Raw genomic sequence first — 138,701 nt, forward strand, 5'->3', positions numbered from 1 at the left:
AAGAGTGGTATTTTGGGTCATGCAACTTAAGTCTACACATGTAAGATATCTAGATTATTTGAATATGAATTCCTTAATAGTCTTGCAATAGAGTGGAAGCCAGTTGATTGTCAAGATACAATTGATGTCTTTGAGGTGAAAGAAGAAGATAGTGAAAGAGTACGCATTGTCCTTTTTGATCATTTCAATAGCAACATTTCTTGTTCTTGTAAGAAATTTGAGTTAGTGGGAATTCTTTGTTGTCATGCATTGCAGGTCTTCAATTTAAAAAATTTGACTAAAATTCCAAGCCAATTCATTTTGAAACGTTGGACAAAGGAGGCTAAGAAAGGGATGATGGTTTATGAACAAGACAATCATTCAAGTGGCAATGCTAAAGAGGCCAAGATAGTGTGGAGTAACAACATGTAATGTATAGCTACTACAATCATATCCAAAAGCCAAGGGGATGATAGTCTTAAAAGCATTTGTCAAAAGATACTATTGGGACTTGATGAAAAAATCGAAAGAGAGTCATCAAAGTTGGGTTCAAACGTAAATTTGGAAGAAAATGAAGTTGTGGAGCATAATACAACTGATGAAATTCTTGGCTTATCAAATCATGTGTCAGTGTTAAATCCCCCAATTGTCATTTATCCTGACACCAAGTTTCTTTTGTTTGTTATTTCATTTTTGAGGAGTACATTTGTTCTCTTTTGATTTATTTTGACTTGCTGCTAAGTGAAAGTTATGTATTAACTATAGTTTTAGTGTTAATGGAGATATGAGTATGGAATTGGAGTAGAAAACTATGATTTGTAGTTTGCATTATCAATATTATGCTCAAGGTTAAATTCCATGTCATAAAATAGCATATGTACAATTGGTGATTTGGCCCCAAGTTTACACTGTAATTACATTATAGTAAAATTGATCTTTTGTTTGCAACTTCTATACAATGCTTATTTCAAGGCTTATAAGCTTAAAAGGAGTAAAGATAACATCTTAAGCTTTAAACTTGTAGTTGATGCTTGTTGCAAATGCAAATAGTGTTCACTGTTCATAGCTATTTGTCACATCATAGAGAATATAAGACACATAGCAAGTTAGGTAAGAAGCTTGTCCTTTTAGCATACATGCAGAGATGTGAATTATGCACCTCATACACTTGCAAGACATGCACAATTCTTGAATGATAAGGTCATATGGCTAGAAGATATTCCTAATTGTATTGCAAATATTGTTCATGATGAAAATTAGAAATCACTGATGTTTATTTGAAAGTAGAAACACAACCAACACCAAAATTTCTATAAGAATAAGAATGTAAATAGGGTACATAGGATACAATTATGCAACATTATTTTTCATTGATTGGAAATACAAATCAAGATAAAATACTGGCAAAATTCTGCATCTTCTATGGTTCTATCATTGTCTCTATCCTTGGTTGTTCAATCTTCACAAATTCTCTATTTTTCTGCCTCTAGCATATTTTATCAAAAATGACTTCTAGACTGCTTGCATTGCTTTGCCTGGATTAGCTTTCATTGAGATTGACAACTTCTCAAAACTCCTGCTCTCATATTCCACAAATACACCCTTTAAGCACCTATGATTCCATGAAAATGGTGATTACAACTTAAATTTGGCATCAAGTTTTTGCAATTAAGCATCTATTTCATAGAATCAAAAACAATAATTGGGCACCAATTTCAAATTTTCATTCCCCTTCATTAAAGCACAAATAACAATTGAGCACCAATTTGGCAATTTCAGAATGTGACTCCCCATCACATAAATTCAAAGCTAAAGTTCAACAAACCAAGTAACAAGGCAAAATTTTCTAAAAGCCTTCTCAGTATCAAATAGTTCAGACAATTTCCATAAGGAGCAACTAAATCCTTCATAAGACCATATCCAAATGGAAAAAGATAAATATAATTTTAGTTCATCAAAACTTTTTTCCTTCTATTTTCTCTGGAACCAAATAGAGGCTAAGAACTTCATTGATGATTCAGAGCAGTATAGACAGAAACGTAAAACAACACTAAATCGAGTAAGAGTATAACACACTTTCTGAGCTTTTGAAAGGAGAAAAAAATTTCATACAACAATGGAAATAGTGGTTAATTAAGACATTTACAATTGATTTCACATCCAATTTCTTGTAGATATGCTTTTCTTTACAATACATTACTATGTATTAAGTTTTATTCTATCTATTAAGGAAATCAATCCATTCAAGCTATACATAAACATAAATAATATTTTTACAAAAAAGATAAACATAACAACAACAATGGTAAAGGCAAAAACTCAAAAAAAAAAAAAAAAAAAATCTCATGATCCTATTGACTTATAGAAATGTTATGTTTTTTTTTTTTTTTTTTGTATTGTTTATTAAAAAAAAAGGATTTTCTCTCTTTTTTCCCACGATCAAGGGTCTCTAATTTGAATTTAAAATATCACAAAAAAATGTTTTACATACCACTAAATGAGAAAAGTAAAGATGGTGAGAATCACTAATATAAATTAGTATTAATTAACCCCAAAAAAAAAAATACATAAGTATTAATAAACATGGTGAGGCTACTTCATAATCATCAGTCCTTGTTTTATAAAGTTTTTAAAGGAAAATTTTCTCAAATGGAACAGTGATGGAGGCGAAGGTGAGTTCAAAAGCATCCTATGCTTGGAGGAGCATTCTAAAAGAGGCAGAAATGTTATCAAAAGGGGCAAAAATTTTGCACACACTTTGTTGTACACATATTTACACACACATAGTACTGTACTCTAACTTGAAGTCATAATTTCCAAGAGGAGTATCTTGTTGAATTGGGAATGACAAATCAGTCTGTATATGGTCCAATAGTTGGCTCCCTTTGAAATCTCATCCACGTGTCACTTCTCTAGTCTTACACACCATCAAAGGGAAGCTAAGGTTAGTTCTTTGATTGATTCCATTTCTAAGTGCTGGTTGGATGAAAAAATTGACGCCAGCTTTCTACATTTTCAAACTACAGTGATCAAATAAATGCCACTAAACCTTAGTTGGCAAAAGGATGTCTTGATTTGGCCATTAACCCAAAACGGTGATTACTTGATGAAGAACGTTCAAGTTTAGAGAGCCAATATTCATGAATAAAATTAAGAAGCTCTTTCTTTTAAAAAAAATTAAAATTAAAAGGGTGAATTTAACTCTAATTATCGAGTCCAACCTCTTGGATTTCTTTTTCGAATTAATGAAAGATTGAAGAAAAGAAAACTACACAAAAGGGTCAGCCACCTTTACAATCTCACCTTCGACACTTGGAGGACTACCAAAATAAAATTGACTCATGATATACCTAGCTAAAGGATGCATAACCAATAGGGATAATTACAGTAAACCCACCTGAGGTTTGGCTCATTTTCACTTTGCGTACCCGTGGTTTAAAATTTTACACTTTGCCCACCTGAGGTTATTTCCGTTTAGTCTCTATTACCCACCTCTGTTAAAAAGAGGGGTAAATAAGTCTTTTTACTCTCATTTTATGTCTCTCTCCTCTCAAAACAAGGAAAAAAACAAAAACAAAAGAAAACAAGATCAAAATGGGCATCTCTTAGAACATGACTCAAATCAAAAAATTTTCAAACCCAGAACACAAGATCAAAAATTTTTCAAACCCAGAACAAGATCAAAATTTTTTCAAACCCAGAATATACATCTCTTGTAGAAGTCAGATCACAAGCTTAATGGCTATAAGTTACATCTATGCATTTTAAAGAACCCACCATACCCACCTTCATCGTGAAAGCCAGCCCCCATGAAGACCACCAACCACCAACACCAAAGAGAAATCTCCAGCCACTGCCAATCTCGCCCAAGGCCATTGTTGCCCAGCCTCCACCGATCTCGTTAGCCATCGTCGATCTCACCCTGAGGCCATGCTAGCCCAGCCTTTGCTGATCTCGCTCACAAGATTGTCATGCTATCCACCTAGTTAGTCTTCTGATCTTGTTGCTTCGGATCCCACCTTTGGACCTCCCCCACCTTCAGACCTTCCCCACCTTTGGACCTCCCCCACCTTTTAAAGCCAGCCCCTCTGGTACTCACTGTCTGAAATCAAAACCCACCATACCCACCTTCATCATGAAAGCCAAGCCCCATGAAGACCACCATAACCATATCCCAATAGCATCGATCTCCAGGACCACCATATCGATTCACCACCAATCTCCATGCCAACACACACCCATGGCAAAGCCTCCTTGCCCGCCCCTCTTTTTTCAGCATTAGACCAAATGTCATTACTCAAGCTTTTCTTCTCTCTTTTTCTAATCTAAACCAAAGCCAAACCCATACCCAAGCTTCACCGATCTCTTTTTCTGATCTTGTGTTGTGTTATGTGTTTGTTGTAATATGTGGACCCTCCACAATCTGTGGGCATTTCATTAATTTGTACTTGTTTTAATTTCAAACAATTTGATTTGTAGTTGTTTGGAATTTTATTTGTTACATTCATATGCATTTATTTTTAATATCAAACCCTAACTTTTTGATTCGTTTTATGTTTGTTTTCGTCTAAAAAATGTGTTTTTTAACGGTGATAACATAGGTGGGTAATAGAAACTAAACGAAAGTAACCTCAGGTGGGCAAAGTGTAAAGTTTTAAACTACGGGTAGGCAAAGTGAAAATGAGCCAAACCTTAGGTGGGTTTATTGTAATTATTCCTAACCAATATCACTAGATGCAGAGTTAATAGCCAATACAGAACCAAAACCAACCTCTTGGATGTCAACAATATGACTCCCCCTTGAACATAAATTTATAGCATTTTTAACCCATGGTATGATTGGTGTCGTGGCCATGCCCAATGAGTTCACTATGATGTACTTTTTTTTTTTTCTCAAATTAGAAAGATTTATCTAACAGGAAAAACCCCTCTTTAAATTACAATGCTTCTAGGATTTGCTTCTTACGGCTTGAGGCATATCACAACAGAAGAAAACTTCACTTTTGTTGGGATTTATAGACATACCAGACATGTACTTGAACTCTTCAAGGCTTTCTGTCACTAATTTAATTGGGGATTACTCAGTAGCCGTGAATATTAAAAGATTATCTGTAAGCTTAGGTGAGTTATCTTCAAATCCTTGCAATAAGAGTGAAACTTGAATTAACTAGGCTCCTGAACCCATTTTTGCGTTGTTTCTAGTGAAGACCTCCAGGACAATGACAAAGAGAAAAGGGAAAGTGGCTCCCCTTGTTTAAGGCCTTTACCTCCATTGAAATGGTCAATCATGTTCCCATTTAGGCCAATTAAATAGCTTGTGTTTGTGATGCACTTCCTCACTTAGATAACAAAATTGATTGTGTAGGCAGCAGCTATCATATACATCAGGATAAATTGTCCAGCGACAAAGAAACATAAGCCTTCCTCAAATCAGCTTTGATGGTACATCTACTACGGAGTTATTCTTATGATAACCCATTACGCAATATCATATGATGAACGTATCAACCCATTAAAGTTTATAGGCTAGCAACACATTTTTTGAGATGTTTCTTCCTTTTATAAAAGCTGTTTGATTAGAGCTTACTGAGAAACCCCAGCAACCTTTAAGTCTATAGAAGGATTTTAGTAATACATTTGTAGACTACATTACAGCATTCAGTTGGTCTAAAGTCAGCCATTGTTGAGGGATTTGGGACCTTAGGAACAAAGGCAATAGGGGTTGAGTTTACCTCAAAGAGAAGCTTTCTAGAATTGACAATAGGATGTAATGACAGCCACCACATCAGGTTCGACAGTCTGCTAGACCTGCTTAAAAATTTTTGCAGTGAAGCCTCTGGTCCAGAGGCTTTATCATCTCCCGTGAAGAATAGAGCCTACTCAATTTCATAGTCAGTAGCCTCTGCTCATAGCCATGAACTCTAATTCTCAATGATATAGCATTCGGAGTTCCAAGTAGTCCTTGGTAGAAATCTACAACTAACTGCTTAATTTGCTCTGCATCCTCCAATCTTTTTCTTTTATTATCCACCAAACCTTTGATACAATTCTTTGATTGCTTAATTTTAAGAAGGCAGTGAAAATATGGAATCGTTTGGATCACCCGGATTAAGCCATTTGTTCCTAGTGAATGTCATACTACGTATAAGCTTATTGTCACTTTTTGACAATTACAATAGTTCTCAAAATTACTATTATCTAGATGATATATGTATACCGTATTGTTTACTTACCATACTAACACTAACTTTCCTTTTCTTCTTTTTCTTCCCACACTGATGTTTACTACGTATGGTAGGTGATATCTAACGGGGAAAGTTAACTCATGTTTAATTTAAAGAAAAGAACCTAAGTGAGTACTTGACCATTATTGTAGGAGATACTTATGACTGTCTGAGAGGAAAATCCTAGTCATAGAATGCTTTTGTTCCTAGTAAGTTAATTACTGACAACATTTTAGTCACTTTTGAAACACTGTAGTCATGGGCAGCGCTACAACCAGCCTAGCCAAAAAAAATTATATTTAAGATTTTTTTTTTAAATATTTGTTTTGAACCCCAAAAATAAAAAACTTAACACTTTAATCCTAAGTTTTTTTTAACACTTTCACAATAATTTTACAATAAAGGTTAAGTGACAAATTATAACTGGTTTTTATATGGTCACACAACTGATATCACTTTTACACATACTTTTTGCAACTTGCCATCTAGATTTTGTTGTGGAAGTGCCGTGTCATTTGAACTTAAAATTGCTCATTCATTAAAAAAATTAATTAATTAATTAAACTTCTTTCTGGACTTTGGCTTACTTTGCTATTGACAGATAAATGAAACTATTTTTCCTTGTACTTTTCTTCTTTTTTAGCAAAAAATTACACCACTTTTAACAACAATAAAAAAAGTAAAGAATTACACCACTTGTACAACCAACCAATTTGTATCTACATCTGTGATTCTTTCATCATTCTCTCTGTGGGGGTAAAATTTACCAGTCAACAGTGGGACTTGGGCCTCGCGTGGAGTCCAACCATAACAAGAAGGGAAAACTGGGCAGGAAGACTTTCAGCCCAACCCTGTTAGACCAGACTTGTTTAAGGGGCGTCCGAGGAGGGGTGTCTCCTCGGACGCACCAAATGGGAGTCCAACGTACACCTTATGCACGGTGAGAAACTATCCCAAGTAGAAGGGAAATGCTAGACATCCAGGAGGCAACCACAACTGCCGCATTAAATGCAAGGGAACTACTTTTCCAACCGCATTAATGTAGAGAAGACAGGTGAATAGTGTTATCTTGGCCAGTGCACCTCACAGAAAAAGAAGGGGGATGTCCGATGGGACAGGCACTCAAGTGGAGGTCCAGATGGTTAACAAGTGTAAGGCCCTTCTCAATTCAAGGATGCTATATAAGAGAAGAACATCCCCATGAGAAGGGGATCGGAAAATTGATAGAAAAAGTAAGGAAGAGAGAAAGAGAGAAAGGAATTCTGTAAACAGAGCATAAAGAGGCACTCATACAGCTCCTCTGACTGTTATCCCATGAAACTTAATGAAATATCCCCACGTTCAAATTGTTGCATGGCTTACTAATAATCACGTTCACTCTGTCAAGACCTAGTTCTGTGACCCACTCTCTACAAATTCATTGTTGAGGGTCTTTTGGGCCAGAACCGACTGCTTGTTGGGCCTGGGCCTCAAAAACCGCCCTTACACTCTCTATCTCTCTTTCTCCCTTCTATATTTTCTTTCTATCCAATCAAGTAGTTTGATAAGTGCTCTACAGATTTCCAAGTCTAAGAAATCTTTTTGTACTTGCTCTAATTCCAAGAGAATGAGTACATGTATAAAAAGTCATACACTTCAAAAGGAAAAACTTATATTAGTTACTATTTTTTTTATTAGTTTTACGTTTACTCTCAGTCCTACTTTTAGATGTCTTACTATTCTTCTTTATCATATATTTTTATTTATTGGATATTACATATAAATATAATAAATTATTATTAATTTGATAAAAATGTATAATTAATTATTTAATTATATTTATTTATGCATTCAATGAATGTTGTCTTACCGATCTTTAAACTATTAATAATTTTTTTAGACTATTGTACAATATAGTTGTATTGTATACTAAATTGCATTTAGAATATTATTTTAGATTATTGTATTGAATATGAAAGTTGTATATACAGAAAAAAAAAATTAATCATTTTTATTTACTCTCGCAACAACAAATTCCTAGTTCCAACACTATTGACCCCTAGAAAAAAAAAAAAAATCCTGGAGTTGTCACTAATTGCAACATATGAAAAATCAAAGATCAGGAAATACTAGATATATGGCCCTAGAGCTCAATGTGAGCAGCGCATATGAAAAGGTTGAGGGAGTTTTTTGAGGGATTTTATGGATTAAATGGGCTTTAATGAAAAATGGGTGGCTCTTGAGAGAATGCATTACTTCTATCATATTCCATTTTGGTCAATAGACAACCAAAAGCTTTTAAAAAACCAACAAGAGGAATCCGTCAAGACTCCCTCTCTTCCTATTTTTTCTTATTGTGTATGGAAGGGTTTCATGGCCTTATTAGTAAAACTGCTACAGATGGTGACATAAAGGGTCTATCAATTAGTCATTAGGGCCCTAGGGGACTAACTCTTTTTTTTTTTAAATGATAGTCTACTATTTTGGAGGGCTACCCCAAGTGATTGTTGAAAAATTCAAAACATTCTATCTTCATATGAAATGGCCTCGAGACAACAAATAAATCAAGCGAAGGCTACTTTGTTTTAATAGTTCAACCCCTAACAAAAGGCAAATGTTAATTAAAAATTTATTAGGAGTTCCGGATATAAAGCAATTTGAGAAGTATTTGGGCCTTCCATCTCATGTGGGAATGAATAAAAGGGAGAGTTTCATAGATATAAAAGAGAGAGTTCGGAGAAAGTTTCAAGGGTGGGGAGAGAAGCTCCTATCACAAGTGAGGAGAGAGGTTTAATAAAATTTGTTGTGTAAGCAATTCCAGTTTTCACAATGAGTTCTTTTAAAATCCCATTTAGCCTTTGTCAATATTTTAAAGGATTAATTCTAAAGTTTTGGTGGGACAACATGGTGAGAGGAGAAAAACCCATTGAGTGAAGTGGGAAAATATTTGAAAATCTAAGATGCTTGTTGGTATGGGGTTCAAAGTTTGTCAATGTTCAATGAGGCTCTTTTAGCAAATCAAACATGGTGCCTACTTCCTATTCAGCTATCCTTGTTTTATAGAGTTTTTAAAAGAAAACATTTTCCCAAATGGAACAGTAATGTAGGCAAAAACAAGTCAAAAGGATCCTATGCTTGGAGTAGCATTCTTAGAAGTATAGAGATTATCAAAAGAGGAACATCTTGGCAAATTGGGAATGGCAAATCAGTCCGTACATGGTCCAGTAGCTGGCTCCCTTCGAAATCTCATCCATAGGGAAACTAATGTCATTTTTTTGATTGATTCGGTTTCTTGGTGCTAGTTGATTGAAAAATTGATGCAACCATTTTTATATTTTGAAACTACATTGATAAAACAAATCCCACTAAGCCTTATTTGGCAAAACGATTCTTGGTTTGGCCATTAACCCAAAGCTTTGATTACTTGATGAAGAGGGTACAAGTTTTTGTAGGAGGAAAGAGAAAGCCAATATTCTTGAATAAAAATTAAGAATTTTTTTAATATATATATATATATATATTGTAGGCACACAGTTTGTAACGACCCACACATGATCGTGGACTCGTACGGAAAGGGCCCAAACAATACAATTTGTAGAGCGTGGGGTTAAAAGGCTAGGCATTGGTTACCGGACAACGGTTTAGTAGTGGCTTTCATGGAAGCTTATATGAGGGTGGACTTGGCTTGACCAACTAAGCCTTCCGTCTGTATGGCTGGTAAGGTTTAAGTCCTCGGACCACGTCCGAGGAGCGTAGTATCCTTCCCTTTCTCCCCTTTTAAGATTTCTCCTTTTTGGGGATCCCCTTCCCCCTTAGCTCTTTTTCTCTTTTATACTAGTCTTTACTTCCCTCTCAGTGTCCACGTGTAAGTTTTTCTTTCTGGGGTGTAGATATGTCCTATCAATCCATACCCGGAGTGGTTGGAGGTGGTTGTAAAAGCTAAATAACATGATGAGGAGCATTGGCCTATCAGATACAAGGTTCTGTACTACAGTATTGGCAGCTTTCTCCCTTATCCTGCCCCTGTACTGAGTTTGTCCTTTTCTTTAGGCGTTCTGTGAGGTGCTGAGCGTGAGATCGTCCTTGGCAATAGGTCTCCTCGACCCGAGTCTTGGGCCCTTAATGCAAGTGGGCCGGGACCACAAATTCCCCGGCCCCACATATATATATATATATATTGAAGCACAATATTTATTGTTTCTACACTTCTGTTAAGCCACATCAGCAACCACATCATCCACATATTTCCAACCATTTCTCTCTTATTTTTTACCCTTTTTCTTTTATTAATTTTATACTTTACTATTACATTTCCTCTAACCTTTCTCCCTCACTTTAACCTTTTCATCTATTTGCTACTCTCAACCTTAATGCCACTTTTACTCTATCCATTTGACTTCCTTTTATTTTGGCTTTTCTTATCTTCATCCTCTTACTATAAATTTGTTATTTTCTCTTGCATTCTATACATATTTTCCCCACACCAAAGATGTTATCTCTCTCTCTCTCTCTCATGTTTTTATTTTTCTTTTTTCTATGGATATTTATTTTTTTGTATCCCTACTTTAGGTTTGTGCATGTGTGTGTGTGTGTGTATAAGTTAAAATGTAGCATTTATTATTATTACGCCTCCGTTGAGCCACATCAGTGACCACATCATTAACATATTAACAACCATTTTTTCTATAGAAAAAATAACAGCTTTTTTTCTCTTACTTTTTACTCTTCTTATTATTATTATTTTTTTAAAATTGAAGTGCAGCATTTATTTTTACTACACTTTTATTGTGCCAAATCAACCACATATTTCTAACAATTTCTCTTTTATTTTTTACTCTTCTTATTTTATTAATTTTGTACTTTACTATTACATCTCCTCTCATATTTCCCCCCTAACTTTTACCTTTTCATCTCTCCAGCACTCTCAACCTTAATGCCACTCTTCCTCTATACCTTCCTCTTTATTATATTTTGGCTCTTCTTATCCCCATCCTCTTACTATAAATTTGTTATTCTCTCTTGCATTCTACACATATTTTCCCCACACATAAAATGTAACTACTCGCTTTCTCTCTCACTCTCATCTTTTTCTTTTCTTTTTTCTTTCCTTTTTGGTGTATTTTTATTTTTGATATCTCTACTTTAGGTTGATAAATTCTTGTGTTCTTTAAAACTCTACTTTGAGTTGATGGAATTTGGTTTTGTGTTTTTAAGTTGTTATCTTTTTTCTTTTTGTTGATTGTTGAATGTTATCCCATTACATTATAAAGATAGTGTATAAGAATATAATGTTATTCTATTACATGGTATAACTTGGATAATTTGGTGTTTATGAGTCACGACTATATCTTTTATTTTAACTATTCTTCCTCTCATCTTATTTTCTATAAATTTTTTATTCTCTTTCACATTCTCTGCCAAAATATGTGATTACTTTCTCTCTCTCTCTCTCTCTCATAACTTTTGTTTGATTAATACTTAGTTATTTGGGAAGTTAAAAATTGAATTTATATCAGAATACAATCTTTGCTATGTATTTACATGTGCCTGTCAACAATTTGAGTAATATTAAGCATAATTTTGTGATGAGTTTTGATTATCATGATAATCTCTTTTAAGAGGTTGAGAATTTTAAATAATATATTTGAAACTTAAAGGATTTTTTTTTTATTTTTTATTTTTTGAGAATGTGAAACTTAACGAGCTTATTTGTACAGCAAAGAAAAAAGGAAAATATAACTCACTATAACATAATTTAGACAAGTAAGGACTACTTCAAAAAGAATAATATTAATAAAACACATCCAAAATAATAAAATGATATATTTGTACAAATGGATAGATGGAAAATAATTTTAGAAATTTTTAATTTTTTGAGAAAACAAATTATATTCCACAAAATTTAGAGAATAAATTATATATTATACCTCAATTATAGAATAATTATACATAGATAATAATAAAAACATAAACATAAACATAAACATAACAACAACAATAATAAGGACAAAAACTTAACATTTTTTCTCTTATTCTCTTATCATCCTATTTGCTTATACAAATGAAACATTCTTTTTTTTTTTTGTATTGTTTATTAAAAAATAAGGTTTTAGTTTTTTTTTTTTTTACTCAATGGAGGATCTCTAATTTAAATTTAAAATTTTACAAAAAGAATATTTTACTTACAACTAACAGGAAAAGTAAAGTCTGTGAGAAACACTAATATAAATTATTACCAATTAAAATAGATATGTAGATCTCAAACCAACCAAACCTCATCCCCTAAGCTAGATGTTCTAAATGTTCAACCATATCTATTTTATTATATATATATATATATATATATATATATATATATATATTTGAACCATGGAATTATTACATACATATTCTCTTTATCAACCAAATTGGAGATTCAGGCATCCAAAATATTATCGAATTCGTGTACCTTGTAACATTGGAATGCTCTAATATTTACTATCAAGATATATAGGTGACTCAGGTTTCTAATTCGTTAATGTACCTAGTTCCATTAATTACTTTATACCTCTGGAATATGCTTATATTTTTAGCTCTTTAAGTTTCAAATATATTATTCAAAAATCTCAACCTCTTAAAAAAAATTTCCATGATAATCAAAAACTCGTCACAAAATTATACTTGATATTACTCAAATTGTTCATAGACACATATAAATTCATAGCAAGGATTGTATTATGATATGTTATTTGGTTAATGAAGAAGGTATGCATATAATAATTCAACGGTTCAAATATAGACATCTAAAAAAATCTAGGTTAGGGGGGTAGGTCCAATTGGTTTGAGAGAGAAATATATGTAGGATTTCATCCATAATTTCATTGATATTATTATTGCTCCATAATGTCTAGGGATAAAGATTACATAAGTACTCCAAAATTCTCAATAGCCTTCAATGATAGCTTCTTGAGGTTTTCTATTTATTTTGCAGTTTTATTTTTCTATGTTATATAGGCTTGAGTTATGTTGTTTTATAGAAAAATAAGACTACTCTATATGGTGGTTTTGTAATTAAAAGTTTTGCTAATTTATGTACTTTGTATTTAACTTGTTAATTTATGTCTTCATCGTGCACTTATCCAATCAAAATTGTAAATAAATAAACAAACATTAATATATGAAAATATAAAATTCAAAATAAACTTAGAGGATCTTCATCCTTTTTGTAGATGTGATTTTCTTAACAATACATTACCAAGCTTGTTTTATGTATTGAATTAAATTATATCTATTAAGGATATCACTTCATTTACGCTACACATAAACATAAATAATAAACAAAACATAAACATAACAACAATAATAAGGGCATAAAATCAAAAAACAATATCATGATCCTATTGACTTATACAAATGTTATGGTTTTTTTTAGTATTTTTTTAATTAAAAAATATGGCCAATTTATTTATATTTTTTTTATTTTCTTGATGGAGGGTCTCTAATTTAAATTTTAAAATATCACCCAAAAAAAAAAAAAACATTTTACATACCGCTAAATGAGAAAAATAAAGATTGTGAAATTACTAAATATAAATTAGTATCAACTAACTCAAAAAAAAAATAATAATAATAAGTATTAACAAACATGGTGAGGCTACTTCAAAATCAACAATCCTTGTTTAATAGAGATTTTAAAAGCAAAATTTTTCTTGAATGGAACAGTGATGGAGACAAAGAAAGATGAGTTCAAAAGCATCCTATGCTTAGAGGAGCATTCTAAATGAGACGGAAATGTTATCAAAAGGGGAAAAACTTATTCGTACACTTTGTTGTACACATTTATTTAGGAATGACAAATTAGTCTGTATAAGTTATCTAATATTTGTTATTTGAAAGTGTTTTGAATTTAGTATTTTATTTTTTAAAGAAACATAATGTATTTTAGATTCAGTTATTATATAAGACGGGATATTTTGTAAACAATGTAATGTGTTGTTGAAATTTGTTCTAGTACTCTTTACAAACGGTTCATACTCTATACGTCTTGAATGACAAAAAAAAAATCAAATTAATATAAGTAGATCTATCGTTTTATATTAGAAAAAAAATTAAAATACTTTAACAACATAAAAAAAAAAAAAAAAAATGTAACTATATCAAGAACTTACCAGCATTGTGTTGAGAATGTGACAAAATTTGTCAATGACCAAAGTGGACCGAAATTAACCAAATGAACTGAAATGGACCAAACTGGACCTGAATAGACTGAAGAGGACCGTAATAGACAAAATAGACCAAACTGGACCAAAATAAACCAGACCGAAATAGACCAAGGTAGACCAAAATGGACCAAATAGACAAAAATAAACCAAGTTGAACAAAGATAAACCGAAATGGGTGGAAATAGACTGAAGTTAACCAAAATGCTATGCTAATATGGATCAATTGGAGCGTGACATTAATAAATACTATACTTCAAAAACATATACATAGATGAGCATGGCCAAGAATCTTATAGCTCAACCGACGCCTCTCAATATATCTAACGAAGATGCTCATGATTTGAATCTCTCTTCCTAACTATCAAATTATATATATATATATATATATATATATTAATTATAAAAAATATATATAAATTAAAAATATTAAAATAAAAAATAAAATAAATAAAATAAAAAACCAATATGAGCGTGCATGATCACTCAAAAACAAATGGTAGACATTCCTTTGACTACAAGGGCACTCTCCAAGGCTGAGTTTTCCATGTGGACTCAATAGAAATGCTTTTTTTCCCAAAATTGGACGAAAGCCAAAAAGTAGAGTAGGTTTTTACTTAGGTTGCATTTGGTATTAGCTTAAAAATACAACTTTTTTTTTACTATTTAGTTTATTTTTGCTACTATTTAGCTTATTTTTGCTATTTGCTACTACTTAGTTTATTTTTGCTACTATTCATAGGTTCCATTGCACTTCTTGATACTATTCATAGCCGCGCTATACTATTTCAACTAAGTATTTGCTTTACCAACGGAATTTTATAATGACTTTTAGCTGCCTTGGCTCTCTGTAAGTTCATTTCCACTGTATACACATTAGGCTTATCGTTACTAAAAACCATTATAATAATGAAGGCCAATGATCTTGCGTAAGCCTTTACCTGCTTCTTTATCCAATTATAAAAAAAACATAATCATGTAAACACATGGATCTGAGATGCCAAATGGGGGTCAATCTTATCAATTTCCTTGTCAGCTTCCTCAACCAAATATAATAAGACCAAATAAAAAATAAAAATAAAAATTAAAAAACCTTGTTGACTGACCAATATGATGAAGATGATTGGAAGAAATTTCTCATATGAGCTCAATAATTAAGGCTTCAATGTCTAATAGAAAGCCAACTGAGAGAGGGAATGGAGGAGAAGAAAGGAGAAGTTGTCCTGTTTGGAACATGGGCCAGCACATTCTGCACTAGAGTTGAGCTAGCCCTCAAACTAAAAGGCATACCCTATGAATATGTGGAGGAAGATTTGACAAACAAAAGTAAGTTGTTCCTTAGCCTCAATCCAGTCCACAAGAAAGTACCTGTGCTTGTTCACAATGGGAAATCCATTGCTGAGTCCCTCATTATCCTTGAATACATAGAAGAGTGCTGGAATACCACCCCAAAACTATTGCCTGAGGACCCTTACCAAAGGGCAAAAGTCCGCTTTTGGGCCAACTATTATGATCAAAAGGTGAGCTCTCTCTCTCTCTCAACTCTAGTTCTCTAGTACACTAAACCCGATATGAACACAAGATATGTTCAAAATCGAGCGAGTATTGATATTGTATCCTGTCCAGTGCACTAAAACATTGGACGGAAGCGCTTGCCTCTTGGTTAACTAATTCAATAAAAATTAAATTAAATTAAATAAATAATAAAAAAAAAACAAAACAAAAAATTGTATCCTCCTATTTGTTGATTTGCTACTGCCAATTATGTAGCTTTTGTGTTCAAGCACTAATAAAAGCATTTTGTGTCATCAGATTGTGCCAAGTTTCTACATCATCTTCGGGTCCAAAGACAAGGAGAGAGAGAAAGCCATTGAAGACTTGAGCCAATTGCTTAAGGTGTTTGAAGAAGGTATAGAAAAGGACTTTCCAGGGCAGTCTCCATTCCTCAATGGCGAGATCCTAGGGTATCTTGGTATCGTTATTGGCTCACATGCATGCAACTACCAAGCTGGTGATGAGGCCATTGGTGTGGTACTCATATCAGAAAAGAATCCAGAGTTTCTCTTATGGGTCAATGCTCTGAAGAACTGCCCTCTGATGGGGGAGACACTACCACCTCATGACAAATTGGTTGCCAGGTTGAGTGCCAGGCTTAAGTCTACTTAAGTTTAATATTGAAGCTGAAAGAAAGGGTTACCATACATCAAGCTCTGATTGGAGATGGTTGCACCTTTTAATTGTTTGGAATAAATCCTTGTCTCTTAGCCAAATAAAAAAAAAAAAAATAGTGTAGGCAGAACTATGATGCTACTGTTTGGTTTCTATAATGGGTTGCCTGTGTGTTTTGTTTCTATTGCGTGTTCACTTCTTAACACTAGATTTGGCTCAAATGTAAACTAGAGCAAATGAAAAAAGTTGGCTAAAATGCTTTTACACTCTATATTCGTGGTTGCTTCTAAATGTATGTTTAATTGGAAGAAAACAACCTAGCTGACCAATATGGTAGGTGATATTTAATAAGGATAGTTAACGAATTGTAAGTTTAACTGAAAGAAAACAACCTAGGTGACCATTATATAGGTAATACTTAATAAGGAAAGTTAGCTAGTTAGATAATTTCTCATCACAACGCTAGAAGATTGAAGATGAGACATGGATGATGGAACTGTGTGGAAGGGTTCAAGCAAGCCCGTGTATATTATCAAAATATGTTGGGCATGTACTTGGAGCCTTTGTTTTAAGTCAAGTATAACCCAAATGCAAGCCCACTCCAAGACATTGCAATTTGAGTTTAATCATGGTTAACTTCGGATTGTTAGCCTAGTTAAAGTGTAGGCCGAGATTTTTTTTTTCTTTTTTTCTTTTTCTGTTTTTAGTGAGTGTAATCCCCTCAATCCTTCATCCTACACAAACGAGGTAATTATAAAAAGATATCATGGTCCGAACTATTTAATAAGGACTCAGTTTAGGTGTATTGGACCTATTGGGTTGATAACATATATGTAAGGTTGAATTTATTCAATCATTTGTTGGTTTTATTCCGTGTCAAATTTTCTTGCAATTTAGCAATTCGATACCCTATATTTATGTGGGAATTATGTAAGGGTAGTGTGTGAGAAAGTGTGAAGAAATCTCAGAAGTGTGCAATTCAAGCGAGTCTCGCGACTGGATCTCGCGACTGGCTAGCTTGCGATTGGCAAGTCGCCAGAATGGCACACGTGTGAAGCATGCAAGCGGAGCTATAGGGTCACACCAGCTGTTGCACTATAAGACAAAACTTCCAATCTGGCCAAACAGTTAGTTTGCAACTCAAACTTGCTACTCGTTCCAGTTGTGAGCTCGAGTTGCCAAAATGCCCTATTTGGTTGTAACTGACTCTTCGCATTCCTCATACACCCTACTATAAATACCCTTATACCCATGAAATATAGAGAGCTTCCAGAGAGAATTTTGAAAGAGAAACCCTAGAGAAAACAAGATTGACTCATCCATAATCTTCATCCTTTGATTCTCCAAATTCCTCTACTCTCGCCCTCTCCATTGACATATCCTTGAGAGGTATTGTAACGACCCAATGAAAAGCGCTAGCCACATCTGTGCTATACCTTAAAAGGACTAGTCACAATTGAGGCTCCTTACAGTTGTTAATAAAGAACAGTTCAACCCAGTAAATACCCAATGTGGGACTCATCACACACCCACACACATCACACAATCAATCAAATTAGTGTATCACAATCTCCCCCACTTAAATCCCTAACGTCCTTGTTAGGGCCCACTTTGTGGGGTAGTGTCTCTAAGCCCACATGGGATTACCGAACCGACTCTGATACCATATGTGATGACCCAAGTAAAAGCGCTAGCCACATCTACGCTATACCTCAAAAGGACTAGTCATAATTAAGACTCCTTACAGTTGTTAATAAAGCCCAGTTCAACCCAGTAAATACCCGATGTGGGACTCATGACACACCCACACACATCACACAATCAATCAAATTGGAGTATCACAGGTACATTTAGCCAAATCCTTATCTTACCATACCCATATTTGTGAGGAGATACTTTGGTGCTTGGGAAGCAATTCAAAGAGGACCAATTCATTTGGTTGATGCAATGGGCTTATTGCGGGATCCAGTAAGCTAGAGAAGACAAGGTTCGACGTAACCTTGTTGGAGCAAGAAGCTTGGAGGGCTTAGGTGCACTGGGTAAATTAGGTTTGGAGAGTCTTCTGCTATTCATGTATCCCAACTTTATTCTCTAGTAGATTATTGACTGCTTGGAGGGCGGCAGAAAGATTTTTCGCCAAGTACTTCGGTTTCCTCTTTAATAACACATCGTTGTTTTATCTTTGTGTTTGCATTTCTCTTCCCTTAATCTTTGCCTTTTAATTATTGTTGTGGTTGTGATTAATTTCGGTTTAGATTGTTTTTGCTTATATTCATATTCCACATATATATTATTTGATTATAAGCTTGTGTTGGTAATTTGTAAATTGGGTGTCTAAATGTTCATTGGTGTTTTAAACACTATTTGAATATTCAATATATATGGCCAAAAGTGGACACATATCACCACTGTGATAGGTCCAATATAATTGAACACTAGACTCAAGTTTTGCCTATTAGATAATAAACTAAAATCTAAGATCTCATGGAATACATAGACGTAAAAACCATTTTATCAATCATTTAATAATACGAGCATATAACAATCTTCTTTTACTCTTTCTTAATTTCTTGTCACCCAAGAAGACGAAGGCTGCTATGCCACTTTTCTTATCCCATATTTGACTATTAAAATCTAGAACTATGTACAAATTCTTAAGACCTGTTCTCCAAGATTTTGTTCTAGAAACATCTAGTCCAACTCTAATAAAATTTTAATCTTTCTATTATCACCATTGACTAAAGTGCTCTCTGACCCACCAAACACCACAATACAGTAAAAGGAACTCTATAAATCAATGCCTCAATATTAATTAAGGAAAGAGTGAAAGGGATATCAATATCATAATGGAGAAGCAAAATGAAGTTGTGCTGTTTGGCACATGGGCTAGCGCCTTCTGCAAGAGAGTTGAGTTAGCCCTTAAACTCAAGGGCATACCTTATGATACGTAGAAGAAAACCTAACAAATAAGAGTGAGTCTCTCCTCCACTACAACCCTGTCCACAAGAAGGTACCTGTGCAGCTGTGCTTGTTCACAATGGCAAACCCATTTCCGAGTCACTTGTAATTCTCGAACACATAGATGAGTGCTGGAATAACGCACCAAAAGTATTGCCAGAGGACCCTTACCAAAGGGCTAAAGTTCGCTTTTGGGTCAACTATTTTGATCACCAGGTGGGTTGTAACTAATTATTTATGTATTACAATTTTTTTTAATAAAAAATAATGAGTAGCACTAGTCTATATATATATATATATATATATTTTTTTTTTTTAAAAGAAGTGTTAAATCATTTGTTTATACTTCAATTTCTCCATATAAAACTGTATATATTAATAGAGTTTTAACATGCACATAGGAATTTAGTACAATCAGGAAAAAAAAAAAAAAAAAACACTATATCCCATCGCACACCTAATTAATTATGATATCTTATTTAGGTATGAATGTAATGATAATGACTCTATTTTACAAATAAAAAAAATAAAAAAATTAAAAATTAAAAAAAAATACAAATGTCTATAAAGAAAAGAACGTGAAAGAAATATATAAATAAGACATATTCCAATGGTCTTCCTCTCAACCCTCCTCTCTGTTCTCTACCTCTCATTCTGTTCTGAACATACTCAAAATAAGAAAAGAAAGTCTCTAGTCCTCCTTAAAGAGGGAAAGTATTTCACATATCAATTATATGTATGCATAATTTCTCACATAATGTGTAGGTCTTACACACTTGTATAATTGTGGGATTTACACACAATAAGAGTATATATATATATATATATATATATATATATATATATATATAAAGGAGCCTAGCTTGTATAACTTCAACTATTATTTATTGAAAAACTGGGCACTCTTTATGATGTTAAGTAAATGCTAATGACATACTTGTTAGTAGATTATGGCAAGACTCTTACCCATCATGTCTAGAGGCGTAGAGAGAGAAAAAGCAATCAAAGAATTCAACGAGTTGCTAAAAGTGTTTGAAGAAGGAATCAATAAGGATTTTCCAGAAGAATTCCCTTTCTTTGAAGGCAAGACCTTGGGATATCTTGATATTGTTGTGGGCACAACTTTATGCAACTACGAAGCTTTTCATGAGGTTGTTGCTGTGGTTTTTAGCCCTGAAAAAAACCCAGTACTCATGGCATGGGTGAAAGCTCTAAAAAACCATCCATTGATGAAGGAAATGCTCCCACCTCATGACAAGTTGGTTGATAAGATGAGAGAAAAGTATTTGGGCCAATATCCTTGAGTTTGGTCCTTAGGCTAAAGGAGATCTTAAATATACTAGTTACTTCAATAAAAGGGCCATGAATATCCTATGGTGCTTATCGAATAATGGATATATAAAAAAGCCACTTTTTATTGTATAATTTTTTTTTTCTAAAAACAAATTACCCAGCAAAAAAATAAAATAAAATAAAATAAAATAAAATAAAAGACTTTATTAACAAGAGAAAAAGTAAAACACTATAGAGGAACAAGCCTCAATCTTGATACCAAACTCAAAACAGGAGGTATAGCAACTCAAATCAAAAGAGCCAAAAACATTACAGTTAAAATACCATTTAGCTAAAGTATGAGCTGCTAAATTAGCTAAATTCTTGACATCGGCATTTCATTGTTACGATATAGTTTAAGTTTTAACTATACAAGCTTGTGGTGTATTTCAATTGACAGTTTAGTAATGATGACATTTTTATTTTGGGGGGGGTGTTGGTGTTGGGGGTGTGGGTAGTACTCCATATCTGTCCCCCTCCCCATACCTAAATCAGCGTGCGTGATCCAAAAATAAATAAACATTCCTAGTCAAGAGCACTCCATATGGCTGAGTGGAAATTGTGGACTCAATAGCTTGGACGAAGGCTTTAGTTTACTTCCACTGCATTCACATTATATCTTGGCTCATCATTACTACTATAACAATTGTAATGCTGAAGGCCAATAATCTTGCGTAAGCCTATACATTTTTCCTGCTTCTTTATCTAATTATAAAAACCGTATAACACATGGATCCTAGATCTCTAATGGGTCAACCTCATCAATTTCCTGGTCAGCTTCCTCAACCAAATAGGAAAAACTAGTTGTAGATGATTGAAAGAAATTTTTCATATGAACTCTTTAAATTAAGGCTTTTCACAAACTAAAAGAAAGCCAACTGAGAGAGAGAGAGAGAGAGAGAGAGAGAGAGAGAGAGAGAGCGAGAGAATGGAGGAGAAGAAATGTGAAGTTGTCCTGTTTGGACCATGGGCCAACGCATTCTGCACTAGAGTTGAGCTAGCCCTCAAACTAAAAGGCATACCCTATGAGTATGTAGAGGAAGATTTGACAAACAAAAGTGAGTTATTTCTTAGCCTCAATCCAGTGCACAAGAAAGTACCTGTGCTTGTTCACAATGGGAAATCCACTGCTGAATCACTCATTATCCTTGAATACATAGAAAGAGTGCTGGAATACCACCCCAAAACTATTGCCTGAGGATCCTTACCAATGGGCAAAACTCCGCTTTAGGGCCAACTAATATGATCAAAAGGTGAGTTCTCTCTCAATTCTAGTGCTCCAGTGCACTAAACGCGATATGAACATGAAATATGTTCAACATCAATAGTCAAGTATTGATCTTGTATCCAGTCCAGTGCAATAAAACATTGGACGAAAGTCTTGCCTCTTGGTTAACTAATTCAATAAAAATTAAATTAAATTAAAAAAAAAAATTTGTATCCTCCTCTTTGTTGATTTACTTATACCAATTATGTAGCTTTTTGTGTGCAAACACTAACAAAAGCATTTTGAGTCATCAGATTGTGCCAAGCTTCTACATCATCTTCGGGTCCAAAGACAAGGAAAGAGAGAAAGCCATTGAAGACTCAAGCCAATTGCTTAAGGTGTTTGAAGAAGGTATTGAAAAGGATTTTCCAGGGCAGTCCCCATTCTTCAATGGTGAGATCCTAGGGTATCTTGGTGTCGTTATTGGCTCACTTGCATGCAACTACCAAGCTGTTGATGAGGCCATTGGTGTGGTACTCATATCAAAAAAGAACCAAAAGTTTCTCTCATGGGTCAATGCTTTGAAGAACTACCCTCTGTTGGAGGAGAAACTACAACCTCATGACAAATTGAAGCTGAAAGAAAGGGTTACCATGCATTAAGCTCTGATTGAAGATGGTTGCACCTTTTAATTGTTTGGAATAAATCCTGGTCTCTTAGCCAAATAAAAATTTTAAGTGTAAGCAGAACTATGATGCTACTGTATGGTTTCTACAAAGGGTTGCCTATGTGTTTTGTTTCTACTGTTTAGTTCTTAAAACTAGAGTTGGCTAAAATGTAAACTAGAGCAAATGAAAAAAGTTGGCTAAAATTACACTCTAAATTTGTGGTCGCTTCTAAATCCACAGAGTTTGATGCATGTTTAATTGGAAGAAAACAAGCTAGCTGACCAATATGATGTTGTAGTATGTGTGTTTCAAACACTTAACCTTTACTTTGTGTCCCACATTGCTTAGGAATAAATCTTGTTATAATTTTATAAGCCTTTGCATATCTTAGGTGATAAGTTGGAATACAATGAGCTAGGTGTTGGCTTGGGCATGCGGCTCGTTGGGAGTCGTTTCTCTACTCTGGTTTTTTTAGATCCAATTTTTTGGCCTTAAAGAAAGGCAAATAAGGTTGTTCTTGGTTCTTCTCAAATCAACCTAAGGACAATGCATTTTGCTTGATTCTATAGTTTGTGAGGTCTTTCTAACTCTATCTATTTATTTTGTCATTGCTAATTTTTTAGGGTTTATATTGTTGAATCAAAACTTATTTATTTAGCCATATTTTCCAACATATGATAGGTGATATCTAATAAGGAAAGTTAACTAATTGTAAGTTTAAATTAAAGAAAACAACCTAGGTGACCATTGGATTCAGATCTTCTAGATTTTCTAGAGTACTCTACCAATAAATTTCCTTAAATCCCAACCACTCTTTTATAATTTAAGGGTCTAAATTCTGCCATGTAAGCATTTCACTAACAATAAATAATAAAATAATGTTGCAAACAAAACAATTAAGATTACCATTAGTAGAATGCTGATATGGCAAAATCTAAACCATTAAATATTAAAGAATTGTTAAGATTTAAAAAAACCTATTTGGTAGAGTATCTAAGGAAATCTAGTGAATCTGAACCCGTGACGATTATATTGGTGATAGTTAATAAGGAAAGTTAACTAGTTGTTAGAAAAATTCTCATCAGAACACTAGAAGATTGAAGATGAGACATGGAACAGAGGAAGTGTTCAAGCAAACCCATGTATATTGTCAAAATATGTTGGGCATCTACTTGGGTCCTTTCTTTTAAGTCAAGTATAAGCCAGGTGCAAGGCCACCCCAGGACATTGCAGTTTGAGTTTAATCATGGATAACCTCGGATTGTTAGCCCAGTTAAAGTGGAGGCCCAGATTTTTTTTTTTTTTTTTAAATTTGGTTTTGGTGAGTGGAATTCCCTCTATCATTGTCCTACACAAACTGGATAATTATATATAGGAAGAGATCACAGTCCGATCGGTTGGATAAGGACTTAGTTTGAGTACATTAGACCAGTTGGGTTAATGTGATATGTGGCCAAAAATAAACATGTGTCACCATTGTGATGGGTCTAATGCAACTGCACACTTAACTCAAGCTTTGCCCATTAAATAATAGATTAAAATCTAAGATCTTATGGATTACCTAAACCTAAAAACTATTTGATCAATCCTTTAAGGATGCGGGCCAAAAGTGTTTGTTATGAAACATGTAAGTCATTGTACATGTAACATAGTTCTTACGCTCTTTCTTAATTTCTTGTCGCCCAAGAAGACAAAGGCTGCTATCATGCTAGGCCAATTTTCATATCCCATATTTTACCATTAAAATCTTGAACTATGTACAAATTCTTTGACTTCTTCTCCAAGATTTTGATCAAGAAACATCTAGGCCCACTCTAATGAAATTTCAAATCTTTTCATTATCACCATTGACTAAAGAGTTCTCTAACCCACCAAACACCACAATACAATGCAAAATATCTCAGAAAAGGAACTCTATAAATCAATGCCTCAAACAGCCATACATGCAATTCTTGAAATATGAAATTTTCAACCACAAAAAAGAAAATGGTTACTTAAAAAATTTTGAAGAAAGATTTATTAAAGAATATAAATTTTGGACAAGTTTGTAGGACCAAAAAAATGCCCTCCAAAATTTAAAAAAAAAATTCAATTATAAAAATGAATAATGCAAACAAAAAATATATATATAAGGACGAATAAAAAGAAAAAATATACTAAATAAATCCCACACTCACATCACGAGCAAAAGATGTGGGGTTGTTTATGGCAGCCTAAGATTACAGTCCACACCAAAAAGAAAAAAGAGATACACGGACAGAGCATTTGCAAGCAGAAAAAAGAAAAGAAAAGAAGAGAGCGAAAAAAGAAAAGAAAAGGAGAGAGCAAGTGAAGAGGAGCACACAGCAATTGGTTTATATATGAGATTTTATCAGTCCCTTTCTTCTCTAAATTTCTCTCTATCCCTCTTCCTTAAAACTGAATTTTTGTTTGGTAAAACAAATAGAGTGAAGTTTCATGAGAAGTTCTTAACTCCATATATGAAACTTGAAGTTCTACAAATCAAACATAAAATAAAGTCTTTGACGTTACCACTTTGAATCAAATTTATGGAATCCTTGATTCTACCATTATATGGAGTCCTTGACTTTACCAATTTAAAATTGGAGTCTTCGACTCTCCTCCATTTAAACAAGTTGATGGAATCTTTGGTTCCATCATTATACTTAGTAATTCCACCAATTAAACAATTTGGAATTATTGATTCTCCCAATTTAAAATAATACACTTAATGGAGTCCTTGACACCTAAAATTATTTTAAATAAAGTGGGGTTTTTAATTCCTTCAAAATCCAATATGACTAATTCTTAAGATTCCTAATTCCTTAAACAAAATTGGAGTTTCCAATTCACAAAATAAAATGACCATAAAATTGATGTGAGGAAATTTTTCGATTCCAAATTTCTAAAACATGTTCATAAAAATAAAATTGCTTTAAAGGAGTTTTCTTTCCCTTAATTAAATTTGGAAACTTCAATCAAAATATCATTGCTTGTCAAAATTCCTACAAAGAAGCAAATGAAAGAAAGGGAAATTTACTTGGACATTCAATTTCTCGAAAAGAGAATCCTTGGTTCAAAATCCATAAAAACATGGGTCCTTGATTTATCTTTGAGATTAAAATAAATTATCTCACCCAAAACAAAATTAAGTCAATACTTAATTAAATACCAAGTTTTTGACTTAAATGTCCATCATTTATATAGGACAAAATCATATTTGAGGATTTTAAATCTAAAACCTCAATTTAAGAACTACGAATTAGCTTGATCCCCACCACCAGGGGTACATAGGCAACCTAAATAAATTATTTGGTGCAACTACAAATGAATAAAAACACATATCCCTCCAAACATAAAAATAAATAAACTTATGTACAAAAGCAATGTGGTTGGAATCAAAGGATCTTCCCTTGAAACAAAAGATTGTAACTAAGAGATACATTATCTTAAATGGACACAACTTTATGGAACTACGAAGCTTTTCATGAGGTTGTTGCTGTGGTTTTCAGCCCCAAAAAGAACCCAGCAATTATGGCTTGGTTGAAAGCTCTAAAAAACCATCCATTGATGAAGGAAATGCTCCCACCTAATGACAAGTTGGTTGCTAAGACGAGAGGAAAGTATTGGGGCCAATCTCCTTGAGGTTGATGCTTTGGCTAAAGGAAATCCAATCATATACTAGCTACTTAAATAAAAGCAAGGGCAGCTGTACGTTATCTTCAGGGGTTCAAATGAACCTCCTGACTTGGAAATTAAAAAATATTATATATATATAAAATATTTTTTTATTAGTTTGATTTACATTTAAAAGTATTTTTCACCTTCGATCATAGCTTAATCCAAAATTAAGTAACAATACAAATCAGCCAATCTCAAAACCCAAAACAATACAAAATGCTCTCGTTTTCTCTCTTTGATTTGATTTCTAATCTCATTCACATGAATCTCATCTCATCTTTTTTTTTTTTTTTAACTATCTAAATCAGTATCTCTCTTTATTATAAATTTATATTATATATGTGTGTAATATTGATTGTATGGGTCATTTATTTATTTTGTCATAATATTATTTGTGTGAATTGTAATGTGTGTGTGTGTATTATAAATATAATATAACTTTATATAATTTAATATTTAGAAAATACAGAGAGTTTGTTACATGTGTGTATATTGTTAGAAAAACAAATGATGTTTCAAATATTTGATTGGTTAAGTAGACACTTAGTATATTATTTATGTATAAATGAATGTGGATATATGGGTCAATAATTAATACATTGCCAATGGATTTAGTTTTGTCATTTAGTTTAAATATTTTTTATAAAAACAATGAATTTTTTTTTTTTAAATGACAAATAGGAAATAACAATTGAATAAAAATAAAAATGTTGTACAAACTTAAGAAAATAAAATGGTCACACCTATCCATATTAATAATGAATAATGACAATTAATAATGAACTATCATGTAACTATTTCAAAACATGAAAACTCTTAAAAGGAAATTGTAAAACTTCATATATTTCTTTTGTCTTTTTTTCTTTTTCTTTTTTTTAAAAAAAAAACTTCATGTATTTGCATTTTTTTTTTTGTCAATAATTCAATAAATTCAAATTCTATTTTTATTAAATTATCATTTGTAAGGACACGATTCGTAACAACCCGTAACGGTGCTGGGTACGTACGTAAAAAGGCCCAAACAATATGATTTGTAGAGCGTGGGTGTAAAGAACTAGGTTAACTAGGCTATATTAAACAGATTCGCTCTCACGTATATCAAAAGTCTAAAGTTGGTACAACGATCGTTCTCTTTGGTGATCTCTACAGTTCTTTTTCTCTTTTTTTTTACTCTTCTTCTTTTGTCTGTGCTTTTCTTTATGTTCTGATCCCCCCTTTTGCATGCTCTTCTTTTAGTTTATATACTCCCCTTTGTGTTCCATCCTCACCGCACACGTGTAGGTTGGGTCCGGAGGATTTCTTTCTGTCCCATCTAGCACCTCCTGGAACTTCCTATGAGCAGCTGTAAGGCTGCTTCCTTACTGTTCAGGTATCACCTCCACATTAATGCGGCCAGAGAGTTGGTTGAGAGGTCATTAATGCGGAGGCAGCTGTAATTATAGATATTTGTTTGCCTTATCTCTTTCATCCTTGGTCGGTTATTCTATCTTTTGTGGTGACCTAATTCTGAGGTCTGGTTGCAATAAGACCGCGTCCTGGTCGTCCTCAGACGCATACTGCCGAGGAGTATGGTGTCCTCGGACAGATACAGAACTCTACCCTTGTGATATTGATTACCATCCCCTTCATTAACTACTTTATGACCTGACTTGGCCTCCTCAGACGGATATGCATCCTCGGATGGGCCACAGGCGCAACAACCCTGAATTTTATGGGCCTATTGATCGAACGGTCCCCACATCATTAATTTATGTTTCTTAATGACAATCCTTTAAAAAAAAAATAGAGCCACCACTGAATAAAAGGGATATGAATATCCTATGGTGTTTATTGAATAAATGGATATATAAAAAAGCCACTTCTTATTGTATTTATTTTTTAAATGAGTAAAATACTTTATTTACAAGAGAAAATGTAAAGCTATATATACAGGAAAAACATACTTCACTTCTAATAACAGATTCAAAACAAGAGGGACAGCTACCCAAATCAGAAGAGCCAAAAACATTACACTTAAGAAACCATTTAGCTAAAGTATGAGCTACTACATTAGCTAAATTCTTAGCATCATCATTTCATTGTTACAATGTAGTTTAAGTTTTTAACTATATGAGCTTGTGGTGTATTTCAATTAATAGTTTAGTAATAATGACTTTTTTTTTTTTTTTGGTAGTACTCCATATTTGTGACTTGAATTCACGTCCCTCTCCCCTACTAAATACCTATATTAACATGTGTGATCCAAAAAATTAAATAAACATTCCTACATCAGGAGCACTCCATATGGCTGAGTGGAAATAGTGGACTCAATTAATAGCTTGGACAAAGGGCCAACGGCCAATAATCTTGCGTAAGCCAATACGTTTTTCCTGCTTCTTTATCTAATTATAAAAACTGTATAACACATGGATCGTAGATCTCTAATGGGTCAACCTCATTAATATCCTGGTCAGCTTCCTCAACAAGACAAAACTTGCTGACCAAAAAATGAAGATGATTGGAAGAAATTTCTCATATGAACTCTATAAATTAAGGCTTTTCAGTCTAAAAGAAAGCCAACTGAGAGAGAGAGAGAGAGAGAGAGAATGGAGGAGAAGCAAGGTGAAGTTGTCTTGTTTGGAACATGGGCCAGTAATCCCTGCACTAGAGTTGAGCTAGCCCTCAAACTAAAAGGCATACCCTATAAGTATGTGGAGGAAGATTTGAAAAACAAAAGTGAGTTGCTCCTTCGCCACAATCCAGTCTACAAGAAAGTACCTGTACTTGTTCACAATGGGAAATCCATTGCTGAGTCACTAATTATTCTTGAATACATAGAAGAGTGCTGGAATACCACCCCAAAACTATTGCCTGAGGATCCTCACCAAAGGGCAAAAGTCCGTTTTTGGGCCAACTATTACGATCAAAAGGTGGGTTTTTTCTCTCTCTCACACAAAATTTCGATGCTATAGTGGTTTGTTTTTTTTTTTTCCCCTGTTTTTTTGAGGATAGACGGCAGATGAGATGCTATAGTGTATTGAACACTAATAAAAGCATTTTGGTGTCGTCAGGTTGTGCCAATCTTCCACAGGGCCAAAGGCAAGGAAGAAAGAGAGAAAGCCATTGAAGACTTGAGCCAAGTGCTTAAGGTGTTTGAAGAAGGTATTGAAAAGGATTTTCCGGGGCAGAACCCATTCTTCAATGGCGAGAGCTTAGGGTATCTTGGTATCTCTATTGGCTCACATGGATGCAACTACAAAGCTGTTCATGAGGCCATGGATGCGGTACTCTTATCAGAAAAGAACCCAAAGTTTCTCTCATGGGTCCATGCTCTGATGAACTGCCCTCTGATGGAGGAGACACTACCGCCTCATGACAAATTGGTTGCCGGGATCAGAGTCTGGCTTAATTCTACTCAAGCTTAATATTGAAGCGGAAAGACAGGCTTACCCTGTATCAAGCTCCGAGTGATGATGGTTGTACCTTTTAGTTGTTAGAAATAAATCCTTTTGTCTCGTAGCCAAAAAGATAAATGTAAGCAGAACTATGGTGCAACTGTTTGGTTTCTATAAAGGGTTGGCTGAGTGTTTTGTTTCTGCTGTTCAATGCTTAAAACTCGCATATGTTAGAAAGATTTCCATTAAATTTAGAAATTGCAGCTTGTTAAAATTGTAGAGAGAGAAGATAGACTTTTCTCGGGGATGCCTCTCAATAGTCATTGTCATTGTATGGCTGTAAGATTTTACTTAAACTAGAAATAAGTGTATATCCAGCATGTAGCCCTTCTTCCAACATTCACATCAATCTGTGTAAAAATTTTCGTTTATTTTAATATAAGAACCTATTTTTTCTATTTTACACAACCAAGTTTTTAGAACACCCACGTCAGTCAATCTATTTTAGAAGATATTTCAATAAAATATTTATTCTTTATTAATTTTTTATTATTTTCTCTAATAGTTATACTTTTTTAATTTAAACTTATATTTCAAGTAAACTCCCAAAACTAGTAGCTCAGCCAGTGGAGCCACCTATGCCAGAGGTCCGGTGGTCAAATCGTCGGAATAGTGGTTCTAGCGACTGCTACCGGATTGGTAATTTTTATGAAGAACAAATTACCTTCCACAAAATAAAGAGAACAAATCATATATTATATTACACTTACAAAATGATTATCTATTCTCACCAATCACATAGGTCTGTGACTACTAGACATAAATAATAATAATAATAATAAGCATTAACAAACATGGTGAGGCTTCATAATCATCAATCTTTGTTTTATAAAGTTTTTAAAGAAAAACTTTTATCAAATGGAACAAGTGTTGGAGGCAAAGGTGAGTTCAAAAGCATCTTATGCTTGGAAGAGCATTCTAAAAGAGATAGAGATGTTATCAAAAGGGGCAAAATTTATTGCACACACTTTGTTGTACACACATTTACATACACATAGAATGTAACTAGAAGTCCAGATTTCCAAGAAGAGCATCTTGTTGAATTGGGAATGACAAATCAGTCCGTATATGGTTCAATAGTTGACTCCCTTTGAAATCTCATCCACGTGTCACTTCTATAGTCTTACACACCATCAAAGGAAAGCTAAGGTTAGTTCTTTGATTGTTTCAATTTCTAGGTGCTGGTTGGATGAAAAAATTGTTGCCACCTTTCTACATTTTGAAGCTACAATGATCAAACAAATGCCACTAAGCCTTAGTTGGCAAAAGGATGTCTTGATTTGGGCATTAACCCAAAGCGGTGATTACTAAATGAAGCGGGTACAAATTCCTGTGAAACAGAGAGCCAAAATTCATGTATAAAAATTAAGAAGTTCTTTCTAAAAAGAAAGTGAATTAAACTCTAATTATCGGGTCCAACCTCTTGGATTACTTATTTTGAATGAATAAAGGACTTTATTGAAGAAGAAAAGAAAACTGCACAAAAGGGTCGGCCTCTTTTACAATCACACCTTTAACGGTAGAACTACCAAAATAAAATTGACTCTGAGACCATTTAGCTAGTTCATGGCCGCTGAATTCATTTCGCTATAGACCCAGCTAAAGGATACAGAACCAAGATCAACATATGTAGAGCTAACAGCAGATACAGATCCAAGACCAACCTCTTGGATGTCAACAATGTGACTCTCCCCCTTATACATGAATTGATAGCATTTAACCCATGGTATGATTGGTGTCGTGGCCATGCCCAATGAGTTCACTATTATATACTTTTTTTGTGTGTGAGGTCAAATTAGAAAGATTTATCTAACAGGCAAAACCCCTCTTTCAATTACAATGCTTCTAGGATGTGCTTCTTATGGCTCGAGGCACGGCACAACTGAGAAGAAAACTTCACTTTTTGTTGGGATTTATTGACAAACCAGACATGTACTTGGAACTCTTCAAGGCTTACTTTCACTAATTTAATTGAGGATTATTCAGTAGCAGTGAATATTAAAAGATCATCTGTAAGCTTAGGTGAGTTAACTTCAAATCCTTGCAATAAAGGTGAAACTTGAATTGGCTACTCTTCTGAACCTTGTTTTGCATTGTTCTAGTGAAGACCTCCAGGACAATGACAAAGAGAAAGGGGAAAGTGCCCCCCCTTGTTTAAGGCCTTTGCCTCCCTTGAAATAGCCAATCATGCTCCCATTTAGGCCAATTAAATAGCTTGTGTTTGTGATGCGCTTCCTCACTTAGATAACAAAATTAATTGGGTAGGCAGCAGCTATCAAATACATCAGGATAAATAGTCACAAAGTGACAAAAAACATAAGCCTTCCTCAAATCAGCTTTGATGGCACATCTACTAAGGGAATTATTCTCATAATAACCCATTACAAGTTCATAGGCTAGCAACACATTTTTTGAGATGTTTCTTCCTTTTATAAAAGCTGTTTGACTAGAGCTTACTGAGAAACCCAAGCAACCTTTAAGTCTATAGAAGGATTTTAGTAATACATTTGTAGACTACATTACAGCATTCAATTAGTCTAAAGTCAGCCATTGTTGAGGGATTTGGGACCTTAGGAACAAAGGCAATAGGGGTTGAGTTTACCTCAAAGAGAAGCTTTCTAGAATTGACAATAGGATGTAATGACAGCCACGGCATCAGGTTTGAGAGTCTGCTAGATCTGCTTGAAAATTTTTGCAATGAAGCCATCTGGTCCAGAGGCTTTATCATCACCCATGAAGAATAGAGCCTACACAATTTCATAGTCAGTAGCCTCTGCTTATAGCCATGAACTCTGATTCTCAGTGATATAGCATTTCGAGTTCCAAGTAGTCCTTGGTAGAAATCCACTACTAACCGCTTAATTTGCTCTGCATCCTCCAATCTTTTTCTTTTATTATCCTGCAAAACTTTGATACAATTCTTTGATTGCTTAATTTTAAGGTGATGAAAATATGGAATTGTTTGGATCACCCGGATTAAGCCATTTGTTCCCAGTGGATGTCATACTACATATAAGCTTATTGTCACCTTTTGTCAATTACAATAGTTCTCAAAATTACCATTATCTAGGTGATATATGTATACCGTATTATTTACTTACCATACTAACAATAACTTTCCTTTTCTTCTTTTTTTCCCCCTCATTGATATTTACTACTTATGGTAGATGATATCTAATCCTAAAATAAAAATAAATATTCTTTTTGGCCCCCTAAAATAAAAATTTTAACTCTTTAATCCTAAATTTTTTTAAAACACAGTTGAAATAAGCTTGAATTTAATCATTTTAGCGTTACTTTCACAATAATTTTACAATAAAGGTTAAGTGGCAAGTTGTAACTAATTTTTATCTAGACGCACAACTGACATCACTTTTTTACATATCTTTAGGAACTTATCATCTAGATTTTGTTGTGGAAGTGTTGTGTCATTTTAAAAATTGATCATTCATTAAAATAATTAATTAATTAATTAAAATTCTTTCTGGACTTTGGCTTACTTTGCCATTGACAGAGAAATGAAACTATTTTTTCTTGCACTTTCCTTCTTCTTTAGCAAAAAATTACACCACTTTTAACAACAACAAAAAAAAGTAAAGAATTACACCACTTGTACAACCAACCGATCTATATCTACATCTATGATTTTTTCTTCATTTTCTCTATCTCTCTTTCTCTCTTCTCTGTTTTCTTTCTTTCTAATCAAGTAGTTTGATAAGTGCTCTACAGATTTCCAAGTCCAAGAAATCTTTTTGTACTTGCTCTATTTCCAAGAGAATAAGCACGTGTATAAAAAGTCATACACTATTATTTTTTTATTAGTTTCATGTTTGCTCTCAACCCTACTTTTAGGTGTGTTACTATTTTTCTTTATCATATATTTTTATTTATTTGATATTACATATAAATATAATAAATTATTATTAATTTGACAAAAATGTATGTTCAGTTATTTAATTATATTTATTTATGTATTCAATGATTATTGTCTTGCCGATCTTTAAACTATTAATAATTTTTTTAGACTACTGTAAAATATAGTTGTATTGTATACTAAATTGCATTTAGAATACTATTTTAGATTAATGTATTGAATATGAAAGTTGTATATACAGCAAAAAAAATCATTTTTTGTACACCCCCAACAACAAATTCCTAATTCCAACACTTAGAACCCCTAGAAAAAAAAAATCTTGGAGCTGCCACTGATTGCAGCATATGAAAAATTAAAGATTAGGAAATACTAGATATATGGCCCTAAAGCTCAATGTGAGCAGCGCATATGAAAAGGTTAAAGGAGTTGTGGATAAAATGGGTTTCAATGAAAAGTAGGTGGCTCTTATAAGAGAATGCATTACTTCTATATAATATTCAATTTTGGTCAATAGACAACCACGATGTTTTATAAAACCAACAAGAGGAATCCATCAAGAGACTCCCTCTCTTCCTATTTGCTCTTATTGTGTATGGAAAGGTTGCATGGGCTTATTAGTAAAACTGATACAGATGGTGACATAAAGGGTGTATCAATTAGTCGTTAGGGCCCTAGATTGACTAACTCTTTTTTTTTTTTAAAGATGATAGTCTACTATTTTACAGGGCTACCCCAACTGATTGTTGAAAAATTCAAAACATTCTTTCTTCATATGAAATAGCCTCAAGAGAACAAATAAATCAAGAGAAGACTACTTTGTTTTAATAGTTCAAACCCTAACAAAAAGGAAAATGTTAATTAAAAATTTATTAGGAGTTCCAAATATAAAACAATTTGAGAGGCATTTAGGTCTTCCATCTCATGTGGGAAGGAATAAAAGCGAGAGATTCACAAATATAAAAGAATGAGTTTAGAGAAAGTTGCAAGGATGGGAAGAGAAGATCCTGTCACAAGTGAGGAGAGAGGTTTTAATAAAATCTGTTGTGCAAGCAATTCCAACTTTCACAATGAGTTCTTTTAAAGTCCCATTTAGCCTCTGTCAATATTTTAAAGGATTAATCCTAAAATTTTGGTGGGGCAACGTGGTGAGAGGAGAAAAACTCATTGAGTGAAGTGGGAAAATATTTGCAAATCTAAGATGCTTGCTGGTATGGGGTTCAGAGTTTGTCAATGTTCAGTGAGGCTCTTTTAGCAAATCAAACATGGCGCCTACTTTCTAATCAGCAATTCTTGTTTTATAGAGTTTTAAATGAAAAAAATTTCCCAAATGGAACAGTAATGTAGGCAAAACAAGTCAAAAGGATCCTATGCTTAGAGGAGCGTTCTTAGAAGTAGGGAGATTATCAAAAGAGGAACATCTTGGCAAACTGGGAATGACAAATTAGTCCGCACATGGTCCATGGTAGCTGGCTCCCTTTGAAATCTCATCCAAAGGGAAACTAAGGTCATTTTTTTGATTGATTTGGTTTCTTGGTGCTGGTTGGTTGAAAAGTTTGATGCCACCTTTTTTATATTTTGAAACTACAATGATAAAACAAATGCCACTAAGCCTTATTTGGCAAAAGGATTCTTGGTTTGGCCATTAACCCAAAGTTTTGATTACTTGATGAAGAGGGTACAAGTTTTTGCAGGAGAAAAGAAAAAGCAAATATTCTTGAATAAAAATTAAGAATTTCTTAAAAATAAAAGTGGATATATATATATATATATATATATATATATATATAATTTGAAGCACAATATTTATTGTTTCTACTTTTATATTGAGCCACATCAGCAATCACATCATCGACATATTTCAAACTATTTCTCTCTTATTTTTGGACAAAATTTAGCTACAAAATTAATAGTAGCCTAAGGCTACAACTTTATTTTATAAAATAAACATTATTACACATTTTGAAAATCTAACCATTAAATTTCATATTCTTTACGCTCTTAATACATATGTAAAATTTTGTATTAATCGAATATTATTTACTATATGATTTATAAATAATTTTAAACTATAAAAACTTGCAATTTAAACAATTTATTGATGACATAACTATTGGTCTTTAATTTTCTAGAAATTTTTCAAGCATAGAGAATATAAAAAGAAAATGTAGTTCAATGATAGATTTATCAAAATTCACCTCCAATAGAAAGATATTGAGTAATGTTATAACTTAAAACTATAACCAATTTTGTAGCTAAACTTTTCCCTTATTTTTTTACCCTTTCTTTTTTATTAATTTTTTACTTTACTGTTACATTTCCTCTAACCTTTCTCCCTCACTTTAACATTTTCATCTATTTACTGCTCTCAACCTTAATGCCACTCTTGCTCTATCCATTTGACTTCATTTTATTTTGGTTCTTCTTATCTTCGTTCTTTTATTATAAATTTTTTATTTTCTCTTGCACTCTATACATATTTTCCCCACACCAAAAATGTTATCTCTCTCTCTCTCTCTCTCTCATAACTTTTGTTTAATTAATACTTAGTTATTTGGGAAGTTAAAATTTGAATTTATATCCTAATACAATCTTTGCTATGTATTTACATGTGCATGTCAACAATTTGAGTAATATCAGTTGTAATTTTGTGATGAGTTTGATTATCATGATAATCTCTTTTAAGAGGTTGAGAATTTGGAATAATATATTTGAAACTTGTAAAGATTATTATTTATTTATTATTTTTTTTTTTGAGAATGTGAAACTTGAAGAGTTTATTTGTACAGCAAAGAAAAAAGAAAAATATAATGCACTATAACATAATTTAGAAAAATATGGACCACTTCAAAAATGAATAATATCAATAAAACATATACAAAATAATAAAATGATATATTTGTACAAATGGACAGATGGAAAATAATTTTAGAAATTTTTTTTATTTTTTATTATCTTCCACAAACTTTAAAGAATAAATTATATATTATACCACAATTATAGAATAATTATCTATTTCAACGCATCACATTTATCTGTGACAACTAAACATAGATAATAATAAAAACATAAACATAACAACAACAATAATAAGGGCAAAAACTCAACATTTTTTCTCTTCTCATCCTATTTGCTTATATAAATGTTACATTTTTTTTTTTGGCGGGTATTGTTTATTAAAAAATAAGGTTTTATTTTATTATTTTTTTTTACTCAATGGAGGATCTCTCATTTAAATTTAAAATATTAAAAAATATATTTTAATTACCACTAACAAGAAAAGTAAAGTTTGTGAGAATCAGTAATATAAATTATTACCAATTAAAATAGATATATAGATCTCAAACCAACTAGACCTCATCCCCTAAGCTAGATTCTTCTAAATGCTCAACCCGTATCTATTTTGTGTGTGTATATATATATATTTGAACCATGGAATTAACATATACATATTCTCTTTATCAACCAAATTGGAGATTCAAGCATCCAAAATATTGTTGCATACGTGTACCTTGTAACATTGGAATGCGCTAATATTTATTAACCATAAAGGAAATTCGGGCATTTAATACACTAACATACCAAGTACCACAAATTACTTTGTACCTCTAGAATATGCTAATATTTTTAGCTCTTTAAGTTTTAAATATATTATTCAAAATTCTCAACCTCTTAAAAGAAATTTTCATGATAATCAAAAACTCATCACAAAATTACACTTGATATTATTCAAATTGTTAATAGACACATGTAAATGCATAGTGAAGATTGTATTATGATATGTTATTTTGTTAATGAAGAAGGTATGTATATAATAATTCAATGATTCAAATATGGGTCAGACATCTAAAAAAATCTACTTTAAGGGGGTAAGTCCATTTGGTTTGAGAGAAAAATGTATGTAGGATGTCATCCATAATTTCATTGACATTACTATTGCTCCATAATTTCTAGGAATAAAAATTACATAAGTACTCCAAAATTCTCAATAGCCTTCAATGACAACTTCTTGAGTGTTTTTATTTGATTTTCTATTTTATTTTTCTATGTTATATAGGCTTGAGTTATATTGTTTTGTAGAACAATAAAACTACTCTATATGGTGGTCTTGTAATTAAAAGTTTTGGTAATTTATGTACTTTGTATTTAACTTGTTAATTTATGTCTTCATCATGCATTTATCTAATCAAAATTGTAAATAAATAAACAAACATTAATATATGAGAATATAAAATTCAAAATAAACTTAGTAGATCTTCATCCTTTTTGTAGATATGATTTTCTTAATAATACATTACTAAGCTTGCTCTATGTATTAAATTATATTATATCTATTAAGGATAACATTTCATTTATGCTACACATAAATATAAATAATAACAAAACATAAACATAACAAGAATAATAAGGGCATAAAATCAAAACAAAATCTCATGATCCTATTAACTTATACAAATGTTATGTTTTTTTTTTAATTAAAAAATATGGTCAAATTTTTATTTATATTTTATTTCCTTGATGGAGGGCTTCTAATTTAGATTTTAAAATATCACAAAAATAAACTTTTTACATACCACTAAATATCACAAAATGCAAATTACTAAATATGAATTAGTATCAACTAATTCCAAAAAAAAAAAAAAAAGCATAGAAGCATTAACAAACATGGTGAGGCTACTTAAAAATCAACAATCCCTGTTTAGTAGAACTTTTAAAGAAAAATTTTTCTCAAATATAACGGTGATGGAGGCAAAGAAAGATGAGTTCAAAAGCATCATATGCTTAGAGGAGCATTCTAAATGAGGCAAAAATGTTATCGAAGGGGAAAAACTTATTCACACACTTTGTTGTACACACATTTATTTAGGAATGACAAATTAGTCTGTATAAGCTATCTATATTTGTTATTTGAAAGTGGTTTAAATTTAGTATTTTATTTCTTAAAGAAACATAATGTATTTTACATTCAATTATTATATAAGATGGAATATTTTGTAAACAATGTAATGTGTTGTTGAAATTTGTTCTAGTACTCTTTACAAACAATTCATTCTCCATACGTCTTGAATGACCTAAAAAAGAAATCAAAGTAATATAACTAAATTTATCATCTATATTAGAAAAATAAAATAAAATACTTAAATAACATAAGAAAAATGTAATTATATCAAGAACTTACCTGCATTGCGCTGAGAATATGACATAATTGTCAATGAACAAAGTGGACCGAAATTAACCAAATGAACCGAAATAGACCAAACTAGACCGAATAGACCAAAATAAACTATAAACCAAACTGGATAGAAATGAAGCAAAGTAGACTGAATGAACAAAAGTGGACCAAAATGGACCAAATGAACCAAAGTAGACTGAAATGGACCATAGTAAATCAAATAGACTGAAATGGACTGTAATAGACTAAATGGACCAACATGGACTAAAGCGGACCAAAATAGACCAAAAATGGACCAAATAGACAAAAATAAACCTAGTTGCACAAAGATAAACCAAAATAGGCTGAAATAGACTGAAGTTGACCAAAATGTTACGATGATGTGGGTCAACTGAAGCGTGATAATAATAGATGTAAGGTTGAATTTTATCAACCATCTTATTGGTTTTATTCCGTGGCAAATTTGCTTGTATTTTAGCAATTAGTAACCCTGTATTTAGGTGGGAATCATGTAAGGGTAGTGTGTGAGAGAGTGTGAAGAAATGCTCAAGATTGTACAAAGAAGCAGAGACTCGCGACTGGATCTCGTGAGTGGCTCGCAGCTTGCAAGCCGCCAGAAATTTGCACACGTGCCAAGCATGCCAGAAGCTAAAGAGTCGCGCCAGCAGTTGCACTACAGGACAAAAGTCCCAGGCTGGCTAGGCCATTAGCTCACAGCTTGAACTTGCGACTCAATCCAGTCGCGAGGTCAAGTCGCGAGAACACCTTGTTTGGGAAAAACTAACTTTTCACATTCCTTCTCACCCTACTATATATATACCCTTATATTCACGATATTGAGAGAGCTTTTAGAGAGAATTTTGAGAGAGAAAACCTAAAGAAAAACAAGATTGATTCATCCACAATCTTTACATAGAGACTCTTCAAATTCCTTTACTTTCTTCCTCTCCATTGTCAAATCCTTGAGAGGTACATTACCAAAACATTTTCTCACCATACCCATATCTATGAGGAGGCCATTTGGTATTTGGAAAGCAGTTAAGAAGGGACCAATTTCATATTGGTAGATGTTATGGTCAAGTAGCAGAATTCGGCAAGCTAAAGAAAAAATAGGTTCAGCGTAACCTCGTTGGAGTAGGAGCTTGGAGGGTTTAGGTACATTGGAAGGTCTTCTACTGTTCATGTATCCCAACTACATTCTTTAGTGGATTATTTACCGCTTGGAGGGCGGCGGAGAGGTTTTACGTCGAGGGCTTCGGTTTTCTCTTCGATAACACATCAAGTGTTGTCCTTGTGTTTGCATCTCTCTTCCCTTAATCTTTTCCATTTAATTTCTGCTGTAGATGTGATTTTATTTGGTTTAGATTGTTCATCAATTCTGTTTTAAGCTTATATTTATATTCCGCATATTAATTGTTTGACATTAAGGTTGAATTGGTAATTTGTAATTTGGGGGTCTAAACATTCATAGTGTTTTATACACTAATTGAACTTTCAATAGATACTACACTTCAAAAACATATACATAAATGAGCATAGCCAAGAGCCTTATAGCTCAACTAACACCACTCAATATATCTAACAAAGATGCTCATGATTTGAATCTCTCTTCCTAACTATCAAATTAAAAAGATATATTAATTATTTATTTATTTAATTTAAAAAAAAAAAGAAAAAAAAGAAGCAAACAAACACACCAATATGAGTGTGCATGATCACTCAAAAACAAATGATAAAAATTCCTTCGACTACAAGAGCACTCTCCATGGCTGATTTTTCCATGTGGACTCAATAGAAATGCCTTTTTTTTTTTTTCCTGAAATTGGACGAAGGCCAAAAAATATAGAAGGTTTTTACTCAATGTGACCTTTACAATGACTTATTAGCTGCCTGGGCTCTCTGTAAGTTCATTTCCACTGTATACACATTTGGCTTATCTTTACTAAAAACCATTATAATAATGAAGGTCAATGATCTCGCGTAAGCCTTTACCTGCTTCTTTATCCAATTAAAAAAAAAAAAAAAAAAAAACATAATCATGTAAACACATGGACCTGAGATCCCAAATGGGGGGTCAATCTTATCCATTTCCTTGTCAGCTTCCTCAACCACATATAAAAAGACCAAATAAAAAAAATTTGTTGACTGACCAATATGATGAAGATGATTGGAAGAAATTTCTCATATGAGCTCAATAATTAAGGCTTCACGGTCTAATAGAAAGCCAACTGAGAGAGAGGAATGGAGGAGAAGAAAGGTGAAGTTGTCCTGTTTAGAACATGGGCCAGCCCAATCTGCACTAGAGTTGAGATAGCCCTCAAACTAAAAGGCATATCCTATGAGTATGTGGAGGAAGATTTGACAAACAAAAGTGAGTTGTTCCTTAGCCTCAATCCAGTCCATAAGAAAGTACCTGTGCTTGTTCACAATGGGAAATCCATTGCTGAGTCCCTCGTTATCCTTGAATACATAGAAGAGTGCTGGAATACCACCCCAAAACTATTGCCTGAGGATCCTTACCAAAGGGCAAAACTACGCTTTTGGGCCAACTATTATGATCAAAAGGTGAGTTCTCTCTCTCTCAACTCTAGTTTTCTAGTACGCTAAACCCGATATGAACACGAGATATGTTCAAAATCGAGCAAGTATTGATCTTGTATCCTGTCCAGTGCACTAAAACATTGGACAGAAGCGCTTTGACTCTTGGTTAACTAATTCAATAAAAATTAAATTAAATTTAAAACAAAAACAAAAACAAAAAATTGTATCCCCCTATTTGTTGATTTGCTACTGCCAATTATGTAGCTTTTGTGTTCAAACACTAATAAAAGCATTTTGTGTCATCAGATTGTGCCAAGCTTCTACATCATCATCGTGTCCAAAGACAAGGAGAGAGAGAAAGCCATTGAAGACTAGAGCCAATTGCTTAAGGTGTTTGAAGAAGGTATTGAAAAGGATTTTCCAGGGCAGTCTCCATTCTTCAATGGCGAGATCCTAGGTTATCTTGGTATCGTTATTGGCTCACATGCATGCAACTACCAAGCTTTTGATGACGCCATTGGTGTGGTACTCATATCAGAAAAGAATCCAGAGTTTCTCTCGTGGATCAATGCTCTGAAGAACTGCCCTCTGATGAGGGAGACACTACCACCTCATGACAAATTGGTTGCCAAGTTGAGTGCTAGACTTAAGTCTACTTAAGTTTAATATTGAAGATGGTTGCACCTTTTAATTGTTTGGAATAAATCCTTGTCTCTTAGCCAAATAAAAAAAATTAAGTGTAAGCAGAACTATGATCCTACTGTTTGGTTTCTATAAAGGGTTGCCTATGTTTTTTGTTTCTACTGCATGTTCACTTCTTAACACTAGATTTGGCTCAAATGTAAACTAGAGCAAATGAAAAAGGTTGGCTAAAATGCCTTTTACACTTAAATTCGTGGTTGCATCTAAATCCACAGAGTTTGATGTATGTTTAATTGGAAGAAAACAACCTAGCTGACCAATATGGTAATATGGTAGGTGATATCTAATAAGGATAGTTAACTAATTGTAAGTTTAACTGAAAGAAAACAACCTAGGTGACCATTATATAGGTAATACTTAATAAGGAAAGTTAACTAGTTGTTAGATAATTTCTCATCACAACACTAGAAGATTGAAGATGAGACATGGAATTGTGTGGAAGGGTTAAAGCAAGCCCATGTATATTATCAAAATATGTTGGACATGTACTTGGAGCCTTTGTTTTAAGTCAAGTATAAACCGGACGCAAGCCCACTCCAAGACATTGCAATTCGAGTTTAATCATGGATAACTTTTGATTGTTAGCCCAGTTAAGGTGTAAGCCCAGTTTTTTTTTTTTTTTCTTTTTCGTTTTTAGCTAATGTAATCCCCTCAATCTTTGTCCTACAAAAACTAGGTAATTATAAAAAGATATCATAGTCTGAACTGTTCAAAATATGTTGGGCATGTACTTGGAGCCTTTGTTTTAAGTCAAGGATAACCTGGATGCAAGCCCACTCCAAGACATTGCAATTTGAGTTTAATCATGGATAACTTTGGATTGTTAGCCCACTCCAAGACATTGCAGTTTGAGTTTAATCATGGATAACTTTGGATTGTTAGCCAGTTAAGGTGTAAGCCTAGATTTTTTTTTTTTTTTTTTTTCATTTTTAGCGAGTGTAATCCCCTCAATCCTTGTCCTACACAAACTAGGTAATTATAAAAAGATATCATGGTCTAAACTGTTTAATAAGGACTCGGCTTAGATGCACTGGACCTATTGGGTTGATAACATATGGCTAAAAATGGACACATTTCACTATTGTGATAGGTCCAATGTAATTGAACATTAGACTCAAATTTTGCCCATCAGATAATAAACTAAAATCTAAGATCTCATGTAATACATAAACCTAAAAACCATTTTATCAATCATTTAATAATATGAGCATATAACAATCTTCTTTTGCTCTTTCTTAATTTCTTGTCACCCAAGATGACGAAGGCTGCTATGCCACTTTTCTTATCCCCTATTTGACTATTAAAATCTAGAACTAAATACAAATTCTTAGGACTTCTTCTCCAAGATTTTGTTCTAGGAACATCTAGTCCAACTCTAATAAAATTTTAAATCTTTCTATTGTCACCATTGACTATAGTGCTCTCTGACCCACCAAACACCACAATTGCAAAAGATCTCACAAAAGTAACTCTATAAATCAATGCCTCAAACAGCCATACATGCATTACACACCAATATTTAAGATACAAGACAGAGAGAGAGAGAGAGATCATAATGGAGAAGCAAAATGAAGTTGTTCTGTTTGGCACATGGGCCAGCGCCTTCTGCAAGAGAGTTGAGTTAGCCCTTAAAATCAAGGGCATACCTTATGAGTACGTAGAAGAAGATCTAACAAATAAGAGTGAGTCTCTCCTCCACTACAACCCTGTACACAAGAAGGTACCTCTACTTGTTCACAATGGCAAACCCAATTCTGAGTCACTTGTAATCCTCGAATACATAGATGAGTGCTGGAATAACACACCAAAACTACTGCCAGAGGATCCTTACCAAAGGGCTAAAGTTCGCTTTTGGGTCAACTTTGTTGATCACCAGGTGGGTAGTACCTAATTACTTATGCTATTACTTTTTTTTATAAAAAATAATAAGTAGCACTAGAGTCTATATATTTGTCATTTTAAAAAAATTGTAAAATCATTTGTTTAAACTTCAATTTGTCCATATAGAAGTTTAGAACTATATATTAATAGACTTAACAAATAGGAAATTATCAACAAAAGAAAAAATTGTATCCCACCGCATGCCTAATTAATTATGATACCTTATCTAGGTATGAATATGGTGATAATAACTCTACTTTAAAAATAAAAAAATAAAAACAAACAAACAAACAAAAAATAAACAAATATCTAAAAAAAAAAGGGAAGTGAACGAAATTTATAAATAATATATATTCCAATCATTTTCCTCTTTCAACCCTCCTCCTCTCTGTTCCCTACCTCTCCTTCTGTTCCAAACATATTCTGAATAAGAATAAAAAGTCTCAAGTCCTCCTTAAAAGAAGAAAGTATTTCACATATCAAATATATGCATCATTTCTCACATAATGTGTAGGTCCTACTCCTACACACTTGTATAATTGTGGGATTTGCACGCAATAAGAGGATAAATGCACGTATATCATTACTCTGAAGGAGCCTAGCTTGTATAACTTCAACTATTATTTATTGAAAAATTGGGCTCTCTTTATGATTTTAAGTAAATGCTAATTACATGCATCCTGTTAGCAGATTATGGCAAGACTCTTACCCATCATCATGTCTAGAGGCGAAGAGAGAGAGAAAGCAATCAAAGAATTCAACGAGTTGCTAAAGGTGTTTGAAGAAGGAATCAAAAAGGATTTTCCAGAAGAATTTCCTTTCTTTGAACGCAAGTCCTTGGGATATCTTGATATTGTTGTGGGCGCACATTTTTGCAACTACGAAGCTTTTCATGAGGTTGTTGCTGTGGTTTTTAGCCCTGAAAAGAACCCAGCAATGATGGCATGGTTGGAAGCTCTAAAAAACCATCCATTGATGAAGGAAATGCTCCCACCTCATGACAAGTTGGTTGCTGAGATGAGAGGAAAGTATTTGGGCCAATCTCCTTGAGTTTGATCCTTAGGCTAAAGGAAATCCTAAATATACTAGCTACTTAAATAAAAGGGTTATTAATATCCTATGGTGTTTATCGAATAATGGATATGTAAAAAAGCCACTTCTTATTGTATAATTTTTTTTTAATGAATAAAAGACATTATTAACAAGTGAAAAAGTAAAACACTATAGAGGATCAAGCCTCAATCTTGATAACAAACTCAAAACAAGAGGGATAGCTACCCAAATCAAAAGAGCCAAAAACATTACACTTAAGAGACCATTTAGCTAAAGTATGAGCTGCTACATTTGCTAAATTCTTGACATCGGCATTTCATTGTTACGGTATAGTTTAAGTTTTAACTATACGAGCTTGTGATGTATTTCAATTGAAAGTTTAGTAATAATGACATTTTTTTTTTGGTAGTACTCCATATCTGTCCCCCTCCCCTACTAAATACCTATATGAACGTGTGTGATCCAAAAATAAATAAACATTCCTAGTCAAGAGCACTCCATATGGCTGAGTGGAAATTGTGGAATCAGTTAATAGCTTCGACGAAGGCCTTGGTTTACTTCCACTGCATTCACATTAGATCTTGGCTCATCTTTACTACTATAACAATTGTAATGCTGAAGCCTATACATTTTTCCTGCTTCTTTATCTAATTATAAAAACTGTATAACACATGGATCCTAGATCTCTAATGGGTCAACCTCATCAATTTCCTGGTCAACTTCCTCAACCAAATAGAAAAAACTAGTTGACCTAAAAGATAAAGATGATTGAAAGATATTTCTCATATGAACTCTTTAAATTAAGGCTTTTCAGAATCTAAAAGAAAGCCAACTGAGAGAGAGAGAATGGAGGAGAAGAAAGGTGAAGTTGTCCTGTTTGGAACATGGGCCAACGCATTCTGCACTAGAGTTGAGCTAGCCCTCAAACTGAAAGGCATACCCTATGAGTATGTGGAGGAAGATTTGACAAACAAAAGTGAGTTGTTCCGTAGCCTCAATCCAGTCCACAAGAAAGTACCTGTGCTTGTTCACAATGGGAAATCCATTGCTGAGTAACTCGTTATCCTCGAATACATAGAAGAGTGCTGGGACACTACCCCAAAACTATTGCCTGAGGATCCTTACCAAAGGGCGAAACTCTGCTTTTGGGCCAACTATTATGATCGAAAGGTGAGTTCTCTCTCTCAATTCTAATGCTCCAATGCACTAATCGCGATATGAACATGACATATGTTCAAAATCAATAGTCAAGTATTGATTTTGTATCCAGTCCAGTGCACTAAAACATTGGACAAAAGCCTTGCCTCTTGGTTAACTAATTCAATATAAATTAAATTAAATTAAAAAAAAATAAAAAAATGTATCCTCCTCTCTGTTGATTTGCTATACTCATACCAATAATGTAGCTTTTGTGTGCAAACACTAACAAAATCATTTTGTGTCATCAGATTGTGCCAAGCTTCTACATCATCTTCGGGTCCGAAGACAAGGAAAGTGAGAGAGCCATTGAATACTCGAGCCAATTGCTTAAGGTGTTTGAAGAAGGTATCGAAAAGTATTTTCCAGGGCAGTCCCCATTCTTCAATGGGGAGATCCTAGGGTATCTTGGTGTCGTTATTGGCTCACTTGCATGCAACTACCAAGCTGTTGATGAGGCCATTGGTGTGGTACTCATATCAGAAAAGAACCAAAAGTTTCTCTCATGGGTCAATGCTTTGAAGAACTACCTTCTGTTGGAGGAGACACTACCACCTCATGACAAATTGGTAGCCAGGTTGAGTGTCTGGCTTAAGTCTACCCAATTTTAATATTGAAGCTGAAAGAAAGGGTTACCATGCATTAAGCTCTGATTGAAGATGGTTGCACCTTTTAATTGTCTCTTAGCAAAATAAAAATTTTAAGTGTAAGCAGAAATATGATGCTACTGTTTGGTTTCTATAAAGGGTTGCCTGTGTGTTTTGTTTCTACTGTATACTTCTTAAAACTAGAGTTGGCTAAAATGTAAACTAGAGCAAATGAAAAAAAGTTGGCTAAAATGCGTTTTACACTCCAAATTTGTGGTTGCTTCTAAATCCAGAGTTTGATGTATGTTTAATTGGAAGAAAACAAGCTAGCCGACCAATATGATAGGTGATATCTAATAAGGAAAGTTAACTAATTGTAAGTTTAACCGAAAGAAAACAACCTAGATGACCATTATATTGGTGATACTTAATAAGGGAAGTTAACTAGTTAGAAAAATTCTCATCACAACACTAGAAGATTGAAGATGAGACATGGAACAGAGGAAGGGTTCAAGCAAAACCATGTATATTGTCAAAATAAGTTGGGCATCTACTTGGGTCCTTTCTTTTAAGTCAAGTATAACCCAGGTGCAAGCCCACTCCAAAACATTGCAGTTTGAGTTTAATCATGGATAACCTCAGATTGTTAGCCCAGTTAAAGTGGAGGCCCAGATTTTATTTTATTTTTTTCTTTCTTTTGTTTTTAGTGAGTGGAATTCCCACTATCATTGTCCTACACAAACTGGATAATTATATATAGAAAGATATCACGGTCCAATCGGTTGAATAAGGACTTAGTTTGAGTACACTGGACCAATTGGGTAAATGATATGTGGCCAAAAATAAACATGTGTCACCATTGTGATGGGTCTAATGCAACTGGACACTTGACTCAAGCTTTGCCCATTAAATAATAGATTAAAATCTAAGATCTTATGGATTACCTAAACCTAAAAACTATTTGATCAATCCTTTAAGGATGCGGGCCAAAAGTGTTTGTTATGAAACATGTAAGTCATTGTACATGTAACGTAGTTCTTATGCTCTTTCTTAATTTCTTGTCACCCAAGAAGACAAAGGTTGCTATCATGCTAGGCCAATTTTCTTATCCCATATTTTACCATTAAAATCTTGAAGTATGTACAAATTCTTTGACTTCTTCTCCAAGATTTTTATCAAGAAACATCTAGTCCAACTCTAATAAAATTTCAAATCTTTCCATTATCACCATTGACTAAAGTGTTCTCTAACCCACCAAACACCACAATAAAGTGCAAAAGATCTCATAAAAGGAACTCTAAAAATCAATGCCTCAAACAGCCATACATGCAATTCTTGAAATATGAAATTTTCAACCACAAAAAAGAAAATGGTTACTTAAAAAATGTTGAAGCAAGATTTATTAAAGAATATAAATTTTGGACAAGTTTGTAGGACCAAAAAAATGCCCTCCAAAATTAAAAAATTCAATTATAAAAACAAATAGTGCAAACAAAATATATATATATATATATATATATATATATATATATATATAGGAATGATATAAATGAAAAAAAAATACTAAATAAATCCCACACTCACATCACGTGCAAAAGATGTGAGGTTGTTTATGGCAGCCTAAGCTTACAGTCCACACCAAAAAGAAAAAAGAGATACATAGGCAGAGCATTTGCAAGAAGAAAAAAGAAAAGAAAAGAAAAGAAGAGAGCGAAAAAAGAAAAGAAAAGGAGAGAGCAAGTGAAGAGGAGGAGCACGCAGCAATAGGTTTATATATGAGATTTTATTAGTCCCTTTCTTCTCTAAATTTCTCTCTATACCTCTTCCTTAAAACTAAATTTTTGTTTGGTAAAACAAATAGAGTGAAGTTTCATGAGAAGTTCTTAACTCCATATATGAAACTTGAAGTTCTACCAATCAAACAAACAAATAAAGTTTTTGACTTTACTACTTTGAATCAAATTTATGGAATCCTTGATTCTACCATTATATGGAGTCCTTGACTTTACCAATTTAAAAATTGGAGTCTTCGACTCTCCTCCATTTAAACAAGTTGATGGAGTCTTTGGGTCCACCATTATACTTAGTAATTCCACCAATTAAACAATTTGGAATTATTGATTCTACCAATTTAAAATAATACACTTAGGTGCCGTTTGGATTCGGCTGAAAGTTGCGTCTGCGTCTATGTTCCTTCTTTTCTTTTTTTTCTTTTTTTTTTTTTCATTTCACACGTTTTGCAGAAAGCAGGGGACAATTAACACTGTAGGAGTACTATTCATACACTGTAACAATACTGTAGCAGTACTGTTTATGGGACCCACAGCCACTTTATTCATAAAAAAATATTAAAAATTGGTCCCACTGTACTATTTACACATTTAAAAATTATGTTGCTACAGTGTTTTCAGTTTTCAGTTTTTAGTTTCAGCAATAATAAGTTCAATCCAAACAGACCCTTAATGGAGTCCTTGACTCCTAAAATTATTTTAAATAAAGTGGGGTTATTAATTCCTTCAAAATCCAATATGACTAATGTGGGGCCAGGGAACTTGTGATCCGGCCCATGCTCTTTAGGGCCCGGGGCCCGAGCCGAGGAGGGTATTTGCCGAGGACGAATGGGGAAAGGCCGAAGTGTCGAGTGGAACAGCCGAGGATGACCTTGTCCTCGGCACTCCAGGACTTTAAGGGTAAGAGCAACGTCTCGATGATGGCTGCCCCCAAAAAAGCCCCCTGAAGGAAATGCGAGTAAAAGGGGACCCACATGAGGGTACGGTGTGAAACTGGATCAGGGTAAATACGTCCCCTCCACATTAAATGCACCCACCAGCATCCTGACCATGTTGATAAGAAAAGACGCCTGGACAGGGTGACTTCGATCATCGCAACTAACAGAAAGCAAGGAAGGATAGCTGATGGGACGAGTACAGAAGTAGGCACCTACCTGATCAACAAGTGGAGGGCTAAGATCCACCAAGAAAGGCTATATAATATGAAGGTTAATGCACCAAGAGACGGGCTGGGAAAAATGGCCAAAAACCAGAGCCTCCCAGCCCGCCCCCAAGAGAACGACTCATGGAGCGAACACGATTTAATTATGTACGAACACCACGAAAAACCACCGTCCGGTGACCAAGGCCTAGCCTTTCAAACCCACGCTCTATAAATGATATTGTTTGGGCCTTTTTACTCGCGAATCCAACATTATTATGGGTCGTTCCAAATTGTGTCCTTACAATTGGCGCCGTCTGTGGGAAAGGCTTATGTGTTGGTATAGGCGGTAGGACGAGACAGTCCCCTTGTTATTTCTAACAGTCGGTTGTAGTGTTCTAACGTAAAGTTCCACTAGGGGCTACGTTTCTTTGCTAGGGGCTGCGCTTCGTGGCGTCAGCAGCACTGATGGTTCTAGGGGCTTGGCCGAGGAGCTAATCCCTCTAAACCAAGGTCCCACGCCATAACTGAAGGGTTAATTCCCCCAACTACTTAAAAATCAAGTTTTGGACAGAACCAAGGTATTGCATGGTCCTCGGACTCAAACCTATGGGGAAACCAACTACTTAAATATCAAGTTTTGGACAGAACCAAGGTATTGCATGGTCCTCGGACTCAAACCTATGGGGAAACCAACTACTTAAATATCAAGTTTTGGACAGAACCAAGGTATTGCATGGTCCTCGAACTCAAACCTATGGGGAAACCAACTCTTAAATTCTTTTGGACAGAACCAAGTATTGCATAGTCCTCGGACTCAACCTATGGGGAAACCAATACTTAAATATCAAGTTTTGGACAGAACCAAGGTATTGCATGGTCCTCGGACTCAAACCTATGGGGAAACCAACTACTTAAATATCAAGTTTTGGACAGAACCAAGGTATTGCATGGTCCTCGGACTCAAACCTATGGAGAAACCAACTACTTAAATATCAAGTTTTGGACAGAACCAAGGTATTGCATGGTCCTCGGACTCAAACCTATGGGGAAACTAACTACTTAAATATCAAGTTTTGGACAGAACCAAGGTATTGCATGGTCCTCGGACTCAAACCTATGGGGAAACCAACTACTTAAAAATCAAGTTTTGGACAGAACCAATGTATTGTATGGTCCTCGGACTCAGACCTTTGGGAAAGTCAACTACTTAAGAAGAATTCTAAGTCACACAGTCCTTGGACCAAATACCAGAAAAGGTTAAGGCTAGGAAAGATATTAGGAAAATGGCGAAACGCCTTATTATTCAACGACCTGCAGGGGCTGTTCATTTTTTGTTATATATCCTCGGATGATTATTTCCTACACGGCATCGAGCATTCCGCTATCATCTCGTTCAAGTTTGGGGTATACAACCAATTTTCAACTTAGTCTTATTGTACACGATACCTCCAATACGTTCATGATAACATCTTTTTCTTGTAAGGATTTTTACCCTAAGTATCATTTGTTCAAATCAACATTCTTACGACGGCTAGCTTCAATAAGCATAGAGCAAGGTCTTTTTATTATACGTGCAACCATGCAAACATGTTATGACAATTAGTTAAGAAATCATAAACGATAGTAAGTATCGACGATGGCAACTGACAAGTAACTAAAAGGAAAAAGGAAGAAAAGAATTTCATATATATGCTCAACAGGTTCAAAATTACCAACAGAATACAAAATCTTGTCAATAAATTTAAAAAAAAATAAAAAATAAAAAAAACTAGCTAAGTCATCAAGCTAAAAACAAATATGAAGCCTGGCCGGGGTTTTTACTTCTTTAATTTTGCATCAGCCACGTCCGGGGAAGGTGGAATGGGATCAGCTTCGATGCCCTGGAGGACGGTCCCTTCTGGGGAGGACTGAGCAGGATCGATGTTGGTGCTCTTGGGGACCATAGCAAGGGGAATTGCTTGTAAAGGCTGAGCAGATATGGCTGGCTCTTCGGCATTAGGCATCTGAGTGCCAACCACGGGCTCAGCAACCTCTTTGGGTGCCTCGGGATTCATACGTTGAGATGCTTCAATCACATCCTGAAGCTCTCCCTCTTTAAGCGGCTCGCCAGGAGAGGCGCCAACCTGTACGGTTTCCGACTCAGTGACCCCTTCCTCGTGTTGGTCGCTCGTAGCCATGGAGCTGGTGGAGGTGGCCTCACGGATGGCTGTAGGGTAGAATATGTTTTCCGCTTTCCACAAATCGGAAGAAGCATCCACCCCAGCTCGCTTCAAGGCCTCTTCCCAAACCTGGGAGCAGTAAAGCCTGCATACTCCAAGAATCTGGGCTTTGAGGGAGGCTTGGGTGTCAGCTACCCCTGCGTTGTAACCGTCATCCTCGGCCGTTTCCTTGGCAGCCTCAGCCTCGTTTCTGGCAAACTCGGCCTCCCGCTTGGCCCTAATGGCTTCGTCACGGGCATACTCCGCCACACCTTTATCATGCTCTGCCGTGACCAGTCTTTAATTTAAATCCTTGATCAGCTCTTTAGCTATTTGCAACTGATCCTCGGCTTCTAGCAGACGTTTTGTTTGGTCCTCGGCCTGTTTTTGGGCGCTGGCTAAACCCGCCGAGGCGCTATCCCTGTCTCGGATAGCGTCTGTTAGGGCAATCTTGGCCTTGGCGAGGTCGTCCTCGGAAGCCTGAAGAGTCCGCGTGGCCACTAAGCGCTTGGAGTGTTCATTCTCGGCCGCCTTACTCTGATGGTTCACCTCTTCCTTCATCCTATAGGTGGCCTGGAGAGCCTGTCAAGGGAGATAAATACATCGTGAATGACAAACCGGAGTGAGAGTTAATAAAGTTTTAGGTTTTAAGAGCCTTACCATGCCCAAGTACCTCTTCGTACTGAGGAAGACCTCCTGCATCCTCATTTTCTTCAGCCCATCCACATCGGTGGGAAGTAGCATGGTTCTCCCTAGTGCGTCTGCCACGTAACCACCCTCGCCATCTCCAAGGTCCTTCATGGACGCAGTTTCCAGCAGTGGCCCCCCGTGGAGCATTGGGGCAGGAAGCCAGGCATTTGGCAAGGACTGGGCTTCGATCCCCTTTCCCTTGCCTTGGGAAGATTGGGATTCAGTCTCTTTACCCTTGCTTTGGTGCCCAATCTTCAATTGTTTCGCATGCGGGGCTTCCTCCCTCTCCTTAGAAGGTTGGGATTTTACCCCATCCATGGTTTCCTTGCCCTTGGGGCTCCTCTTCCTCTTTGAATCAGTACCTTCCGGCCGAGGAGGCAGAGCTAGTTGGGAAGGAGCAGGAAGTTTGGGGCGGGGGGACTGTGGCTGCGACTTTGTGGAGGATGACCTAGTCTAGATAGTCTAGGGCTGAGGTGGTGGGGACGGAGCATTGGATTGCGGCGTTCCTTGCGCACCCTTCCCCAGCTGACCCTCGAGGAGTTCGATTAAGCTGGTCAGGGGCTTCCTCTTGAGTCCCATCTCGGCTTGAGAAGATGTGCCTACTGATGACAATTCCGCCTCGGACAAGGCTGGGTCCCCAATATCACCAAAAGGATCCTCGGATTGGTTGGCTAGGTCAAATACCCCAAACCCTTCCTCGGGCTGATCTAACTCGCCTTCGTCCTCTGCTACTTGATGAGATGAGGAGAGGTCTACCAATGGGATGCTCTCTGGGACAGATGGTACTTCGGAGATTAAAAATCCTGTCTCGACCACGGTAATTTTTGGAAGCCGAGGACGGCTGGCGCTAATCACATGCCTAGCGTCGGCAAATGACTTCTGAACCGGAACGTACCCTAATATTTTGTGAACGGCTCGGACTTGACCATCTCCGTCATTTACGAAAACTGCCGCTTGTAGAACAGCCTCCAAGTCCACCCGGTTGACTAAGTGAAAATGTCGTTGATAAGCGTGTGGATCTACAAAAGAAAAACACGTATGCATGGTTAGTTACTGAACAACATCAGATTAGAATAGCGCAAAGGGTCAGCGCCCTTCCATTCCCTATACCCCACCTGGTTCTCCTTCCTGAGGTAACCCCTCGTTACCGGCCCCATAGGGATTCTCATACCCCCCTCTACAAAGGCGAGGACGGGAATTACTACCTCACCCGTTTCCCTCTTACAGTGCCACTCCCCCATCTTACAATGCCTCAGACTTACGTTGGGAGGAATCCTGTAATCGGCGATAAACTTTTTCATCGCCTCTTCAGTATCGACTAATTTCCTCAGTCTCGATTTAGCCATCTCTATGATTTACTAAACAAACTCAACCAGCGACGGGAGAAGAAAGGGAACCAGAGAAAAATAAACCCAGAAAAGAAAAAGCACGAGTTAATGGAGGCAGGGAACTTACATAAAAGAGGAAAGACGCTTCGGACAGGCTTTTTGTGCTGGAGATAGACTTGAGTTTGGACGAAAGTTCAGATGAATCCAGGGTATACGCGCTAGAACTCTTAAGTGCGAAACTGAAGAAACAGATCCGTTCCAAAAAATCATTTATACTTCCTAGGGTAACTGCACAAATTTTCCCGCCCATAAAGACCAAGGAATCACCATCGTTTGATCTTCATCATACCGTAGAACGTGGGAAACACAGAGCCGCCCGTATTTAATGAGGCCACGTTTCACCTTACAAGGGCTCCAGGAACGTGTCTCGGGCAGACGGAAAGTCTTGGGAACCGACAAGTGACAAGGGTTGATAGGCCTTGACAGGTATCTGATGTCATCAAAACCCTCCTATCCGTCCGAGGAGTCAGATAGCAGGATTTTGAGGGGCTATTGTGGGGCCAGGGAACTTGTGATCCTGCCCACGCTCTATTAGGGCCCGGGACCCGAGTCGAGGAGGATATTTGCCGAGGACGAATGGGGAAAGGCCGAAGTGTCAAGTGGAACAGCCGAGGATGACCCTGTCCTCGGCACTCCAGGACTTCAAGGGTAAGAGCAACGTCTCGATGATGGCTGCCCCCAAAAAAGCCCCCTGAAGGAAATGCAAGTAAAAGGGGACCCACATGAGGGTACGGTGTGAAACTGGATCAGGGTAAATACGTCCCCTCCACATTAAATGCACCCGCCAGCGTCCTGACCATGTTGATGAGAAAAGACGCCTTGACAGGGTGACTTCGATCATCGCAACTAACAGAAAGCAAGGAAGGACAGCTGATAGGACGAGTACAGAAATAGGCACCTGCCTGATCAACAAGTGGAGGGCTAAGATCCACCAAGAAAGGCTATATAATATGAAGGTTAATGCACCAAGAGACGGGCTGGGAAAAATGGCCAAAAACCAGAGCCTCCCAGCCCGCCCCCAGGAGAACGACTCCTGGAGCGAACACGATTTAATTATGTACGAACACCACGAAAAACCACTGTCCGGTGACCAAGGCCTAGCCTTTCAAACCCACGCTCTATAAATGATATTGTTTGGGCCTTTTTACGCTCGAATCCAACATTATTATGGGTCGTTCCAAATTGTGTCCTTACAACTAATTCTTAAGATTCCTAATTCCTTAACAAAATTGGAGTTTCCAATTCACAAAATAAAATGAACATAAAATTGATGTGAGGAAATTTTTCGATTCCCAATTTCTAAAACATGTTCATAAAATTAAAATTGCTTCAACAGAGTTTTCTTTCCCTTAATTAAATTTGGAAACTTCAATCAAAATATCATTGCTTGTTAAAATTCCTACAAAGAAGCAAATGAAAGAAAGGGAAATTTACTCGGACATTCAATTTCTCAAAAAGAGTATCCTTGGTTCAAAATCCATAAAAGCATGGGTCCTTGATTTATCTTTGAGATTAAAATAAATTGTCTCACCCAAAACAAAATTAAGTCAATACTTAATTAAATACCAAGTCTTTGACTTAAATGTCCATCATTTATATCGGAAAAATCATATTTGAGGATTGTAAATCTAAAACCTCAATTTAAGAACTATGAATTAGCTTCATCCCCACCACCAAGGGTACGTAGGCAACCTAAATAAATTATTAGGTGCAACCACAAATGAATAAAAACACATATTCCTCCAAACATAAAAATGAATAAACTAATGTACAAACGCAATGTGGTTCGAATCAAAAAATCTTTCCTTGAAACAAAAGATTGTAACTAAGAGATACGTTGTCTTAAATGGGCACAACTTTATGGAACTACGAAGCTTTTCATGAAGTTGTTGCTGTGGTTTTTAGCCCCGAAAAGAACCCAGCAATTTTGGCATGGTTGAAAGCTCTAAAAAACCATCCATTGATGAAGGAAATGCTCCCACCTAATGACAAGTTGGTTGCTAAGATGAGAGGAAAGTATTTGGGCCAATCTCCTTATGGTTGATGCTTAAGCTAAAGAAAATCCAATCATATACTAGCTACTTAAATAAAAGCAGGGGCAATTGTACGTTATCTTCAAGGGTTCAAATGAACCTCCTGACTTGGAAATTAAAAAATATTATATTAAAAAAAATTATTAGTTTGATTTACATTTAAAAGTATTTTTCACCTTTGATCATAGCTCAATCCAAAATCAAGTAACAACACAGATCAACCAATCCCAAAACCCAAAACAATACAAAATGCTATCACTTTCTCTCTTCGATTTGATTTCTAATCTCATTCTCATGAATCTCATCTCATCTTTTTTTTTTTTAACTATCTAAATCAGTATCTCTCTTTATTATAAATTTATATTATATATGTGTGTAATATTGATTGTATACGTTATTTATTTATTTTGTCATAATATTATTTGTGTGAATTGTAATGTGTGTGAATGTGTGTGTGTTATAAATATAATATAACTTTATATAATTTATTAATTAGAAAATACAGAATGTTTGTTACATGTGTGCATATTGTTAAAAAAACAAATGATGTTTCAAATATTTGATTGGTTAAGTAGACACTTAGTATATTATTTATGTATAAATGAATGTGGCAATATGGATCAATAATTAATACAATGCCAATGGATTTAGTTTTGTCATTTAGTTTAAATATTTTTTATAAAAACAATGAAATATTTTTTATAAAAAAAATGACAAATAGGAAATAACAATTGAATAAAAATAAAAATGTTGTACAAACTTAAGAAAATAAAATGGTCACACTTATCCATATTAATAATAAATAATGACAATTAATAATGAACTATCATGTAACTATTTCAAAACATGAAAAGTCTTAAAAGGGCTTCTCAAACAAAAAAAAAAAAAAAAAGTCTTAAAAGGAAATTGTAAAACTTCATATATTTCTTTTAAAAAAAAAAAATTCATGTATTTGCATTTTTCGTTTTCTTTTTTGTCCATGATTCAATAAATTCAAATTCTATTTTTATTAAATTATTATTAATTTAAGTTTCTTAATGACACCCCCGAAAAACAATTCTAGAGCCGCCACTGAATAAAAGGGATATGAATATCCTATGGTGTTTATCGAATAATGGATATATAAAAAAGCCACTTCTTATTGTATAATTTTTTTTAATGAATAAAAAATTTTATTTAAAAGAGAAAAGATAATACTATATATACAGAAGAACATGCCTAGGGAGGCTCAACATGAGAACATAAGCTCCCATAACTTCACTAGCCAGTATAGAGACAACACCGTGGGAAACATGGAGTTTAACACACATATTTGAGAGCTTAGCCCCCAATTAGCAATATCAACCCTCTTTTCCCTTTGCTGCAAAACTCAAAGACCTGCCTTCATTCTAAATCATCTCCAAGAGCTGATACAATGATTCATGCTGGTAAATGGTCTCTTTGTGAGGCAACCAAGTGAACCCAGGATTCATTCTATAGCTACTCTGCCTAACCAACATGCAAGAACAGAGGTTATGATGCATGACTCTAGTCCCTCTTTTGATAAGCTACAAAATCAAAAACCAAAAAAGCCTTCACCCAAAAGGCAAAGATGTGATGAAGCACAGGTTATAAGCAGCTCGCACCGAAGAAGAATTGATCAGCATTAATGGAGTCCGAGTACTGAAACTCAATAGGATTCTTATAATCAAGTAGAGGAAGTGTCAACTGTAATTGCAGCTCTACAATGTTCTGGTATTGAAAATAATGAGCTTATCATTAGGATTAGAATCCCTGACAACCCTAGTCAAAACAGGGAGCCAAACTTCAGCTGGAACAGATCAACCGCTCAACAATTACAAGCTAGTTTGATGTTATCACAGATTTTGCACCTTTTGGCCAACCTGGGGCTATCGGAGGCGGCCCATGAAAGGCCTCCAAAGCAACCATGAAGATTTTGGCATGGAACTGTAGGGGTCTAGGCAATCCCTCTACAGTTTCTCTATGCTCAAAGATTGTCCAAGCACAAAGACTATCCATTATGTTTTTGATGGAAACAAAACAAAAGGAAGGTAAGGGCAAATATTGGACACATAGATGGTCTTTTGAGAATTTTGAAGAAGTGGGTAGAGTGGGTATGTCAGGGGGTCTTTTGTTGTGTTGGTCAAATGTTTATCTTGTTGTATTGGATGCATCAAACAATATTCCACACTAGAATAGAAATGCCAAATGTTGGTTTTGTCTATTGCACTTTCATATATGGTCATCCAACCACACACAAAAGGAAACATGTATGGAATCATCTTTTATCCTTTCGTAGCACTGTAACAGGACCTTGGGTATGGATTGGAGATTTTAACCAAGTCCTTAACCAAGAAGATAAATTTTCCCTTAGGAATCAAGCATGTCCAGGTGCAATAGACCTACACAATTGTCTCCAAGAAGCAAGTATGATCCCTATGGATTCCATAGGAGTACAATACACATGGAAAAATAATAGGGAAAGGGAAGAATTTGTGTGTGAACGGCTCGATAGAGCCTTTGTTAATCTGGATTGGCTGCACACTTATGAACATAGCAGTCTGGAAGCTTGGCCAATATCAATTTCAGATCATGCTCCTCTAATATTAGATACCCATAAAAGGCAAACCTTTCACAAAAGACCCCAAAGATTTGAAGCTATGTGGTTATTACACCCAAGCTGCAAAAAACTCATAGAAGAGACATGGCAAGAAAAAATATCGGGTTCAGCTGCATATATATTGACAACAAAACGCAAGAGAGTGCAACAGGTATGTAATGAATGGAATAAAAATGATCTGGGAAATATCCATAAACGTCTAGCAGATCTGAAGAACCAATTGACGTATTTGCAAAATCAACATTACACTCCAGAGATAGACAAACAAGAGAAAGAGAAACAGCAGGAACTACAACTACTGTTGGATATGGAAGAATCCTTCTGGGCACAGAAAGCTAGAAAAGACTGGATACAAAAAGGGGATAGAAATACAAAATACTTTCATGCTTTAGTAAAGCAAAGGAGGATAAATAATCGTGTAGTTCGCATTAGATAGGACTTAGGGCAATGGTTGGAGGATGATGAATCTATTAGAATACATATTAGAGAACACTTTGAAAAGCTTTACCAAATGCCAAAAGAGATGAGTAAGGAAGACATACTAAGGAAACTGGATAGTTACAATCTTCCGGGGTTATCTTTCATTCATAGGCAAGAACTAGACAAAGACTTCACAGAGAAGGAAGTTAAGGATGCTGTTTTTCAGTTGGGAGCCTGGAAGGCACCTGGACCAGATGGTATTCCTACATTGGTTCCCCAAAAATGTTGGAATATAATGGGACCTACAATTACACAAGCTACTCTTGGGTTCTTAAAATCAGGTTTCATCCTCAAAGAACTCAACAACACTTTCATCACCTTGATCCCAAAGTGCCAAAGTTCGGAAATGGTTGGAGACTTTAGACCAATCAGCTTGTGTAACGTTGCCTACAAGGTAGCATTGAAAGTTTTGGCAAACAGATTAAAACCCATTATGGAAGACATTATTACCCCATACCAGAATGCTTTCATCAAAGGGCGTCTAATTTCAGACAATCTTATAATTGCTCATGAATTACTCCATACCATAAAAACCAAGAAGAAGGGCCGAGCTCGATTTGCAGCTATAAAAGTAGACTTGAGTAAAGCTTATGACCGCCTAAGTAGGAATTTCTTAGAAGCTGTCCTTCAAAAAATGGGATTCAGCCAACTATGGATTAACTCTATTATGCAATGTGTAAGCATAGTAACCTACAAAATCCTAATCAATGGTGCACCAACTGAAAACATCAAACCAACAAGAGGTATCAGACAAGGTGATCCGCTTTCCACTTACCTCTTTATTCTTTGTGCTAATATTCTATCTTGCATGCTACTAGATATAGAGAATAAAGGACTCATATAGGGTATTGGCTTACGAAAAGGAGAAATGCCTATATCACACTTATTTTTTGCTAACGACATCCTTTTATTCATGAAACTAAACAAACATACTCCAGAAAAATTGAAAGAGGTCTTGGAGAACTTTTGTAAAATGTCTGGACAAAAAATAAATGATAGCAAATCTGTCATGACTGTCAGTCCGAACTGCAATTCTGAAGAAAGGGAAGAGTTGCAACACAAGTTCAAGATTCAAATAAAAAACAAGATTGGAAAATATTTGGGGATTCTCATTGATCCAGGCACCAAAATGAAGGAAATAGGAAATCAAATCATTGACCGAATTCAAAGTAAATTACAGAACTGGAAAGGTAAGTTATTGTCCCAAGCAGGCAAACTCACCTTGATCAAATCAGTCATGCAAGCTATGCCAATTTACACAATGTCGATACATCTCCTTCCAAAAGATACTTGCAATCGAATTGACAAAATAGTGCGAGATTTTTGGTGGGGTGATAATATTGAGAAGAAAAGGATTCATACAATTGCTTGGGAAAAGATTTGCCAAACAAGATGAAATGGTGGTCTTGGAATTAGGAAAATAGAAACATTCAATAAAGCCTTAGTAGCAAAACAATTTTGGAGGATAGGGCAAAATCCGCAATTGTTATTAGCCAAAACCTTGAAAAGCAAATATTTCCCCAAGATCAACAATATATGGGAAATAGATCGAGTTCCTAAAAACTCTAGTAAGATGTGGAAAAATATATGGCAAACAAGGAATTCCCCACTAGCGCAAGCAAAGTGGCAAGTGGGAAGCGGGGACAGCATTAGATTAAGAGACTCCCTTTGGTATAAGCCGAGGAGTACTGACCATTTAGATCTTCTTCAACTACAGTATGGTACAGTTAAAGACCTTATGGATCCTATATCAGGGAACTGGAATAGCAATTTGATTAATACAGTTTATAATAGGACTGAAGCAGAAGCTATCCTGAACACGACTTTCTCCAAATTTGGAAATATTGATAAGGTAATCTGGCCCTTCTCTAGTAGCGGAGAATATCAAGTGAAAAAGGGCTACAAGATATTAACGGCCTTATATCAAGAAAACACTAATCGTAATGACCATACAAGGAAAAAATGCTGGCTTAATCTATGGAAATTAGGGTTTCCTTTTAGGGTGTCTACTTTCTTGTGGAAATTTCTTCACCGTGGACTACCTACAAGAACCGAATTAGCCAAGAGGCAGATGATTACGGATGATACTTGTGCAGTTTGTGGAGAAGACCAGGAAACTCTAGATCACCTGTTCATGTCATGTCACTTTGCTAGAGCTATATGGTATGGTTCTGCTCAAGGGCTGAGAACTCATCTGATATACACAACAGATATGGCTAACTAGATGCAGTCACAAATTGAAAAGTGTAATATAAAAAGTCAAGGGGATTTAGAGATATTAACTAAACAAGGAGCGATTCTTTGGACAATTTGGAAGACAAGAAATAGAGCTATTTTTGAGAGACTAGAGCCAGACATCCATTAAGCTTTGCGCACAGTCCAAAGATTAAAGAGTGAATGGATGCAAGCAATGACCCCAAGAGCAACACTACTACAACCCACAAGAGAAAAGAGATTACATAAATTTCTCAAGCTGTAAGGGATGGCAGATTTTAATTATCATAGGAAACAAAAACCGCTGCGGCAATATAAATTGGGATGGAGGAGCCTTTGTGATTAAAAATCACTTAGGACAGTCCGTCAAGAAGGGATGTTTCTCATGGCATACGAGGAATAAGAAGACCAGCAATCTTTTAACTATTCGCGAAGCGCTCTATACTGCTTGGAAGGAAGGATATAGAAAAGCCATCTTACTTGTTAACTCAGAAAATTTAGCGTATGAGCTGGCAACCATAAATACAGACAACAAGGAAGCAAAGATTCTCCTTGAAGATATCCGAACCCAAAAGAGAATGTTTCAAAGTTTACAAATCAAAGTTGCTCCTGAACCCATATTCAAGGAAGTCCAGCAATTGGCGAAGATGGCAACCCAGCCTTTTACATACACTCTTTGATTTTCCATTGTTACCAAAAAAAAAAAAAAAAAAAAGAAGAACATACTTCACTTCTAATAACAAACTCAAAACAAGAAAGACAGCTACCCAAATCAAAAGAGCCAAAAACATTACACTTAAGAAACCATTTAGCTAAAGTATGAGATGCTACATCAGCTAAATTCTTAGCATCATCATTTCATTGTTACGATGAAGTTTTAACTATATCAACTTGCAGTGTATTTCAATTGATAGTTTAGTAACAATGACTTCTTCTTTTTTATTTTTGGGTAGTACTTCATATTTGTGACATGAATTCACGTCCCCTCCCCTACTAAATACCTATATGAACATGTGTGGTCCAAAAAATAAAAATAAACATTCCTACTTCAGGAGCACTCTATATGGCTGAGTGGAAATAGTGGACTCAATTAATAGCTTGGACAAAGGGCCAAAGGTCAATAATCTTGCGTAAGCCAATACGTTTTTCCTGCTTCTTTATCTAATTATTAAAACTGTATAACACATGGATCCTAGATCTCTAATGGGTCAACCTCATCAATTTCCTGGTCAGCTTCCTCTTTAAATTAAGGCTTTTTAGTCTAAAAGAAAGCCAACTGGTTGAGAGAGAGAGAGAGAATGGAGGAGAAGCAAGGTGAAGTTGTCTTGATTGGAACATGGGCCAGCAATGCCTGCACTAGAGTTGAGCTAGCCCTCAAACTAAAAGGCATACCCTATGAGTATGTGGAGGAAGATTTGAAAAACAAAAGTGAGTTGCTCCTTAGCCACAATCCAGTCCACAAGAAAGTACCTGTACTTGTTCACAATGGGAAATCCATTGCTGAGTCACTAATTATTCTTGAATACATAGAAGAGTGCTGGAATACCACCCCAAAACTATTGCCTGAGGATCCTCACCAAAGGGCAAAAGTCCGTTTTTGGGCCAACTATTACGATCAAAAGGTGGGTTTTCTCTCTCTCTCTCTCTCTCACAATTTCGATGCTATAGTTTTTTTTTGTTTTTTTTGAGGAAAAACGGCAGATTATGTGTATTGAACACGATATGAACATGATATATATTCAAAATTGGTTTAGTGTTGATCTTGTATCTCATCCAGTACACTAAAACATTAGATGGAGACCTTGCCCCTTAGGATAACTAATTCTATAAAAATAAAATAAACAAACATTTGTACTCTCCTTTTTGTTGATTTGCTACTTCAACCAATTATGTAGCATTTGTGTGCAGACACTAATAAAAGCATTTTGGTGTCATCAGGTTGTGCCAATCTTCCACATCATCTTCAGGGCCAAAGGCAAGGAGGAAAGAGAGAAAGCCATTGAAGACTTGAGCCAAGTGCTTAAGGTGCTTGAAGAAGGTATTGAAAAGGATTTTCCAGGGCAGAACCCATTCTTCAATGGCGAGAGCTTAGGGTATCTTGGTATCGCTATTGGCTCAAATGGATGCAACTACAAAGCTGTTCATGAGGTCATGGATGCGGTACTCATATCAGAAAAGAACCCAAAGTTTCTCTCATGGGTCAATGCAATGAAGAACTGCCCTCTGGTGGAGGAGACACTACCGCCTCATGACAAATTGGTTGCCAGGCTCAGAGTCTATCTCGCATCTACTCAAGCTTAATATTGAAGAGGAAAGACAGGCTTACCATGTATCAAGCTCTGATTGATGATGGTTGTACCTTTTAATTGTTAGAAATAAATCCTGTCTCTTTGCCAAAAAAAATTAATGTAAGCAGAAGTATGGTGCTACTGTTTGGTTTCTATGGGTGTTTTGTTTCTACTGTTCAATGCTTAAAACTCGCATATGTTAGAAAGATTTCCATTAAAGTTAGAAATTGCAGCTTGTTAAAATTGCAGAGAGAGAAGAGACTTTTCACAAGGATGCCTTTCAATAGTCATTGTGATTGTATGGCTGTAGGATTTTTCTTAAGCTAGAAATCAGTGTATATCCAGCATGTAGCCCTTCTTAACATTCCAATCAATTATCAACTCACAATGTTCCCAGACTTTAAGGGCTGACCAAGGAAACAATCCAAGGAAGTCAATCTCACAGGAGGTTGTACAGATTTGGCCAGCAAAATGATATATTTCAATATCGGTGTACCGTTTCGGGTTTATCGCTATTTAAAATATATATATATATATATATATTATTTGTAAATATTTTAAAAATAAATAAATAATTATTATTTGTATATTTATAACTTTAATTATTTGGTCAAAGTTAATTTGTTAAGCTATTAAACTTGTTAAGCTTATAAGAGCACTAGCATTGGGGTGTATAAACACCTTTCAGATGCTATTTTACAACCTAAGCCACCCATAATCCACTCCATCCGAGTTTGAAAACTTAAAAAAAAATATGCAACCTTACTATTCATAGATTGTAAAAATATATATATTATTTTAATATGTGGTTTGTGAAGAGAAAAAGTGAGTGGGGAAAAAGAGAGAGAATAATACTTTTTATTATTTTATTAGGTTATATGTAAAAATAAAAATTGAGATGTAAAGTGAGTTGTAAAATGGGTTGGTAAAATAGATAAAGTAGTATTTGAAAATGTAAAATAGGTTTTTTTTTTTTTTTTTTTGCATTCCCGGATGCTAGGGCTGTAAGTTTAATATAAAAAATATGAACAAAGATAAAAGTATAAGACAAAAAAAGAAAATAAAAAAGGAGTAGTAGGTGAGAAATGAGATATTACGCGAGAGGGAGTTGGTAGAAAAAGATTAAATAATTAGAAAAACTAAAATGGTGGGTGATAAAACCAAAGAACACAAAATTTTTTCCATCTTTCAAGTACCTTTTGTTAGCTTTTTACTCTACACACGTTAACTTACTGACTAGCCCAACTTCCCATTTCACACAATTTAGAGGCCGTTTGGTAACGTTATTTTAGTAACGTTATTTGTATTTTTTAGAAATACGTATGAGTGAAAAAGTGTGTGAAAAAATGTGTAATATTGTTTAAAAACTAAAAAGTATTAGTTAAAATGCCACACCAAACGGCCCCTTAAACTTCCAAGACTCTCTCTATCGCACGTGAATTGCTATATTTCTCTTCCCACCGCATAAACTTTTAGATTTTTCTCTCCAACATGGGACTATTTCCCTTCCATTAGCCAAAACATGTTTTCAGATTTGATCTCTCTCCCTCTTTCTAAGATCAGGCATTCAACTTTGTTTCACTGCTTCAATGTCGGAGCCGCTATTCATTGCCAGCCAGATTCGCTATCACCCTTGCCAGATTCGCTATCACCAGTGTGAGGCCAAGATGAAAAGATCCCAAATTGGTGTAAGGAGGAGAATTTCGGGGTTACTGTGTGTGTTAAATCGACCTCTTTTTCTTTCTTTCTTTTTTTCGAGTCTGGTATCTAATTTTTGGCCGAAACCCAGTATACATCCCAGTATAGTCAAAACAGGTCTTATACAGCCGATATTTAAACTGGTACAAAATACCAACATTTCTATACTAGTGTATGCACCGATACGAGATATACCGGCCAATACGGTATGAAATCGTCTCCCTTGAGGCCAACCCAACAAATATTAAGGACGACGAAGTACTTGCTAAAATGATCAAGAATGCTAAATAAAATTCCCTTTTTTTTCTTTTATTGCCCAAAATTCCAAAGTTTACAGAAATAGCTTCTACAGTTCTACTAGTCCTCTACAACTAAAATCCATCCTCATCTTTTACACACCTAATTACGATTGAATTTGTACTTCAAAACCAAGCACCACTCATTGAAAATTTGCAACATAACTCACATCAGCGAGGAATTGTACCTAAAATAAATAATCGTTTGAGTGAGCGGAGAGATAGCCTTTGGGAGTAGGGTTGTGGCATCACACATTGGAAATCATCAGGCAGAGGTGATTGAAAAACATTAACTGTAAATGGCAAATCATTGCCTATGAAGCATTTGAGCCAGACATATTAAAAAATTTTAAGTGTAAGCAGAACTATGATTCTACTGTTTGGTTTCTATAAAGGGTTGCCTATGTGTTTTGTTTCTACTGTTTACTTCTTAAAACTAGAGTTGGCTAAAATGTAAACTAGAGCAAATGAAAAAAGTAGGCTAAAATGCGTTTTACACTCTAAATTTGTGGTTGCTTCTAAATCCACAGAGTTTGATGTAGGTTTTATTGGAAGAAAACAAGCTAGCCGACCAATATGATAGGTGATATCTAATAAGGAAAGTTAACTAATTGTAAGTTTAACTGAAAGAAAACAACCTAGGTGACCATTATATTGGTGATACTTAATAAGGAAAGTTAACTCGTTGTTAGAAAAATTCTCATCACAACACTAGAAGATTGAAGATGAGACATGAAACAGAGGAAGGGTTCAAGCAAACCCATGTATATTGTCAAAATATGTTGGGCATCTACTTGGGTCCTTTCTTTTAAGTCAAGTATAAACCAGGTGCAAGCCCACTCTAGGACATTGCAGTTTGAATTTAATCATAGATAACCTCGGATTGTTAGCCCAGTTAAAGTGGAGGCCCAGATTTTTTTTTTTTTTTTCTTTCTTTTGTTTTTAGTGAGTGGAATTCCCTCTATCATTGTCCTACACAAACTAGATAATTACAAATAGGAAGATATCACTGTCCGAACGGTTGGATAAGGACTTAGTTTGGGTACACTAGACCAGTTGGGTTAATTAATGATATATGGTCAAAAATAAACATGTGTCACCATTGTGATGGGTCTAATGCAATAGGACACTTGACTCAAGCTTTGCCCATTAAATAATAGATTAAAATCTAAGATCTTATGGATTACCTAAACTTAAAAACTATTTAATCAATCCTTTAAGGATACAGGCCAAAAGTGTTTGTTATGAAACATGTAAGTCATTGTACATGTAACATAGTTCTTATGCTCTTTCTTAATTTCATGTCGCCCAAGAAGGCAAAGGTAGCTATCATGCTAGGCCAATTTTCTTATCCCATATTTTACCATTAAAATCTTGAACTATGTACAAATTCTTTGACTTCTTCTCCATGATTTTGATCAAGAAACATTTAGTCCAACTCTAATAAAATTTCAAATCTTTCCATTATCACCATTGACTAAAGTGTTCTCTGGCCCACCAAACACCACAATACAGTGCAAAAGATCTCACAAAAGGAAATCTATAAATCAATGCCTCAAACAGCCATACATGCAATTCTAGAAATATTATTTCAACAACAAAAAAGAAAATGGTTACTTAAAAAATGTTGAAGCAAGATCTATTAAAGAATATAAATTTTGGACAAGTTTGTAGGACCAAAAAAAATGCCCTCCAAAATTAAAAAATTCAATTATAAAAACAAATAGTGCAAACAAAAAAAATATAAGGATGATATAAAAAGAAAAAAAAAATTACTAAATAAATCCCACACTCACATCACGTGCAAAAGATGTGGGGTTGTTTATGGCAGCCTAAGCTTACAGTCCACACCAAAAAGAGAAAAGAGATACACGACAAAGCATTTTCAAGCAGAAAAAAGAAAAGAAAAGAAGAGAGTGAAAAAAGAAAAGAAAAGGAGAGAGCAAGTGAAGAGGAGGAGCACGAAGCAATAGGTTTATATATGAGATTTTATTAGTCCATTTCTTCTCTAAATTTCTCTCTATCCCTCTTCCTTAAAACTGAATTCTTTTTGGTAAAACAAATAGAGTGAAGTTTCATGAGAAGTTCTTAACTCCATATATGAAACTTGAAGTTCTACAAATCAAACAAACAAATAAAGTCTTTGACTTTACCACTTTGAATCAAATTTATGGAATCCTTGATTCTACCATTATATGGAGTCCTTGACTTTACCAATTTAAAAATTGGAGTCTTCGACTCTCCTCCATTTAAACAAGTTGATGGAATCTTTGGTTCCACTATTTCCACCAATTAAACAATTTGGAATTATTGATTTTACCAATTTAAAATAATACACATAATGGAGTCCTTGACTCCTAAAATTATTTTAAATAAAGTGGGGTTTTTAATTCCTTCAAAATCCAATATGACTAATTCTTAAGATTCCTGATTCCTTAAACAAAATTGGAGTTTCCAATTCACAAAATAAAATGACTATAAAATTGATGTGAGGAAATTTTTCGATTCCCAATTTCTAAAACATGTTCATAAAAATAAAATTGCTACAAAGGAGTTTTCTTTCCCTTAATTAAATTTGGAAACTTCAATCAAAATATCATTGCTTGTTAAAATTCCTACAAAGAAGCAAATGAAAGAAAGGGAAATTTACTCGGACATTCAATTTCTCAAAAAGAGAATCCTTGGTTCAAAATCCATAAAAACATGGGTCCTTGATTTATCTTTGAGATTAATATAAATTTTCTCACCCAAAACAAAATTAAGTCAATACTTAATTAAATACCAAGTCTTTGACTTAAATGTCCATCATTTATATCGGACAAAATCATATTTAAGGATTTTAAATCTAAAACCTCAATTTAAGAACTACGAATTAGCTTCATCCCCACCAAGGGGATGTAGGCAATCTAAATAAATTATTAGGTGCAACCACAAATGAATAAAAACTATATCCCTCCAAACATAAAATAAAATATTAGGACATATGCGAATCACTTGTTAGGAACATATGTCACTATTTTATGTAATTGGCTTTTTCTTTGACAAAATGCACTTTACTTGTATTTGGGTAGATCTAGGATGTATTTAATGCTTCAAAAAACTGTGTTTCAAGATCAAGTGTTGAAGACATGCAAGTTTGTCCAAGATTCAAGCTGAAGAAGTGTTGTTCATTAAATCTCGACAACTAACTATCTATCGAGCTTAAGAAGCTGTTTTAGCCTCGTGGCTCGACAGCTGCTCGACAGCATCTCAACAGACAGGTATCTGTCGAGCTTTATGAAAAACCAAATTTCAATTCTGTTTTAACTCTAATCCGTGATTATATGTTTGGGCTTTCTTTTCTCACAACCCTAAACATATAAAAAGATTACTTTAAGGGTCGTCAAAGAGTTCACAAGTTGCACAAGTGTTGAGCAAAGTTTGTTCAAGCAATTTGTAACTGGAGACAGAGTTTGCTTTAGTTCATCATTCTTGTGAAGAAGTTGCTATGTTTGTGCACCGTAGGATTTTGTGACCAAGCATCTTCTTGATCTTCATCGTTGGGATGAACTGAAGAACTTTGCAGCCAACAACCTTCTCTAGTTGGTAATTGAAGTCGCGTACTGGGATCCGCGCAATTGGTTAGTCACGTACTTGGGAGCCGTTCATCAAAAGGGGAAATTGTCATTACAGAACAAGTCCAATTGGGTATTGAGGTAAGGGTTCAACTGTAGGTTGGTATAAGGTACTGGGATTTCTTTACTTGTAACCGCTTGTTGTGATAATAGTGCAATTTCAGGAATGGTGACCTGAAAATCACCCGGTGGGGTTTTTGCCATTAGGTTTTCCCCATTCGTAAACAAATTACCATGTCAAATTTATTTTCCGTTGCATTTAGTTATTGGTGATTTGTTTATGCTACCACACGCTTTGCATGTTAATTTGATTAATTAATAAACTTGGCTAATTAATCAATTAATTTATCACAATGGGTTAATTTTTTTTTTTTTTTGGCCTATCATAAAATAAGATGAACTTATGTACAAAAGCAACACGGTTTATCTTAAATGGGCACAACTTTATGGAACTACGAAGCTTTTCATGAGGTTGTTGCTGTGGTTTTTAGCCCCGAAAAGAACCCAACAATTATGGCATTGTTGAAAGCTCTAAAAAACCATCCATTGATGAAGGAAATGCTCCCACCTCATGACAAGTTGGTTGTTGAGATGAGAGGAAAGTATTTGGGCCAATCTCCTTGAGGTTGATGCTTAGGCTAAAGGAAATCCAATCATATACTAGCTACTTAAATAATAGCAAGGCCAGTTGTACATTATCTTCAAGGTTCAAATGAACCTCTTGACTTGGAAATTAAAAAATATTATTTATATATATATATATATATAATATTTGTTTTATTAGTTTGATTTACACTTAAAAAGTATTTTTCACCTTTGATCATAGCTCAATCCAAAATCAAGTAACAACACAAATCGGCCAATCTCAAAACCCAAAATAAAACAAAATACTCTCACTTTCTCTCTTTGATTTGATTTCTAATCTCAATCTCATGAATATCATCTCATCTTCTTTTTTTTAAATCTAAATCAGTATCTCTCTTTATTATAAATTTATATTATATATGCATGTAATATTGATTGTATGCGTTATTTATTAATTTTTTCATAATATTATTTGTGTGAATTGTAATATGTGTGTGTGTGTGTATTATAAATATAATATAACTTTATATAATTTAATAATTAAAAAATATAGAGAGTTTGTTACATGTGTGTATATTGTTAAAAAAACAAATGATGTATCAAGTATTTGATTGGTTAAGTAAACACTTGAGGTCCGTTTAGATACCGCTTATTTTGCTGAAAACTGAAAACACTGTAGCAAAATAATTTTTAAATGTGTGAATAGTGCCGTAGGACCCATTTTTAATATTTTTTTAAATAAAGTGGTTGTGGGTCCCGTGAATAGTACATAAACAGTGCATAATGTCTCCTGAACAGTGTAATCTGCATGCATCCAAAAAAAAGAAGAAGGAAACGCCAAATGCAGACGCTGGCTTTTTGTCCGTGTCCAAACGTCACCTTAATATATTATTTATGTATGAGAAATACTAACGAGTGCCCTTAAGACACTTATTAACAATCCAGTTAAAGAAAGTTTTTATAGGAAAAAAAAACAATTAATGTTTTGACAGCTTTTTTTATTTTTCATAAAAGTGATGTAAAAACTTTCCTAAAATTGATTGTTAACGAGTACCCTAAGGGCACTCGTTAGCATGATCCTTTATGTATAAATGAATGTGGCTATGTGGGTCAATAATTAATACAATGCCAATGGATTTAGTTTTGTCATTTAGATTAAATATTTTTTTATAAAAAAATGACAAATAGGAAATAACAATTGAATAAAAATAAAAATGTTGTACAAACTTAAGAAAATAAAATGGTCACACTTATCCATATTAATAATAAATAATGACAATTAATAATGAACTATCATGTAACTATTTCAGAATATGAAAACTCTTAAAAGGAAATTGTAAAACTTCATATATTTCTTTTTCTTTTTTAAACTTCTTGTATTTGCATTTTTTTTTGTCGATAATTCGATAAATTCAAATACTATTTTTATTAAATTATTATTAATTTAAGTTTCTTAATGACACCCCTGAAAAAAATTTCTGAAGCCGCCACTAAATAAAATGGATATGAATATCCTTTGTTGTTTATCGAATAATGGATATATAAAAAAGCCACTTCTTGTTGTATAATTTTTTTTAATGAATAAAAAACTTTATTTACAAGAGAAAAGGTAAAGCTATATATACAGAAGAACATAATTCACTTCTGATAACAAACTCAAAACAAGAGGAACAGCTATCCAAATCAAAAGAGCCAAAAGCATTACACTTAAGAAACTATTTAACTAAAGTATGAGCTGCTACATCAGCTAAATTCTTGGCATCATCATTTCATTGTTACGATATAGTTTAACTTTTAACTATATGAGCTTGCAATGTATTTCAATTGATAGTTTAGTAATAATGACAATTTTTTTTTTTTTTTTTTTGGTAATAATCCATATTTGTGACTTGAATTCACGTACCCCTCACCTACTTGAACACATGGACGGAGCCATGGTAATTTTTTTTTTTTAAATATTATTATATACATGGGTACTAATTTTAGCAATTTTGTTTTAGAAAATTACACTTTTTGATCTCTTAAAAATATTATTGATTCTTTTAAGAGTATTGGTTCGTATTTGGGCTCACTACTTACATTATCAACAATTTGTAAAAAAGTTTTTAGTTCAAACCATTTTCCACATTTTAAAGACCATTAAAAAATGTTTATAAGTCTAAAATCTAAAAAAGAAATATACAAACCCAAAAAAATTAGTACAACAACAAAAATTATCAACGATAAACTATATATATATATATATATATATATATTAAGCATAATCAACCAATTTTACTTAAAATAAACAATTTGACCCTTTAAAATTTTTTAAACAACTAGCAGCTAAGCGACTAAGTAGCAACAAAGTTGAAGGCCGAAGTCATTGCACACAACCAACAGCAAAACCACCCTCCCTAACTCTAAGTTTTGGCTCCGAAGTCATTGCACACAACCAACAGCAAAACCACCCTCCCTAACTCTAAGTTTTGGCTCCATCCCTGCTTGAACATGTGTGGTCCAAAAAAATAAATAGACATTCCTACTTCAAGAGCACTCCATACGGCTGAGTGGAAATAGTGGGCTCAATTAATAGCTTGGACAAAGGGCCGAAGGCCAATAATCTTGCGTAAGCCAATACGTTTTTCCTGCTTCTTTATCTGATTATAGAAACTGTATAACACATGGATCCTAGATCTCTAATGGGTCAACCTCATTAATTTCCTGGTCAGCTTCCTCAACCAAACAGACAAAACTTGTTGACCAAAAAGATGAAGATGATTGGAAGAAATTTCTCATATGAACTCTATAAATTAAGGCTTTTCAGTCTAAAAGAAAGCTAACTGAGAGAGAGAGAATGGAGGAGAAGCAAGGTGAAGTTGTCTTGTTTGGAACATGGGCCAGCAATCCCTGCACTAGAGTTGAGCTAGCTCTCAAACTAAAAGGCATACCCTATGAGTATGTGGAGGAAGATTTGAAAAACAAAAGTGAGTTACTCCTTCGCCACAATCCAGTCTACAAGAAAGTACCTGTACTTGTTCACAATGGGAAATCCATTGCTGAGTCACTAATTATTCTTGAATACATAGAAGAGTGCTGGAATACCACCCCAAAACTATTGCCTGAGGATCCTCACCAAAGGGCAAAAGTCCGTTTTTGGGCCAACTATTATGATCAAAAGGTGGGTTTTTTCTCTCTCTCACACACAATTTCGATGCTATAGTGTTTTTCTTTTTTGAGGATAAACGGCAGATGCAATGGTGTATTGAACACTAATAAAAGCATTTTGGTATCATCAGGTTGTGCCAATCTTCTACATCATCTTCGGGGCCAAAGGCAAGGAGGAAAGAGAGGAAGCCATTGAAGACTTGAGCCAAGTGCTTAAGGTGTTTGAAGAAGGTATTGAAAAGGATTTTCCGGGGCAGAACCCATTCTTCAATGGCGAGAGCTTAGGGTATCTTGGTATCTCTATTGGCTCACATGGATGCAACTACAAAGCTGTTCATGAGGCCATGGATGCGGTACTCTTATCAGAAAAGAACCCAAAGTTTCTCTCATGGGTCAATGCTCTGAAGAACTGCCCTCTGATGGAGGAGACACTACCGCCTCATGACAAAGTGGTTGCCATGCTCAGAGTCTGGCTTAATTCTACTCAAGCTTAATATTGAAGCGGAAAGACAGGTTTACCATGTATCAAGCTCTGATTGATGATGGTTGTACCTTTTAGTTGTTAGAAATAAATCCTGTCTCTTAGCCAAAAAAATAAATGTAAGCAGAACTATGGTGCTACTGTTTGGTTTCTATAAAGGGTTGGCTGAGTGTTTTGTTTCTACTGTTCAATGCTTAAAACTCGCATATGCTAGAAAGATTTCCATTAAAGTTAGAAATTGCAGCTTGTTAAAATTACAGAGAGAGAAGGTAGACTTTTCTCAAGGATGCTTCTTAATAGTCATTGTCATTGTATGGCTGTATGATTTTTCTTAAGCCAGAAATCAGTGTATATCCAGCATGTAGCCCTTAGAGCATTCACATCACTTTGTGTAAAAATTTCTATCTATTTTAATATAAAAACCTATTTTTTCTATTTTATACAACCAGTTTTTTAGAACACCTATATCGGTCAATCTATTTTAGAAGATATTTCAATAAAATATTTATTCTTTATTAATTTTTTATTATTTTCTCTAATGGTTATACTTTTTTAATTTAAACTTATATTTCAAGTAAACTACCGAAATTGGTAGCTCGGCCAATGGAGCCACCTGTGTCGGAGGTCCAGTGGTCAAATCGCCAAAATAGTAGTTTCGACGACTGCTATCGGATTGGTGCCTCCACCCACCATACCACCAACACCGATGGCTAGACCACCAAAATAGTGGTTCCGGCAATTGCTGACAGATTGGTGTCTCCGACCATCATACCACCATCAATGAAATATTTCAATGTGTCATTTCAAGGTTACGCACTGAATATATATTTATTTACAATTAGTATAGTGAACGACATAAAATTTTTGTTAAAAAAAAGTACTGATTTGAATTAAAAATTTTAATATAGACTTAAATAAAATTCCAAATAAAATCATTAGCTTTGTTTGGGGAAAAAAAAAACTCAATTACGATTCTTTTGTAATTAAATCATATTGTAGAGATATTTGCAAACTAGGAAGCTTCAAAGAAGTTTCCTTTCCCACTCAGTTTTAACCCCCACCACATAATCACAAAATCACATCTCATCTCTACTTCCTCTCCCATTTTCCTTCGCTGTAGCTCTCAAGCACTTGGGTTTGGGTTGATGGGTTTTTTGTTAAAAGTTTGATTTTTGGCTCTAAGTTGATGAGTTTTCCATTGAAGGTTGATTTTGGGTTTGGATTGATTTTTTATTTGATTTTCCTTTGTTTTTGGTTGATTTTGTGATTGGAATATCATGTGTTGTGATGGCGGTGATTGGACGGTGTTGGGTGGATTTGAAGCAAACTAGGATGGACATAGTTGGGTGGATTTGTAGCAACCTAATGTATTTTGCACAATTTTACAACCATGTAGTTCTTCTCAACATTCCAATTATGAACTCACAATGTTCCCAGTCTTCAAGGGCTGACCAAGGAAACCGTCCATCCAAGACATCACTGCAAGAGAACCAAATAGGAGGAAGAACGCAAGTCTACAAATGAGGCCAACCCTACAGATATTAAGGGGGCTTTCTAAAATGAACAAGTATGCTAAATAAAATTACTTTTTTCTTCTCTTTTATTGCCCAAAATTCCAAAGTTTAAATAGCTTATCTCCAATACTTTTTTTTTTTTTAAGTGAAATCTCTTTTTGTTGTAATGAAAAACTACCACATCACCCACTAACTAATTAAAAAGTGAAAATTAAAACCCACTACTATTTGCTATTATGTATTTAAAACAAAAGAACACTTTCAAATAAAAAAAAATACTAAAGGTACGCCAAACTCTCCAGAAGTAGTTTACAACCAGTCTTCTACAACTAAAATCCATCATGATCTCTTATACACCTGATTATGATTGACTCTGTACTTCAAAACCATGCACAACTCATTGAAATTTGGCAACATAACTCACATCAGTGAGGAATTGTACCTAAAATAAACAAACGTTTTGAGCGGGCGGAGAGAGCATTTGGGAGTTAGGGTTGGGGCATCATATATTGGAAAACATCAGGCTGAGGTGATCGAAAAACATTAACTGTAAATGGCAAATCAATGCCTATGAAGCATCTGAGCCAGACTTTATTTAAAAAAATGCTTGCAATAGAAAGCTAAAAAGACATCACATAGCAACAATATATTTACCAAGAGACAAATTATAGAAACAAGCAAAATCTTAGCATAATGGATTTGTCAACAAATACATGGTTCAAACCAAAACAAAAGACGGATCCAAATCAGAAAACCTCAAATTACTTTCCATGTTTCTCCACGCGCTGCAATAGCCAAAATTACACTAAAGCTGCTAGAAGCTCGCTAAGATCTTGAACTTAACTCTTTGAGGCTTGCTTTTCCTTGGTCTTCTGAATCTTCAAGACCTTTTTCACAATTTTTTGCTCTTCCACCAAAAAGGCACGAATGATCCTAACAAAAAATTAGAACCACTTTAGAATACTTTCCCCAAGCACATGAAAACAAAAAATTCAAGGAGAAAAAACTGATAATACTAGGGTCTAACAAGAACAAACCTTTCCCTGACAGCACTTCCAGAGAGTACTCCACCATAAGCCCTGTTAACAGTCCTCCGATTCCTAGGTAACCTAGACCTCTTATATTCAGCAGGTCTCAAATGAGGAATCTGCAAACACAGCCAAAATTGTATTATAGCTGAAAGTGTAAAAATAATTTAGATGGAGTAGAAAAAATATCACACATTATAGCCACAATTGTGCAAATAACAATAATACAATATCCATCATAATTTTGAATAAAACAAAACTCAATGAATATTATCAACAATCAAGCTACAAGCTTTTCTGACTATGAAAAGCAATCTAACATCTAAAAAAATCTTATATTCAGGAAAGAGAAAGACGCAATTTCTTGTCTCACAAAGTAAACAGCTACTGCAACAATTTAAAACACAGCTCTAGTAGAATCTTGAAGAGTAAACTCATAAAAATAATTCACTAAATTGTCATTGAACATACAATTGAACCATAATTTTCATCTATTGGGTTTTTTAATTTAATTAATTAAAGTACCTATTGGATTTTTTGATTATCGCTACAAAATCCTTGAACTACCGTGGACCCAAGCACAAGGTATATCTCAACATGAATCATCATCATCATCAGGTGCCACACACACATTTATCATAGGCAACTAACACATACAGTTTCCCTTGAAACCATAACCTCATCCACCACTTTCCTCTTGCAAGGGCAGTAGGCACCATTTGACCTAGAGTTGATCAGCCATACTAAAACAAATGACGAAGTTGACTAAATCTGTCAGTCTCACGGCCAAAGATAAAAGGAACAAGAAAACTGAAACCATGATAGGCAACTTGCTTTTGCTTTGTCGAGCTATGCTATTGCTATTAACTCAACTAATAACTGAACATGGATTGAGATACTAAATGAACTAAAACCTAATAGGGTCTCACTAATGAGTGCCTAAAGCACATCTCTTTAAAAAAATTATTGTGGATCTATAAAATGGACAAGAATACACAGAAAGATGTGCACAAGGCACTCATTAGTCATTAGCAGGATCCTATTAAGTTTTAGTTCATTTAGCATCTCAATCCATGTTCAGTTATTAGTTGAATTAATGACAATAGCATAGCAAATCAAACCAAAAGCAATTTGCCCCAATCAGATGAGCATAACAGAGATATCTCAACATCCGTGCACTTGAGCTACAATTCTTGTAACTTACAGTGGCTAGAATTGCTGAAAATTTCAGCCACCAATCCACACCCAGTATAAAACTGAGTAAATATGGTCATGCAAAAGTGCTCACACCACTTTGTAACCGCTTAATGTTCAACAACAATAGCAAATTCAATGTTTATAAACACATGGTAATATCAAAAACCCCATTTGCCAAAATCACCGCAAGAGAGACCAATTCTACTCAAATACCCAAAATATCAGTATCAGTTATAAACCCGACTCCACAACAATATCAATTAATGTTCTTTGCCATTAGATCTATCTTATACCCTACATTCATCAAAACAAAATTAATAAAAGAAATACCATTCCCATTCCCATTCCCATTCCCAATCACTCCAATCCACTACTGTTTCCTCACAAATAACTTAACCATTCCTACTTAACCATCTCCAAATCCACTCAACAATACTCATAAACACTAATTGACAACAAAAAATCAACTGGGTCTCAATAATTTTTTATATTTACCAATAATTATCAATAACACCAATCAGATTCCTCTCAAAAACTCAACATTTCCAACTATTTCCACACATTCAATCACGCCATCAAAGCAACAACACAGGCTCAGATCTCTACATATTAAAGAAAACCCAATACACAAAATTGAAAAACTAAAACAAAAAACAACATACCCCTTGGATCCTCTTGCCAGTTACAGGACACTTGGGTCCACTTGCCCTCTTCTTTGTGGTCTGGTACACTAGCTTCCCTCCTAATACACCCCAAAATCATAACAACAATAAAACCAATCAGAAAAAACAAAAACAAACCCAAAAACCAAATCTTTCACATATACACACTACAATCATTATATTCAAAAAAAAATAAAAAATAAAAAATTCATAACCCAATAAAATTGACCACAAATTAGAGTTAAAATGGGTTTTTACCAGGGGTTTTGACGACGCGGTGTTGATTGGATTTGGTGGCGTAGCTGTGCCGCTTGCGGTATGTGAGACGCTGCACCATTTTTGCGAAGCTCTGAGCTCTCTCTCTCTCTCTCTCTCTCTTAGGGTTTTGGGGGATTAGAGAGGGAGGCTTTGGAATTGTTGAGAGAGAGAAAGAGGAAGATAGATATATTGAGGGTTTCGGAAGTGTTTATTGCCCTAGATCGGACGGTTGTGAGGAGATCTTGACTTTGATTGGTTTTAGGACGGTCTAGATCTGGACACCGTGGATGGGGTTTTCTTTAAAAGTTCCACACGTGCAAACAAAAACCGTCGTCGTTTTGTTTTTGTTAAATTTCAGCCATCTATCCAAAATTTCTTTCATACATGTCCTCCTATCTCTAAACTAATCTAATCAAATTGTTTATAAATAGCTTCGGTTTCACTCGTGAAAAATTTATTAATCCACTTTTGTGAGGGTCTAAAATACTATATATAAAAAAATTAATGAAAATTTTGAAACATAAGGGGTCAAATAAAGAATTAAATTAAATATAAAAGGTTAAAATGAAAATTTTGAAACATAAAGATCTAAATCTAATATGAAAATGAATTGAACACAAGGAGCCAAAATGAAAATTATAAAACATAAAAAACCAAAATGAAAATAACCATAAACTTTAATGACCAAATGTGTACTTTAGTCATAATAAAACTATTCAAGAAAATAAATGATGACAAATATATATATATTCTAATGTTATAATATAAGTTGTGGTTGTACGGCCACAATGATGTATGAATTGTTGGGCCTAAACCCCCGATTAATTTATATAATGCTTTGAGTATAGCCCACAATAAGAAGTCTCAAGAAGATTTTAGCTAGTAGACAGTGGCTAAGAACGGTTGTGAGGTAATTTTTTTCTTACAAGTCTAACTACTAGAGGAGGATCTTAGACAGTCAAGGTATCCCTTAGGTGTCCTGAGCTATATCACTTCTTCCCAAATTCAAGTTAATAATCTTTCCTTCACTCATGTTTCTCTCCCTTGAAAATGCTCTAAACACCAGTTCTCACCTGTCTCTTGCCTATATACTCTTTCGTTAGTGGAATTGCAATGATAAGAAGATTCCACTCGAATGTTGGTCCCACCATTTGCAATATCTGGGTGGCTCTTAGGGTCTAGGCTACTATTTTAGTGTGTCCAATCCCACCTCAGGGAATGGGTCCTATGACTTTGTCACTACAATGATTCCCTAATAACTTGAACTCGATATCAAATCTTGTGCTCGGATGATGGACATCCCTAAGGCATTATCTTCCTTCCTCGGCGAGTAAGTGCGGCCTACTTAGGTCTTAATGTGGTCACCTAGTCATTTATGTGATAACCTAGCTCCACCCCATATTTGTGGGCTAGACAATGGGTCTGTGGCTCTTGGGCTAGTCCCGACCTAGGCCGAACTTTGTCTACCTACATAAGTATTTGAAAGCTTACATTATTTTTTCATATCATCATTTTAACATTTATTTATTTAAATATATCAATTTAAACTAATTAAAATTATACCTCTATTTCAAAATACACCTTGATTAATAACTCACATTAAAAACCTTTTCAACTTTAGATTTTTGTAAACACTATATAGTGATGCAAACCTTCTATATTTGTCTTTTTGAATGAAACAATTCAGTACAAAATAATTCTAATTAAATTAAGTTTTATATTTTTCAAAAAATAATAATTCTAATTAGATTACCTAAGTTTTTAATTTGAGCTTTGAACAATTTTTTAATGATTGCATGGAATAACAACTAAAATCTAAAAATTTTGAATTCTCTCTCTAAAGGTAAAACTAATAACATTATTGTTCAACTTGGTATAGAAATAGAATATCCAATACGTTATGTGCACTTTATGAAAATTTTATTTTTCTTGCAAAAGTCCATGTACTTAAATATTACAGATGGGCCGAATTCCGAACCCAACCTATAAGTTGGTCTACGCACTACAATAATTAAGAAAGTGCAACACCTTTTGAGTTGGGCTAGGAGATTCGCATTTGAAGATATGGAGTGCCCAATATGCAACAGTGATCCAGATACAATGATCTATATTTAAATTTTATGCCCCCTAGCTCAAATTATCAAATTATCTGGGATACTATCAGAATGGACTCATAATCTAACTCAAAGCATCTTGGGCCACCCTAGTGGGATTTCTCCATGTAATAACTTGGGATGTGTGGAACAAAATGACTACAAACAGTCAAAAGAATAATCAAATACTCAAAGACATCTAGATATTCTTGTTTATCAAAATATAAATAAATAATCTAAATCAAAAGCTTTCTAGATTCGGGTGATTTCGGTTAGCGCAAGAAATAAGAAAGCTAGGAGAGGGGTTCACTAGGATTATTTTGCAAGGGGATGCATTAAATATTGTTGATCCCATTTGTAGCTCTCTCTCTTTTTTGTTTTACTTTTCTGTTTTTTCTTTTTTCTTTCTTTTAATGGAACCATTTGTTGCTCTCTAGTACTCCCACTGGGCTATAGCTTCTGCTGCAGATGATACTAGAGATATTAAAGTTCTACTGTTTTTTGGTCATCTAACCATGTAGCCAGAGAACCATGTAGCCAAACTGGGCTTGGGACTCATGAGTCATGCCTATAAAATCTTTTACCACTCTTTGAGAAATTAATTAACACCAAAAAAAAACCCATAATATCAAAGGAACGTTGCTCTTTCAAAGGGTTATCAGTGATGAATCAGACTGATCCAAAATCCATATATAAGGGACAAAAAGAATAGAAAAAAAAATCCAAATAGTTTATAAAACTTCACTAGTGAAATAAGCAATTTATTGTATGTATACAGTATCGTAGAATTTCTCCATCAAGGAAGTTTATAAAACTTCACTAGTGAAATAAGCAATTTATTGTATGTATACAGTATCGTAGAATTTCTCTATCAAGGAAATCTAATCCCATTCTGCTTTCTTTTATCTATTGCTATAAACCTGTAACCAACATTGAATGTACATAGTTCAAGAAAAATCGTGGCACTGCACGCCATTTCAGCATGGAAAAAGTAAAAATGTAGGTTCCATGTGAATCTTTCTGTTAACAATGTTAATTTGGTCTAGTTTTCCATGACACCATGCTAATTGGTCCCTTGTTAATCTTGACATATTTAGCACTCTTGAAACCAATTTCAGTTCAACCTGAGCAACGAGTTGCAAATGATCCAACTGATCATTATTCTGATGTTTTTGGAACCTTTTTACTATGCAATTTCCACTTTTCAGTATGTCCCTGAGCTTTTTCTCCTTCTGCAAGACATGAGATTAGAAGGTTTAACATTTTGAAATACAAACCAAAGTAGAAGTCCCAACAATTAGTTATATAGAAACTAAGTAAGCAAACCTTTTGAAGATCAGATCGAGTGTTCATCAAAACCTCTAAGTCTGCAGCATGTTGGAGATTGATATGATTTTGGTGAGGACTATTTAGGATCACATTCTTTTCATCTTTATCAGCACGAACAAATTCCAAAAAGACCCGCAGTGAATCCTCAATGATCTTTGCTAACATGCTGCTTGAAATTGCATCTTCCTCCTCATCTCTTCTTACCTTCTTCTCCTTAAAGCAATCATCTAGCAATGCAAATATACATTATTTTATGAAGATGCAAGGTGCTCAAATGACAGGATCATTCTAAGATACAATTTTTTATATTTAATGTACTATACCTACCTAATCTTAATTTTACATCTTTTATTGTTAGATATATATTATATAAGGGAATATCCTATATTAACAATTAAAATTTAAGTATGGTAGGTATACAAGAAAAAGTGTGCAACTTAGAATTCTAGAGAAATGTCATTGTTCACTTCATAACTTTGATTACCTCTGATGGCTGGAATTTGAAGAAGATTACGAAGGACACATCGATTGTTGACATAGTTTTGCACTCTGGGACCTTGAAATGGCTCATTCTCCATAAATCTATGCATGAGTACTTGAAAGAGTTGAAACTCACCGGCAACTTGATTATACCTTTGAAAACCTTGAGAATTGGAATTTTGAAGTTCTTGGACTTTCCCATACTGCCAGTGGAGTATTTCCCAAGAAAGGCAAACATGTCCAACATAAACCAATTCCAAGTTGCTTTGCAATTCTCCAGTGAATTTCTGCATTGGATCAGCTGTGACCCTTCGTTGTTTACGCAGCCATATGTTATGTGGAAGAGACTTAGCAGCTGAGGCTGAAGAATTTAGCATTGAATTTGATTTAACTGGGTCTTTCAGCTGAAGAAATCCTATGGATGATCATAAAGCAGATCAGTAAAGTTATTCAAAACAAAAACAAAAAGAAATTGATTTTTTTTTTTTTTTTGAAAGGAAACTAATCATAAATATTAATAAAAACATTCGTTTTCACTTTTATTAATCAAATATTTGACATGAAACTTGTCTTATCAGTCCAATACGACTTTTCAGGCTTACTCTGTGTTGGATACCTTTAGAACCACAAGAGCAATGGAAGTGGGGTATAAAGTCATTATTGATGTTCTTATGCCTTTAAAGTATTGGTAGTAATGAAGGGAAGGGGAAAGGTCGGTTATATGATAATAAACACCTTGGATATTGATTGCCATTAGTTGTACCATTCTTAATTTAAGATATCAAAGGATTACGTGCCCATAATTAGCTCAAATTTAAATATGATGGAGACCCACCATGTAAAACAATTCTCTTAAAGAAACTTTCATCAAAAAAAAAAAAATCTCTTAAAGAATCCTTTTAGAAAAAAATCTTCAACAGAATCAGATGGTACAACCAAATAGTATATTCAACTGTTTATAGTAATGGAAAAAAAAGATGTAATTTATGTCATGAAACTGTATATAGAAGAGAATTTTTTTTATTACTATTAGTATCAACAAAAACAGAATATTGTGGTAAGAAATTGGAGTATAATCCTTTAAAAAAGTGCATACTAATACAAATATGTTCACTAACACTGCAAATTGAAAGTCAACAGACGTGCCACTAACACTAACAAAGTTTAGCAACCTCAGATTTGGTTTTAATCATACACTACTGCTTTAACAAATGAGAAATCAAATTAAATGAGAGATAATTAATTAAAAAACTCACCGATTGCATGCATGGTCTGGCTATTCAACATGTCTAGTTTTCGCATTTTTTCTGCATAACTCTTGTAGACCTTTTGAATCTCTTCCATTCGATCTTTGAACTCGAACTTTACATCGATCTTCAGTGGCTTTAGACCGTCAACAATGGTTGGAGACTCTGGCTCTTCTTCTTCTAAAATAGTGGGAAGTCCACCAGTTCTTGCATTTCTGAGTTCCAATTTCAGCTGTTCTATTACATCGTCATGCTCCCACATGTAATCCAAGTCATTTTGATCATCAGAATTCGATTTGGATGGTTTCTCCCCCAAGTTAGTTCCTTCAATTTTTTCCAAATTATTTTCGGGTTCCTTCTCATCTTGGACTAAATCTTCCTCTTCATGTTTGTTCACAACTTCACCAGACAAAATTTTGGCTTCCAAGCTGCTTAAATTCTTGAAATGGGGTTCGAATTCTATATATTCTTCATCAGAATCATTTGAATCATCATCGGCATCAGTTTCTTCAGGATCAGAAAGACTTATTTCACAGCTTGAAATTTCTTCAACAATCTCACTTTCTTCTTCAATAATCTCACTTTCTTCCTCAATAATCTCATTTTCTTCCTCAATATCTTCTACCACTTTTTCAGCATCATTGGCCAAAAGGCCTACAGGTTCCAATGCTTTATCAACATTTCTATAGGCGAAAAACTCATAGGTAATTGAATCAACTATGTACTTGTTCATTGACAATTCACCACTTGAACTAATTGACTCAGGTTCTGAACCAAACCTTAGTGAGCAATCTTCTGAAACCGATTCAACTTCATCCACAGAGTCTTCCTTACACAAACTGATTATTTCTAAGCCATCAATGTCTCCCTTCTCAGAAACCACATGTTCAGTGAACATTTTCTGCTCTGCTTTCTCTAAAACCATTGCAACACCAAAGCTTTCAACAGAGTCCTCTGTTTTATCTAAACCGACAACCTCTTCTTCTAAATTAACCTTTACAATATCTTTGTTTTCTGTATTGTTGCAAACAGTGTAATCTTTTGAACCCAGATACAATTCTTGGACACTGAGGCTCATACTTTTTGGTTGTTCCACGAAGCCACTAATACCTTTCCCAATCATAAACTCATACTTACTAGCACTAGTGGCAGCCATGGCAGACATAGAATTTTCACTTTCTCCATTGCCTTTATTGCCACTCTCACTTTTCTCTAACCAAACACCACCCTCCTCCTCTCTAAAATCCTCCATATCCAAGTACCTTGAACCATAGTCCTTTTTGCAATAATTTTCCAGAGATCTGTAAAAAGAAACGAGTAAAAAAAATTAAAACTCTCAGTTTTAAACAAGTAAAAACCTTGAAAAAAAAAACAATAACCCAGAACATAAAAATGTAAACTTTATTACCTGCATATGAATTTGAATACTAATCCAAAAACATACAACAAGTAGTTGCAGATAAAACCCAATACAGAAGCCATAAAAGCCATGAACTGAACCATCTTCTAGTACACAAACTCATTTGCAAAGCACGTTTAATATCACCGCCAAATCTATATGGCCTTTAAGCGGAAGCAAGTTTTTGGTACCCATCATTTCAATCAAGATCAAAACTTTTTTTTTTTTTTAAAATTCCCCTCAATTCTAAGCAAAGTTAAAGGAAGGTGGAGAGTGACATGGGCACAGAAAATTTCTCAATCAACGTTCATATAAGATAGTGGACATTCCACTTGTAGAAAATGAAGTTTGAAAGTTGAAACAAGGGAATTGGAACAAAAAATTTAGGCCATTGTTTTTGGTTTGTTTGAGACCAAACTGGCGAGATTAAAGGGGAAGAGATTGATAGAGAAAATTCCGCAGAGAAAGAAAGAAAGCAACGTTAAGAGGAATATTAAGTGGGAAAGAAACTTTCTTTTTCTGGCTCACTTTGATTGTCCGAGTGTAACAGTCTTCTAGAGTTTCGGTTTTTTTTACACGTTTCAGAACTGAGACAACCGAGAGTCAAAATTGATAGATGACACGGACACTTTGTCTGCTTTTGTGACTTTGTGTGCGTTGAGGATTTTCTTTTATTTTAATAAAAACTAAAATTTATTGTTGTTGTTTTTTTTTTTTTTACCTGTCCGAAGGATTTTTGGTCGGTGGTGGTTTTGGTTAGGTGCATGTCAATGTTAAGGGATCACCCAAGAGACCCTTTTCCGTTGAGGAAAGGTGTGATTCATAGGATTCCTGAATGAAAAAAATGTAAAAACATGTGTTTCTTGTAAATTGAATTTCGAGTAGTTTTTGTATCAATGTTCATCCACCATTTCTAAGGGTGGTTGAGGAGGAAGGTATGGTTATAGGATTCTTGAATGTCAAACACATGTGTCTCTATTTGTGTTTGTTTTGTTAAAAACCTAATGTAAAGACAATTTTTTCCTGTTTTTATGTGTTTAGAAATATTAGAAAATATTGGTCGAAGGAAAACCATTTTTAATTAATGAAAAACCCTATTAAAAAAATAAGTTGGCTTTCGGCTCTGCTAATATTTTTCGAAAAATAAGGTTGTCTCACCAATAAAGTTTTTAGTTCATTTGTAAGGTTGCTATCAAATATAAGAAAACGAAATAGCTTTCCCAAAAATAAAAAATTTGGAAAATGACACTTATTTTAGAGAATTTTAATGTTGAAACAAACAAAATGTTACTAATTCATTTGTTTCGATGGAAAATCTTATGTGAAGATGCTTTTCCGCATTTTCCTATGTTAGGCAGTACATGAATTTTTTTTTTTTTTAAATAAGGTAAACTATTTATGGTCAATGGAAAAAGTGTGACATATTTTTTAAAAGTTGTTTTTCGCTAAAATAAACAATTTTATCTCACGTAAAGCCAGATAAAAAAAAGTTAAATAACAAAAGTCAAGAAATGGTTTTCCAACTCATTTGTAAAGTCACTACCAAACATAGGAGAATACAATAATTTTTTATAAAATAATTTAAAAAATGATTCATTTTTTAGAAAAATGATAATGCTAAGACAAACATAACAGTACATTCTAATTTTTTTTTTTTTTTTTTTTATGGGTTCTAAGTAATTTTTTTGACCAATGTTAAGCATCATCCAAGTAACCTATATGTATAAGTATATATTTATATCTATATACAATAATATAATTTTTTTTTTTACCTTTTATTAAGTTGTCCTAACATGAAAAAGATTTTAAAATAAATATTTTATCGCTTTATCATTAATATATATATATATATATATTCTTATTTTTAGAGTTTCAACTAATGTTAAATTAGGTAGAACTCTAATTAAAACTCAACGTCTTTATTTATTAATACTTTTTTCACGTAAATGCTATTGTAGGAATGAGGGCACAAAATAGTATATTGGGCATTGGATCTTATCCGAGGACATTGATAGGTCCGAGAAGGAACAAATAGTTGTTAATTGTTCCCAATTAAAGTCTCAAAGGTGGGAAACAAGTGAAAGGTTGTTCGAGGAGGAACTCTTCCTCGGATATGATGAATATAGTTCACAATATGTACTCCATCAGTTAGTGTAATCCTCCAAAAAACTCCAATGATAGAGACATACTTCATGAACATATGAGAAGAAAGGAAACCTAAAAATATCTAAGGAAAAACTGCCACCACCGCATTAAATGCACTGCAACTACTTTTCTGGCCGCATTTATGTGAAGAAGACCTCTGAACAATACTACCTTGGCTACCACAACTCACAGAAAACCAGAAGGGGTGTCTGATGGGACAGGTACTCAAGTAAGGGCTCAGATGATCAACAAGTGTATGGTGAAGATGGTCCAAAGGAGGATATATAAGGGTGAAAAACACTTCATGGGGGGATGGATCGGAAAAATAGAGAGAGAACACTGTAGCAATCTAAATTGTCTCTGTATCTAACTGTGATCAATATATATAATTGTGATCTCCTCGGACTGAAAGTCCATTGACATTAATACATCTTATTTGTGCTTGATTGTCATTTAATTCAATACTAGTCGTTGTTCAACTCATTAGAGCCTAGTTCTTTGACCCACTCTTTACAAATTTATTGTATTGAGCTCATTGGGCCGAGATCCCATACACTTTGGGTTTGGGCCACAAATCAGGACCCTTAAAAGTTTAAATTTTTCATTTTTCTACATTATCATTTTAATATATACTTTAAATTTGGCTTTTAGAGTTACAAATAGTGTTAAACAATGTAAGTATAAACTAATTAGAACTCAACCTCTTTATGGATAAAGTAGTCCAACACTAAAAAAATCTTATAAAATTAGGTTTGATCTTCTATAAATGAATTCTAAATATGCAGGTTCTTTTCTACGAATTCTTGAATTTAAATTTTTATTGATTATTTAGTGCCTAAAAATCAAATAATTATTACATATAAATATCTTTTGTCAAAATTTTCTATGTACTATGCAAGAAAGTATATAACATATTGGATCTCTCGTAGTTTGTGGGTCACATATTCATGATTATAGGAGAAATGTGATGTCTCAATTTGATTGATTGCGTGAGTATGTGATGAATTCTACATTGGGCATATATTAGGTTGAACTGAGCTTTATTAACAACTACATAGATCTTCAATTGTGACTAGTACTTCTATATCGCAAATGTGAGAAACGTTTTTTCTTGAGTCGTTACAAGACATGATACATTTATCCAATACACGAGACGATCATTATAGTATTAAACTATTAGCAACTAGTTAGGTGATAAATATTGTACTAATTTGCAGATGAATTCAGGCTCACTCTGTGTCGGTGTTTCCTCGTGGATCAATCAAATCAAAAGAGAAAATTAGTCGCAATTGGGTTGCAAAGTAAGACATCAGTGTACACGCACTATGTTTTTACTGTTTTTCACTTTCACAGTCAGTGGTAGAAAACCAAACCTTTAAATAAATAAGACTTGGAAAACAGGGCATACCAATTATACCTGGCAGTCTGGCACCATCTCAGGTGTGAAGTAGATGAATTGTATCTTTGTAATGAGTCTAATGACGTACACATCAGTTTTAGTCTTGTAGATACCATTTTATATGTATCCAACCAAGTGGAACTACTAGCACTCTCTAGCATAAATTCTACACAGATATTTGAGGCAGTGGATTTCTTAAAGTTTGTCTCCTTCCTTTTGGAACCAATGGAAAAAAAATAAATTATGCCATTGGATAGAAACAACATCTGCAGGGTATTTCTTAGTGCCTATCTAGTGTAATATAACACTCTGATTCTTAAATAAAAAAAATTAATTTAATACTAAAAGATTTTAAAAACTAACTAAACTTTTTAAGTCCTAGCATGCCTAACGCACCAACAATTATCTTATAAGTACTGGCATACCTAATGCTCCAATAATTATCTTATTAGAAGTCTGTCCCATGTAGTGGGCATAGTAGTAGTTGTTGTTTTTTTTTTTTTTGAATTTAGAGAAGTAGGCATAGGAGTTACCTTCTCCTAATATACAGATTAATTACAAATCATATGTTAAATAAATCAAATATTTCACGAGATAATAAAATTAAAAAAAAAACTATGAATTTCAATTAATTTAATTGGTAAAGTTTCTTATTGGTAAATAAATAACATGAGTTCTATTCCTGCCTATATTAAGATTTAATTAGCATCATGGCCTCACCTAATAATAAAGGGTATATTTCATGAGGCAAGATGCGATGCGCGCCCTATTTCATTATTTAAAAACTACAAATAGTATGATAATCTAAAAATAATTAAACTTCTTATAATATCTTGAAGTTTTTTTTTTTTTTTTTTGTGTCTATTTTTTTGTGTCTATTTTAAAATTTTTGGAACTTTGATAATAGAATTTTACTTAAAAAGACATTAATATTCTCATGGCGATCATATGACCTAAGCACGGCCCAAAAGAACAAGTTTTTTATATGGCTTTCCAAAAAAATATTACTCCTAGATTTGGTATCAAATGATGTGAACATTTAAACTTTGTGTTTTCCTATAATTCTATGTAGTATAATGAAATTAGAGACTAAGGCAACTTCGATTCCGGTTTTCAATTCAATCATCACATGATTCATGTTTGTGTGAGTGAATTTGATCTAAAAATTAATGATTTAGGGCGGCGATTCATTTCATTGTCACGCAATTAGAACGTCTTTATAGCCTCAAAATCATAACATTTAAGAAAATATAAATTATTCATGACCTCATGTTTGTATTGTGCGAGAGGGTCTTGAGACTTGAGAGGGACGTGCGCGCAATTATATTACAAGGACACGTTGTCCAGTGTAGTCACTTAGTGTAAATTTTTTTTTGTGTAGAATCCACATCAATTAGAATTTAGATGCTTAAGGAAGGTGTCGAGTTTAACTTCTTCTTCTTAATACAAGAAAGTGGTGTTTTAATCTTTTATCAGACTATACTTTTTTTTTTTGCGCATGAGACACTATGGAAATCTTATGGACCAATAGTACAATAACTTACATATGTGATCTCTAGATTTATATCACATCCAGAATAATGAGCTCACCACCCAGATATTCCATCCTTTTTTTGAGCACAGACTGGAAATGAGAGACCTACCTAGAAATTTCGTGAACAGATATTATGAGTTTAAACCCCCCCCTCCGTCCCCTCTCTTCTTTTTTTTAATACAAGAAAGCGATGTTTTAGTCATTGGTTAGACTATCAATCTTTTTGCACATGGGGCACCCTAAGAATCCTATGGACCAATATTATGATAAATTCCACCTATAATCTCTAGATTTACATACATCCAGGGTAATAAACTCATCACCCAAACATTTCGTGAAGTCTAGTTTTTTTTTTTTATAATTCAATAATTGATGGACAGAGAATTTAAAATATTAAGAGATGCCAATTACTCGAACTATTACATGACATTTGCCTCGCTTTCCTTAATTTATTTGTTGGCTATTTGTAAATAGTTGAACTCAAAGGCAGACAAGATCTTCTTGGCCACTTTAGTGTAAGTCCAAAAACCCTGAAATACGGCAATGAACCTGCCGGGATTGCCACTACATTCAAAAGTGACTGATTATTGCTTCAACCGCACAAGTCACAACGCTCACGTTGACGCCTAGTCCACCATTACAACTTTTCTTGGCCCAGAGTGATTATTTGTGATTGACAACGTGTGAGATGTGCCGACTGACTTTTTTTTGAGAAATAGTCAATTTGAGATTATAGGAGTGAAAAATAATGTAGCAGCTTCCATGCAAAGAAAGTAATAGATCTCTCTTGGAACTTGGAAAACCTTTTCTTCTTAAATTTCTTTTCCATATTAAAGGAGTTCAGTCAGCAAGAATTTACTTTTAGATATAGAGGTAATAACATAACCTATTTATTATTTTGCAAAAGGCAAAAAAAAGAAGAAAAAAAGAAAAGGCACACCCATTGGTGAGCAAAAGTTCTTCAAAGCTGTAGCAGACGACCTAAAGTCTAATACTTTATACTGGGTTGGTCTAATACTGATTGAGACCTAAGAAAAAAAAAGCTTAAGCTAGTGAGGCTTTTTTTTTTTTTTTTTTTTTAATTTAAATATAAATTAAATATTATTTATTTAACTTTCTATAAATATATATAATTAATAATTTTGCATTTCAAAAACAAGAAGAGATGTTTATAATGTGTGTATATATATATACACACATTATAAACATCTCTTCTTGTTTTTGAAATGCAAAATTATTAATTATATTTTTATATTTAGTTTTTGCTACATCTCATTTTTAGTTGATATTATCTATTCATCTTGCTTTTCGGCATGCACGCCAAAGTATTAATCATGTTAATCGCCAATAATTATTTGATCAAAAGGATGTGTTGTAACTTACGCTCTGTTTGTTTCACTGGAAAACCTTTTTTAAAGATAGTTTTTCACATTTTCCAATGTTTGGTAGCACAAAACAAAAAAAAAAAAAAAAAAACTGGTCAATGGAAAACTATCTTTAATCAACAGAAAACTTTAATAAAAATAAGGCTTATTTTCTATAGGTTGTTTTCCAAAAAAAAAAAATTGGAAAACAATCTCTCTCTCATTCATTACATCTCCTATAAATATTATCTTCATCTATAGTTGTGAAAAACTTAATTTTTTGGCACATTCTCTCTCTCATGGTAAGTTTTCTCACTTTTTCTCTCCTCACACCCCTACTGTCACTAATTCTGGTCTCTCCTTTACCCATAGATCTCTCTCTTTAATTGTCTCTCTTCTCTCTTTTCTCCATGTTTCTCTTCCCCTTTGTAACACAATTCTCTGATTAGATTTTTTTTTTCCTTCACTGATCGGTCAATAACTCCAACTTGCAAAAGAGAACAAATTTGCAGCGGTAATTATTTCATTCCTCTCTACCAAAATCCCAATTCTTTGCTTTGAATTTCAAGCTCAATTTTCTTTTTTCTCTAAGAAATTTTTGATTCAATGGATTCCAAGCAAAAGTTACTTCTTTTTCATACATAAAGTGCAAAAAAAAAATAATAATAATAAAAAAAATAAAAAAAGAAGAAGAAGAAAGAATGAATGAAGTAAAAGATGAAAATTTTAAACATAGTACCTATATTGCTCTAAATTGCTTTTACATGGGACAAATTTTACCATGGACTAATAATATTGTTATATAATGAATGATAATTGTTTAGGAGAATTGCATTTGTTGGCAAATACTTTTTTGTTGGCAGATACTATGCAATGATGATAAATTATGCAGTACATTTTAGAGTAATATTGAAGACTTGTGGTTGACCATAGTAGACAAATGGTTGATATGTGTGTGTGTGTGTATGTACGTTACTATCTATATATATGAGCAAGATGAGTGATAAAGATCATGAAAATTTGACAACTAATTAATTTTGATTGCATTTATTGTCAAAATTTTAGATTAATTAGTATAAAAACCAAATTCATTCTTGGTTTTTTATTTATAATGATTACATTAATTAGTTTACATAATATACATGTTTTAAATTATACAAGAAATATTTTTAAAAAATTGCATACCAAACACCAGAAAACATTCTTAAGCTCATTTTCAAGGTTGTTACCAAACACTGGAAAATAAGACAATTTTCTAAAAAATGCTCTCATTTTCCAAAAAACGTTAATGTTGAAACAAACAGAGCGTTAAAACGTTTTAAGTTAAAACACATCCTTTTGATCAAATAATTTAAAGTTTCAAATAATATTTTGAGGTTCTTGTAACTAGGTGGGAACAAGAGTACACATCCCATTTATACACTTTCTTTTAATCTTAAAAGTTAAAAACAATAATTATATTAAGATTTTGGGGGCCTTACAGGGGTCTTAGGCTTAGCCCTATGGTGATTATTTGTGATTGACAACGTGTGAGATGTGCCGACTGACTTAGTCCTCATGAAATAGTCAATTTGAGAAATAGTAGTGAAAAATAATATAGCAGCTTCCATGCAAAGAAGGTAATAAATCTCTCTTAATACATTTTTTTTTTTTTTTTTTTTTACAATATAGAAATTCTACTCTAACTTAATCTAAGTGTATATATGACTAAAACTCCCTCCTGGAGACTTCAACCTTGGTCCTTACCCTCCCCCACATCCCACAAACACTTATACTTGTGGAGTAATTATCGCACCAAGAGTGTGCGGTCTCTCTTGAAACTTGAAAAACTTTTTCTTCTTAAATTTATTTTCCATATTACAGGAGTTCATTCAACAAGAATTTACTTTTAGATATAGAGGTAATAACATATCTTATTTATCATTTTGAAAAAAGATTAAATTATATAAGAATATGGTGTAAAACCTAAGTTTTACCTATCCAATCCCAACATGTCACATCATCATATTACATATTAAAGAATAGGCACAATCACACTCAATTAATTTTAATACCCATTTGAAAATATAACTTAATTGTGAATTTATTGAGATGTTATTATGTGTAATTTTTTTTTAAAAGAGTTTTAATGTATGACGTCTGCTCCTGATGATAGCTCTTTATCATTAGGTCAAGACACCAATCAGTTTTTGGTGTAAGTGGGGATTGAACCCCAAATCTCAGAAACTTTACCAGTTGAGCTAACTAAAATAGGCACATCATCATATTACATATTAAAAAATAGGCACAATCACACTCAATTAATTTTAATACCCATTTGAAAATCTAACTTAATTGTGAATTTATTGAGATGTTATTATGTGTAATTTTTTTTTAAAAGAGTTTCAACGTATTACATCTGCTCCTGATGATAGCTCTTTATCATTAGGCCAAGACACCAATCAGTTTTTGGTGTAGGTGGGGATTGAACCCCAGATCTCAGAGACTTTACCAATTGAGCTAACTAAAACTCACTTATTATGTATGATAGGATGTATTGAATTTTAAGTAAAAAAATTGATGTGTCAATCTTTTATTGAATTATGTAAAGCATGAGTTTTATATCCCATCTTTACTGAATTCGAACTCTTTTGAAAAATGTGAAAAAAAGAAAAATGGCACCACCATTGGTATGCAAAAGTTCTTAAAGCTGTGCAAACAACCTAAAGTCTAATACTTTAGAGAGGTTGGTCTAAGTACTGATAGAGACCTATGAAAAAAGCTTAAGTAAGGCTTTTTTATTTATATTTAAATATATATTAAATATTATTTATTTAACTTTTTATATTATTATTATTATTTATTTAAAAACAATTGTTCTTGTTTTTGCAAATGCAAAATTACTAATTATATTTTAATATTTAGGTTTTGTTACATCTCATTTTTAATTGATAAATAGTTGATCCATTCATCTTGCTTCTTGACATGCGCGCAAAAGTATTAATCATGTTGATTGCCAATGATAATTTGACACATTTAAGTCATTACAACATCTTTTTGGTAAAACAATTTAGAGTTTTAATTGGGTAATATTTTGAGTTTCTTGTAACTAGGTGGGAACAAGAGTACACATCCCATTTATACATTTTCTTTTAATCTTAAAAGTTAAAAACAATAATTATACTAAGATTTTGGGGGCTTTACAGGGGTCTTAGGCTTAGTCCTAGAGGCAGCCTGCTTGGAGTTCAATGTTTTAGACTTTTTTTTTTTTTTTTTTTGGGAAAGTTTTAACCTATAGCGTCTGCTTTTGATAATAACTTTTTATTATCAGACCAAGACAACAATAAATTTTTAATACAAGTAGGGATTAAACTTCAAATCTCTTATTCAATTATTAGAAACTTTACCAGTTGAGCTAACTGGAACTCATAGATGTTTTAGACTTAATTGTGCATCAAAATGCATGTTTGTGTTTACTTTTTTGTGTGAAGAGAGAGAGAGAGAGAGAGAGAGAGAGAGAGAGTCAATGTTTTTAACTGGAGTGATACTTGCATAAACTTAGACAAGATGCCTAAAGGGGAAACATTTATCTTGTAATAGTCGATCTTTATATGTATGGTTGAAACTGAATCATATAAGTTTCTTCTCCCTCTGTTTCTCAAAAAAAAAAAAAAAAAAAGTTTCTTCTCCCTCCCTTTTATTTTGCTTGGGAAAGTTATTGTAAGTGATAAAGCTAGTAATGTATGGTATAAATAGCACTATAAATTCACATCACGTGCATCACACAATATAACACTGTACCTACTATGATATGTAACATGTACATTAATTTCTCAACTTGTGGGTTACCCGTTACCACATACCATTATTTCAATTTGATGCATATTCTTTCAAATTTGTGCATATAAAATTACTCGAACAGTCTAAAATAGAATTTGCATGATTCTTTTTTTGGGGGGTTATCCCCATACAGCTATGATATATTATAAGAAACTCATGCAGTTATGACTTTTTTTTTTTTTTTTTATTGAGAAGAAAGACATCGATTTTATTAAATCAAAATAAATAATACTCTACTAGAAAGAATTAAAAAAACCACGAAATCATTAATGTCATAAGTGCATTTGCGTTTGTGTATGAAATATTTTTAGAAATTTATGAGAAAAGAAAAAATTAATTGATTTTTAAACATTTTTTTTTCATAAAACTAATATTAAAAGTTTTCTAAAATAATTTATTAACAAATAGCCTAAGGACACCGTTAATATTTTCACTCACTTCATTATCTTATGGGTTTTGTTTCAAAATATTTGCCTGTGCTGAAAAGATGAGAAGTGAAACTTCTCCAATTTCCCAAGAATTACCGTGCCCCAATTTTCATCTTCCTGTCAAGTCTCAATACCTGCGATTAGAATAACATGAGCCATTAATGTTGGAGAATTATTTTAAATGAGCCAGTGTACATTTTAAAGAAGACAGCAAAGATACGAAGGAGAGTGGGACAGAAGTAATTATTGCTTGAAGTTTGATTTTCTTTTTTCTTTTTTTTGAGGGGGAGAAGTTTGATTTACTTCTAAACCTAAATTGACATGGGATTCAGTTGGTACCAATTATCAAATCATATAATGTAACAAGTAGGGTTTAGAGCATTTTCATCAAACATGTCAAAAAATATAGCATTTAGCATCTCAAAACACTACTTTATTTATTTTAACATTTCACTTTATAATACATCCAACATTAAAAGTTTTATTTTTTTTTTCCACTTCATTAAAATATTATTTATTTTAATCAAGTGAGATAGAGAAAGTAGTGGAGAGAGGCACAAGCGCATAAGACAAGAGAGAGTGAGAGAGAGAAAAAAATAATAAAAAACTCTAGCACCTTACTACAATAGGGTGTCAAAGATGAAACTCTACTGTAGCAAAGATGTCAAAAATTTTAAGAATAGCATGTTTGATGTGGATGATATTTTAAGGAGATGAGAGCTAAAATTAGGATTTAGCATTTTTCACATCTTTGATGTGAATGCTCTAAAGCTATGACATTACTAAGTGTTGGAAAAATAGTATAGAGTGAATAAGAAATTGACTCATAATATGTCCACTTGAAAATGATATTAAAGTGGTGAAAATTCTTGAGTACCATGTAAGAAATTATAGAGAATATGAGTTTTGGGTTGGATATTGGGTTGGGCCTTAGGCATGTTTGGACTGGACCAACTTATCCAATTAATAATAACATTTTATTTTTATTTATTTTTTGAGTCAGTAAGTGTGTATATACCCATTATTTCTAAAACAATGTGTCTGTTCAGTAATGTATATTTTAATAGTCCCTCATTCATGAAAAATAATTTTTTGAAAAACTCTCCTAAAGAGAAAATTTTTTGTGCATTCATTTAGAGAGAAAGAGACATAGAGTAGTTCACAGAGCACGGACCTTGTGTGCTTCTTCTCTGTGCTGTAGATTATTTTATCATGGGAGGCAAACGTTCGTGAGTCTCAAAGCACCACAGATTGTGTGAGAGGCAAAATCTGCTTTAAGGAGATTGTGTCAAACATAAGACTTGATTTGAATCATTCATCCTTCACGCATTTGGTCTATGAGTTTTTAATTCTTTGTAGATTTCTTATATATATATATATATATATATATATATATACAGTATTGCTTTTGTCTATCAAATCTATTTGTGTTATTGCTTATATTTAGATCTGTATGTTGTTCTCTTTTGCTTAATCACAAAGTAAATGTTGAAATATATCCAACAATCTTAAAGCAGAATTTGCTGTTTTCATTATTTATTTTTTGTGATGATTGGAAAAGTTTTTGCGTGCATCTGAATTAATCGCCGGTGCTTGCGTTTAATTCTGTAAGAGAATTTTTTGAATTCGACTTGGATTTATGATTCTGATATGGTGTTTATAAATTTTCATGATTTGCCCAATACGATGTTTTGTATTTCGGCATAATACGATTCAATCATCTTGTTACGTTCAACTTTGTTAATTGTATTAGATGTTACTGATTTTAAGAATCAGTGTAACTGTTGAATCCTATGCAACTTAATCGTCTTGGGCATATCGACTATATAGTTAGGACTTTGGATTGTAATAATTTTGAAAGTACTTTCGTTGACATTGTTTGATCACGAAAATTGTGCCTTTCGGTGATGTTGGATTACAGGAATTTATTTTGGAAGGTGACTCTCTCAATGTGATTCGTGCCCTTCAAGGTTTATCGTTTCCGTCTGTTCGATAATGCCTATTATTTATGAGATTCAAAGTTCTACCCATGATGTTAGGAAAGTGTTATTTTCTCATGTATGTAGAAATGGGAATAAACCTGCCTATATGTTAGAAAAACATGCTATTTGTATTAGTGACTTGATGGTGTGGATGGAAGAGAATCCTTGTTTCTTGGAACAAGCTCTCCATCATGATGTAATGTTTTCTTCTGTTTAAGTTTTCAAGTTTGCTATAAAAAAAAAAAAAAAAAAAGCATCCAGATAGTTTCTTGGCTAATTTGGATTCGTTGGTTTGTAATATAAATCAAAGTTAGTGATTTACATATATTACTTTAACCTTTAATGGACGTGATGATCTGGATTGGCATAATTTGTATTCATTGTTTTGTGAAATAGTTTATTTGCAATATCTATTTGTTGACCCAATGTTATATTATGCTTTTAATAAACGTATGTGATTATGATCATTGATAACATCCATTATGATGTAATGTTTTCTTGTGTTTAATGAAAGTTTTCAAGTTTGCTATCAAAAAAAAAAAAAAAAGCATCCAGATAGTTTCTTGGCTAATTTGGATTCGTTGGTTTGTAATATAAATCAAAGTTAGTGATTTACATATATTACTTTAACCTTTAATGGACGTGATGAACTGGATTGGCCATAGTTTGTATTCACTGTTTTGTGAAATAGTTTATTTGCAATATCTATTTGTTGACCCAATGTTATATTATGCTTTTAATAAACGTATGTGATTATGATCATTGATAACATTGAGGGGAATTGAAATGGTTCTGCAAAACGGTGATGTGTGGAGCGAATGGCGCAATCCATTTGGACAAAACAAAAGAGGAAGGAAAGAAGTTAAGAGCATGACAGTACTCCTATGCTAATATCAAGGTTATATGTAAATGGAAATTAAAATGTCTTTAATGCTAATAACAAAACTTTGGTTGTTTATGTGCAATGGTGTATGGGTTTGATGAATAAAGAAAATTTGGTCAATATAATAGAGTCAATTTTTTTTTGAATCTATTTTATTAGACTCAATTTTGGCGTGGCTGCCACTTTTGTTATTGGTTAGCCTTTTTATTAATTCATCAAGGATCTATTTGTGATAATTTCAAAAGTGAGGATATAAGCCCAAAATTTGATAGTGTCAAACTTGAAAAAGAGAGACAAATTGCACACTAATGGGGCTATAATTATGGGGTTTTACTCTTAGTTAGATACTGTACCTTTCACCCCTAGACCAGATGTGTTATTTATTTATAAAGTTTAAGGGACAATTTTATGTATTGATATGGAGGATACATGATAGTTGTATTTAAGCACGTATAGCCTTATTTGATTACATACATGTATATATATTTTGGGCATGTGTGAACTTTTATATTTTTTTATTTTTTGAGAAACGGGCATGTGTGAACTTGATTGGATATTAATGTGTTTAAACCCAATATATGTTTTGTAATCTTTCTTTGGATGATATATATGTTACATGCCTTAGTTGACATACTTGAATTGTCAAAAATTTGGAATGCACAAGAGTTTGTTATGAGTGCCTATTAAGTAAGAAAGGGTGAGACATTAGAGATGTTCATTCATTATAAGAATGAAGTTGAGAAATAACTCAATGAATGCAATAAGTTCTTGATTACCATAGAACTTGTGGGGGGAATCTTTTATTTCCATTGTTTTTTTTTTTTTTCTTCTTTTTTCATTGAGATGCCTTAAAAGAAAACCACCAAGACACTTGTGAATTATGGAAAGAGTGATCGTCTTTCTATAAATTCTTTAAATGTGGAGGTGTTTGATGAAGGTTGTGGTTCCTATTCCTAAATGATAAAGAACCAATGATTGTATTTTCATTGGTTATGGTCATAACAATAGTGCATAGTACTTTTCTAATTTATGAATCTATTATTCTTATATGCATGAAAATTAATTAGAATATATTTCAAGTGTTAAACTTTCTTAAAAGAAAGTTTGAGTCTATGTTTAGTATCTCTCATGATCAAGAGTTGATGGAAGAGAGGTTGAACCTATGCGTAGTAAAAGGACAAACATCATATTCGTTTAGACTAGATTTTCTAATTTATATGTTAGAAGATGAACTTAAAGCTTCAAAGAAGCGATATCCTGAGGTGCTTTCTTAAAAAAGAGATTGTCAATAGCGCAATAAATCCATCTTAGAAATCTATCCATCTTTAAGCAAAAATTTCAACATGAGTTTAGATTTCGATAATTTAATCACGATGTAATTGTAATTTAATTCTACTAAAGTTTCAACATAAATAAATATGTATATATATAAAAATAAATAAAACTTTTTAATTGATCCGTGTACTACTAGGCTACTAGCTAGTTTGAAACTTTGAATACCAAATTGGAGTTATGAAAAAAAACAAAAACCTAGTCATATGGTTCTCCTTGATTATTGGTGACTGGTTGTTCAGGAATCATTTTTGTGTGGGTCTAGCTCAATCCAAGCCCAATATAGCAATAATGGACAAAATTGCATGACATTTAGACAACTACGCCCAATAACATCTAATGTAAATGCCCAATAAGGGGGGTAAAGTACAACACACACAGTAATGGTCCCCAAGACAAAGTACCAAGTCTCCATTATAATTATGATGAGTTTGGTTCAACATTTTGCTTTTCTCAATTTCGAAAAGGATTTGGTTTGGATCGAGTACATTTAATACATTGAACCCGTTGAGACGATGACATATGACCAAAAGTAGAAATATGTCACTATCGTGACGGGTTTATTATAATTGGACATTGAACTCAAGTTTTGTCCTTTTGAAAAAGTGACGATTTGTAATTGCTTCCCAAGGAATACAACTAAAAAAAAAATGCACTTTTTCATGTTTATAAGACTTAAAAAGCATGATTTTAAGCCTCCTAGGAGCGTGGTGCATTGATAGAAATCCCGAACTAGATCACATCTGCATATTTAGAAGTTGCTTAATTCGAGTCGTGTACTTCACAAAAATATTGTGTCACAACTTAGATAGCCCTAATACACCCAAGGGTGCCTCATAACATGCGTACTGCAACTTCAAGTGGGCCATGTCAATAATCACTAGCATTGGTTTCAAAAAATTTACCAACTTTGTGGTCAAGTTTTCAAACTCATGATTTAGGCCCAAAAAGCTCGAACAAAACGGGTAATAAGAAACTGACCCAGCCCAACGAAAAAACAAACCAGCCTTTACCTATAAAGAACACAAACCGGCCTTTAACCAAAACGTTTCTCAAAACACACATCTCACAAACTTCTCTCTCTTCTTTCTAAAGAGGCCGCCGCTTCATTCCGTGTGAGGATTCGATCAAACCTCGCTCTCTACCAATTACGTTTCCCAAGAACGTTGATTTTCACCATCTGGGTCTCTTTCAATTTCATCAAAATCCAATCTTGGCATCATATTATTTCGTTTTTGGGTAATTTATCTTTCTGGGTTCTTCAATTTTTTTGAAAAAAATTAGTGCCTAGTGTTGGTTTAAGCTTTTGGTAATGGCGGAGACAAAGAACTGGGCCTGCCAAACCTGCGGCTTCGTCGGCCTATCCGACGATTCCGACGGCTATTTCTACTGCGACCGCTGCGGCGCCCAAGCCGAAGACTTGCCAACATACCTCCAGTACTGTAAGGATATGGTCTTTGCTGTATTAGAACTGTTATTTGAGGATCATGATGAGAAGTTAATAGAAGAATTCTGGGATTTTTATCAGAATGAGAAGGTAGTTTACAGCTTGACTTAGTTTTGATTTATTTCTCCCTCAATTGTGTGCTTGTGATTCATAAATCTTGGAATTACTTTTAGGCTTCCAATCAGCTGAAACTGGATAGTACTTTACACTAGCCAATTTAAGTTTATAGTCCTTTGGAAGTTGAATTGTGAATAGTCTTTACTATATACTTTTACAAGGCAATAACTCTTGGTAGTACAATTGATATCCTCAAATTAAGTTTTAAGACCTCAAAAACTGAGGAAGAGATACGGAAATTGTATGGACAGAATTGATAAATTACCATTTGTCCCAAAATCTTAACCTGTTTAGGAAGAGTGAATTTAAGTCATTTAATCATTATTCTAACAAGAATCACCTGTCAAAAGTCATATAAAAGTCATCTATTCTACTTTTGGGGTTCTAAATTTAGACTCGAACGGTAGGGGCTTTGCTTCATATGTGGATGAATTCTGCTTTTTGCCATTGGTCATTTATTGTTCTAACCTCCACTATTATACACAACCCCCTACTGCTTGTTTGAAACTTTCATATGTTTCAGTTCAATTGAGTGATGGTGATACACACATATGACTGGAAAAATTTCAAGCATATATGGAAACCTCTCTCTTTAGCTCATTATATAGAGTCCTGTGAGTCACACATCATGAAGATATATTGGGGAGTTACATTATTTGTATTCTCTTCCACTTGTCCTGTATAAAGGACAGCCATGTATCCTATACTTGGAACAGAATATTTTACTTGTATCTCTCTTTTGTTATTTGAAGGTTGCAAAAAAAAAAAAAGGTTATTTTGTGCGTATAATTAATAATTGTGGTTGTTTCTCTCGGTTGTGGATACCACTGAGCAATTATGTATATCTTTATGGTTCAGTGAACTTGTGATAGTTACCTCATATAGTTGTTTCTGAACTCTTAGTCCCTTTACATGAGGTGTACTGTAGAGATGATATAGTAAGAGCTCCACTGATGTCTGTTTCTCTACGTTCAGTAGGCCCTGCATAATGGGATAGATGTCTAATCTGATCCTTGTTGAACATTGTTCTGCATTTGTACTTCTTATCACTTCAAAAGGTTGAGAAGGCAAGATTTGTTATCAAATTTCACATTAAAGTTTAATTGAGGACCATCAGTCTAGTGGTTCATTTTATGCATTTTCTGTAGAGTTGAATTTCTGGATTTTGGATAGGAATGGCGTAATAGTTTGATCTAGGAAATAGCACCATTTACTGTTATTTTTAAAAAAATATTTCATTGATTTCAGGATTCTGAGCCGTCAGAGGATTTTGAAGAGGGACGTCGTGCTTTAACCAGAAGAGATTGAGGGATGAAGGATTGGCTAGCCATATTTCTATAGATAATAAGAGAATCAGGATGAAGGGTGTGTTAGTGGCCCATCCTTTGATGATGGAACTTCTCATGCAGATGAGTCACAGTCGGGCTAGCCATATTTCTATAGAAAATTTTGATAATAGGCTTTTAGTTGGAGTTGAATTTAAAATTTATTTTAATTATTGTTAAAAAAAAGTGGGTGGTTGTATGAAATTTAACTTTAGATTTTTTTTTTTTTTTTTATAATAGACTTTTAGTTTCAATAGGATTTAAATTTGTTGAAATTTAAATGATATTTACCTAAATTAAACCGTTATTAAATATTTTCCCTTAATTGAGGAAATATATCCTAACAAAAAATATTTAATTAATTTACTAATTAATGAGAATAGCTACTTGGCACAGCTTCTAAGCTCAACTTTTATTATAAGTTCTGAAATTTTTGATAATAGACTTTTGGTTGGAGTTGAATTTAAAATTTTAAAACATAGATGATAATGCTTTATCTAAATTAAATTGTTGTTAAATTTTATCTCTTAGTCAAGAGTTTTGTAGCTTAATATCCTAATAAAATATTAATTTAATAAGTTGCCACTTGAGGAAAAAAACAGAAACAAAAACTTGGGTTGTGTCATGAGTGGGATTTAAGTTTAGAAATTTTTTATAATAGACTTTAAGTTTGAATAGGATTTAAATTTGTTTTAAATTATTGGTAAATCATGTAACTTGAGGAGAAAAAAAAATGCGGGTTATGTAGGATTTAAGTTTAGAAAATTTTGATAATAGACTTTTAGTTTAATAGAATTTAATTTTTTTTTAAAAGTACTGTTAAATCTTATCCCTTTGTCAAAACATGGGTTTTTATTTATTTATTTTCTTTTTTAAGAAAGAAAATGTGGGTAGTTGTTTGAAATTTAAGTTTAGAATTTTTAATAATAGACTTTTAGTTTAAATAGGATTTAAATTTGTTAAAATTTAAAAGATAAAATTTTACAGTTGTTAAATATTATGATTATTATCCATTAATTGAGGAAATATATTTGGGGTGGCCCAACATTATTAGGGGCCTAAGGCAAAAAATTTATGCATGGCTTTTAATATGTAAATATCATTGAACAAAATTATTTAATACTAAGCAACTCAAGGTTAATTTAATACATTAAATACATAATTTGATGAATAATACCAACTAAATTAATGTTAAATAAAGAATTGAATATTATAGTTGAATCATAAATATTAATAAAAATTAAAAATTTATTACAATTAAAAAAATACTTTATTTTGTATATACAACGATATACTGTTAAGTAAAGTTAAAATCTAATTTTTAATTTTATATCTTATTTTTAAGAGAGGGAGATAGATATTATTTGGTGTGTGGCTTTGTAGGATATCAGTTTATAAAAATTAAAGTCTCAAATTATTGGAGAAGATTAATCTATAATTTATAATTTAACACATTTGCAACATTTTTTTGAAACATTTTAGAGTTTCAATTGGGTTAGGGTTCTATTGGTCTCGTACATTGAGAGTCTTAATAGAAATGAAAAAGAAAAATGTGTTTAAAACGCTATAAAATGTTCACAATATAATGTGATATTGACTCTCATTGATGAAATTCATCAATTTAACTAATGAATGTTTAAATAATTTTTTTGTGATTAGTAACATGGCAATTTGGAAGCTAATAATAAAATTTGTAGTATCCTTAACATCATTAATATAAAAAAAAAAAAAAATGCACAACCTTTAAAAAATATATATAATTTTATAAATATTTAAACTTTTAACCATTGCCTAGGCCTTGGGTCGGCCCTGAATATATCCTAACAAAAAATATATAATTAATTTACTAATCAATGAAAGTAGCCACTTGGCACAATCATGGCTTTTAAGCTCAACTTCTATATATATAACTTCTTAATTAATCCGTGTACTACTAGTTTGAAACTTTGAATACCAAATTGGAGTTATGAAAAAAAAAAACGAAAACCTAGTCATATGGTTTCCATTGATTATTGGTGACTGGTTGTTCAGGATTCATTTTGTGTGGGTCTAAATCAACCCAAGCCCAATATAGCAATAATGGTCAAAACTGCATGGCATTTAGACAACTACGCCCAATAACATCTTATGGAAAAGCCCAGTAAGGGGGGTAAAGTACAACACACAGTAATGGTCCTCAAAGCTCGTCAAAGTCCTAGGTCTTCATTATAATTATGGTGAGTTTGGTTCAACATTTTGCTTTTCTCATTTTTGAAAAGGATTTGGTTTGGGTTGAGTACATCTAATACATTGAACCTGTTAAAATGATAAAATGTGTCACCATTGTGATGTGTCGGTTGTAACTAGACACTGGACCCAAGTTTTACCCTTTTGAAAAAGTGACGATTTGTAATTGCTTTTTAAGAAATACAACGAGAAAAAAAAAATGCACTTTTTCATGTTTATAAGACTCAAAAAGCATGATTTTAAGCCTCCTAGGGGCGTGGTGCATTGGTAGAAGTCTCGAACTAGATCAGACCTGCATGTTCAAGAGTTACCTGATTCAAGTCGTGTGTTTCACAAAAATACAATGCCACGACTTAATAGGTTTAATGCACCCAAGAGTGTCCCATGATATGATTATTACGAGTTCAAGTGAGTCAGGTCAATAATTACAAGCATGACTTTAAAAAATTGACCAAACTTTATGGTCAAGTTTTCAAATTCATAGGTTAAAACTCTCTTTAAAACAAAAGTTTTCGCTCATAATTTTGGCCCAAAAAGCTCAAACCAAACGGGTAATAAGAAATTGACCCAGCCCAACTAAAAAACAATCCAGCCTTTACCAAAAAAAACACACCGCCAAAAATCAAAACGTTCTCACAAGCCTCTCTCTCTCTCTCTCTCTATATCGTCTTTCTAAAGAGGCCGCCGCTTCATTCCATGTGAGGATTCGATCAAACCTCGCTCTCTACCAATGACGCTTCCCAAGAATATCGATTTTCACCATCTGGGTCTCTTTCAATTTTCATCAAAATCCAATCTTGGCTTCGTTTTTGGGCAATTTATCTTTCTGGGTTCTTCAAATTTTTTGAAAAATTAGCGCCTAGTTACTGCTTTAAGCTTTTGGTAATGGCGGACCCAAAGAACTTGGCCTGCCAAACCTGCGGCTTCGTCGGCCTATCCAGCGATTCCGACGGCTATTTCTACTGCGATCGCTGTGGTGCCCAAGCCGAAGACTTCATCGAAACCGGCGTAGCAGACGAAGACTTCGTCGACAAAGGCTTCGGCGGCAGCGCCGTCTACGTCGCCAGCTTGAGCCGCCGCGTCGGCGGCAGCCAAGCCAACATCAAACCCGAGCCGCTTTCCCAACCCGAATTTGCCACCCCCAATTCCAACCTCTTCTGGAACTCTCTGACCCAAAACATTGACAACGATGCCACACCCATCAAAAAAGAGGAAGAGTTTTACGAAGCCGACGTTGATGGGCCCACGGGTCCTGAGGATTTCGGGGGTTCGGTGAAGGTGAAGCCTACCTTTGAAGACTATTACAATGAGATTAGGATTCGGTATGTGTTGGGTTTGCAGTATATGATACAGTTTCAGTGTGAGGCTTTGGTGAGAGAGTTCAAGGTGAGCCCTTTGATTTGTGGGCTCGCTGGGACTATTTGGATGAGGTTTGTGGCTTGCTCTGCGGTTTTCGATGATGACTGGGCTGATCAAACCATTCAGAACTCCGAAATGGAGCGAACAGGTGAATCCAGTGTCACGTCATTTAAAATTAGTTTTGGTTATGCTTTTGATGGAATGATATAGAAATAAAAGTAGGTGAATATGGTGTCACATCATTTAAATTCAAATTTGGTTATTGTTTCGTTAGCATGGTATAGAAAATGGAGCGAATAATTGAATATGGTGTCACGTAGGTGAATCCAGTGTCACTTCATTTAAAATTAGTTTTGGTTATGCTTTTGATGGAATGATATAGAAATAAAAGTGGGTGAATATGGTGTCACATCATTTAAATTCATTTGGTTATTGTTTCGTTAGCATGGTATAGAAAATGGAGCGAATAATTGAATATGGTGTCACGTCATTTAAAATTAGTCTTGGTTAAGCTTTTGATGGAATGCTATAGAAATAAAGTAGGTAAGTATGGTGTCACATAATTTAAATTCAATTTCGGTTATTGTTTCGTTAGCATAGTATAGAGATGGAGGGAAAAGTTGAATATGGTGTCATGTCGTTCAAAATTAGCATTAGTTTAAGTTATTGATAGGATGGTATAGAAATGGAGTGAATATGGTGTCACATTATTTAAAATTAGATTTAGTTTCAGTCAGTGTTTCAATAGAATGGTATAGAAACTGAGCAAACAGGTGAACAGACTGTCATGCCATTTAAAATTAGTTTCAGTTTAAGCTATAGTTTAGATAAAATGGTATAGAAATTGAGGGAACGGGTGATGTGGTGCCATGTTATTTAGAATTCAGTTGTCAGTTATCTTTTGATAGACTGGTATAGAAATGGAACAAATGGGTGAATATGTTGCCATGCCATTTAATATCAGTTTTAGTTATTAGTATTTCGATAAAATGGTGTTGAAATGGAGCAAATAGGTGAATATGGTGTAACCTGTCAAGTCATTTAAAATTAGTTTAAGTTTCTGTTATGGTTTTGATAGAATGGGAGACAAATTGAGTGAAATAGGTGAATATGGTGTGATGTCATTTGAAATCAGTTTTATTTTAGGTTATGGTTTTCATAGTATGATATGGAAATGGAGTAAGACGGTGAATCTGGTGCCACCTCGTTTAATATCAGTTTCAGTAATTGTTTTGATAGGATGGTATAGAAACGGAGTGAACAGGTGAACTAATCTATTGAGGACTTATAGTCTACCCCAAAAAATTTGGGATTAAGGCTTGATTGTTGTTGTTTTCATTTAAAATCAGTTTTAGTTATCATTTTGATAGAGAGTTAGGTGGTAACATGTATGCTATAAAAAATTCATTATTTATTGTGAACTGGACTAGCTTTGATTTAAAGTGAATGGCTAGGATCCTGGTAGAACTTAATTGTTGGATATAAAGGATAAGAAACAGAGGTTTAATAGAGTATCATGTGGCCTAATTGGAAATAGTCGTGTAAGTAGTTTGTAAGTGATTATTTGAATTAAATGTCATGGTCTGATGATGTTGCTTGTGAAATTGTGATATTAGTTTGAGTCAGGCATGATATGGATATTAAGAGGGAATCGACTCTCCAAATATGTTGGATATTATGAACTTTAGTATCCATATATCATATATGATATAATGTGCCATAACTTTTTAGTGTTCCTGTCCTTTTGAAGCTTGGCTGTGACCCTAGTTTCTTGACTTGGTTGCATTATGAATTGGATCAATGTTCTATGTAAGTTCATTCTTTATAATTTTATGCGAGTGCTTGACTCACTTTTATTTATTTTTTTGCCAACATTCTTTTTAGGCTAAATTACAAATTGCACCCTTTAACTTTGCCTAAAATTCAATTCAGTCCTATAACTTCACTTTTGTTCATTTCATTCCTCTAAATTTCAACTTTATTGAATTCAGTCATCTTGTTAATCTCTGTTAGAATTGCGCCATTAGTAACCCCTACAATGATGCTGTTTTTGGGTCTCATCTTGGGATACTTAGCGGCAATATTCTAACAGAATTGGATGGGAGGACTGAATTGAACAAAGTTAAAAGTTAGAGGATTGAATTGAATGAAAGTGAAGTTAAGAACTGAATTCAATTGTGGGAAAAGTTAGAGGGTGTAATATGTAATTTAGCCTTTTTTTTATGTTGTGTGTATTACATGGAAATTTTAGTGTTGGTTATTTCTAAGATTTGTAATGAGGTAGATGTTCTTCTCATATGGATGTTTTCTTGATAAGTAAATATATTTCTTCCTTAATTTCAGACGAACCGGAAGATCATAAGCGACGAAAATACCGTGAAGAACCTCATAATATGTATGGTCAGCGAGCAGTAATGATTTGGTACAGATCCTTGAGGAAGAGGATCCCATTATCTTGTTCTTTAGGTGTTTCATTTCTGGCTTGTCATGTTGCCAGGGAAGCAATCCTGCCAACAGACATGGTGAAGTGGTCACTCGAAGGGAAGGTTCCATATTTTGCTGCATTTGTTGAAATTGAAAAATGCATTGGACGTCCATCAAGTGCCTGCCCTATAAGTTCAAGAATTATGTTCGGACCGTCTCAAGCTCTTCCATTCCAGAAGTTGGAATCACTGGCAGCAATAATTGCTCAGTCCATAGGCTTGGATTTACCTCCAGTCAACTTCTATGCAATAGCTTCCCGCTATCTGCAGAAGTTATGTCTTCCTGCAGAAAAGATTCTCCCTCATACATGCCGCATATCTGAGTGGTCAATGCCTCCAGGTTTATGGTTATCAACAAATGAGTTAAGGCTTCCTACTCGTGTTTGTGTAATGTCAATACTGATTGTTGCGATAAGAATTCTATATAATATACATGGTTTTGGGGTATGGGAAAAGAGTTTGTCTAGTCATGGTGATTCATCTTCTACATCTAACCATATTGGACAATTAGACCCAATGTGTGATTCCGAAATGGGTGATGATGCTGGAGAGGCATCCGATTCTCCTTGCCAAGGTGCGGATGATTTAGGGACAAATTATTATAGACACTCATCACAGGTTCAGAAGTCTAAGTTAGATGCTGCAGAGCTTCTGCGCAAGCTTGAAGCAAGATACAAAGAGATTGCTAACACCTACGGTAATTTTTTTTTTCCCAGTATTATGGATAACAATGTTGTTTATTGGTTCTGATGGTAGTTTTCTCATATGATTAAACATACTGTGTTCTGAAAGCTTTTCCTTATCTTTAAGGTAATCAATTACAAAAATTAACTCTTTAGTCTTTTGTTGGCAGAGTATTCCAAAGACTTACCAACATATCTCCAGTACTGTAAGGATGTGGTCTTTGCTGGATTAGAACCATCATTTGAGGATCATGATGAGGAGAAGTTAATAGAAGAATTCTGGGATTTTTATCAGAATGAGAAGGTAGTTTACAGCTTGACTTAGCTATGATTTATTTCTCCCTCAAATGTGTGCTTGTGATTCATAAATCTTGGAATTACTTTTAGGCTTCCAATCAACTGAAACTGGATAGTACTTTACACTAGCCAATTTAAGTTAATAGTCCTTTGGAAGTTGAATTGTGAATAGTCTTCACTATATACTTTTTACTGGTTATCCAGCAGTACAAAACAAATTACAAGGTAATAACTCTTAGTAGTACAATTGATATCCTCGAATTAAGTTTCAAGACCTCAAAAACTGAGGAAGAGATATGGAAATTGTATGGACAGAATTGATAAATTACCACTTGTCCCAAAATCTTAAGCTGTTTGGGAAGAGTGAATTTAAGTCATTTAATCATTATTCTAACAAGAATCACCTGTCAAAAGTCATATAAAAGTCATCTATTCTACTCTTAGGGTTCTAAATTTAGACTCGAACAGTAGGGGCTTTGCTTCATATGTGGATGAATTGAATTCTGCTTTTTGCCATTGATCATTTATCGTTCTAACTTCCACTATTATACACAACCCCCTACTCCTTGTTTGAAACTTCATATGTTTCAGTTCAATTGAGTGATGGAGATACACACATGACTGGTAAAATTTCCAGCCTATATGGAAACCTCTCTCTTTTTAGCTCATTATATAGAGTTCTGTGAGTCACAGCTGGAAAAAGAATAATATTGTCTTAAAAGCCTTTATGGTTGTGTACTTTGGGCCTCTCATGAAGATGTATTGGGGAGTTACATTATTTGTGTTCTCTTCCGCTTGTCCTGTATAAAGGACAGCCATGTATCCTATACTTGGAACGGAATATTTTACATGTATCTCTCTTTTGTTATTTGAAGGTTGCAAAAAAAGAGGTTATTTTGTGCATATAATTGTGGTTGTTTCTCTCAGTTGTGGATACCACTGAGCAATGATGTATATCTTTATGGTTCAGTGAACTTGTGATAGCTGCCTCATATAGTTGTTTCTGAACTCTTAGTCCCTTCATGTTATCCTTACATGAGGTCTGGAGATGATATAGTAAGAGCTCCACTGATGTTTGTTTGTCTACATTCAATAGGCCCTGCATAATGGGATAGATGTCTAATCTGATCCTTGTTGAACATAGTTCTGCATTTGTACTTCTTATCACTTCAAAAGCTTGAGAAGGCAAGATTTATCACATTTCACATTAAAGTTTAATTGAGGGCCATCAGTCTAGTGGTTCATTTTATGCATATTATGTAGAGTTGAATTTCTGGATTTTGGGTAGGAATGGCATATATAATAGTTTGAGCTAGGAAATAGCACCATTTACTGTTATTTTTTTTTTATAAAACTATTTCATTGATTTCAGGATTCTGAGCCGTCAGAGGATTTTGAAGGGGGACATCGTGCTTTTAACCAGAAGAGATTGAGGGATGAAGGATTGGCTAGCCATATTTCCTTAGATAATAAGAGGACCAGAGATGAAGGGTGTGTTAGTGGCCCATCCTCTGATGATGGAACTTCTCACGCAGATGAGTCACAGCCAGGCTTGGGTGGTGATAAAAACTCTGAATCCAATGACCAAGCTTCAGCTGAGACTCTGCAAAGTGAAGCCATCAGACATTTGAAATTGGACATGGAGGAGAATAGGTTCTATTACATTCCACCAAGGGTCAAGATCAAAAGACTTGATTACCTTCACTATGTGAGGAAGAAGGATGAAGGAGCTTACACTTATGCTGCCCATGCTGATTATTACATACTGCTTCGTGCTTGTGCTAGGGTTGCACAACTTGACATTCGGATTATGCATACTGGGGTATTGAGTCTTGAAAAGAGACTAGCTTGGTTGGAAAACAGAATTGACCACTGCTTGCATTTAACACCACCTAATGTTTCTTGTCAGTTTTGTAGTGATATAGCACCAGAGCATGCTGATGATGATTCCATAGGGCTTTCAAACTTAAATATATAAAAGTTCATTTTCTATCATAAACTTTAATATCTCATTTATATGCCTGTTTTTCTAATTCTTTTTACAACTACAATCAAGCCCGTCTCAAAATTTTGGGGTTGCCTACATATCCTTAACAGACTAATCAGGATTTACCGCATGATTAGTCTAATTTTTTTTCTTTCTAAAAAAATTGGCTCAGCCAAATCCCTATACAATTAATCTCACCGTCTGTTTGGGTAGGGTAGAGCTTGAATTTGGGGAGAAGCCAGAATTTAAGAATGGCATTTATCAACTCCTTCATTTGGATAGATATTTTAAGAAATTTGAAATTTCATGCCAAAATTGGGGAGGCCAAAATTACAGCTCCAAATTATGTGTAAAAAGAAGAAATTCTGAAATTGAAGGCAACGCAGGATTCTCAAATCACCAAATGTGCTCATGAATTCAAGACCCAGTTAAATAGTTTTGCAAAGACCTCCTTCACTATTCAGTCTCTGTCTCCTTCATCTTCGTTCCCCTTTTTTCTTCAGATTCAAGGTAAGATATCTCTCACCACTCTCAAATTTTTTTTTTTTTTTTCTTTTTTAGTTTCTATGTTTCCATATGGCATTCTCTTCATTTTAATCTTTCCCATCCCCACCCAGCAAACCAGCAGCACGGTCAATTGATTAACATGTAGAGCCGATTCTTGTCTGGGGAGATTTATTTCATTCAAAGGCTTCTCTTATGGTATAAATTCTGAAGAATACCCATCTTTTTCTATACCCAAGAAGCTTGATTGGCTATTTATTGAGGCAGATGTCATATTCTTAAATGGATTCTATTGGTTTTTATGTGCACATTTTTTATTATTAATCACAAGTATCGATTGTTGTCCTGCATATTTGCCAAAGGAGATGTTGTATGGGTTTAATGTCTCCCACTATGGTCTGTATGATGTTTGTGAAATTGCTAATATGGCCTTCTTGTCCTAAGCTGGCCTCAAGCCAGGGGCGGGTTTTGATTGGTTTGTGAAATTGCTATTTCTATCATGTTTTCTGTCAAATCCATAAATCAAAATCCTCCTTACTGCTAATTATCAAGATTGTGTTTCTTTGCTAATGATCTTGGATGTGTTTCTCTATATTCAGTTCTGTAGTTCTTTCCCCCTCCCCATTCTTGGTTTGAAGCTAGAAAATCAAGGGCAAGTCTTTCCTGAATTTTGGGGAAGTTCTCTTCATTAGCTTCCAATGAAAAGTTGTTTCTCCCTTTTAAGGCTCTGTTAGTTTTACTGTTAAATGTTAGGTACCTAACTACCCCCAAGCATTCTACCAAATGCTTGTCTGTTAGAGTATAATTCTTGATGTAAAGCTGGATAAATCTTACTATATACAGCAAAGGAGAGTTTTTGCCACACTCTATCCATTATATATTTACCTATGTTAAAAAGAGTGAAAGACGTGTGAATAGTGTTTTTTGTTGTATTGGAATTTTGGTGAGTCAATATGCTCCGTTTGATAGACACAATTTAGTGAGAAAAATACGACTCACAACTCACTGTTAGTGAGAAGAGAAGACTCACAAAGCTCCCCATTTTGGGGAGAGAAATCGTCTCTTCTCCGAACTGATCAAGAAGTTGCTGAGAGAGAGAGTTGCGTGTGGCAGTGGGGATAACTCAGGAAAGAGAGAAAGGGACAGTACAGATTTGGTGAGGTGTTCAGATAGAGAGAGGCGCTGAGGCAGAGAGAAAGGATCACTGTGTGAGAGAGAGAGAGAGAGAGAGAGAGAGCAGGGGAGTCGGTGAGAGAGTGACTAATTGATAATTTTTGCTTACAAACTATTCAGCGTATAGTCCCTGTGAAGTTTGGGTGCGTTGTATAAGTTTTAGTTGGAAAAAGGTTTAGTTATCTCTTAGAATATGTATTGTAAGGAATTTTTGTACTTGAATGGTATTAGCCAACTTACATTGGCTTCAAATTTGCAAGGTTCAGGGGAGTTAGATAATGATTTGTTTCCAACGAGTCAAATTTTTCTTCAAATAGAAAATTTCCACCAACCCTCATCAAAATTATTTCATTGTTGATGGTCATAGTTTAAATTTGAATATAAATTTTACATGTCATAGGGTCATTGTTCAAATTTATGAGACATGAAAATATGCAGTATATGTCCATTTACTACATAATGGAATTAATATATCAAATGATATTTCTGTGGTTTACTCCCTAGGGGTGGGTCCAAAGGGCCTTGCCTTGGTGAGGTTCCATGTATAAAGTAGTTTCATCATACAACAACATAGCTTTTTGCTCTATGCATGTGATTCATCTGATGTTTCCTGCATTCATTGGTTTTCCAGTTCGGTAAGTTTAAGGTTTTGTTTTATAAATGGAACCTTTTTTCTGTGAGAAAGTTTGGTCAAATGTGGTATTTGTAGTTTTCTGTTTGAATGTCTGATTTTTTTGCCAAGTAATAATCTTGTTCGTGGATTATAATCAAGATATGTACCTTGTGTTTCATTTAATTTTAATTTTATTGACTTTGCTTTTCTTTCGTTGTACTTTAGATTGTTATTGATGTAATTAATGATCTAATTAAATTGGGTTTATGAGGTTGGTGAGTCATAAGTTGTTTTTTAAGTAGTAAGGGACAGGATGTTTTGTATGATGCGAGTCACATATTGGTACAACCAACTTATGGCACTATGAATTTTAAGCTCATCAATATCTCCATGTTTTGTAATATGTTTAAATTATATAACCCTTTATGCCTAAGGTACCAAACTGTTGAATGAAATGCCTGAAAGAGAGATTGTATCGTAGAATTTAATGATTGTAGGTTATATATCATGGGAGGATCGCTTTTGATTGCTATACCTGAGCAGAATTCATTTCAACAAGTGTGTATGGTAGTCTTGTGAATTGGACTAATAATATTTATTGGTTATCATGAACATGGTTAAGTGATTACTGTCACGTTATGAATGTATTTTGATTTGATGTAATTACCTTCTGCATTCACAAATGGTTTTTTGCTAATTCCTTTTACATGAATATTTTTTTGCAAGTTTTCACTTGGAAAGTTGGGTGTTGGAACATTTGGTTTTTATTATATTCTCTCTTTTGTAGCTCAAAATTATTAGAGCTATTGAGGTTTAGTTTTGGTTCACATTTAGTTTGAATTACTTATCTATGTAAATGGCTGTTGTAGGTGCCCGTCTCTTTGAGTGGAGACAATTACATCTGAGTGACATGGGTTGATCTTAAGTCTTCTCCTTGACTAAAAATATGAGAAGCTTGCTATAGGTCTTGTAGTGTATTTGTATCCATATTCTATAATTTTTCTATCGTTAAAATTTTCTATTCTACTTTCTGGGATTTAAAAAAAAAAACTCAGTAGCCAAAACAGAGACAATGATTCGGAAGTGTTACAACAAACGTGATATTTCGCAATTGACATGACATAAGCATAAGGCCTGGGACTTAATTCTAATAATACTAAGTATCACTTTTTTTCTCCAATTGAGAAAAAAATCTATTTTAATTTTCATCTAACCGTTTTTCCCCCTAGCCATTTGTTTATTTACAATATAACCGATGTATGTAATATTGTGTTGACGAAGGGCTGTTAAACAAAGAAAAAACAGAGAGTATAATATTTTGTATTCCAAAAAGAGATTGTAAATTGTTGTAGTTTCCAAAATCTTTTTTTTTCCCCTCGAAAATGCATGTGAAGTTAATGTGGGGTTCATTGTCATGCAATATGAGATTAGCTTGTCATTGTTGTTAGATTTCAGTATATACACAAGGTATGATGGGAAGTGCCTTTTGGCCACAATGTAGAGGACAGGTCCTAAGTTCCAGCTCAAGAGCCTCATCTTAATTTCCAGTTACTTTTTATGTGCAGGGGATTTGTTTCAAATTGCCGGTACCAAATTGACACTAGACCACAATGACCAGTGCAACTATGATGTTCATCTGCTTCTTGGTGACCTCTCCTATGTTGATGGCCTGTAGCACCGATGGGACACATTTGGTGAGCTGGTGCCACCCCTTGCAAGTGGGAGACCATGATGGTTACAAAAGGGATAGTATGGGTTTGATTCCTATAATGCTAGATAGAAGATGCCTTTGAAGTGAGTGGATTGAGTTCAAATCTTGATTTTTGTTTTGAATTCACAGGTATTCATGTCATTATGCTTAATACATATAGGATCAAAGGATCAAGAATATTAAAAGTTATGCCAATTGTTAATAGGCTATAAGCCTACTATTAGGTTGAACTTTTTGAATTCTTTTTGGACACTATAACTACTTAACATTATGATCTAATGCTTTTTAAAACACAAGTATATATTTGAAATATGTTCATGTTGGCTTGTGATGTCTCTTTGAAAAATGTCATTTTATGAATTTTTTTTGTTAATACTAAATTTATTGTCTTTTGATTAAATTTAAAATTTCTAAGCACTTCAAGAACCAAAAGATTTATATTTTGGTTTGTGTTATAAATAGATTCTATGACACAACCCAATCTAGCAAATCTTTTATGCTCTACCTTGTTGGCTGTTGCTATATTTTCTGTAAAAAGTCATGTTTTGGTTTTATGCTATAAGCTACTTGAGAGCCTTTTGTTGTTGTTGCATTACACAAAAGACCGAAACAACAATCAATAGATTTGGCATGAAAACCTTGTTCAAAGAAGCAATTGTCTAGGCCAGAAGTTGACTCTGTTAGTTTTCTACTATTGGACTTTGGACTTGGAACGTAAGTTAGCTTATATTCTTAGAATTGAGCACAACTTAGGCTATAAAGCCAATGGGGGATGGAAGATGATTGCATACTATAATGCATCATCTAAATTATCTTCACAGTTTCACATTGATATCAGTGTTGTTAATGTCAAAATTTATTTGACTTATAAGATCTGGAAAATACTATTGAATTGTCAGTGATATACTTCATCAAAAGTGGATTCAATTATTGGGATGCAACAAAGAAGATGATTACAGTAGAAAATAATGTTTGGCAGGAATGTATTAAGTTATAGTGTTTAGTAATAATTTAATTCTTGATAGTTACTATTTATATGAACATAATTAATATAGTTTTTCTTTTCACGTTATAATATTGTCCTTCGATTTCATGTTCAAAAAGTTATAAAATTTCGGTGGAAAGTAATTGCAAATTGGGTAGGGTAACTAGTGAGAGGGTGTTGAAACTGATGTAGAAGCTAATGATACATTGATATCATTACTCTTCTTGATGAAACCAATGTTGTTAATTTGAATAGGAGAAAATGCTACACCCATGACATTTTCACAACAAATTATAAGTGGTAAGTTGTTATTAGTTCTAATTTGAATCAACAATTGAAATTCATTTTATGCTCACGTGTAACAGTCAATAACAACCTGTCACTTAGAATTTATTGTAAAAACTAAAAATATTATGGACATAACATTTTTACATGAAAAAGGAGCTTAGGATCCAAAAGAATTAAAGTGATCGATGATTATCTTTCACTAAACAAGGATAATATTCAAAAGAAAAGAGTTCAAGTATCAACTTTTCTTATTATTGCTTCTATAAAGAAAAGAATGGTAATGATGTTCTTGCTACTTCTGTGGCTAAAATGGCTTCATAATTTGAGGAATTCATTCGTGCTAGTACATAAAAGTTGGATGTAGAAGAGTTATAGGATGAGGTACTTGCGATACTAGATCTTAGCAAAGATGAATAACTTAAAGCTTGTGCTTAATTTATAGAAAATGAAAAACAATTTCTCATGTTAAAGAAAGTCCCGAGTGAGAGGAAGAAAAACATGGTATTGATTTTTATTTAAGAAGGGAGATAGAATAAGTTTATTTTGATATTGCTTTTTTAAAATTAAAAAAAAATAAAAAATAAAAATAAAAACTCATTTTAGTTTTAGTTTTAGTGTTTTTTTTTTTAATTTAATTTTTGTCAATATTATTTTTTATATACCAAGTGTTTTTAAACCTTTCTTAAGGACATGCGGTTACTATTATCAAGAAATAATGTCATTGGAATAATTTTGTTGTCTTTGTCCTTTATTTATGTTTGGTTTTTTCTTTTTATTGTTGCATTTTATATAATATATTTTTCTCCAACCTTATGCAAAATAAAACTTCCATAAAGTGAACTTATATTAATGAAAATTGGAAAAAAAAATGCACTGTTACGGGAATATTCTAATAAGTTTTTAAACCATAAAACATACTTGTGTTGGATTCAACCAACATATTGTATAGTGAAGGACTTTACAAATTCTAATCATGTCTCAGTTTCAAAATTTACAATCCCATAATTATGAATTTCTACAAATATTACAACCAGATAAGAAATTTATAAATGATGACATTTTCAAAGATGGGGATGTAAATCTCTCATTTGTAAATTTACTGTATTTAACAAATTTCCTCGTCCAAACACAAGGTGAATGTAATGCACTGAAAATAGCTAACGTTTATGCCTTTTTTTTTCCACACAAACTAGGAAAATATATGACAAAGCTAGAACGAACTATGTTTGACTCAAAAACTGTTCATACCTACATTGGAAAGCATTGAAAAGCAGAAAATTAACTAGGCGTAAAGTATTACATTGATAAACCACAAATCTAGGTGAAAGATAGTCAAACATAAATCAATGAAGGTATCTCATACATCTTATATGGTCATCATCACTCATAATATATAGTTTCACACAACTATGATACTCATAATAATAATATATATATTTTTTTTTTTGATAATCAACAAATTTCATTAAAAAAGGAACAAAAACTACAAATTAATAATGGAATAGAAACTACAAACTAGAAACCATAATCTATCTTAGCTTGCTCAAGAGCTAATACATCACAAAAAAAAAAATTTGTAGGGGTCGAGCCAAAAACAAAATAACCTAAGTAATTATTTTTAAGAGACCATAAAGCTAAAATATGAACAGTTTGATTTTCCTCTCTAGTAGCTCATTTGAACTGAATAGACTGACAAAGAGCTACCAACTTGGTAGTGTTTAAACTTATAACCTAAATCCTCCATAGAGATGCTATGGATAGTCTATTAATAGCATCTATACAAATTTTTGCATCACTTTCAACAATAGCTTAACCAATATTGTGTGAAACTAATTTTTGAGTTGCCTAGTTGATTGCTTCAGCTTGGACAGGGATATTGATTTTACTCATTTTGAAAGAGTAAAAACCAATGCCTCTCTCCAATTTCTAGCAACAATAACAATATACGATATATCATAGCCAACTATGGCTTCACAATTAATCTTAATGACCCCTTACTCTGGATTAAACCAAGTTGCTATCCTTTGGGGAAACAACCGGTTTGACTTCCCAATACTCTTGGAATCTTCTTTTAATTAGCTGCAAGGATCTTCCTAAATCCAAGAAAGCCCCTTCAAATAGAACTAAATTCCTTGATCTTCACAATTGATCCAAAATCAGAATTCTATAAAGCAAAGAGGATACGAAAGGGAAGACGCATATTGAATACATAATACGTTAAGTAATTAGACGACACCTACAAAAGCATCAATAATTCATCAGATATGGACTCCTACAAAGAAGTAAAAATAAAAAAACTAAAATCCCTTTTTGTTGTATGCCATGTTCAATGTGGACATACTTGACTCAAAAGTATGGGGAAGGAGAAAAGTGCTTCTAGTACCTCAAATTGAAATTACTGCACAATTTTTTATTATAGTTTTAATTTGTGATAAATGGTAAGCAGTTGTTTATCACTTATATATAAATTGATTATTTTTTCTCTTCCACTCACTCTCTCTCACGGCACAAACAAAGAATTTGTGAAAGTAAGTCATGGTAATAGAATTTTCTTACAGGGTATTATATGCCTGGATTGGGACAAGTTCACACAAACAAAGACAAAGTCATAAAAATATGATTATATGTTTGGTCCACAAGCTTCCAAAGAACTGCCACAAATTAAGAGGTAGAGCAGGAAAATATTAAAAAGTAGGTACACGTGGTATGCAATTAAGGGATTAGTACTCAGAGGCGGTGTTGCAGATATTAATTGAATTGAATTATCAAATCAAAAAACTCAACCAAAACAGAAGGGAAAAAAAAAAAAAAAAACTATTGAATTTTCCTGCTTATCCTATCAAAGTCATGATTAGCAGCAAAAGAGGAACAAAACTTGCCGCTTTAATCAACAAACCAAATAAGGAAATGTGTCAGTTCTTCAGTGTACTACTTGTCTCTTTCTATCAACTTTCATTAATTAAGCAAACAAACCCATCTTGCCTTGAAAGCTCAGATTGATTAAACTAAAGATAACATACAAAATAGTTATCTCTCAAAATTATTATTATTATTATTTTTATATTTTCTTTCTTTATCATAATAATTGAATCAATTGAAAGATTAAATTAAACGACCCCTCCACTACTGCAGGCTTGGAGAAGATTTTTTATTTTAAAACATTATCATTTGGAATTGTTAAAACCTAACCCATGTGTGATTTTAGATTTAAACATTATAGTTTTTTCGAAACTAATTAAACCTTAACAATTTGAAAAATAGCGAATTAAATGTCCTTAAACACAGTATCCTTCCATTTAAAAGGACTAAAGTTTAATTTGTTATTTTAAAAACCTCATGATTTAATGCACTAAGGTTTAATTTACTATAATATCATGATTTAATGGACTAAGATTTAATTTGTTATTTTTAAATCTCAAATTTTGATTTGCTACTTTTACAAATATCATAAATTAATATGGTTATTTTTATGTATTATGATTTAATTGGTTGATTGGTTCCACAAACTGTTGAGTTTTATAATTTAAGACATAATTTTATTAAAAATAAATAAAGAATCTGAGGGTGATAGCTTGCCAAGTAGCCAATTGCCAAAGAAATAATGAGTGCCTATATAAATTATACTATTACTCAACCATTAAAATTATGCAGAAAACTCCCATAAAAAAAAAAAAAAAAAAATACTATGCAGAAGAAAACAATGAGGACAAGATTAGGGGTTTGGGTCTGCTGTCAAGGTGCACCAAACCCCATTAGTGCAATTATCCCTCTCAACAAGACAAGGGTGCACGTTTCTGCAAAAGTAGGAATGCCCTATAAATGAATAAAAGACAGGGTTGCAGATGACAAATCATTACAAATTGCATCCAAAAATTGATAAGATCCAATTTTGGACAAATAAGTATGGGACTGGACCTATTGGATAATATTAAGGCAAATCATCAATATAAATCCAAAACCATATCATGGTGCCCATTATCAGGATCAAATTGAACAAAAGGAGACAAAAACCATACAAGAAAGTAAACAAACAAAGATGTCATGAAAAATGAAACCAATACTCAGTCTAGCCATTCATAGAAACTAATTAAACCTCCATTAACTGACCAATTAATCATACTAAGAAAAATTAGTCCTTTTAATTGTTACCTACTCTCTCTCTCTCTTGTTCATCTTCTCCAACATCAACAGTGAGTAATCAGTACTACTAATCAGAAAAAAAAGCCAAAAAAAAATTAAAAAGTTACAAACTTTTTTCAGTTTTTCTCTCATCAAATCAAGAAGAAGGAGCAGACCCATTAGCAGAAACATGAAGATTAGCACTGTAATCAATCTCTTTCTTGCAGCAAAAAGTAGCAGTACCATCACTGACAGTGCTATTATGACCAAGCAAACCCATCTCTTTTTTCCTCAAAGTGCTCTTGTTGTTGTGCATCCAAACCCTGAGGACCTTCCTATCAATCCCAACCTCATTGCAAAACTCCTCCACCAAACCGTCATTGCACTTTTGCATTGTCCAACCCAATTTCTCAGAAAACGCAAACATCTTCTCCTTCTGGTCCTGTGTAAACTTGGTCCTGAATCTCTTTTTCCCAAGTGGGTTCTCTGAGGAGGGCTCAGCTGCAGTACTTAGAGATAGCAACATTTGTGGTAAGGATGAGGGCGATGAGTAGTAGTATTGTGATGGTGGTAAGTGTGAGACTGGTGGTGGTGACCTTACTGGGCTTGTACTTGTGCTTGGGCTTGAGCTTGGAGAGGAAAGCTTGAGTTGATGATGAAAGTTGAGAACTTTAGGGACACTGTCAGTGTCACGGCGGTGAAAGTTGCGGTGGCAACCACAAGCAGCACATTTTAGTGAAGTTGGGTCAGAAGGAGTGGCATTGGGTAAAGGTAAGAACTCACCACAACCATCAAGAGCAAGACCACCCATTGTTGCAGCATGGTTTTTAAGGCATTCTTTGTAGGACACTAACATGGGTGGTTCTTGCTGTGGTTTTGGTTGTGGTGGGAGTGGAAGAGGGTGGTGGCGTTTGAGTGAGCCATTGGTGAAAGATAAGGACTTGAAAGGCTGGGTTTGTGGTGGGGTTTCAGCATCTGTATCTGGCGTTGGGGTTGTGGTGGGGGTGGTGGGGTTAAAGTCCATGGCTTGGTGATGATGATGGTCAGGGTTAAAGGTTGGAACTTTGGGGGGTTAGGGTTTTGTTAAGGTGAGTGAGAGGGCTTGGAGAATCAAGAATAGGTGTGTGTGTGTCTGAATGTGAATGGGGAAAAAAATGAAAAACAAGAAGTTAAAAGGGTTTAAGATATATGATGGTGATGATGGTGCATGGTAGTACAATATAATGGAATTGATGATGGTTTATTGTAATGAGAAATGAGAGGACAAATGTCAAGGTCCTGTGAGAATATGGGGCTCTGGATACAACTGTGAATATATGAACTGCCCCAAAGGCTAAATACAAATACAATATAAGACAAGACTAATTTTACAATACTTTCATAAATATTCAAGCAATATATTATACTAGTTAATACATACTTGTATCAATAAGAATCTACCATCTCAGTAAATTGAAAATTTTACTGTGTTTGTAGCATATTGTTGCTCGAAATGACCAATATTCAAGCACTATACTATAATGACTCCAAAAACAGGTTTTGTATAACACTAATACATATAACATGAATACAAGCCCATCTAATATTTGTTTTGTGATTTTTGTCTCAATTATTTTTGACTAGGAATATATTCCTTGAAATCAAATCACTTTATTTGTAAATCAGTCCTAGGCTGAAACGTGGCTCATGCCCGGTAGCGTATATGAATTGTACAAAAAGTACATTTCAGCACCAGCCATAGACTGCATGCTCTGCATTTTTTTTCTTTTCTTCAGTGTATGATTTTCCCACTATAATGTGTTACATCTAACATGGTTTGTCCACTTTACCTAAAATCCTCTCCACCATCTTTGCTCATGTTTTGCCCTTATCATTGTACCATCCACATCTTCAAACTATTTCAAAACTTTTAAAGGTTATCTGTTTTTGGCTTGGAATTGATCAGCTTTGCCTAAATTGCCAAATTCATGATTTAGTTTTTGACAACCTACCAAATTTGGCTTGGCCATTTTTATGAAAAACTCAACAGTTTATTTCAATTATCGTTTTAAATAATACCCTTCTTTTATGGGCTGCTTTGAATTCAACTAAAACATGTTATGTTCCAAATTTTAAGTGATTTCAGATTGTGACACATATTAGGAGTGGGAGAAGAACCTTTAATCACAAAGCCTAATTTTATAAGCCAAGTATAAGATTAGATGATGATGGAAAATTGAAACCTAACTTCAAGTTAACTTGAACTTGCAAAAGCTTAATTAGCATGGTGCTTAAAAAGTAAAGAACGCTTTTTAACAAGAAAAATTACCATAATAATAATAAAGGTAAAGATTGCATGTCACCATTAAAAACAAAATTGAAAATGTTGATAAAGGGGTAGCTCTAATAAGAAGTAAAGTATGTTGATTTGTGCCCACTTTTTACTTATCATTTCTTCACGCTTACATGTGTTAAAAACATAGCTCTAATATAATGCAGTTATCCCATTTATAAACATCTATCACAATGTTACATTTTACATTTTATTTTTATTTTTTTAATGTAAAAAAATTCACAAGCTTTAAAATCAATACATTTTGTGACTTCATAATTAAACAAGTTTTGCTTTAGGACAGAGTGATGCTTGACTTATAAGGCTTGTTTAACGAAACTTTTTCTCATTTTGTTTAATTTTTTTATATTTAAGTTCTCTTAAAACTATAGAATTGAATGGACTTCAAACATACATAAAATGGACATTTCATTGGTGTGTACTTCAACCTGATTACAATTTTCTGAAATTTTTTTGGCCTCATGATTGAATTTCTATGAAGAAAGAGCAACTCCTATATAACCAATTTTTGCTATTAAAAAAAAAAACACTCTATTTTATTTTTGAGACAATTGAAATAGAAAAAAGTTTTCCTTTGAATCAGTTTGAAAAAATTTCTTCCAACCCATTACGTGTTGATTCATAATATTATTCACATGTACAAGATCAATTCAATATCATTTGAGGTCTATGGCAAAAAAATTTTAAGTGGTACCTTATATTTTTAAATACCAATTAAATAAATATATTTAATACTAAGAAAATCAAGATTAATTTCATATAGAGAATCAACAATCATAGTTTAGCATAAAATTTAACAAAAAGAAATTAAAATTTATTTATTTTTTAAATAAGGTTTATTTTATCTTGGATATGAAACAATGCATGATTAAGTAAAGTTGTAATTTAATTTTTAATTTTGATTTTGGTGTTAAGAGAGAGACAAATATTGTTTTGGTATGTGGCCATTTGAGAGATTAGGTGGCTAATATTGAAAATTTACCAAGTATGATATCGGTTTACAAAAATTAAAATCTTAATTTGTTAGAGGAAATTAATCATGATCATTGATAATTTCACACATTTACAACAACTTCTAAACAGTTTATGGTTTCAATTAGATCAAGTTTCTATTAATCTAATGTTTTAAAAGACATGTTAAATAAGGGAAAATTGGTGTAGAACATTTTTTTTTTAAGTAAAAACATTATCATCATAAAATTTGGGCTTTTTTTTTATTTTTTATTTTTATTTTTACCGTGGGAGCTAGGGTCCTTTTTATAATAAATGTGAGGGCCTTTTGTGGCGGGGGGCTTTAGACCTAGACCTTTAGCTGACCCATAAATATATTATTATTCATTGACTCATTAAATAGTTATGTACCAACAACAAAAAAAAATACATGGGAATAATTTTATCTATTAATAATCTTCTTCCAAAACCGGTTTAAGGGTAAACTTTTAACAAAAGGTATGCTCTTTTTTTCATTTGAAATATATATGTTAGTATTTCATTTAGAAAAAGAAAAGAAAAATTGTAGCCCATCCAAGTTGAACCAAAGCAAGATGTGATGCTTTTGTCGTTTATGTCTCTAATAAAGGCCAATGGATAATCATGCTTCATTAGCATCCAAGACCAAATATTCTTCTCCATATAAGAATTCATGTGGATTTCAAACCATCCACCAATTCGAGAGAAGAAGAAAAAACTAAAAAAGGGGTTCTCATCTCTATAATGTGCAATTGCTGCGCCTACAAAAGAATAATATGATGAGAGAAAGTGTGAGTTACACTCATAGCTATAGGCCTGTGTAGAGAGAGATACGACTCTTAGTACTCACAGAGTCAAAGAAGTTCTTAATGGCTTACAAAACATTGCTCTGACATTTATGTCATCATCAAACAGCACGCGCATTGTCCAAGATGACACAAAGTTTAAAACAGGACACTGCAGGATTTTGATGGATTAACCAATTGGGATGAAGATTGAAGAACATTTTTTCTTTCTTTCTTTTTGGCTAAATAATGGATTAAGAGAATCACAGTCAATCAAGCTATGTTTGTGACTTTGTGCATGTAGATAATATAATTTTTTTCTTTCTTTTAAGGAGTTTTTGGTTCTCACTGATGATTTCTGTTCCAGATATCCGACAAGGATGATATTACAACACTTAGAATAAAGCACTCAAAATAAATTCGCTGAAAATTTCATTGATTTAGACAGAGTTATGCATAATATAATTTGGGTAGCCCTGCACTTGTGATACCAGATTCAAACACGTGCGAGGTAGGGGTGGAACCAGAATTTTAAGGGCACAATTTGTGTCCAACATTGAGTTTCATTGAACACGCATGTCTGTATCTCAGCGTGCCTAGTGAAACTAAACACAGACTCTTCCCTTTCAAAAATGGGGGCCAAAGATAAAATTTTATCTAATATAATAAGATTATAGAAGATATATAAAGTGTTTTGGAAGGCATTCATATATATATTTTAAAATTTTAGCTAAATTAAGGGTGAAATTTCAATTTTTGCAAAGTTTGGGAGGGGGGCCAAGGATCTATGTAGTTCTGCCCCTGGTGAGAGGTGGAGTGGAAACTGGAAACATCACTCAAATTTAAGACCATTTATTAAAATAATGAACAAATTATCATTTGATCCCAAAACTTAATCATTATTTTAATACCCTAACTATGTCAAAATAGAACATTTTCAACTTCTCTTGGGCATAATGATCAATAAGTGTTAAATTACTTGGAATGCAAACAAAGAAATCTTAATCTTACTTGTATCACAAATGTTGCAACCTTAATTTAATGTTTTTTTAGTATAAGGTATAGTTTACTATAAATACCTTACTATATATGGGTTCATTGTAATATGCTAAACTTAATAATAATAATAAAAATGTAGTTATTAAAGGGCTTTTTGCAAAATATGTCGGTTGTCGGCACGAATCGCGTTTTTAATTTAATTTAATTTCTTCTACTTTCATGATATCATTTCCACAAAGAAAATGGGGAAAGAAAAGCCAAATTGTATATATTTAAATAATAATAAATAAATAAAATCTATCTTCCTAAATCTTTTAATGGGATCTTATCAGTCATGGTCAATAGATTGAACAAGGAACATGGCTTTTTTCTACAATAATTGAGGCATTGTTATGGTAGGGGAAGACATATCCTACAGCTAAGGGTGGTTAGGCACTCAAAGTAGCCCAAATGCAATGGTAGAGAAAGGAAGAATGAGTCTTTAATTTTTTAGCACCAAGCTAACATTAGAGCCAACACCTTTTAGAAAGAAAGAGAGTGGTCACTACTCACACACTAGGCTCCAAATTATTAACAAAAACCATGAATCCAACCCCAAAGGCCCTTCTAATGATGTGGGGCCCAAAACTAGTCAAATGGCCCACATTTTAACTTGCATATATTTATTTGGAAAATTGTGGCAGAGTGGGTGTTTTTATTTATCACACTTTACAAGTGACAAGTGCATCAGCAATTGTTGTGGGTGGATCAGCATCAACCTAATGACCTAAAAGCATTTATGTTCTCTTTGCATGCAATATTAGAGAGGATAAGATAAGGTTATGGAGTGAAAGTCATTAAAATATCTTCAAAGCCTGCCAAGGATAAGAATCATCCAACTACAATAGAGAATAGAACATTATATAATCTTATTTATATGATTTTAGTTTGATGATAAGAAACTTTACCTGCTAAGCAAATAGAAGCAACTACAATATCTTTTATTTATTTATTCGTCACTTCATAACAAAGTATCTTAAATTTTCTTTTCAAAAAAAAAAAAAAAAAGTATCTTAAATTTTATGCCAGAACCACAAAATTTAATTCTTGTTCTTTGGAGAAGGAGATAGAGTTTGGTCTTTAATTCTTTCATCCTCTCTTTTGTTTTTGATCTTTAATACTCTTTTTGTTATTGACCCCTTTTTGGTGGGAGAAAACAAATTTAATAGGCTCTTTACCTTAAAGTCCTTATCCTAATCATGTCATGTTACTTATAGACCTGGACAAAAATCACATTTAACCCTTTAATGCTTTCCATATTGATTTAATGATTTCCCAGACCCAGAGAGTAGATTTTGGCTTTATTCACTGAACGACATGCATTATCAAAGATTTCCACTAAAATCTACAATCAAATTAATTGTTAGATCGATATTTGATGATAGTTCTTAACAAACATGATTTACCTAGTGAACCATATTATAGAGTGGTAGTAGGCTTTTCTTATTCTCTCAATGCCAATTAATAAAGATGTATTCTCCGTTGTTTTCTAAGTAAAACTTTGCCTCCTAGACTCCTAGTACGATATTGTGTTTGTATTATTTTGTTTCTAATTTTTTTGAGAAACTATTTTGTTTCTAATTTAAATGCAAAGCTACGGCACTAGTTTGAAATAATAATAATAAAGATGATTGGGAACAAAACCACCTTATACAAATTTCAAATTTATTCAATAGACCTACTGAAAAGATTAAAAAAAAATTGTATTTTCTCACATGTTGGTCAAAAAGGAAATGAGGTAGTCCATGCCTTAGCCGGGAGAGTTAAATTATCATTTTTTTTGTTGGTCTAGATGGAGTATATTCCACCTAACATTTGTACTACTCTTGTAAACAATTTTTCTTGTTGATGAATAAAACAATGTAATATTATTCTTAAAAAAAAGGATGAATATTCGTCTTATTACTATTTTCACTTGTGCATTTGGAAATAGTCATTGGAGCTAGTAATAGTTAGATCGAGAATTTGACACTCCCAAAATTAAATGTAAACCCATTGGATGTGTCTAGAGATCTTAGGTTCAATCAATCATACTATCAATTTATTAGGTTTTCGTAATGTGTCATAGATAAGGAGTAGAATAGTTTGAATGAAGGATAGGTGACCATTAAGTAAAATGATATAAATATAAATATATATATTTCTTTCAAAAAATGCTAAAATATAAGTCTTACCAAAGTGAATATTAAATGATAAAAAGTTTGATCTTTTATGATTAAAGATGGGTTGAGTCACTCATTGTTTATTAAACACCCATGACCCATCAACTTCTTAGGTTTTTCTCCCATTACAAAAAGCCAAGAATTAGTTTGCGTGACATTGTAAGATTTAACGCGCTATAAGTAGTGTACGTCATCTAGCCCACAACGAATACGGTTTTCTACTTTCTAGTCCAAATAAATGACTATGTGGGTCATTTCACCCAACTGTCTTTGTGGATCATAAACTTCAAGCTAATTTGTGGCATCCCCAATTGGCATCAAAATTAATAATTTAATGTCATGTAGGTTGTTTCATCCATCCTTATAGGTAAGGACAAATACATTAACAAAAGTTTATGAATTATTCTAATACATTTAAAACTTTATAAACCATTTTGAAACATAAAGCAAGTGTTAAGGACCAAAATAAAAATTCAACTTAATTATAAATTATAAGTCTAATTTTGGTGTTTTTGAATCATAAAATATAATTATATATATAACAGCGATCTCATGCAGGAAAACATATATTAATTATCTATAATTGTGTTGTGCATTATTTATTTATATTAGAGTGATCTATATACTTTTACCATGTGTCACATTTCTTGTGATTTTCTTTATTTAGACTTTCACCCCAATAAAATTTACATTTATATGTCATAGTATATATTAGTTCATTGAATTAGACAATGGAGTCAATGTATATTTTAATTATCTCTAGTTGTGCTTTAATTATTTATATTAGAGGAATTTATATGATTTTAAAAAATTATATAAGAAACTATTTTTATTTGAAATAATAATATTAATAATATGATATTCTTCCTCATATTTAGTTATTTTGATAACAATTGACACAAAAGCCATAAAAAAATTAGTGTTAACCATTTAGATTTCTCAACTTTTTTAGTGACATGTAATATATATATATATATATATATTAATGCACAACTATAGTATTTATTCTATGTAATTAAAAAGGTTATTATTAGGCCAAAGGCCTTGTAGCTGAATTGGCATCTCCCCATGCACAAAGTGCTTGGGGGTCTAGGGGGAAAAAGATTTGAGCTGTGGGGTTAGCAGTATGTTGTAATTATTTCTCAAAAAAAAAAAAGGTTATTATTAGGATAAATATATTTATTTTGTTAGATTAATTATTTTAAGTGGTACATTAATTAATTATTTGAGTATTATGAAATTTTGATGACATTTTAACTATTTATATGAGAAAAAATTAATTTACTCAAATTAGTTACTTTTGCAACTGTTGAAATAAAGTCCAACAAAAGAATTTTTTTTTTAAATAACACATAATCAAGAATGTAGAAATAAATAATTGAAGGATATTTTCATTTTTATTTTGTCAAAATGATATTTGCATTCTTTAGTATATATGCAAGAAACATGCTTATCTATCATGCAATTTTCAAATTTGTAAAAACTTATATAGTATGAGTAAATCACTACACCACACTTTTATTGTCTTTCTATTTTGTCTATCAAATAGGACACTAAAATTTACAAAATTCTACAACAAAAATTATTGAAATATTGGAGGAAAGTAATATCAAGAATTCTTGAATTCTTATTCTTTCAATTATTCTTAAATTTCCAAAATTCTTGTTATTGAACACTCTATACATTAATTCTAAAATGAAATTTATTCAATTCGTACCCCTCCTCTCAATGGTATCTTTCATCTCATCCATCCATCCATCCATCCATCATTCTCATTACAAACTATTTGCCAGATTAGCTAATAATCAAAGCATATTTGCAGGCTATTTAACTCACAGTTTAGTTGTGGGTCATTTACCTCAACTAGGTTTTATTGAAATATTAGGTTTAAGGCCCAAACTGTCAAATGATGCTTAGATATGTGAATTGATGTTTTTGCCTTGAACTATGCATGTATTTGGCCCATAAGCACAGCTGTATTAGTTAAGTTTGCATTGGGAGCAAGTGCTTCCAGGTTCAGATGCCTAGCATAGAGAGTATCATATTCTCAGAAATTCTTACATCAATATTTTTGTAACATTTTAATATTTCTTTTAATTTGTTAATATTTCTTTTAAGGGTTATGGATGTTATTACTCTACATAACTAAGATAAAAAGAATTCGTCCATAATCACCTTCTTTTAACTAAACTAAAATTAGCATTAATATTTTCTTATTCTAACTTTTAAGTTTACAAAATATATTTAAGTTTATCTCCAAATATATATATATATATATAAAAGTGAAGTGCTCAAAAATCAGAATCAATTCCATAATTAAAATCGCATTCCTCTAACATTTATGCATATTGATTATTGATAAAGAATTATGGAATAGCAGAAAATTTTTTTAAAATGAAAATAAGAAATTGAGAACTTCTTAAACGTCCTCATAAATCAATTTCATATCACGAAGGAGATTGAAGAAGTTGAACTACCAAAACTTCTATTTTGTTTTTCTTTTTCTTTTTCTTTTTTTCATCTGTAGCTATAGTAAGGCAAAGAAAATTTTTCGCCGTTTTTCCATAATCACATTAGATTCAATTTCAACACGTTTTCCCTCTTTCTATTAGGTTTCATTGCATGCATCCACTGTAACCAACAATAACAAGTCTCCAGTAAGGCATAAGGCTTCCATGTAAATGCTTTTCGCTTAAATTTTAAGGTCATTTTAATTTTAGGTTAGAATTTCTGAAGGAGTAGCTTGGTAGACTTATAAGAATTTGATTTTGAGGTTAGATTTAGAGATGAAACTAGAAGAAACAGTGGTGGAGCCAAGAAATTCTCTTTGGGGCTGCAATTAACTCTAATCTAATATAATGCTTTATTCACTATATATATAATTAAAAATTAAGGAAAAAAAAAAACTTCGATAAGGTTTCTTGGTTGCAACACATTAAGTTTCTTAATTAAAGTTAAACACATAATTGAATTTAATTTAATTCCCCTTGAGATTGATTATATTGCTTGTACTGTATACAAACATTTTACAAACACACAAAAGAACACTATATATAACTTTGGGAGGATTATGACTAATTTGTTTCGGAATTATCTAGAAATATGCTTATAGTAACAAGAATTTAAGGATTGTTTGGTGCATGTATTTAAACACATGTTTTCAGTTTTTAAACAACATTACACGTATTTCCACACATTTTTTCGCCCACACGTATTTTCAAAAAAGCTGAAAATTGTTGTTTAGATACACGTACCAAACGGGCCCTAAACATATAAAAAAATTTGAGGGTGCGAAATATCTTTTTTTTTTTTTTTCTAGGGGCAAATTTTAAGCCTAATAATAATAATAATAATATAAGGGGAAATAAAGAATTTTAAAAAGTTTGGCTGCTGAAGAAAGTTAGGCATTGCCTAATAGACTCCAATTATCCTAATTTTAGATTGAATTTCTCTAGGAGTAGCTTGTACACTAATGTGTTCTTTAGGAGTAGCTTATATATTAATGTGTTTTTGAGGTTTCTCCTCAGATCAAACACATGTGGGGAGTAGATTTAAGAGACAAATTAAGAGACTCCAGTGAAAAACTTACAAGATAGCATCTTATCATTCCCATATCATTCTTATAGGTAGCTTAATGAATTCAAACATTGCCAAATTGGCAACTAGATTTGAAATTTTTTACTGCCCTGTCTTGCTATACGGCATATACAGAATGCACATATAGCAGTGCTAGACAGTAGACAGAATGGAAACATTAACTCTTTATGGTAATTTATTACATTAAATTTTTAGATCACATGTTCTGAAATTTCTCATAGTATAAGGGTATTAAGCAATTTGGTAGGCCCTGAAGCAGTTCACTTGTAAACTTCCTCATTGATTGCTCCAATAGCTTCTTTACCCATTCCAGTGAATCTTTATCCAAAGTATTATAAACACATTAATGACCATATTTCTAACAGGTTCCAGTCTTCCAGAGCTTGTGCCCACTTACCATTATTCACCTTAACCACCAGTTGCATGATGCGTCAGACTTGTTGGGTCCAAGTTCAACAAACATTTTTGACAAACTGCACTGAACCAATGATATGCTTTGTAGCCTCTGCAAGCAGTTGATAATCACAAGAAATAGGGCACCAATATCTAATTACATTTAAGACTATATAAAGTTTATGAATCCTAAAAATGAAGCAGAGACCAAACCCAAATTTTACAAAAATGAAAGGCTTACAATGTATATTAAAAATAATAAGAACCAATGGAAGATTATAGTGTTTATGAATCCAAAAAGAAAAAAAGAAAAAAAAAAAAAGACTTTTATAATTCAACCTAATGGTCATCAAGCACGCTTGGTCATGCAAGTTCAACCTAATCAAAGCTGATCATTAATTTTCAAATTCACAATTCCAACTTAAGAACCAATACTTTTATAGTTGGATTTGACCCAGCTGCACTATAGTTTTATAAAGCAAATTGCTTATTTACTGTAGCTGACTCCAAAATTTTGGGACTAAGGCTTTGTTTTTGTTGTTGTAGTATTGCTTATCTACAATCCTAATCACAAGTCACAGAAAGAGGTATTCCAGTGATGAGATTGCTGAAAAACATTAGAGGAAATAAGCACTTAAAGTTACAGAACAATAGTTAAAACATTTTTGCAAATTAGTTACAGAATAAAAAGCAACTCTTATTAGTGCATCTTTTTCTCTTCCAGCCACTCTCACATTAGAGCCATAGGATAATCCACCGTCACCTTAAAGACATAGCAACAATTTGCAACTCTCAAGGCCAATGATCTATACAGAGCCAAGGATACCATGCATGAGTGAAAAAACTTAAAATATCTACCTCCAAGTTAGTTCCTTTCATGTAATTTCATCAATATGGGAGCATGTCAAGCATGATTTTCTAAACAAAAATCAAGTTGCCATCGCTTTTCTTCCTTCCCTGTCTGAATATAGATCTTTGATTCTTCAACATCAGAATTAGGATCTACAAATGCTGCCACCTTGGATAACATTTCACATCGGACAACTTTTAGCAATGAAACCATGTCAAAGTTCTCCTGGTAATAAAGGAAGAGCCATTTATAAGTTTCCCTTCCAACTTTCTTAAATGATAAAAGTTCTTCCAGGCTCACTAATTCAAAGAAACATGTTAATTGTTAACTTCCAAGATGAACCAGTAGAACAGAAAGGGTTATTGATTATGACATGATCATTCCTTGTCTTTTTTCCAAGTTTCCTACTCAAGAATGCACATAACAAAAACACCAAAATTCAATTCTATCATGCACGACAAACTACGACATACATAAAAACATAAAGAGGATCTACAATTACCATCACTATGAGGTGAGAACTCCAAATTTTGCTCACGCCAGTCTTAGTAAAAAAGAAGGTAAATGAAAAACCAGGACATATAAAAGATTTTGCTTTTTCTCATTTAGCAGCAAGCAAAATGAAATTCACTCTCATATTACAAGCTCTTTTATCCTTAGGAGTAAAAACCAATTCCCTTTTCACAGATATTTGCTAATGTAATGCCAAAGAAGCATTTATTCAACAGTTTGTAAACAATCCCCCTTTTCACAAAAATTTAATCAAGAAAAGAAATAGATTTCCTTGCAAACAGAATCCAATATGCAGTAACTAATTAGCAACTCTTGACTAGAATCAAACAAAAAGACTAATAAAAAATAGTTGAAGGTAATGTATGGAGAAAAATTATCCTCTATGGAAATTTCTTTTAGATAAAATTATCCTCTATGCTTGTGGGCACGAATAAATGGATACATATTTCTGAAGTTAGTGTCACGTGTATAGAAATTGTATTAATGTAAAACAATCATGATTCTTATAGACATAATAACCTATGAAAATAATTCCTTGCTACTTTTCTTTTGTGATATATATGGGCGTCCTAGTTAACTATTGTGACAACGATCCAATGAAGGCATTGTAGCACATACCCATTAGTCTTAAGTTTTTGCTTTTCAATCTTGTATCATTCTCATTGAGATTCATGTTATTGGTACAAAATAAATTTTATCAATTTTTACAAGCAACTAAAGATTTCGATTATTAAATCATCACTATAGTTTACCTCCTCGATCAACATTGTTGAACTCCTCCACATATCACCTATTATACTGTTCCTTCTTGTTTTTCCCCCTGGCAAATAGAGAAAGAATGAATGGGAGAATGAAACACTGAAAGGGCATTGCTTCAATTTTCACTCAAAACTAATGGACATCTTAGTAGAATACCAATGTTCTCCTCCTATAAAATATTGTTGCTATCCAAAATTTTAAAGGGCGTCTAAGCCCATTTGGCTTGGGGCCTTGAATAGGCCCAAAAATCCAGACAAACAAAGAAACCCATAAATTGGTGCAAAAGCCCACGAAGGGTATGAAAGACCCTATGCATAGGATTGGCCATCCTTGTACGGAGCCCAAGAAGAAAAAAACAAAAGGAAGAATAAAAAAAGATTTTGGGGCTCTAACCTATGAAAGCAAGCATCAGAATGAGCCACAAAATAAAATAACTGAAATGGATGTGAAATAAACGAGGAGGTGGTGACTAACTGACTGGTCCTTCTCATTTGCGTAAAGCTTTAATGGGTGCATTTGTCCAAGAAAACATCTATACCTACCAGGTGTAATGGACAAGGCGTGGCAAGTCATTTTCTCTTGGTTCAGTGATAAAGCCAATGTCAATTCACAATACTAAAGAGTGCATGGGTCGAATTGAGCAGGTTGAAGGAAATTTTTTTTTATCCACACCTCTTGGAAATTGTAGTCAATTTCTAGTCAACTTAGCTTTACATTGCATCCAAATGAGCTAACATAGGATACGAAAGCATGGAGAAAATTACACTATTTAGATTTAGTCAATTCTCACTTGTCTTTTAAATTTCATTTTTTTGTTTTTTTGGTCCCATAAGTTTGCATTGTACTAATAGTCTAATAGTCTAATCTTACTAAAAAAGACATAGCTATTAGCTTTCTGATATGGCCAAACTACGTCAATGTAATTCTCTTTCTTTCTTTCTTTTTATTTATTTATTTATTTATTATCTTGGTTCAGTTGTCTTTCTATCTTATTTTATTTTATTTTTACTATTTTCACATTCATCACTTATTCACGTTCTCTACGAAAATGGGGAAGAAAACTAAATTTTATATATAAAAAATTAAAAAAAAAAATCTATTTTCCTAAATCCTTTAATGGGATCTTATAAGTCATGGTCAACAGAACAAGGAACATGGCTTTTCTGCAATAATTGAGGCATTGTTATGGTAGGGGAGGACATATCCTACAGTTAAGGACGGTTAAAGTAGCCCAAACGCGGTTGTTGAGAAAGGGGAAATGAGTCTTTAATTTTTAGCCCCAAGCTAATATAGAGCCAACAACACCTTTTAGAAATGGAGTCACTAGGCTGCAAATTATAACAAAACCAGAGTCCACCTCCAAGACCCTTCTAATGATATGGGCCCCCATAACCAGTCAAGTGGCCCACATTATTTTTTTTGGGAAATGGTGGCTGTGGGTGTTTTATGATTATCACAATTCACAAGTGAAAAGTGCATCAGCAATTGTGGGTGGATCAGCATCAAAACCCAAAAGCATTTACGTTCTCTTGCATGCAAATATGTAATATTTTAGAGAACAATAAGATAAGAATCATCGAATAGAATATAACATAATCTTATTTTTATGATTTTGGTTTGTTATTTCTTCTCTTTTATTTATTTATTTTATATGTTAAGCTTATGGATTCAAACCTTTCTTTTTCCTTGAGAATTGCTTGTGACTCAAACTTAAGTCATTTATTTGATGAGTAGAAAGTTCATCATTTTAGTAAATTAGAACTTACAATTCCTCTTATTTATTTGATCATAATAAAGTGTTTTATCAAGAGCTATTAACTCAACTTCCATTTTCTGGTGTTTCTAACAAAAATGTCTAGAGTTCAAATTTCTTATCTATTGTCACTATTGAATTATAAAAATAATTATTAAAAAAAAAAAAAAACAACAACAACGAATTATCTTAAATGTTATTGCTGAGGCACATAATTCAATTCTTGTTCTTTAGAGAAGGAAATATAGTTTGGTCCTTAATTATACTCTTTTTTTTACCCCTTTTTTTGGGTGGAAGAGAACAAAAATAATAGGTTCTTTACCTTAGAGTCGTTATCCAAATCATGTCACTTATAGACCTGGACAAAAATCAAATTTTACCATTTAATTTTTTTTTTTTGAGAAGAAATTTTACTATTTAATGTGGGGAGCAAATTTAGAGATGAAATTAGAAGAAAGATAGGCATTCAGGCAAAATCTTATTATTCCCATAGCTATAGCTCAAACCGCCACATAGGCAACAAGATTTGAAAATTTTGACTGATTTGTCTTGTTGTATGGCATATATAGAAGAGTAATGCTACAGTTATAAACTATTTTACAATATTTTTACAAACTATTGTTATAGTCAATTTTTTAATGGTTTTCATCTAGTCTCGCTATTAACATCACTTTTTATTTATCAATAATCACTCACTATATCAGTAGTTTGTAAATTCTTTTATAAAAAAAAAAAAAAAAATTGTATTTCTAACATTATTCTATCCAAAATGCACAAATAGGAGTGCTAGACAAAAGGCACAAACATTGAATTTCCACCTTAATTTATCAAATAAAAATTTTAAATCACATGTTCAAAAATTTCTCATAGAAATAGAAGGGTATAATAAAGCAATTTGGTAGGCTTGAAGCATTTCACTATTAACTTCCTTATGGAATACTACAAAATACCCTCTCGACCCAATCCAATAGATCTTTCTCCAAAGCATTATATACACAAATTCTAGTTCTAGCTTTGGCATTAATGAGCACCTTCTAACATTTTTCAGAGCTTATGCCCACTTACCATTGTTTAACTCAGCTGTTTTGTAATCACCAGCTGCATGATGCATCTAAAAATGAACCAAATATTTGCTTTGTAGCAACCGAAAGCAGTTGAGAATCACAAAAATTAGTATCTAATGAACATTTAAGACCATATAAATGTAAATGGCAGGAATACTGATGGGTCACCAACTTTCTGTCAAGGTCAGAATTCAGTTTATCGTGACTTGCTAGAGGCTTTAGAACTCGCCACGTGGTCTTGATGATAAATCCATTAGTTCTTCAGCAAATTTGCATCATAATTTTCCTAACTTTTTTCCGTACGTTATTGATTTGGTTGTGCAGGACCATGAAGGAAATGACAAAGAAGCAGCTACATTCTTTAAATAAAGGCGACAATACAATTTTGGTCCTTATATTTTGGGTCGTTTTACAATTTAGTTTTTAAATTGATTTCACTTCTAGGTCAGTCCATAATTTCAGAAAATCGTTTTTATTTTGGTCCTTGCCGTCAACCTAGTAACAGAAAAATTTGAGGGGGCAGACGGAATGCACTGTGTGCACAATAAATATTGACGTGACTAATAAAATAATAATAAAATATTTTATTTGGCATTTTGTAAATACCATGTCAGCATTTTAATTTTTTTTAAAGCCACATTAGAAATTTAAAAAAAAAAATTTAAATTTAAAGAAAAACCTTAAATCTAATTAATTTAAAATTTTGATTAAAATTTTCTTTTCTTAATATTCATGTTCTTCAACTTGTTCTTCGTGTTCTTCACAAACCAATCCCAACAACCCAAAACTCAAACCCATATCACAAGAACACAAACGAAAACAACAAGAAAAAATTAAATTAAATACTAACAGTCCCAAATCCAAGAAGCAACCAAACCAATCTCTAGCAAACCCCAAATCCAAATCCAGCAACCAAACCCAATCTCCATCAAATCCAGAAAAACAAAAAACAAATCCAAGAAACAAACCCATAAACACAGTAACTAACCCAATCTCTAGCAAACCCACAAATCGAAAAATTTTCTTAGGAAACAAACACAAAAAACCCATAAAATCAAACAACTCCACATCCTCTCGTAAAAAAAAAAAAAAAAAAAAACCCAGAACAAGAGGAACAAAGTTTTGCAATATGAGAAAGGAGAGGAAAATCGGACCACAGACGAAGCCGTAGGCGAAGGAGATAAGGCTTGGGGTGGCTCGTCCATGGCAGATCAGGAATAGGTGTGCCACCATGGCCGAATCTCCATAGCTTTCTTGTTCTTCTTCCCTAACACCCATGGCTGAAAACCCATCTTCCCCACTGACCCATGGCTGAAGAGTGAAAACCCATGGCCACACCCCATCAATCTGAGCCCAGATTAAACCCACAACCACCGATCTCCACTTCAACAACTTGAAGAGGCTACTTCTTTCTCAAGTTAAAAACCACCTTGGTTTGATTTCTTCAGAGTTGGGCATTTTCTATTTTCAAAAGTGCGAAGATGAGTGAAATGGAAGAGCTGACACGACGCCGTAATGCGGTGGTCGAGTACCGTAAGAAACTCTTCCAACACAAGGAACTCGAATCCCGAGTCCG

General features: G+C 33.5%; 10 protein-coding genes and 3 pseudogenes across 11 annotated transcripts; 10 read left to right on the forward strand and 3 right to left on the reverse strand.

Annotated features, from left to right (window-relative positions):
• Nucleotides 1-15,576: 15,576 nt before the first annotated feature.
• On the forward strand, nt 15,577-16,546 carry LOC115981248 (glutathione S-transferase U10-like). The gene is made up of 2 exons (XM_031103408.1): nt 15,577-15,900; nt 16,193-16,546. The coding sequence occupies exons 1-2, from the start codon at nt 15,577-15,579 to the stop codon at nt 16,544-16,546; spliced, it is 678 nt and encodes a 225-aa protein (XP_030959268.1).
• A 2,849-nt stretch (nt 16,547-19,395) lies between these two features.
• On the forward strand, nt 19,396-20,811 carry LOC115981249 (annotated as a pseudogene).
• Nucleotides 20,812-21,767: 956 nt separating this feature from the next.
• LOC115981250 lies at nt 21,768-26,359 on the forward strand (annotated as a pseudogene).
• A 2,562-nt stretch (nt 26,360-28,921) lies between these two features.
• On the forward strand, nt 28,922-30,071 carry LOC115982044 (glutathione S-transferase U10-like). Its single transcript, XM_031104526.1, has 2 exons — nt 28,922-29,304; nt 29,446-30,071. The coding sequence occupies exons 1-2, from the start codon at nt 28,981-28,983 to the stop codon at nt 29,797-29,799; spliced, it is 678 nt and encodes a 225-aa protein (XP_030960386.1). The 5' UTR covers nt 28,922-28,980; the 3' UTR covers nt 29,800-30,071.
• A 10,963-nt stretch (nt 30,072-41,034) lies between these two features.
• LOC115979586 (glutathione S-transferase U10-like) lies at nt 41,035-42,222 on the forward strand. The gene is made up of 2 exons (XM_031101639.1): nt 41,035-41,438; nt 41,721-42,222. Exons 1-2 carry the CDS (start codon nt 41,115-41,117, stop codon nt 41,787-41,789), a joined length of 393 nt encoding a protein of 130 aa, XP_030957499.1. The 5' UTR covers nt 41,035-41,114; the 3' UTR covers nt 41,790-42,222.
• A 1,449-nt stretch (nt 42,223-43,671) lies between these two features.
• LOC115979585 (glutathione S-transferase U10-like) lies at nt 43,672-45,054 on the forward strand. The gene is made up of 2 exons (XM_031101638.1): nt 43,672-43,992; nt 44,688-45,054. The coding sequence occupies exons 1-2, from the start codon at nt 43,672-43,674 to the stop codon at nt 45,045-45,047; spliced, it is 681 nt and encodes a 226-aa protein (XP_030957498.1). The 3' UTR covers nt 45,048-45,054.
• An 842-nt stretch (nt 45,055-45,896) lies between these two features.
• On the forward strand, nt 45,897-56,088 carry LOC115981251 (annotated as a pseudogene).
• A 6,567-nt stretch (nt 56,089-62,655) lies between these two features.
• On the forward strand, nt 62,656-63,803 carry LOC115981971 (glutathione S-transferase U10-like). The gene is made up of 2 exons (XM_031104427.1): nt 62,656-63,013; nt 63,330-63,803. Exons 1-2 carry the CDS (start codon nt 62,690-62,692, stop codon nt 63,690-63,692), a joined length of 687 nt encoding a protein of 228 aa, XP_030960287.1. The 5' UTR covers nt 62,656-62,689; the 3' UTR covers nt 63,693-63,803.
• An 8,850-nt stretch (nt 63,804-72,653) lies between these two features.
• LOC115981626 (glutathione S-transferase U10-like) lies at nt 72,654-73,835 on the forward strand. Its single transcript, XM_031103906.1, has 2 exons — nt 72,654-73,032; nt 73,151-73,835. The coding sequence occupies exons 1-2, from the start codon at nt 72,709-72,711 to the stop codon at nt 73,511-73,513; spliced, it is 687 nt and encodes a 228-aa protein (XP_030959766.1). The 5' UTR covers nt 72,654-72,708; the 3' UTR covers nt 73,514-73,835.
• Nucleotides 73,836-75,635: 1,800 nt separating this feature from the next.
• On the reverse strand, nt 75,636-78,361 carry LOC115982769 (60S ribosomal protein L34). The gene is made up of 4 exons (XM_031105480.1): nt 78,160-78,361; nt 77,902-77,981; nt 76,052-76,161; nt 75,636-75,947 (listed from the first exon to the last, which is right to left on the reverse strand). The coding sequence occupies exons 1-4, from the start codon at nt 78,236-78,238 to the stop codon at nt 75,854-75,856; spliced, it is 363 nt and encodes a 120-aa protein (XP_030961340.1). The 5' UTR covers nt 78,239-78,361; the 3' UTR covers nt 75,636-75,853.
• A 2,621-nt stretch (nt 78,362-80,982) lies between these two features.
• Nucleotides 80,983-85,093, reverse strand: LOC115978941 (MATH and LRR domain-containing protein PFE0570w-like). The gene is made up of 5 exons (XM_031100866.1): nt 84,717-85,093; nt 83,318-84,609; nt 82,066-82,476; nt 81,579-81,808; nt 80,983-81,484 (listed from the first exon to the last, which is right to left on the reverse strand). The coding sequence occupies exons 1-5, from the start codon at nt 84,809-84,811 to the stop codon at nt 81,230-81,232; spliced, it is 2,283 nt and encodes a 760-aa protein (XP_030956726.1). The 5' UTR covers nt 84,812-85,093; the 3' UTR covers nt 80,983-81,229.
• A 20,221-nt stretch (nt 85,094-105,314) lies between these two features.
• LOC115982772 (TATA box-binding protein-associated factor RNA polymerase I subunit B-like) lies at nt 105,315-115,828 on the forward strand. 2 transcript variants are annotated; one of them, XM_031105482.1, is made up of 6 exons: nt 105,315-106,215; nt 108,411-109,247; nt 109,404-109,537; nt 110,903-112,027; nt 112,135-112,219; nt 115,373-115,828. In XM_031105482.1, the coding sequence occupies exons 1-4, from the start codon at nt 105,594-105,596 to the stop codon at nt 111,506-111,508; spliced, it is 2,199 nt and encodes a 732-aa protein (XP_030961342.1). In that variant the 5' UTR covers nt 105,315-105,593; the 3' UTR covers nt 111,509-112,027; nt 112,135-112,219; nt 115,373-115,828. The 2 variants fall into 2 exon arrangements, with proteins under 2 accessions (XP_030961342.1, XP_030961343.1); XM_031105483.1 differs by lacking the exon at nt 112,135-112,219.
• Nucleotides 115,829-120,839: 5,011 nt separating this feature from the next.
• LOC115982027 (zinc-finger homeodomain protein 11-like) lies at nt 120,840-122,269 on the reverse strand. Its single transcript, XM_031104497.1, has one exon. It carries the CDS (start codon nt 121,932-121,934, stop codon nt 121,068-121,070), a length of 867 nt encoding a protein of 288 aa, XP_030960357.1. The 5' UTR covers nt 121,935-122,269; the 3' UTR covers nt 120,840-121,067.
• Between the last annotated feature and the right edge of the window lie 16,432 nt (nt 122,270-138,701).

The sequence above is a fragment of the Quercus lobata genome, chromosome 3 (assembly GCF_001633185.2).
Source record: "Quercus lobata isolate SW786 chromosome 3, ValleyOak3.0 Primary Assembly, whole genome shotgun sequence".
In the NCBI taxonomy this organism is placed as follows: Eukaryota; Viridiplantae; Streptophyta; class Magnoliopsida; order Fagales; family Fagaceae; genus Quercus; species Quercus lobata.

Coding starts and splice junctions, on each gene's coding strand:
- LOC115981626 (XM_031103906.1), top strand. CDS start 72,709: ATGGAGGAGAAGCAAGGTGAAGTTGTCTTGTTTGGAACATGGGCCAGC. Junction 73,033..73,150: donor CCAACTATTATGATCAAAAG/GTGGGTTTTTTC, acceptor TGGTATCATCAG/GTTGTGCCAATCTTCTACAT.
- LOC115982027 (XM_031104497.1), bottom strand. CDS start 121,934: ATGGACTTTAACCCCACCACCCCCACCACAACCCCAACGCCAGATACA.
- LOC115981971 (XM_031104427.1), top strand. CDS start 62,690: ATGGAGGAGAAGCAAGGTGAAGTTGTCTTGATTGGAACATGGGCCAGC. Junction 63,014..63,329: donor CCAACTATTACGATCAAAAG/GTGGGTTTTCTC, acceptor TGGTGTCATCAG/GTTGTGCCAATCTTCCACAT.
- LOC115981248 (XM_031103408.1), top strand. CDS start 15,577: ATGGAGGAGAAGAAAGGAGAAGTTGTCCTGTTTGGAACATGGGCCAGC. Junction 15,901..16,192: donor CCAACTATTATGATCAAAAG/GTGAGCTCTCTC, acceptor TTGTGTCATCAG/ATTGTGCCAAGTTTCTACAT.
- LOC115978941 (XM_031100866.1), bottom strand. CDS start 84,811: ATGGTTCAGTTCATGGCTTTTATGGCTTCTGTATTGGGTTTTATCTGC. Junction 82,477..83,317: donor CCAGACCATGCATGCAATCG/GTGAGTTTTTTA, acceptor GATCATCCATAG/GATTTCTTCAGCTGAAAGAC. Junction 81,485..81,578: donor CTCGATCTGATCTTCAAAAG/GTTTGCTTACTT, acceptor CATGTCTTGCAG/AAGGAGAAAAAGCTCAGGGA.
- LOC115982772 (XM_031105482.1), top strand. CDS start 105,594: ATGGCGGACCCAAAGAACTTGGCCTGCCAAACCTGCGGCTTCGTCGGC. Junction 106,216..108,410: donor CTCCGAAATGGAGCGAACAG/GTGAATCCAGTG, acceptor CCTTAATTTCAG/ACGAACCGGAAGATCATAAG. Junction 109,248..109,403: donor AGAGATTGCTAACACCTACG/GTAATTTTTTTT, acceptor TTTTGTTGGCAG/AGTATTCCAAAGACTTACCA.
- LOC115979586 (XM_031101639.1), top strand. CDS start 41,115: ATGGAGGAGAAGAAAGGTGAAGTTGTCCTGTTTAGAACATGGGCCAGC. Junction 41,439..41,720: donor CCAACTATTATGATCAAAAG/GTGAGTTCTCTC, acceptor TTGTGTCATCAG/ATTGTGCCAAGCTTCTACAT.
- LOC115982044 (XM_031104526.1), top strand. CDS start 28,981: ATGGAGGAGAAGCAAGGTGAAGTTGTCTTGTTTGGAACATGGGCCAGT. Junction 29,305..29,445: donor CCAACTATTACGATCAAAAG/GTGGGTTTTTTC, acceptor TGGTGTCGTCAG/GTTGTGCCAATCTTCCACAG.
- LOC115979585 (XM_031101638.1), top strand. CDS start 43,672: ATGGAGAAGCAAAATGAAGTTGTTCTGTTTGGCACATGGGCCAGCGCC. Junction 43,993..44,687: donor TCAACTTTGTTGATCACCAG/GTGGGTAGTACC, acceptor TCCTGTTAGCAG/ATTATGGCAAGACTCTTACC.
- LOC115982769 (XM_031105480.1), bottom strand. CDS start 78,238: ATGGTGCAGCGTCTCACATACCGCAAGCGGCACAGCTACGCCACCAAA. Junction 77,982..78,159: donor CCGCGTCGTCAAAACCCCTG/GTAAAAACCCAT, acceptor GGGGTGTATTAG/GAGGGAAGCTAGTGTACCAG. Junction 75,948..76,051: donor GGAAGTGCTGTCAGGGAAAG/GTTTGTTCTTGT, acceptor ATTTTTTGTTAG/GATCATTCGTGCCTTTTTGG.